Source organism: Lytechinus pictus, chromosome 5 (genome assembly GCF_037042905.1).
Source record: "Lytechinus pictus isolate F3 Inbred chromosome 5, Lp3.0, whole genome shotgun sequence".
In the NCBI taxonomy this organism is placed as follows: Eukaryota; Metazoa; Echinodermata; class Echinoidea; order Temnopleuroida; family Toxopneustidae; genus Lytechinus; species Lytechinus pictus.
Window position 1 is genome coordinate 7,635,493 of NC_087249.1, and position 144,179 is coordinate 7,779,671.

At 35.7% G+C, this 144,179-nt stretch overlaps 5 protein-coding genes across 7 annotated transcripts in view; 2 read left to right on the forward strand and 3 right to left on the reverse strand.

Annotated features, from left to right (window-relative positions):
- LOC129262484 (major facilitator superfamily domain-containing protein 12-like) overlaps positions 1-23,826 on the reverse strand; it is a 32,310-nt gene extending 8,484 nt beyond the window's left edge. The window contains exons 1-10 of one of the 2 annotated variants that reach the window (XM_064099727.1): positions 23,564-23,826; positions 15,047-15,300; positions 14,323-14,459; positions 12,795-13,002; positions 11,511-11,640; positions 6,288-6,488; positions 5,256-5,348; positions 4,589-4,681; positions 2,293-2,460; positions 1,119-1,213 (exon numbers count right to left, since the gene is read on the reverse strand). In XM_064099727.1, the coding sequence (XP_063955797.1) occupies positions 1,119-1,213; positions 2,293-2,460; positions 4,589-4,681; positions 5,256-5,348; positions 6,288-6,488; positions 11,511-11,640; positions 12,795-13,002; positions 14,323-14,459; positions 15,047-15,207 (1,286 nt within the window). In that variant the 5' untranslated portion in view covers positions 15,208-15,300; positions 23,564-23,826. The remainder of the gene's footprint in view (positions 1-1,118; positions 1,214-2,292; positions 2,461-4,588; positions 4,682-5,255; positions 5,349-6,287; positions 6,489-11,510; positions 11,641-12,794; positions 13,003-14,322; positions 14,460-15,046; positions 15,301-23,563) is intronic. The other variant, XM_064099726.1, reaches the window with a different exon arrangement.
- Positions 23,827-31,652: 7,826 nt separating this feature from the next.
- On the forward strand, positions 31,653-32,732 carry LOC129261863 (rhodopsin, GQ-coupled-like). Its single transcript, XM_054899893.2, has one exon. The coding sequence runs from the start codon at positions 31,653-31,655 to the stop codon at positions 32,730-32,732; it is 1,080 nt and encodes a 359-aa protein (XP_054755868.2).
- Positions 32,733-35,207: 2,475 nt separating this feature from the next.
- On the forward strand, positions 35,208-36,300 carry LOC129261862 (ceropsin-like). Its single transcript, XM_064099310.1, has 2 exons — positions 35,208-35,673; positions 35,768-36,300. The coding sequence occupies exons 1-2, from the start codon at positions 35,208-35,210 to the stop codon at positions 36,298-36,300; spliced, it is 999 nt and encodes a 332-aa protein (XP_063955380.1).
- A 6,321-nt stretch (positions 36,301-42,621) lies between these two features.
- Positions 42,622-66,301, reverse strand: LOC129261861 (uncharacterized). The gene is made up of 9 exons (XM_064099311.1): positions 66,296-66,301; positions 63,149-63,232; positions 62,347-62,415; positions 58,855-58,954; positions 55,976-56,116; positions 49,856-49,955; positions 48,652-48,765; positions 47,852-47,957; positions 42,622-47,347 (listed from the first exon to the last, which is right to left on the reverse strand). Exons 1-9 carry the CDS (start codon positions 66,299-66,301, stop codon positions 47,237-47,239), a joined length of 831 nt encoding a protein of 276 aa, XP_063955381.1. The 3' UTR covers positions 42,622-47,236.
- An 8,634-nt stretch (positions 66,302-74,935) lies between these two features.
- Positions 74,936-92,494, reverse strand: LOC129260558 (protein Aster-B-like). 2 transcript variants are annotated; one of them, XM_064099728.1, is made up of 5 exons: positions 91,889-92,494; positions 86,522-86,582; positions 79,961-80,036; positions 76,583-76,686; positions 74,936-75,778 (listed from the first exon to the last, which is right to left on the reverse strand). In XM_064099728.1, exons 1-5 carry the CDS (start codon positions 91,963-91,965, stop codon positions 75,659-75,661), a joined length of 438 nt encoding a protein of 145 aa, XP_063955798.1. In that variant the 5' UTR covers positions 91,966-92,494; the 3' UTR covers positions 74,936-75,658. The 2 variants fall into 2 exon arrangements, with proteins under 2 accessions (XP_063955798.1, XP_054754500.1); XM_054898525.2 differs by lacking the exon at positions 91,889-92,494 and adding an exon at positions 88,440-89,674 and having other exon boundaries at positions 75,589-75,778.
- Positions 92,495-144,179: the final 51,685 nt, after the last annotated feature.

Consider the following 144,179-nt stretch of genomic DNA (forward strand, 5'->3'; position numbering starts at 1 on the left):
AAAAGAACAAGATCTTGTATGAGGTCATATATAAGATGGTTGTCAGTCTTTGTCAGGAAAAGAAACATGGAATTTACAAAAATGGAGGAATGCTGATTACTTGAATTGACCGAGTACATTGGCTAAAATGCATCAACTCAAAAATTTTGCCCTTCTCCATTTTTTATTTTATATTCTTCATTTAGCCAATACATGAATATCTATAATGTATATGCAATATATAGTGCATTCCACATAAAAGGAAACCCGTCTTAAGAGAAATATATCTTAATAAATAAATATGTTTCAATCATATAATCATCATTAATCATTAATCTTTGATCCGAGACCCAAAACTCGCTGAATTGTTCACACGTTGCAAAGTAAAACAATCAATTCTGAGGCATTGGTTTTGATATTAAATTTTCATCCTCTTCTTCCTCATCTAACCTTTATCTTATATTTGGTATCAAAATAGGGAGGAAATGTGTGATTTTATTGATTAAAACTGACTCTCGCCTACAAGGTTTGCATGGAACGATGTGACATGGCCTTAATGAAGCACTGAGCAATTTGTATTGCTCCGTAAATCATCAATCTTTTTATTTCATTTATAAATAAATTCATTATAATTTAAAATTTGGTTAAACAGTCTTTCAACAGGCCAGGCAGCCTTGGACTCCTAATACACAAAGACGGAGAGTTAAATTTGACTTACCGGTACATCCATTGTTTTCACAATCTTTACCCAATACACAACAATTTGGTAGACTCTTTTTTAACAGTCTACACGACAAGGAACAGTTTATTTTTCTTCAAAAAAATTGCAAAAGCACATCAAGATACATGCAACCACAAGAATAATAATAAATATAATTAAATAATTCTTATACAGAGCAGAAGTTTGTAAATTACGGCAGAATGTTGCTAATTTAAAAATTACTCATGAAAATTTGGTGTGAAATATGTGACTGCTGAGAGCACAGAAACTGAGCTTAAAAGCATGGATATAATAGCACCAAATCACAATCACTTATTACCAGATTGTTGATGTTTAGAAGAAATTTCAATTGGATTTGAATCTTTAATAGAATATATGTAACATCCAATTTGATATTGGAAGCTGGTATGATACTCACACACATGGCTGCATAAGTTGTATGATTTCGACAGCGACACCGTTTGACAACTTGTCTGTGAAGCTCATTGCACCGTACACAAACGCTCCACTTTCCTATTAAAGGTTCAAGTAGAACAGAAATACAGAAATATGGCAAAGATAAATATGAATGTGTTAAGACGAGACCTGCCTGATGTATTTTTTTACAACAGAATACAACCAAACCTGTCTATAGTGAGCACCAAAATTGCCTCCAATTTAAATTAATAGAGTACAAAAGTGTGACATCATCGATTTTCACTTTTTGCATTTCACCGTTTTTTATACCATTTTTGGTAGAGCATGACGAAAAAAAACCCACAACCCAAATACACATATGTATGGTGGGAATCGGTCCATGGGGCCAAAAGATATGACCTCATGAATACATAATTAGCTCCCATGAAGTCAAAGTATCATTGGCCTGGTTCTAATTGTTAGGAACCCGACCATTGACTTCAATGGGGCTAATTACGTATTCATGAGGTCAAATCTCGGGCCGGCCCCCATGGACCGATTCTCACCAACTTTTGGAAGTGGGGGTTTTTCATCATGCTCTACCAGAATATGGTATCAAAATCGCTGAAATGCAAAAAAAAATTGTGACATCATCACTTTGGTAGTCTATATGTGTCAAGTAACCTGTCTATATAGGTCACCTGTCTACAGTGGCTATCTATATTTCACTCGAGTTGCTTTAATACACAGGTTTTACTATACATGTAGATGATTTACATGTGACCCATAGACTCTCAATTTTCAAAAGCCAACATCGTGCTGTAACAAATTTTCGTTCTCCAAGGTTACAGTGTACACACCAAAGAGATATTCATTTTTATACGAACAGAATTAATAAAAAATCTGATATTAAATGAAAGCATAGTCCAAAGGCTGAAGATTAGTCATTTTTCGGTGGTGTCACAATATTGTCATACATGTATAAGACTTACCAGACTTTCAGATTCCCACCCCCCCAAAAATAGTTTTTGGTTCTGAATTATGTAAAGATTAGGGTTAGGGTTTACTTAGTTTTAAAGGTTTTATGTTTGGCTTTAACATGCAGATTTTTTAACGGAGCAATTGCCGCCGGAGAAAATGTCCTTGAACCGAATCTGATCTCACGACTGATAGGAAGGCAGATGATATTTTCTTACTGTATTGCATCCAATCAGATCAGCTGTGAAGGCAAGGGATGTTACTAATACCGTCGATCCACCAGCACCAAGCAAGATGGCTGCCCCATAAACCTGAAGACCAATATTAGGGATAGCCATCCAGATGCAAGCACCGATGTAAAGCACGGCTCCTATGAAATAGGTCAGCTGTGGACAATAAAAAATATTCAAGAAATAAGATATTCATTTTGTCTCCAACTATACCACAAGGGTACATGTATGTACAACTGCTGTGTGAAGTAGAGCTTGGCTGCTGTGAAAAAAATCACTTGCAGACTGTGCAGGATTGGAACTGACGACCTCTGGATTACAAGACCAGTGTCATAACCACTAGACCATCGGAGTGCCCTTAGTGATCTGGAAACCCTTTTGTGATCTCTATCACCCAACAAATTGATTAATTGAAAAAAAATATTTATCCCATTACTGGCTATAAATCTGGAGAGCATTTCATGAGGAATATGTCTGTGACTTGAACTGGCAAATGTTATAAGCTACTGAATATTCTCGCATCTCATTGGCTAAGAGCAAATAGGTCTTTGACAATCACAAACAAATCTCTTCATGAAAGGCTCTCCTGATTTCATGGAATACAGAATGAAGGAATCATAAATATGCAGCATCACAATATTTGTGCCATTAAATTGTCAAAGAAGGTGCTTTACAACGAAGGTCACAAAATTAACAAACTCAGTTAAATATCTTTTTCTTTTTTTTAATACATGTACATGGACCATGTTGCAAAAAAAGAAGGCTATCAAAATCTAAAATAAGTTTGAATCAGTTACTACTTACTATTTGATATATTTAATGATCATTAAGGAGGGGAACCTTTCCAAAAGTCGCTAGAACTATAACTGAACAGAATACCCTTTCTATGTTTGTGGTAGTAAATGCCACACATCAACCCCTTGGTTTTCATGACATTATACAAATAGCGAATAGGCATGAGTGCGATGGTGCGAGATTTCGCATGAGGTGAAAGAAAGATGCTCTATTCAACGAGGCGTGAGCCGAGTTGAATAGAGCGTTTCTTTCTTTCACCTCATGCGAAATCTCGCACCATTGCACGAATAAGAATATTCGCTATTTGTGTTGTACAACGCCTCGGAATTTAGCGAAAATATGAAAAAACAAAGAGTTTATCCCTATAGTAATCTATGAAAAGGGAGAAAAAATACCGAAAGCAGAAAGCAAAATCCCACAAACGCACATGACCTTGGGCAGCTTTTACCGAGCGCAATGAATTAAATCGTATTGTGACGTCACCTCCTAAAGCCGTGCAACGGTACATTTTGGATGGTACGTCTTTTGTGCAACGGTACGAATGTTTGACATTCAGCCTCCCATATGCTCGCGTACAACAAGCTAAGTAGGCGTTGTACAATATAAATTGACACATTGATTCTACGAACAGAACATATACGTATGTAGCATGCAAGCTAACTGCAGGGAAATTCTTCAAAAGTATATACATGTATGCATGTTATACACCGCAAGCATTGACTGGTACATGCATGCTAAATCATGGTTCCCTTGTTCTCAGACAATGTGGGAACACTACCTCACTCCATTTTCTTTGTTTTCATTACATTTCTTCATACAATGCTAAACATTGGAACACGACCATGCAACTAAATGATAATAATAATAATATAGGGTATTTATATTGCGCACATATCCACCTTGTTAGGTGCTCAAGGCGCTCCTATATTACCCGGCTCAGCTAGGCGTTCATAGCGCACACAGCTTTGAAAAGCTGCAGAGAAAAATTTCACAAAAAGCACAGAGAAAAATTTCACAAAAATAAGTATAGGCCTATCTTATGCATTGGGAGTACTGGATCGAGCATGTATGCTCAATCTGTTTCAAACGCCAATGAAGACAAAACATTAACACTACCTCTCTATGTGTTCTTGATTTTCTTGACATTATCAACTCACTGGAACATGGTGGTGCAACTGATTTGCAAATATCGGCTGGGGTGTGTATACGGAACAGGCAGTAATTACTTTTTATTTTCAGGGGCTCCTTTTTACAGCCTACTACATGTACCTGAATTTGTAACATTGGATAGGATTTAACATTGTAATGAATGGGGATTTTCCAAGGCTCCTTTTTCTATTCTTATTTTGGGGGGCTCTTGAGCATTTCGGGGGCAAAATCACTCTGAGCCCCCGTTATTATCTTTTTCGCTGATATTCAATTTGTTTCCACTTTTTATGTCCAACCATTGAGGAAGATTTCTATCTCTACTGAGTCAATTAGCACTCACCTTTTTTCCTGCTATCCTATTTAATGGCTTGGCTACTAGTGTTGATAAAAACCCACTGATGTAAACTGCCAGTGGGGCTAAGGCTACTGTTTCCTGCAAGACAAAATAATGTTAATATAAAGTTAATTATATGAAATATTAATATTAAGAAACATGAAAAATATAAAATTACATGTAAATAGTATTTGAAACATGGATATGAAGGAAATACAAAAATAAATATGAAGTTGAACATGAATTTAATTCAATTAACTTCCTTTCATTCTTATAAAAAAAACTTCTTACGAGTGATACACATTTTCTGTTAGATATATAAAAATGCATCCCTGTATTAAATGGTAATAAACAATGAAGTTCAAGGGTTTTCAATGCCAATGATATTCATTTAAAGCATTCTTAATGAGCTGGTAACTGCATGGTTTTTAAAATATAAATGTTAATAAATCTTCTTTAAATTTTCAATGAAGCCATAATATAATGTGTGCAACATACAGTACATGTGTGCGTGCAGTGTCTACAGGAATAATTTGCACAATATACACTATTAAGACTGTAACAGGACAAGATGAACTATGCTGGAAATTGATCATCATTAATATTATTATCATTATTATTATTATTGTGATTTTCATCATTTCAATCCAAATGTAGCCCATGAAGATCTTACCTTATCTAAGCCGAGTGTATCCGTCACATACATTGGTATGTATATTTGGGCTATATTCACCATCAACCTCGTAAACATGTAAAGAGCTGTCACCTGGCAGAAGAGGATGAATGAAAAAGAAAATATTAACTTCAAGAATAGAGAGAGATGTAATCGAGATTAAAATCTTGTGGATAAAACAAAGGTATACCTGTTGGTATGGATAATAGTTGATGGTCTAGTCTTAAAGATAAACACCAGTTGTGGTAATGATCTCAAAATGAGTTTGAACAAAATCCAATAAAATGACAACTCAAGAGTTTGTTTTTTATGAATAAAAATATGTGGCAAATGGCTCTGGAAGAAAATTTGTAATTACCGAGAAATTAGCAAAATAAGCACAGAATTCCATAAAATGTCAGGTATTTTTCCAAGCAATATTAATGCCTTTTTGTGTTGGTTATCATCAGAATTATCAGTTTTCAACAAAGATTTCAAGATTTCACAAAGATGAGTTGATTTCAATGTACCAGATCTAGATCTATCATGGTGCTAATTAACCTTGATTTTAAAGGCTTTCTTATGAAATAATTGTTTACTGCAATTACTTTTGTTTACTTTTAAACAAAGAACCAATAAGATGCTGAAAATAAATTTCTCAAATTTATTAGTAAATAACTTGAATGTTTCAAATTCTATAGAGGCTACACCATAGTGGGTTCAAAAACTAAAAAATATTTGGACAAATTTTTAAACTTATTCTAAAAGTCAAATTCCTATTAAGGTAAGAAAAATGATTGCATAAATGAAATATACCTTGGTCAACTTGTTTTTAAATAGATTTGAAATGACCAATGACTTGCTGACAAACTATAATATCTTGAATTGTGAACAAAAGTGACGCAACAACCATCTTAAAATGTGACGCCACACTATTTATCGGTAGAATAGCTTAGCCGGGGGAATATATGAGCGCCTTCAGCACCTAGTACATAACAAGGTGGATATGTGCGCTTTACAAATTATTATTATTATTCATTTTACGCATCTTACCTGATAAAACTGAGATTCTTTGAGCCAATCACTCCATTTCATTGTGAGTTTTAGTTGATCAGAGGCCTGAACGCTCCCATAGGAGTGATTGCCCTCATTGTCCTCCGAAGGGCATCTCCTCCCTCCCTTGGGTTCTTTGGTCCCAAGATGGAAGAAGAAAGAGAAGACCGTTCCCACACATACTACAATGATGACCAAGTACTGTTGATTTAAAGAAAAAGAAGAAAAAAAGAAAGTCAGTTCTGATACAAATTTCTTAGGGAAGAGGAAGAACATGTCTCAAATCAATAATTGGAATATATGCTAATCATTATGAATATGTACTTAGAGTTTGCAGGAATATATTGGATTCACCAATACCATTAGATTCACAAAGAAATAGAGTATCGTAAGCATATAGGATCAAGTCATATGTTATGATATACATTTCAATGATGACCAGGTACTGTTAAGAGGAAAAAAGAAAGTCAGTTCTGATACAAACTTCTTGGGGAAGAGGAAGAACCTGTCTCAAATTAATGATTTGGAAATATTAACCATTAAGAATATGTATCAGAGTTTGGAGTAATATATTGGATTCACCAAAACCATAAGACACACTTAGTCCCTCGGATAGGTTGTTAAATGGAGGCCCCATGTTGAGGAGAGTCACCACCTTTGCACGTTAAGAACCAACTGCACTATTTGTATAAGAGTAGGGGGGGAAACCCCAGTGTAGTGGTCCACCTGCACTCCCCCAATCAGTTATATCGGAAAGAGAGACCAGCAGGTCATAGTGATTCAGTTCACTTTTCGCCTACCAGGCACAGGTGATGCCAAACAAATAATATTAATAATAATAATCATCTACGGTATATAGAGTGTTCTAGCGATGCATTAAAAACGCGTATTTTGGTCTGCATCAATTGCCTGTGCAGTATCAGAGCGTATCCCTAAAAAAGACCGAAATCCGACGAATATCCCATAGGCTCCTGTAGAAAATTTGCTATTGAATATGAGAGCTTATTCAACAGTTTAGGGTGTGGGCGCGAATGCGTGAAATATACAACGCGTACAACAATGAAAGCAATGCGATGCGCAGCATAGAGCACAACTGCGCTCCATGACGTCATAATGAACTACATGCAAATCGCATGTCAACGACCAAAATTGATCCTCTGAAGTGATAATGGCTTGTGATATGACTTGTTAAATCAAATTTCACCCTCTTTTTTTTTTGGGGGGGGGGGTGGGATAGATGATAATAATTATATTGGATGGCTTTATTTCATGAAATAACCAGAAATATTCCTCTCGTTAGGGCCAATATTCCACTAATCTTCGATTCGTGAAATATTTTCCCAACTCTTAGAATATTTCTTGTATTCCATTCTGAGCCATCCAATATAATATAAATATAGTAAGTATACAGGATCACATCACATATTTTATTATATACATTTCAGATTTTCAGTTATAGGTATTTTGCTAATCATAATTGCACATCAAGTATCTGAGAAGTTATCTGTTGCAGTGGAAATTTTCACTGTAATATTCTTCTTAACTTTTGTTAACTGAATGTGACAGCTTTAATACAATCATTGATTTAAATTCTCCATTATTAACAACTATTAAATGTGGGAATCTATCAGATAAGATGGTGACATTTTAAGGGAATTCCAATGAAAGCATGTTTTTTTTCTCTCCAATTTAAAATGAATAAAACACAAATTGGCAATTCTGAAATGTACAATATACATGTAGGCTGAAATACACCTGTATGATGAAAAAGACAACTATTTCCACAATCATTTGTGATCGTCATCATCAATCATACAACATTGAACTATTAACTAAAGCTCTGTTATTACATGTACATTAAAGGTCAAGTCCACCTCATTAAAATGTTGATTTGAATCAAAAGAGAAAAATCAGACTGTAACTGTAAGCATAATGCTGAAAATTTCATCAAAATCGGATGTACAGTACATGTAAAATAAGACAGTTATGACATTTTAAAGTTTTGCTTATTTTTCACAAAATAGTTATATGCACAATTTAGTCACATGCAAATGAGAGAATCGGCGATGTCCCTCACTCACTATTTCTTTTGTTTTTCATTGTTTGAATTATACAATATTTCAATTTTTACGGATTTGACAATAAGGACCAACTTGACTGAACCATGTTATGTTAAACAATGGTAATTCCACATGTTCAGGGAGAAATAAAAGTGTTTCACAGGACAATGAGGAGAAAATTAGAATATTTCATATTTCTTATAATAAAATACAAAAGAAAAAGTGAGTAAGTGATGTCGTCAGTTCCCTCATTTGCATACCGACCGTGATGTGCACATAACTATTATGTGAAATTAAGCTAAACTTTAAAATGTCATAACTTTCTTATTTTACATCCGATTTTGATGAAATTTTCAGTGTTATACTCGTTGGATTTTTCTCTTTTTATTCAAATCAATTTTTTTGTTGGGGTGGACTTGTCCTTTAAGTAAATGTATAAGGCAAATTTATAGAATATATACACTGTAGATGCCTATAAATGTAATACATCATGATAACACAGGTTACAGCCTTTTTTATAAAGATTTTCCATTGTTGTTTAGTAAATACTAAAGCAATATGCAAACACATAAAACTAAAACCCACATGTGACCCTAACATAGCAAAGAGTAAAGTCTGAAGTACCAGTCATAAAATACTGAAGGAGACAATTTTTTTCCAAATTATCTGTTAAAACTAGAACATCATGTGCTTTACATTTTAGCATATGACCTTTTAATGAATATCATATTTGATGTTCTTTTATGTGGATTTATCTTCCTTAGATTACAGTTTTAAAATAGCTTATTACACATTGATATCTTTAAATCAAACAAATACAGTAACTTGAACTACGTAGGCCTATATTAACAATGTACATTGAATGGCCTTGTATGGCAAAATACTTTTATGGACTCTAATAACATTTAATCGAATGCATGTGATCTGCTAATAGCTACTTAAAAGAAAATAAAGTATAGGAACTTGTTGCGATATAATTGGTGTGAACAATATGCTCTTAAGTATTTATGGATTAGGTGTCATTTTTACTTCTTATTGTATTGTACGAGTAATGACACATGATACAAATCATAATGGTTATTGCTCTGATGTGCCATAAAATATTAGTTATAGATTTCAAGTAAAAACAAAATTCCATCGGGGAAGGGGGGAGGGCAAGGTGGGGGTGAGCTCCTCTACTGCTGCAGCTTGAAAATATGGGCAGCCCGATCAATTCGGTGGACTCACTGTGCGCCATCTACTGGTTGGCAGCGGACAGGCCAATTTCTAACTTTTGGGTCGACATCACGCGCAGGCTAGGCGCAGCCAGCGCATACTGTGCTAGTGTAAAGATGCTTAAAAAATGAAATCATATGATAAGCGGCGGAAGAATTCTCACCAAAAACAACCTAAATTTCCAAAAGAAAGCTACAGAGAAATTCCTCTCTCACCTCCTAGACCAGGGTAAACAGCATAATTTTATGCAAACCTGTCGAGCCGCATCGGTCAGCACAGCATAATGCACTAGTGCGCTCAGTAGATGTCCACTTTTTCCCATGAGGCATTGCAAATTTCGGCCTATCTGCTGCAACCAATAGTTGGCGCACTATATTGTGAATCCACCAAATTCATATTGTTCTCCCATGTGGCCCCGCTATTTACAGATTTAAAAAAAAATCAAATACAGAAATGAAAAGAAATTGAGCTTATAAAATAAAGAATTCTGTAAAGGTAGAATACTAAAATGTAATGTAATAATAAAGGCATGGTATAGAAACAATAAGATATAATGAATTAATTAATCAATTTATCATACAATTACTTCATAAGAAATGAATTCATACACAGGAGGTCAAGCTCAAGCTAACACACATGCTTTCATCAGACCCCTCCAACAAAGCATTATCCTCCAACCATTATTTCATGGTCCAACTTTCCCTCTTCTCTTTTTATCCAACTCTTTCTCGACACAACCTCTCTCGGATTTACAACCCAGTTATCCAGAAAATTCCTTGATGTCTCAAAGACAATAACATCTGCTGTGCATCGCCGCAACGACAATTTCCCGCCAGTTCAGACGAGATGAAGAAGCGTTCCGGATAGGACATGAAACTGTCCTCTCTGTTACAAACAGTAAGTCCAGATGATCAGATTTATTAACTCTTCCATTTTGTAACACGAGTCAAATGTAAAATGGAATTCCTGACACTTGCTCTGCTACATTCCACACAATAATCGCAGGACTGTCTTCAAGTCTGGATTGAACACCATACCCTACCATAAACCTGACCCTAAGCCTAACATAAACCCCTATTGCAACCCTAACCCAACTCTAACCCTACATCTCAGATGAAATAAAGCCAGGAGCAAATGTCACCTTAACACTAAAAGGACTGGGGGGGGGGGGCATGATCACCCCCCCTCGATGCTTCGCACAATATTTCCGAAACGCAAATAGATAGCGCCGCAAAGTTTTATGACTTTTTTCTCTCGCACAACTTTTTAGATCAAATTCGCGACAAACGTGTATAGCATCACAACATCACGTGACTTTGTATGAGACAATGTCATGCCGAAAATGGCTCATTTTTATACTTTGTGTACAAAGTCTATGGGAGATGAAATTCATAAAATGGTGATTCTTTTTCCTTATAATTGGTCTGCTTAATTAATTTGGTTGTTAAATGGTCTGTAATAATTTCCAATGAAAAAAGCAATGAAAAACAAAATGTGAAAAAACAGAGAAATACATAAGAAATTCTAAAAACAAAGAAATACATAAGGAAAAGATTGGCTTTTGCAATTTGGAAACCTTTGAATTAGATTACAAAGATGACATCTGCAAAAAAAGAAGTAAATTTGAAGTGAAATTGGGTGTTAAATATGCAAATGTTTTTCATGAATAAATTTGCATATTTTTTATTCATAATAAATGAAAAAAAAATTACTTTCAGAATATTTTTTCATACAAGCTTGTAGTTTATGTGGTAGAGAATGTGCATGCCAAATTTCAGCGCAATCGCGGGAACGGCGCCCAAGATCAGAAGGTCCTCAATACATCTCAGATAGCCCAGTCCTTTTAGGGTTAAAGAGTCTTAATAAGTAAAACCCCCCAGCTGTTGTTGATAATGAATTAAATACGATGAGATTGATGATTAAGAAAATATCAAATCAAATATCTTACCCTGAACTGGGGAATATCATCTGGGTCGAGAGAAGATTGTGTATTGCTAACATCATCTTTGTCATCTAACTGCAGAAGCAGGTATGTGACGAGGTATACAAATATACTAGACATCACTGTAAAAGCATATCTGTAAAAAATAATAATATGATGTAATGGCGTTGTAAGAAGATTAACTTCTGATACCTGTTCCTTTGATCTGATTCTACTTTGCGTAATCTAAGACATGCTACCCACTCTACTGTAAGCTCTTTGCGCCTATTTACATTCAGAGATGCAAGATTTTCAGTTGGCCTTGTTGATTTTATTGCACTATAAAACATATTGGTATTATCTGCTGAACTTTTTGCAATAAATTAACAAAAGCAAAAGAAAAACGTACATTACCAATATAGAAAATGGTCTCCTATTGAGACTATATTTTCAATTGTCTCTATATTCAAAACTACAATTGGTTGTCTTCACATTTTTTCTTTCAGGCCCCAATTTCATAAAAAGTTGCTACGATAGCATTTTTTGCTGGAACATCACCTTTCACTGGAAGAGCCAATCAGGAGGCAGAATTTCTTCTGTTATCATGGTAGTTGACATTCCAGCAAGAGTTGCTACCATAGCAACTTTTTATGAAATGAGGCCCTGGTCTGTTTGATTTCATTTGTGATCATTACATCTAGTCACATTTGATTATTATAATAATAATAACAATAACGGTATATTTACCGAGGGTAGCCACTTCAGTTCCGAAAACTGTTTTCCCAGCGGGACCTGCTATTATTATTACCCAGCTAAGCTAGGCTACCTATTCAGGTGCACGCTTCCAGCCGGTACCCATTTACCTCACCTGGGGGCCGTTTCATAAAGCTGTTCGTAAGTTAAGAGCGACTTTAAGAACGACTGGTGATCCTTTATTGTGGTAAATGGTATATTCATTAGCGATGGTTACGCGCGTAAGAAAGGATCACCAGTCGTTCTTAAAGTCGCTCTTAACTTACGAACAGCTTTATGAAACACCCGCCAGGGTCGAGTGCAGCACACTGTGGATGAATTCCTTGCTGAAGGAAATTACGCCATGGCTGGGATTCCAACCCACGACCCTCCGTTTCAAAGTCCGGACACAAATCCACTGGGCCACGACGCTCTATTATTGTTCTTTAAATATCAAACAACCATCAAATTATGTACGGTCATTGTATGTGCTCTGTGAAAAAATATATGAAATTGATAAAATTGTCATAAGATATGACATAATAGAGAAAACCAAGGTTAATTTCTGTCATTAGATACCTGATAGCATTGAGCTCGACCCTCTCGCCGTCCTCAGCAGTCATCTCCGGGATGAGGGAGAGGTGAGAGATTTGGGTCGCAGCCCAACCAAACTGGAAGATGACAACGAATGGGGCGTAGTAGATGAACCTCGCCCAGTCCTCCGCATCCTCTCCACCGAAGACAGGCTGGTATATGAAAGTGAAGCTGCCGATCACGCAAAGGGTGCCTGTTGTTAAAAAAAAATGATATCATTGATAAAAATGTGGGGATTATTCATTTTAAAAAGGGGGCAATTAACTGCATAATGTTTTAATACATTTCATCATTTCATAATACATCAAAACATACACTAGATGGATTCTCAACTACCTCTGCCATTACTAGATCAAAAATTATCAACACCTTAAAGGAGAATGAAACCATGGGAACAAATAACTTGTGTGAAGAAAAAAAATCAAAGAAACAAATCAATTGATGAAAGTTTGAGAAAAATCGAAGGAATAATAAGAAGGTTATGATCACTTGAAAGTTGAGATAACTAGTGATGTGGATATCCATCTAACAGTAATGCAGCCAAGATTTGTAATGTCACACTTGTACAACTTCCTGATTAATTTTGTTTATACTGTACTGTACTTCAGTTAAGGCCCTGTCACATCGTTCCATGCATGCCTTGCTTTTGACTTGCGGGTAACTATTTTTGCTACACGCAGGTCGCCAGCATTGACAGAATCCTGCACACTTCTCACACACACATACCTGCCCCCAGAAGCACGCATTTGCACGTAGTATTGAACATGCTCAAAACTTTGTTGCGGGTGAGTTGCGTGCAATTACCTGCAAGGCTTGCACAGAACAATGTGACAGGGCCTTTAAAGTGTCACATATATCAAGTCTATCCACAGATCAAGCACACAGCAGTTGTTGTTTTTTCATGGGAGAATGTGTAAGGTTTCATAAAAATGACCAAAGAGTTTGTACTATCTTTTGAATGAGCAAAAAAACTGTTTTGGGGAATATTTTCATTATGCAAGGAGAATTGTACTCATGTGACGTCACAAATCTTGGCCACATTGTCAACGGGAGTATCTCAATCACATAAAAGTGATTCAAATAATTTTCTTATTGCTTCTCTGATCTTTCGCAAACTTTCATAGATCTTATACTTTGATTTTCCTGTTACACAAGGGTTCTAAGGGATTCATTCTCGTATACACCTTCTTAAAGAAGAAATGACCTTTGTGACTTTTCAACTTGCGAACCCAAAATCTCATCAGAACATCGTTACTCACAGAAGAACCATCTGACACCAGTTCTTGAGTTACCACCAGGGCATTACATTTTCAGGAATATTTTTATTTAGATACCTTGTTAAAAGTTTGTGTCACGTCTTTTAGCAGGAGTTTGCTATAAAGGAACTCAGCGCCTTTTCGTAGCAACTTTCCTACATGTACCTTCTGCATTGTAATGTCTACACCTATGATGAGGTGTTAGAATTGGAAATGAAAGCATGCAGCTCCCATTTTTGACAAGTTTTCTCACCCACCTATCAAATGCCATGATTTCCTCCGTCCATAGTTACAGATCCCGGACTTTGTATGATCAGATTCGTAGCCGATCAGAGGTGTGCAAATACCATCGCTTATCTGACCTAGCAACAGCAGAGCACCAGCCATTGAGTTCCTGTTCTCACAAAACAAAACAGAAAAGACCATAATTTTTTTAATAGTACTAGGAGGCCAAATACACAAACATCATTCTGTAATATGAAATCAAGTCGCAAATGAAACTAAAATGCGAACTGATTTTTAAAAGAAACTGCATTACATAAAAGGCTCTCCAGTTTGGGATTGGAGGGGTTCCCTGAAAATCTCATAACCATACATACATGTGTGTGCATTTTAAAAGTTATTAATTACCGGTAGACATTTCAATACAAAATGTTTTTTTTCTAATTACCCTTTGAATTTGTGAATTTCACTGTGACCTACATACATAAAAGTAGATATTTTCTTTTAAAAGTTAAACATACAAAAATGAACGATCAATCACAAATTACATGTATGTGTTGTATCCAAGAAAACAGGAACACATCATCATAATATGCTATTTCAATTAGTGTTCAAGTGTACATATATATTTACTTTCTTGACGCACCATGAGCAATGAAATGTGGACCTGTGTGCTTTATAAGGAGCCACTTTCAAGTTTTATTATAATTCTTCATTGCATCAGATACAAATTTTGTATTTCAATGAATCGTCACTCACGAGAATCCAAGAACTTTGTGGAAGTAGACAAGCAAGTAGCTGAACCACATGGAAGCACAGAGGTCATTCAGGACGTGGCCGACACCGTAAGAAAGGCGCTGAATAAACGGTAACTTCCGAGGGGTACGCACAGCCGCAATAAGAGGGGCATCTTCCTCCATCTTGACTAAGCTCTGTTTCCCACTAGATTACTATAAAAACAGGTTTAGAGAGGCTCACAAGAAATCTCTGTACTCTCCTTCTCATATTTTATGCTGCAGAAAAAGAAAGAGATAAAATGATTTCAGTTTCTCTTCCAGTTAGACAATCCCACTTTTTATGTTTCTTTTTTTATTTGTCATTAATTTTTGCAGTCCAAGAAGAAAGTTAAGAAATTGTACAAGAAATAAAATCCATTACCTTTCAGATAATTTCTTTGTAAGAGCATAAAAGTGTAATTCAAGTACTTTAGAAATACAATTAAAAAAAGAAACCTGGCTAAATAACATACTATCAGTTTCATTTCATAAAGATCTATGTCCTTTCGATGGTCTATACATCATTTTAGATTTGATGAAATCCGATATCAACTCAATAATGTCAATTCTATTAATTACTTTATTTTTCTTTACTTTGTAAACCAGCATACAAGATTGGAACCTTTCAAGTACATGAAGTCAAATTCCCTCCAACACACCTCCAAACACTACAGTGCGTATCAAAAAAAAGTTTAAACTTTGAAAAAGCCCTGGGAATTAAAAAATATACAACATGTGGGTAATTTTTTCACATATAATCTTAGGTTTGGGTCTCATCTATCCAATGAAAGTAAAAATTTTGACAGAATATTACACTTGAGTGAGCACTGTCCATTTTTGTAAAGCTCGCAAAAATCTGTTTGCGCAGAAAAGCTCGTTTTCACGCTGAGTAAAGGGGAAAGGGCAAAATCAAACTTACCCTTCAGGAGAAACATTTATCATACATTTCCCTTGCAATTTTAGTCCATTGAAATAAAGCAGATACATTAAAGCATTTTGTAACAATTTTGCCACCCAAATTGAAATTTCAACACTTAGTAAGCACAACCTTTACCCTTTTTGTGCCAGCTGGATCTGAGGACATAACTGAATCTGAACAAAAGTTTATATCAGACATCTCCAGCATTTTTTCACTAAGTTTTTATCATTAAAAGTCGGTTTGCATTTCATTTAATTCTCGTTTCTCCACACTTTTCCCAAGCTTGACAATGATTAACAAATGAAAATCAAGCCTAAGCCTTTTCATGTAAATCACAGCTCAGTGTAAAGCAAATATCGTCACGATGGCCTCGGTGTGTGGGGGAGTGGGGTGGGGCACAATGCACTCTTCGAAGTGTTTTGGGCAAGGAAACAAGTTTAAAAAGGTAAAGAGATCTTCAAATTAATTTTTCTAGCTAAATTCCACGTGTTCTTTATGATTAAGGTCTACTTTTCTTTGCATAACTATTTCAAATTTCTGCGCAAATCATTTTTCACTAACTTTTCAAAAGTAAGTGGTGCTCACTCAAGCGGAAACATTTTTCGACAGTTATATCGCCATTTGCATAAATGGATCTATACCAATGTTAAAATGTGGAAAAATCTTCAGGATATTACAAATGTATAATTCTACAGGATGTTTTTTAAGTGTAAACTTTTTTTTGATACGCACTGTATAACAACAACCACTGCCTGTGCCCCCCCCCCCCTTTGGAGAAGCACAATTAAAATTTGTAATGTAGAAATGCCGTTAAAAACAGAAGTGTGCCCCCCCCCCTTTGAAAGTGAAGACCTTTTTTTTTTGCTTGTCAAATTTTTTCGTGGACGAAATCCCCTTAATTTTTGGTTAAAACCTTTTTTCTCTCTCTTTTGCTTGTCAAATTTTTACTTGGGAAAATGTGCCCCCCCCCCTTTGGAAAAATCCTGGATCCGCTCCTGACAACAACATATTACATACCACATTTTTTTATGCATCAGCAAGCAAAAATGTGTTGGTAACTGACATTACGCAAAAGGACATGCAATTTCAGGGTGCTCATTGAAATTGAAATATCTCATGTCCCTGAGTAGATAGAGTAATAATTTGAATATGTAAATATACCTCTGTTACTAGGTTAAGATGTGTCAAAATATTAAACAATTTGTTTTTGTCTTTTGGGGGCTATGATAATTTTTCCACAACCATGCTGGTAACTGACATTACGGTAACTGACATTACACTTAGTTTGCCATAGAGATAACACATGGAAGTCAAATGTGTGGAATCATTGCATTGTATCTTCTGTGCAGGGCTTCACATGAAAGTGAGCTTGATGTGGAAGTATACCCGAGTTTCTAGGAACATTTCAATGAAAAAACTTTTTCTTTTTCTTAATTCCTTTCTTTGATTTGAACATTTTTATCATTACTTGTCGGTAACTGACAATACACATTAACATTTACCAGTGCTATATGATTTTCAAAGGCATAATTTTATTGGTACTCATGCAGCCATGTACATGTAGTTTTAATTGATTTCTATTCTGGTCAGTGCAAGCAATGCTTGTTCATATCTGTCGGATTTCAATTCTCTTCATAATTTGTTTAATCATTTTCTTTGCTAATTTCTTTTTTAAGCTGTCAACAAAAAATAAACTCCAGCTTCTAAACTGAAACTGAACTATTTGTAAATTAGAAAAAAAAAACAGTTTTAGTAGATCCATGCAACATAGATCAGAACTGTCAAATTTCACTTTTCATCTATACTTGTAAACCAAAAACAAAATTGTATCACACACCCACACTACTATTAACAGACCTGTATAAAAACTAGGAATTTACTTCTAGCGAGGCAATGCTCAAAAGAATCCTAGAAACTAAAAAAGGGACCCTGGAAATCCCCTTCATCACAATGTTAAGCTTAAAAAATGTTGCAGATTTAGGCAATAGGTTGGGAAAAGTACCCCCTACCCCCCCCCCCCCCCCCCCCGAAAACCAAACAAAAAATTGTCTGATACAAACAATTAGGTACTTGGGAAGTGAATGTACAAAACAATTTCATAGTAATTTTCTTTGCACGATGGGAATGCAACTTCCTTCATAATTTCATATAGTATTCCTTGTGAACTATACCTTTTAAAGTCAAAAGCAAGCTCCTTCTGGTGTGACTTTTAAAGTGAAAGACTTAAATAACAAGTATACAATATTTCTTCACCATAAAATTGACCACATATTTGCATTTCAATATTGGTAACTAACGTTTTATCATGGTAACTGACATTACATATCGGTAACTGACATTAAATATATTTAATGGTCCCCTTTGGCTTGATTGTTAATTGGTAATCTTTAATTTTGGTGTAGAAGGGAGGGTGTTACCTAGAGAGGAAATCTACCAAGTTTCATATAATATATCCTCTTTTCCAGGAAATGAGAAAAAAAGTTCATGTTTTCAGTAACTGACATTACATACCATATCACATACTTCATCAATGTTTTTTTATCAGATGAATGAATTACTTGTGTTTCTTTTTGTGGGATTTTAAAAAGAGTTATAATAGCAAGCTAAATCACAGGCGAAAACATCATGATCAAACCTGTTCTTTAAAAATCTGTCAAAACAAAATATGTATCAATATACTATTTTCAACACTAATTTGTATCCATACTTTGGCAGCCATTTTGAAATAAAAAATGGCTGCCAGAGTAGGAAAAAAAATTTGTCTCAGAAACTTCAGGTCTTGTTTTATTAAAAAACATAAAGCCTTCGCCATGAATATCAACTAGATTTTTTTGCCTCTGTGTCCATCTGTGGTGAAAATGCCCTAAATCTGATAAGTTACTGATGATAAAATGTGCTTAAATCTTTATAATGCTGATGTCACTGCATATTGAATCTACTACGTACATAAAGTATACTGTACTTCAATGACATGCAGGTGAATAAAAGTTTTCAGGATAAATATATATTTTTTTTCAATTATCATTCACTATGGAAGCATAAGATTTCTTGGAAGTAAATTAAACATTTTACAAAGTATCCATAAACACTTTACCATCAAAATAATAACAATCTTTACAGAAATGCCAACATAGTATTAAAACTTCAGAAAATCAAAAGAGAAATTTGGCTTACATACAGTATGTTCATGTGCACATAGGAACAATGGGTATCAATTGAAAGGGTAGGCCTACTAAACTTCAAAATTTTAGTCAACAACGATCAACTTTGAATTACATGCCATTCAGTTTCAGTTTTATTTTTTCATATTTCCAACAAAACAGTAGACAAAATCCATCATAAATACAGCTTTAACAATTGAAATGTAATAAAGATACATGTAACGCAATATATATACCGGTATATATTCATCTTAATTATACATTTGAAACTTAATATGGATCAATAAATATTTGTGGCTGGAAATAACATGCTGGAAATGGAGAGGTCCACTGTGAAGCTGTGCTTGTAAATCGTGGACCCCTCAAATCAAATTATTTACCAATATTAAATTACATAATTAGAATAATGATAGTGGCCAAAAGAGGGGAAGAAAAATGTGAAATAAACAATAACATATTGCATGAAATGAGTAATTTACGAAGAATAACAAGGAGAGACAATGAGGAGAACATATCTGCATGTGGACTAAAATAAGAAAATGTTTCACAGGTGATGTATGAAGAGTATGAAGTTAACGCGCATGATTCAAAATTTGGTGCGATGTTAAAGGGCAAGTACAAGAATTCGCGCGCGTTATGTATGCGCATACATTCGTAATTCCGAAGCTTCGTTATTCCGAAGGTTCGGATATTCCGAAGGTTCGTATTTCCGAAGGTTCGTAAGTCCGAAAAAAACGAAATGAGGTTCGTAATTCCGAAGGTTTGTTAGTCTGAAAACAAAGTGAGGTCGTAACTCCGAAGATCTTCCCGGTGAGTAGCTGTACAAATAAATATATTAAAATTTTAAGCATTGATATTTAAAAAAAAATAGCAAAATAGCTTTATACCTCGGCCTGAAAAGTGGTTTGGCATGTCTCTTCCATGGAATTAAAGAAAAGCCTGGTGGTGGCGCTACTAAATACCTAACTGTCTAAATTCATTGTATCCGCAATTCCTATGATTGTTTGATAAAATATGGACACAATAAATGCAATACCTTCAAAACATACTTTTAATAGATTATTATTACTGATAACACTTTTTTGGAAATCATTCAAATCAAAGCGAAGACAAATTAACAAAAAATATAAATATTCTATGTGCCTTGAACGAAACCAGCAATGCGATCCTTTGTTGGTTTGTCAACAAACGGTCCACCAAAGTCTAAACAATGAAAAGACTGGACACTTCGCCGACTTCACATAACGCTTTGCATCGATTTGCATGTAAAACAGTTTCAGTGCCTAGTCTTTCCCTTGTAAGTATGTTGTAGTGTCTTTGATAATGATATGAATATAAATCGCACGCCCTCCTTAGTCGAAAATTGCTGTTCCGAGAGGGGCAAGAACATCAACAGCAAGGAAAATATTCTTCACTCAAAAGTCAAGTCCAAAAAAAAGTCACCAAAGAGACTTCATATCAATTATCATTCAGTAAGTGAAATAGAACAATTTGATTATAAATATTTTAGATTTTGTCACTCGGTCAAAAGGTTTCTAATTTCGCGCAAGCTAATGGACATGACTGATTGAAGTTGATTGGAAGTGATCCATGATCTGGACTCCAGCCTCCAGGAATCTCAAAAAAAGAAGGGGAGGGAATAGATGGATCAGCTAAAAGGAGAGAGTTGAATGCGTCATGCCTTGATTTTCCTGTGCATGGCGGCAGGTAATGAAGGTATGGGTGCTGGTAGACCAAAAGCTTCGGTCTCTGTTATGTTGGTTGTTCCGCTGAACTCCGTTGGCTCCACTCACCAATTACAGAGACTGTAGTTCTGAAGTTATAGCTCGATCTGTACAGGGACTCAATGGCCATTATATGTTTATAAATATTTTGGATCAACCAGGGAAGTGAGAGTTGCGCGACAGCCGAAGCTAAGTAAGTCACTGTTTTTTTTTCCTTTTAAGTTTATTTTTCCTGTTTTGGTGCATTTCAGACCAAAAACGGAATAATAATCTTTATTTTGGTACAGTTCTTTTTACATATTTTTATGAAATAAAGACAAAAATCGATGAGCCCCATCGGGGGGATGTTGTGTTGTTAACCCCCTAATGGTTGCTGCACGATAGCCACTCACACGTATTACTAACCTCGCACTACGAACATGTTTACGCAACGGATTTTAGAGTTGTCGGTTAACATCGCTTCATAACGCGAATAATGTTAGACAAACCTCATTTCGCTACTCACCAGGGCTTTTTCTGGTGAAAAGCGTTCCATTTTCAATTTTACAAATATTTTTTATGCAAAAAGCATATAAAAAAGAGCAAAATCGCTTACCTCGGTCTGGAAAGTTGCTTCGCATGTCTCTTCCCCGGAAATAAAAGGAAGGTCGTTGGTGGCGCTAATACAATTCACAACCTTAATTCAGCTTTTCGGTATTTTTCTAACTAGATTCTTGATTCACTGTATGCGCAATTCCAATGATTGTTTGATAAAATAGAGACACCAATAAACGCAATAACTTAAAAAACATACTTTTTATATTATTTTTGCTGACAATAATACTTTTTGGAAAATATTCAAAGCGATGACAATTAAACAAAAAATATAGACAATTCTAAGTATCTTGAATGAAGCCCTGCAAGTGCTACCATTCGTTTGTCAATTAAAGTTCCACCAAAGTCTTTACAGTAAAAAGATTGGACACTTTGCCGACTTCGCGTAATGCTTTGCATCGATTTACATGTTCGTGTAAATAGTTTTTTTGCCTAGTCTTTCCCTTGTAGGGTCTTTGATATGAAGATAAATCGCGCGCCCTCTTTAGCTCATTAGACAAAAAATTTGGAAATCGCAAGCTCGCTCCGTATTTTGTCAACGAAAAGAAAAATCAACGCTTATATGATGCTGTTAGAGGGATATTCATCATATTAGGGGGAATTGACTTCACATCGTTCGGTAAGCTTCGTAGGACTTGATTCTGTTTGCGGGAGTTTGTTGCAATTTTGCATGCGCCGTGCCTTCAATTTTCCTGTACACAGCGGCAGTAATGCACCCATGGGTGCACGATAGCGAGCCGTCTGTGTGCGAGGAGAAATTAAAAAAAAAATTTAATGTTTAAAAACGGAAAGATATGCACCCCTCACCAAAAATAACAAAAGATTGTTGAGACTTCCGGTTCGTTCACCTCAGATTTTTCTATCATTTTTTTACCGTTGCTTACCTTAGTTGGGACTCAAACTCACCTCATTTTATCTGCACTCAAGACCTCTTCCCGCTATGCTAGCGACGAGAAGCTGATACCGGAAGGGGTATTTTAACGATTATCAGCCGATAGTTCGACTAGTCTAGACTCACAGACCCTTTACTGACTAAATAAATAAAATGTCTATGGACAATTTACACGCACTAGATCCTGCTCGATATTTGACGGAATAAAGCCATATTTTGGTATGTATTTCCACTCCAGCTCCCCCATCATATATGTTATGGCTAGATATATTATTCTGAACCTTCTCCATGTTTTTATTGTCAATTTTAGTGGGGGGTGCATATGGAACGCTTACCTAAAAAAACTCCTCGAAACAGACGGCTGCCAGCTGTCTAGGGTACGTGCTGGGTGCCTGGCCTGGCTAGTCACCCCTAGCCTGGAGGCGTCTGGAGAGTAAAAATCATGGTACTATACGTACCCTAGTGAGGGTACGTATAGTACCATGATTTTTACTCTCCAGACGCCTCCAGGCTAGTCACCCCATCATACAGCACTCGGTCTCGGCAGCAAGTAGACCAAAAGCTTCGGTCTCTGTTATGTTGGTTGTTCAGCTGAACTCCGTTGGCTTCACTCACCAAATACAGAGACCGAAGTTCTAGCGCGATCTGTACAGGGGACTCAATGGCCATATGTTTATGTGTATTAAGTTCGGATAAAACAGGGCAGTGAAGTTGCGCGACAGCGGAGGTAAGTCACTGTTTTTGTTCCTTTTAACTTGATTTTCCCCGTTTTTTGGCAATTAATGCCAAGAGGGAATATTAATTTGCATTTCGGTCGCGTTAATTTTCAAAAGTTTGATTCATTAAAGACAAAAATTGAAGAGCCCCGACGGGGGGATTTTGCATTGTAAGTACCCTAAATATGGTGGCTGCACGATAGCGAGCCGTCTGTGTATGAGGAGAAATTAAAAAAAAAAAAAAATGTTAAAAAACTCCTCGAAACAGACGGCTGCCAGCTGTCTAGGCAGCAAGCAGCTACACACTACACAGATTACACCGCAACGGCCGGGGCAAATCACGCCTGATCTGACCGGGTCAGGCGTGTCCCGGGCCACGAAGAATTAAGTTGTTCGTCTGCTGCAGCTGCTGATCGTTTCACACACTTCCATTCAGTCATTTCACCCAACAGAAATATATAGGATTCAATTATAGCAAGTCGATTTACACCTACCTTGATTTGGGTTCGTTCCCGTTCCTACTACACGAAAACGATGCTCAGCCTCAGCTGGTACCTGGTGAGTGGTAGAAAAGTATGGCATTAGGCTATAAATATATACGAGAAAAACCTGTGCCATTGAAATTGGTCATGTGATTTACGATCACAACAAGTCACGTGATGTGGGCTCAGTCATCACGATCGACCGCCCGCGACAGGTTGTTCGTCCATTCGCACTTTCGTTATTCCTGTTACGTAATTTTGGTGTTAATGATACTGCTCTTTCATGTCCGATTTGGGGAGAGCATAACATTTACCTTTGTTTTGGTCATGACTACGCATATTTTCTCTATCACGCGTGGGTGAATGAATCGAAGCAATATGTACGTTGCCAGTAAAGTGAGAGATATAGGCCTATAATGATTAAATTTTATGGCGGTATATCAAAATCATATTTTTCTCACTTGTTGTGCTTGCTAATGGAAATCCACATTAGCCTAAGGACAAAAATTTAGGCAGCGATCAATAATATTCCAGCATCGATCATGATGTCAATTATGATAATTCTTCATGTAGGGCCTACACATGCAGCGATCTGCATGCTAGAATTTAATACAGATGAGTTTGGATCGACGTGCATGCCTATATCAGGGGCCGCCAGCGGGGGCCGCCAGCGGGGGGGGGGGGGGGGTCTGATGGCTTCAGCCCCCCCCCCCACTTTTTCCAAAACTGTGTACAAAAACGTAAAAATGGCCATATGATTGTGATTTTTTCGTCTTTTTACTCCTTTTTACTTGGTCAGCCCCCTGTATATGGATATGAAGAGTTTAGCCGTTGCAAAACTGGGGTTAGGTCATTCATTCATTCAAACGTAAACTCAAACTTATCTTGCTTCATTCCTATAATTCTTCGCAACGGAACTAAGACATCATTATCTTGATTATCATCCTTACATTTTTCATTTTTATTGTTTTATCTTTCTTTCATCTTATATTGTCTAGTTATATCATCTTTTGTTACTTCACCAGATCGAGCTGGTTTGTGGTCAGCCCTTCCCCATTCTGACTTATCCTCCTTTTATTTTATTGTTTTACTTATTATGTTATCATGTCTTGTACTGTCCTGTGTCTTGTTTTGTCTTGTCTTCTATGTCTTGTCATTCCCTCTCTCTTTCTGCTTTTTCTTCTGTCTATTGCACAACATATCCTTCACAGCGAAGACCTCTTTGTGTGAATAACTTTGCACTTGTTTTGTAATTATGTTTACATCAATATGATTTCGACCTTTTTGTTCCTTCTCTTTTTTCTTTCCTGTATATAAACGCATATATGAATAAGTCGATTATATTTTCTTCATTTCCAAGGGGGATCCACACTTTACAAGCTTTGCTTTTTAGTGGACCCCCCTCATTTCCATTTATGCTCAATATTATACTGCTTTTTGTTTTACGAAGTAAGAATGCTCGTGTGTAAAATTGTAATCAAATACAGATTTGTATTACTTTTTTTTTTTTTTTTTTTTAAATTTATATTACTTTGTATTATGTTTTGAATGGAAATGGAAAATAAAGAATTGAATTGAAAGGTCCACTTTGGACCATTCCTAGAAAAACCATGATTTTTATTCTCACTTATTGCGATATTCTTATGAGAAACTAAATTGTCAAGATGTACTACCCTATCATGTGAACATAAAATTGGGAATAAAAGAAATCTACCTGTCTTCAATTTTTTTATAAATATTTATAAAAAAAAATTATCATTGTGGACCTAACCCCTTTTGCAAGTAAACTGAAATGAATCGAATCTCTTTTGATTAAAAAGTGATTTTTCTTTGCCACTTTCATTCACGTTTTCATTTGAATTTATAATTGTCTCTGGTATCATCAGAGTGACTAAAACTTTAGAGGTTTAGAGACAGAAAACAATAAAATTTATGAAAAATGGACCTAACCCCTTTTGACAAATGAGTTCTTTACAAGAGTTTAGTTGCAAAAAGGGTTAGGTCCACTCCAAGAAAATCGTTTTTTTAATTTTCCCATATTGCAATATTCTTATGCGAAACTGAATTTTCACGATACCCTACCATGAGAACATAAAATTGGGTATAAAAGAAATCTACCTGTCTTCATATTTTTTAAAGATATTCTTTTCCAAAAAAACTACGTGTGGACTTAACCCCTTTTGCAACTAAACTGAAATGGACCTAACTCCTTTTGAAAAAAAAGTGATTTTTCTTTGCCATTTTAGTTCACTTTTTAATAGGAATTTCAACTTTTCTTTGGTATCATCTTATAGAGCTACTAAAAATCTATACAATAAGACATAAAAATCAAATTTGATAAAAAATGGACCTAACTCCTTTTGCAATAGAGTTCTTCATATGTATATCCCTATATATAGCCATTTACATTTTAAAGAAAACACATATGTTGAGTTGATTCACTTCATCTTGAAAAGGAACTTTTTCGGAAAGGAGGAAAGTGCTATAAAGTAATATTCTTCATAAATATTCATTTCGATATCTCAGCTTTTGCAGCATTCTTTGATATATTATGATAATGATACAACACATACAATGTCCTATTAATATAGGACGAAAATATAAAAAAATGAAGAATTTTTTAACGCATTAATACACATACACCCCCTCCCTCCCTCCCCCTTTCTCCCTCCCTCCCCTTCCCTTCCTCCCTTTCTCCCTCCCTCCCTAGGACCCTTTCTCTTTCATTATCTGCTGACCTCTTCCTTACATTTATATCTATGCATTCGTTGCTTTTATTGGACCCCTCATTTATTGCTTTATTTTTCATGCAACATATTACCCCCCCCCCCCCGACCATCTACTACTTTCTCCATGATCTTTCTTTCTCTCCTCTGCCTCCTACCCTTATCTCACCACCACCATCATCGTCGATCATCATCATCATTATCATCATCACCACCATCATCATCATCATCATCATTATCATTATCATCATATCATCATATCATCATCATCATATCATCATCATCATATCATCATCATCATCATCAACACCACCAGCAGAAGTGGCGTATACGTGGTATGCCCCCCCCCCCTCCCCAATCGGATGGAAAAAACGAGAGAAAAGGGAGCGAAAGAGGCTTTGGGAGAAAGAATTCAAATGGAAAAGGGAAATAAAATAAAAAATTCTCAGAATCTTATTAAAACATTATTTGCTAATTAGGGCATACGTGTTCACTCCTCCAGGTACCATATGGGATACATTATCCCCATCAAAGAGGATTAAATGGCGGTTAAACAATTCCGTTTTTCAAGTTGTATATAAAACAAATACTTCTCCCCAGGCTCAGAGTTTTCCCGCCCTTTCACACGGAAAAAAAAATCGTAATTCGAATGATGATTCCAGTGAAAAATAAGGCTATAATGACGATTTTTTAACACGTGTGAAACCAAACTAGAACATGATTAGAATCACGAACGCTAATCACAATTACGAATTTGAATTCTACTCTGGAGGTAAATTCCAATTAAGTTTCACTCATATTACGGTACGAATTTGACGTGTGAAAGACTTGACCTCCAAAACACCTTTTGGAACGGAGCTTTCTTGACCTTTTAAGCATTTCCGTAGATAATTTCCATGCACTCATCGTAGTTTGTACTTGCGATGCAGTGCTTTGATTGACAGTCACTAAAGGACACATAGGACCTTTTCACACATGAATCTTGAATCATCATTGTAATGATGATTGCATAGGCGGATCCAGGGGGGCGAGGGCACCCCCCACCCCCCACCCCTATTGGCGGAGCAAAAAATAAAAAAAAAAGGAAAGAAAGAAATTAAAAAAAGGAGGGAAAAGAGAGGAGAAAAGAGAAGAGGAGGAAGACGAGCTAGTGAATAAAATAAGATGAGGGAAAGGCTTGGAAAATAAAAAGAATCTTCATGTCACTATATAAAATTTTCGCTCGCGCTTCGCGCTCGCATTGCCTGTTAGGCGATTTTCATATCTTGTTCAATATGGAGTTTGAATATCAAGTTTGGAAGTCAATATACAAAACATATTTCACCTCGGAAATCGAACTTTCATTATTTTGTGTGATTTACAAATTGATTTTTTAAAAGTGCTCTGTAAAAATGTCAGTTTTATGGTCTGAATATTAACATTTTCTGCTCGCGCTGCGCACTCGCAAATTTTGATTTATCAGTTACCTATTATTTTCTTGTATTCCGTAAAGTTTTCAAAATATCCCTTTTCAGGTATGATTGTCAAAACGTATCAAATAGCGCTGCGCTCCCATTTTGATTGGATAGTTATGTATGTATCAATATTGATTATACAACAAACTACTTCAAGTCCACTTTAATGACAGTTTGTCAACAAATTCGGCTCGCGATTTGCGCTCGCATTAATGGTTAAAAATATATTAACTGATGCATCCTATTTATGATTACAAAAGTGCTTGAAATGTCCAGGTTTTAGGCCATAATATCATCAGATTTCGTGGCCTCATTAGGCATTAATGAGTAAGATATTAATTTAGAAATTAAATTGTCCCTTTTGTTTTATCTCGCGCTTAGCAAAAGGAATCACAGGTAGATAGTCATCATTTTCATATGATGACATGTCTTAACTCCTAAGGATGTCCCGGTCCTATATATGTCAAAACTCAAAGTAATAATAATGGAACATATCAGCTCTTTATTAAGTGCGATCCATATCCACCTCACAATTTTCCTTGAAATATAAAGTAGAAATTGACTCTTTTTTCAGTCGGAATATCAAATAGTTTAAACTATTTAAATCATTATCCAGTTTCAGATCACAATATCAAAAATTGTTTGCTCGCGCTTTGTGCTCTCATTATCAATGTAGGAAGATCCCTTATTACTCATTCTTTTCATGATTTACAAAACATAAACAGAGCGTCCCGTTTTTAGGTCTAAACCTCGATTTTTCGGCTGGCGCTTTGCGCTCGCATGAATTGTTTAGTTATATAGCTATCCTGTTCACGATTACAAAAATTGATTAAAATTTTCTATTCTTTATGTAGAAATGTCAAAATATTTCAGTACGCGCTTTGCGCTCGCATTATTTGATTGTTGAAATATGTAACGTCTTCATGGCTAAGTGCAAGCAGTCCTTAACAGGTACCTTTTCGATCACTTGAAAATATATACATATAAAAAATTTCCTGCTCGCGCTTTGCGCTCGCATTATCAATGTAAGGAAGATCCCCAATTACTCATCCTTTTCATGATTTACAAAACATGAATAGAGTGTCTCGTTCAGAAAGTCTAAATCTCGAAATTTTCCGATCGCGCTTCGCGCTTGCACCATTTGTTTAGTTATATACCTATTCTGTTAAAGTTATAAAAGTGCTAAGAATTTCCATTCTGTAGGTAAAAATGTCAAAAAATTTCAGCTCGCGCTTCGCGCTCGCATTATTCGATTTTTAAAGTATTTAACGTCTTCATGTCTAACTGCAAACAGTCTTTAAGAGGTACCTTTTCCATCGGTTCATTTCTGCTCGCGCTTCGCGTTCGTAGTAATTATTTAATTGCATACACATCTTTTTCAGGATAACAAACATTGGCCAGAATGTTCAAAATTTAGGAAAAATACATAAAATTTCAAAAAAAATAGCTCGCGCTTCGCGCTCGCATTATATAAATAATGATTACGATATTATATATTTATGTAGATTTATAAGAATAAAACTAAGAAGTGACTATGACTACCCCCTTCAAAGAAACCAAAAATCATCTTCGAGCGGCGGGGAAAATATGGCTGAAAAAAATTCCGCCCCCCCCCCTATTGGCGAAGGCTGGATCCGCCCCTGGATTGCTGTTGTTATTGTGACTGTGATAAAAAAATACTGCTAATGACGAATATTAAGCACGTGTGAAACCAAACTAGAACATGATTGGAACCACGAACGCTAATCACAGTCACAATTACAATAGCAATCATCATTCAAATTATACGATGTTTTACCGTGTGAAAGAGCGGATACCGCCTTCCCTCGGGAATTCGAATTTTCGAGTGAGCGTGTGAAAGGTCCGATGAATCTAAAGACGAATAGCAATAATCATTACAATAATGATTCAAGATTCACGTGTGAAAAGACCCTTCGATATTTCGTTTACAATACGCAGTGTATTTTTTCAGCATTACAGCAAAAAGTGCTTTAAAATATTCCCTTTTTAGGTATGAATGTATGTATATTAAACCGCAACTCGCACATCGCGCTCTTCTAAAAGCAGTCTTTCAAATAGCAATTTTCAGGTCATGATAACGAAAATTCAGCTTGGGCTTTGCGCTCGAATGTTGATTTAATCCGCTCATCATGAATTCCTCCAAACAGTTCTTAAAATTTGTCCCTTTTCATGTCGGAATATAAAAGAAATTCCAACTCGCGCTTCGAGCTATTTGATTAGTGATACTTTTGTTTATGATTACAGTGCCTAGATGGGATAAGAATTTTCCTTCTTCGCTCCAGCTCGCATACAATGAGATATGTATCCTCTTCATTTATGTTAATAAGTGCTTAAAACATTCCGTTTTTTGGTCAAATTAATCTCGCGCTTCGTGCTCGCTTTGTTTATCAAGTGATATGCGTAACACGATTACCCCCAAAAGCTGTACTTTGCACTTTGCACCTTTTTTTTTTATTCAGGTCTGAATAATCTATATAAAAAAAGTCATTAAAAGGTATCTTTTCAGGTCAGAATGCAGGCTATTGAGCCCGTGATTCCGCAGTCAATTACAGAGAGCGCTTCGCGCGCTCAATAAGCCTGTTCACGGTTGTAAACTGCGCACGAGCAGAAAAAGGTCATTTGAGATAAACCATGAAGATGGCTTTCAAATTCACTGACATAGGCATTTGTTATTTGATGATCATTCATGTATTCCTTTCAAAATATTCATTTTATCACATCCAAGCTGAAGAGAAATAGAGCCTTCATAATCACTGGTATTTGACAGTAGCCTAAACAATAGTCAAATGTGCTAAAGGCAGACAATAAAACAGATTTCCAAACTTTATCCCTGATGTACTATTCTAGTCACCTGGTCTATACAATGCCTTTTGTTCTTAGAATTTGAATACTCTACCGGTAAAGCTTACGCAACATCTACATTTGAAAATGAAAGTGCTTATCCTAATGAAAAATCACAAAGGTCATTTGAGAAAAGTTGATCATGAGCTAACCGTGAACTGGCTTATTAGTGACTCAAAATGTTTATTCGCGCCCCCATGCCGTGACACGCGGTACGCTACTGACCAGCAGCATCACCATCAATACAAGCCACCCTGTCACAACCCCTTCTTCCCTGTCTTCAGTGCATATAAATGCCATTCTGATGTAAATTTCATTAACCAAAGATTAGGGTACATAATACCCACGTATTCGTTGTTTTCTGAGAGATGAATTTGCAATTAGAAATAGCTAATAGTTCATCATGAGGCGATCTACGCTTTTCATTTTGCCCGATTTGCTACAAATAAATATGGAATCCTTGATCAGGTTGATAGTTGTCAGAAATACCCAGTGATCCATTTCGATTGCGATATCATTTGAACATGACCTTTGCAGGAATAAACGAAGTCGGAATTCAAGGAATTAGATCAATTATTGCCGATTATAAACCGTTCGTTATACCACTTGTTTGAATGCATACAAATGCGGTCTGAACCATTACTGTAATGAAATACATAATTCATAATTTAGAAAACATAATATCTTCTCACAGGTCTGTCGGTGAATGGGTTGGAAATGAGTAAAGTCGACAATAAAAAATGAGGTCGGAATAGAAAATGAAATTAATTTGAAATACTAATTATTACTCAACAATTTCACGGTAACATTGGATGCATTAGTATTTTTAAGGATCAGACCGGGCTAAATTCATATTTCAGGATCGGGGCTGTATTGGTAGTTCCATTTTGAAACTGACTTGGCATGAGGATATAGATTAATTATCAGACTTTTGGATTCATAAATATGCGTTTCAAGTCTAAATGATAAAAACCAAATCACAACAAGAAGAGGTAAAATAATTTTGAAGTCTTATTCTTGTCTAAACATTGCTCTATAAAAAGGCACCACAATAAAATAATGGAAAAAACACAACAGATCCAATTTGATAACTTCACAGACGGAGACAGAAACTCGGATGTAGATTGGACAGATTGGACCAGTCCCGAGAGTAGCGGAGTGCTAGAAGGTATACCATATTACCACCGAGTTACCGTTGCATCCATCTTAATTTTATTGATGTTGATCGGCCTCTTTGGTAACACCATCGTCATCATTACCGTCGTCGCCGCCAAAAAGCTTCGTACGACCACCAACATACTGGTGGTCAATCTTGCATTTGCAGATTTGATGACGTGTATCTGCATCCCGTTCAACGTTGTGGCCCTTCTAAGCCAAACAAATGAATATCCCTTGCCCGATTTCATCTGCGCCACCATTGCTGGAGTTACCACTTCCTGTATATGCTGCAGTGCCTTTACTCTAGCTGCCATCGCCGTTGTCCGTTGGTACGTCATAACGAGATCCGTCCGTGGCCACCAAGGTATCCATACCGCTAAGAAAATCACCTCAGTTGTGGCGATTCTCTGGATCGGTTCCGCGGCTGCGATGGTCATTCCCCCTCTCCTAGGCATAGGAACCCTTGGCTATTCGGAATACTACGCCGTTTGTTTTACAACGGACACAAACCCGCTTGTGGTGTACTATGGCATCATCCAAGGAGCTGCAATTGTCATTGTTTTGTTGGTAACCACGTTATTTTACCTTCTCATCCTGTACCATGTTCTTCAGCACAATAAGCGCTTTCGGGACAGGTATGAAGCTGACAGAACCTCAGACGAAGCGCAAGGCCAGGATTCATCACCATCTTCCGTATCTCGTCCACCTATGATCAAGGCCATCAACAGAAAGGAGATCAAGATTACAAAGAATCTCTTCACGGTTGTCTGTATCTTTATCTTCAGTTTCCTACCAACCGGGGTGAATCTGATCATCCCTGGTACGAGTGTTTCCACATTATACACCACCATGATAATTCAGGCAAACAGCGTTGTGAACCCAATCGTCTACGGACTCAGGCATCCCAACTTCCAGGAAGTCTTCAAGAGCATCCCTAATTGCTGCAGGTGTTCCAAGGAGGAGTCATCAAGTCAAAAGTGAATAAATTGTAATTGAACTCAGTTTCACCACTGAAAATTCACTTTGACATTTTCTGTTCTTGTAGAGTGGCAATACCAATATTTTTTTTAAGTTATAAATCTTTTGTTGTAGGAATACAGTTTGTGAACCAGCTGGATCACCGGAGTGTTGATATTTCACCAGGATCCTGATCCCAGATTCTTGAATCCTTTGTAGGTGCTATTCTCCTCGAGTAGTCACGTATCTCCTTGACTTGGTAAGCACTCAAGTGTTCAATATTTGTCACTAGAATGGTGTACTTTGAGACAATATATTTTCTAAATATAGATACATTACTTTCTTCTTTTGACATCTACTTTTTAATTAAATAGAGGGAAGCCATTGTTTTTGTGATATATTTGTCACTGTAAATATTACATTCCTCTTTATATGAAAGTGTAAATTGATATAATCACTCCCTTTGTGTGGTAATTACAAACATTAATTTGTTGTTTTAAAGATGCATTATTCTGATATTTTGCAAAATATGTAGCCATTCTAGGCCTATATATTCCAATCATTTTTAATTTACAGGCAAATAATGATCCTTGTTTTAACTATAATACAGTCATCTACATTAAAGGAATCTGAAATTAGTCCACTGACAGATGTGGGGGTTGTTATTAGGATTTGATCGATCACCTTTTTAGTGTAACGGAATAACTTTAGCAATTTTCCATTTCTTTGGAAAGACGCCTTAGACGATGGATTCATTCATAAGATAGCTGACTGGACGTATAAGTTCATTTATGGACATTTTAATTGGTATTCCGTCTAAACCCACGGATTTCTTATTTTTCAGTTGTAGTACTTCTTTCAGTATATCATTTTGACTTACAGTACAAAGTTTCAATGGATGTTCAACTGCCATAATAGTAACGTTTTCATCATACTAAGTCATTTTCTGTCGAAGAGGCCAGGTTCAACAAATTACCTCTATTTTAAAAATATTGATTAAATTGGTTGGCCATGGTTTGACTTTGACTAGATTGAGGTTGAGACAAAGAAATGTTCTTGGGTAACAAAGAAGATAATGTATTCCATGAATTACTAGAATTTTTATCTTTGGTTAGTTGTTCTGTATAATAATCTTTCTTAGCCTTTTTGATCAGAGATGTTACTTTATTCTTTAATACACGATAATCTTTCCAAAAGTTATCATTTTTGGTTTTGATAGCCTTTGTTTTAGCCATGTCTCTTTTCTTTATTGCTTGAAATATACTTTAATTTATCCATGGTGAATTTGAATTTTTCGAACCCTCTTTGTCTTAGAGGCATATGTGTATTTACAACTTCTAGGAATAGCTTTTCAAATTTATCAGTGGCTTTATCGATATCATTTTTCCGACTCATCCTCAATCCGGTTTTGCTGAGTTAAATCAGACTTGTACTTATTGATATCAACATCTTTCAATTTCCTGTACGTACAATACTTGACACCAGAATGAGCATGATGTGATCTCCAAACGAGATAGCTCATCGAATGGTCACTAACACCATTATGTATGACACCAGAGGACTTAATCATAGAACTATTGTTAGTTAACATGTGATCAAGAGAAGAGGCAGATTGACTTGTAACTCAGGTGGTACATTCAGTAGTATTGACAAAAGATAATGAGAATACGTTGTTAATCTGCTTTAATTTATCGTCTCGTGGTACAATCGTCAACCTCTTTCAATATATCAAGATTAATATCACCCATGATAATTATAAGATGGCAATCTAGAGTTTCCGAATATTCCAAAAAAAAAATTTAAAAATAACTTATAGTTCATCATAATGCGATCTACGCTTTTCATTTTGCCTGATTTGCTTCAAATAAATATGGAATCCTTGATCAGGTTGATAGTTGTCAGAAATACCCAGTGATCCATTTCGATTGCGATATCATTCTGAAAATACTATTGTTTTGACCTCTTTGCGAGGAATGAACGAAATTGGAATTCAAAGAGATCAATTATTGCCGATTATAAACCGTTCCTTACCACTTCTTTGAATGCATACAACTGAGGCCTGAACCATTACAGTAATGAAATACATGCATAATTCATAATTTAGAAAGCATAATAATATCTTCTCACAGGTCTGTCGGTGAATGGGTTGGAAATGACTATAGTCGACAATAAATATGAGGTCGGGATAGAAAATAGAATTAATTTGAAATATCAATTATTAATCCACAATTTCACGGTAAAATTGGATGGAGTATTTTTCAAGGATCAGGCCGGGATGAATTTATTTTTCAGGCTCGGGGCTATATATTGGTAGTTCCATTTTGAAACTGACTTGGCATGACGATAGAGACTAGGTGTATCACTTATCAGACTTTTGGATTCATAAATATGCTTTTGCAGTCTTAATGATAAAAACCAAATCACAACAAGAAGAGGTAGAATAATTTTGAAGTCTTCTTGTCTGAACATTGCTCTTTAAATAGACACCGCAATAAAATAATGGAAAACACATCACAGTTCCATTTTGATAACTTCACAGACGGAGACAGAAACTCGGATGTAGATTGGACAGATTTTAAGACCAGTCCCGAGAGTAGCGGAGTGCTAGAGGGTATACCATATTACCATCGAGTTATTGTTGCATCCGTCTTAATTTCATTGATATTGATCGGCCTCTTGGGTAACACCATCGTCATCATCACCGTCGTCGCCGCCAAAAAGCTTCGTACGACCACCAACATACTGGTGGTCAATCTTGCATTTGCAGATTTGATGACGTGCATCTGCATCCCGTTCAACGTTGTGGCCCTTCTAAGCCAAACAAATGAATATCCCTTGCCTGACTTCATCTGCGCCACCATTTCTGGAGTCACCACTTCCTGTATCTGCTGCAGTGCCTCAACTCTAGCTGCCATCGCCGTTGTCCGTTGGTACGTCATAACGAGATCCGTCCGTGGCCAACAAGGTATCCATACCGCTAAAAAAAATCACCTTAGTTGTGGCGATTCTCTGGATCGGTTCCGCGGCTTCAATGGTCATTCCCCCTTTCCTTGGCATAGGAACCCTTGGCTATTCGGAATTCTATTCTCTGTGTTTTACAACGGACACAAACCCTTTTGAGGTGTGCTATGCTATCATCCAAGGAGTTTCAATTGTCATTGTCTTGGCCGTAACCATGGTATTTTACTTTCTCATCCTGTACCATATTCTTCAGCACAATAAGCGCTTTCGGGACAGGTATGAGGCTGACAAAACCTCAGACGAAGCTCAAGGCCAGGATTCATCACCATCTTCCGTATCTCGTCCACCTATGATCAAGGCCATCAACAGAAAGGAGATCAAGATTACAAAGAATCTCTTCATCGTTGTCTGTATCTTTATCGTCTGTTTCCTACCAACCGGGGTGAATCTGATCATTCCTGGTAGGAGTGTTTACACCTTGTACAGCACCATGGTAGTTCTGGCAAACAGCGTCGTGAACCCAATCGTATATGGACTAAGGCATCCCAACTTCCAGGAAGTCTTCCAAGAGCATCCTTTGCTGCAGGTGTTCCGAGGAGGAGTCATCAAGTCAAAAGTGAATAAATCGTAATTGAACACTCCGTTTCACCACTGAAAATTAACCGTGACATTTTCTGTTCTTGTAGAGTGGCAAACTGGCATCACCAATATCTATCAAGTATCACCAGTGTTGATATTTCATCAGTATCCCGATTCCAGATTCTTGAACCCTTTATAGGTGCTATTCAGCTTGAGTAGTCACGCATCTCCTTGACTTGGGAAGCACTCAAGTGTTCAATATTTATCACTAGGATACATTACTTTCTTCTTTTGACATCTACTTTTTAATCAAATAGAGGCAAGTCATTGTTTTTGTGGTATATTTGTCTCTGTAAATATTACATTTATATTTATATGAAAGTGTGGATTGATATAATTTTACTCCCTTTGTGTGGTAATTACAAACATTGATTTGTTTTCAAGTTGTATTATTCTGATGTGTTGCAAAATATGTAGCCAGTTTAGGCCTAAATATACCCATCATTTTACTATACAGGCAAATAATGATCCTTGTTTTCACTATACAGTCCTATACGTATACATTAAATGAATCTGACATTACTCCGCTGACAGAGGTGGGGTTTCATAACGCTTCCTGAAAGTTGTGAATGACTTTACGAACAACTGATGAATGTGATCCTTTCTTGCGGTAAATATCGACCAAATTTTCATTGATGTTGATTTTAGAGCCTAAGAGATCACCAGTCGTTTGTGAAGTCGCTTGTAACTTGCAAACAGCTCTATAGTGAAGCACCCACGTGATCGGCTGTGGAAAGTGACCAGCAAAACACTGGAGTCAAGTTTAAAGGGATGGTCCGGGCTGAAAATACTTATATCTAAATAAATAGAGTAAAATTCACAAAGCAAATGCTGAAAATTTCATCAAAATCGGATGACGAATAACAAAGTTATTGAATTTTAAAGTTTACCAATATTTCGTGAAATAAGTTATATGCACATCGTCATGAATATTCATTAGGTGGGCTGATGATGTCACATCTCCACTTTCCTTTTTCTTATGTTATTACATGAAATCATAAATGTTTTATTTTTTCATACAAGTGTAAATGATGTGTCTCTATTCTGATGAAATAAGTTGCGGCAGTAAGTAACTAATGCACTTAATCAGTTGTCAATCCAATTGTTTTAATTCTTGGTAGAAATTTTTTGAAAAAACCTAATTTCATATAATAAAATAAAAAACAAGTGGGGATATGACATCATCAGCCAACCTAATGAATATTCATAAAGACATGCCTAGAACTGTTTCACCGGAATAATGCAAATCTTTAAAATTCAATAACTTCGTTATTTGTTATCCGATTTTGATAACATTTTCAGCATTTTGCTTTGTGAATTTTACTCTATTTATTGAAATATAAATATCTCCAGCCTGGACAATCGGATTAGCATTTACCTCATTGAGATTGAAAATGAATCTATAAGATTAAAATCCACTCCATAGTTTGACTGGCCACTAACTACAGCTGATCTCAATTTACTGCAAAGCTCTGTCATTTTAGAGTGAAGTCTTACAAAAGCAAATCAAAGAGGTTATGGACAAGAAAGAGATCTTAAAGTTTTGTCATATATTTCTTTTGTACTCTTTATTCATGGAAAAGCTTGCACTTCATATGTAACAAGTAGAATAATAAACAAATACATCTGAATTCTGAATCATTAACATTTACAAAAAATATAGCATACAGGGCCAGCCATAAATTTCACTATGATTACATCTAGAATATCTCATCTGGTGTGCCACAAGTATAATTCAACATTTAAAACTATGGAAAACCAAAATAGAAGACGAAACCTTCAAAACAAACATACACTGCAAATCATTATGAATGCATTTATACCCACTGTGGTAATCCTTGCCAGCTTCATCAAATACATGTACCTTGAATAATTTAAGCATTTCCTACGGTTCATATTAACTATTTTGATTGCAAGTGACTTATTTTTTTCTCAAATCACAAATCCAAACTCTAAACAGCACTGAATAAAGACATGCTTAAAGATTTTGTCATCTATGGGGTGTTTCACAAAGATTTAAGTACGACTTTAGAGTCAAACTTAAATGCCTAGTTGCGTGTGGTATAAAAGGCATGACAGCATTGGTCAGATCATGCCAAGAGGATGCGCACCACCGCGTATCCATCAATCAGATGGCGCGTAACATATCATGTACAAGTCGACATTTTAGTGCGGCTCTAAGTCATACTTAAATCTTTGTGAATCACCCCCAGTAAGAATCATGGTTTTGCTTTCTGTTCGTTCTTGTGCTTGCTCTTGAAAAGCGTACATGAACATGTATGATGAAAATTCGAGCTATCTTTATCCCACACCATTTTGTGATTGTACTACCAAAAAGCTTTAAAAAAAAAAGACACTTTACTAAACTTTATAGCAACTTTATTCTACTCTATTGATTGGTATTAAAAGAAGAAGCATATTATCTGGATGACCTAATGTGCATCAAATAAATAAATAAAACAGGGCAATTATAGCCCTACTTGTCGAGAAATATTCAATTCTGTGGCTAACAAATGAATCAACGATTGAGTTTGTATGATTGTCAAGTGAGAGTGTGAGACATACTAGTATTGTTGTCTTTATGAGATTTCAGAGTGGATTGAAAAGGTCCTTTAGCTGTGATTCTACAATTTAATGTTACATTATTCCAAGAGGTGCTTGATCTAAATAAAAATTAAACTGTATCATTGCGGTTTTTTTTAAACTGGAAAACACCATACATGTAGCTTTTTTTCATGCTCACATACTCTAAGAATAAGGTACCATCTCCTTGCACTGGTCAGAATACCCCCATAAATGATTTTCCCCACTAACTTAGGGATATTTTTGCTTGATGATTCATCTAGTTATTAATTGAAATGAGCATACTATCATAAGCTCAGTTTTGGGAAATGACATATTTCTTGGTATAAGGATAGTTGAACAGCCCTCATCAACACTATCTGAAGTGAAATAATTAGGAGTCTTCAGGACTGCATTTCTTACTTTTCTATTATCATAACTACAAATTGTATGTCGCACGGACTTTAAATACCTTCCTTCATGCATCTTATCTGTAACTTAATTAAGTAGGCTAAATTTGTTGTAACATGATTGATTTGGCCAAATATTTCTTCTTGTAACTTAAAGATATAGACAAAATTGGTCGCGCTTTATAAAGAAATAAAACTTCCTTAATACCAGGCAAAACCCACTGGCATTGAAAAAGTTAAGTGAGAGTATCTCATAGTACACCTCAACTGGTACACTATTATGCCGTTATGCTAAATGACTGGCATGATATTCAAACAATTCAGACATAATACTTAAAGGGAATAATCCGTTCTGTTCACATTAGGTTCAACTCGTCCAGAACATCATACACTGCCAGGATAATGTCATTCCTACCATTTCAAAATTAAAACAAAACAAGACAACATTTAAAAATATTACATAAAGTGTAATAATTTATGACTTCATGACAAATAAAATACAGAAAAAGAAAATGGTATATTGAAACCAACAAAACATGTTCACAGAAAACATAATCCAATCAACACAATATCATAAAGCATAGAGGGGAATGTTGGAAAATAAATTCTGATTGAAAATTAAAAAGCATACTTGTTTTCAATAATACAAAATAAATCAATACTATCAAAGGGTCATAACAGACATGAATCTATGGAAAGTTAACAATATGTTGTAATTCAATGTTTAAATTGATTAATTATTATCATGGTCGTTGACTCTCCAACCAAGCTTGCGAATATGATTAAACATAAATAGATAATATCATTATATAGGGTTTGATTGCCAAATATGTAAATGATATAGGAATGAGCAATAAGTTTTCTTATAAACAGAAATACAATGTTAATATGGTGGTGGTTGTTCTACACAACTGCCAATAAAATTTGGAATGGCACTGGTGGTCTTTCACAACTGTGAAGAAGACATGGATGCTTTTGTAGTCAACAAGCAAGGAAACTATGGGAGTCCTTTTCTATGTTCACTGCTGTTGAGTAAAAATTTTTTTCCAAATCCATATTTTATTGTTTGAAATAGACATAAAATGAAATACTCTGAAAATTAGCTTTGCCCAATCGATCGCGGGCCCGGCAGCCGCTGTGCAGCGCCAGATCGACGAGACTCTATCCCTTTAATCATTGAACGCCAAACAGGATAGCAGCAACTCCCATCTTTTAGCGTCTTTTGGTCTGACGCGGCCAGGTTTTGAACCCCCGACCTCCCGGTTGTGAGACGGACGCTCTACCAACTGAGCCAACACACCGGTTAATCTTGGATCAAAGGGAAAAGTTAACCTCAACGTCAGTTTAGAGAATGAAACAAGTTTTAAAAATGTAAAAAAGTTGATATTTATAAATCAATATAACTCGCATCAGAGATCTACTTGCATGTGACGTCGCAAAGACGAAAGTTCATGACCTTTTTTATTTTCTTCAATGAATGTTTCAGTTTGGGAAAACTTCATTAAAATGTTGAGTTTTGTTATGTTTTTTTTTTAAACAACTCCCTGTGAGGCTTAGGCTTTAGCTATCAATACATTCCCCTTTCTGAACTCTTAAAGGAAAATGGGTATTTCAGGTATATACATGTAGCAGAGAAGCAAAGACCTTTGTAAATAATATCATTGAAAATATTTGACATCCACAATATTGGTATCATTCAATAAAGTTGGTTCATGTTTAATCAGTTTTAGTTATCTTTGACTGTGTGATTATAAATTAAAGTATATATTCTTTTACTTCGTATTTTAGTATTTACAGACTTGAAGTACATAATAGCCTATATAAATATAAATAATTGTGATTATAATTCTGATTTTGTTTTAGCTGACAAGTGATTGATGCCTTTGGCCATTTAAATAGCATTTTTATAGATTTCCATTATATCTCTATTTACAAGAATATATCTATTTGAATCCCAATCTCGAATCCAAAACCCCATATTTCAGAAGGGGTTAAGAAACACTGGGCACTGAATTGTCAATTTTCACTAAAATTTGATCAATTTCTTATAAAAATATCTTACTGGATAGAGATATTCTAAGAACATATTACATGTGTTTATATGATTCACCTTTCTGAGAGAATATTTCTTATAACAGCAGCAGTACGTAAAAACGTAAATGTATTACTTTGGATGTTCATGTATCTGTTGCTTGAAAATGGACAGAAAACAATGTTTACAAGTATGTAAGTAACACATCATATGTATTAATTCTCACACAGTTGAGCTCCAGTAACAATGCTATATGGAGAATGTAAAAGTGAAAATGGAAAGTGACATTAAATGTCCAGAATGAATTTAACTACAATACAACAATAGTACAAACTCTATTTCAATCCCATTATTGAGCATCTTTTGAAAGAATGCTTAGCATTTTTGTCCATTAGAAGGATAAAAATTATTTGGTGTACATGAACATCTTACATACATACAAATACATTGCTGAACCTATTCATGAACAACATTTGTGAGGCAAACAGCTAAAATGACATTTTAAATTAAAGAAAACAGAAAAAGTGTAAAAAGATATTCTGAAATACATGTATGATCTGTATTTAATAGCAGGCCTATAATTGCACAAATCACATATAAAACACTTGAGACCTCCACATCATGATCCATGTATTTTTAAAGACAAAAAGAAAATTAAATTCCAGATTTCTACAGTTCGCTGTAGAAATAAGAAATCAAGGGGTGCAAAATTAAAATATGTAAAGTTAATTTTCATGCAAATCACACATAATAACACATAAATGCATCCATTACTCTTTATCATAAATTAGATTTCTTATCAAATATAATATTCTGTATATAATAGCATACCCTCTTTGTCACATACATAATTTTCATAATCATAAACTCTCTACAAATACAGATTTACACACAAACGTTGACAAAAATTGGTCTGAAAGACTTTCAGTGAAAAATTTCCCATCTTCTTCCAATCACAGATTAAGTTTGAAATATGAATTTCATACAAATGACCATTCTCCCGGAGGAAATAAATGGACCAAAAACAACATTATTAGTGTTTGTTTGATGACTAATAATAGAATTCTGTTAATAAGGAAAGGAGAGGAGAATTATTAATCTCTGGAAAATATGGTGAGATATGGTCGGTTCAATTGGCATTTGTATCTTTTAAATGATCAAATTTAGCCTATGTAGAATCATAAATCTATACTACAGTACAATGTCACAAGTAGTTTCACATTTTGGAAGTTCCCCCTAACTTTCTGACTTTCTTTTCACATATTGTTGTTAATTGCACTTAATTCTAATGCTCATGTATTCATGATCATTTCCTTTGTTTTTTTTTTCAAACAAGTATCAGAGAATATTAAAAGTGAAAAGTATCCATTGGAAGGAATCGGCATCCAAATCTACAGAAAATTTGCAAAGTTTGTGGTTTTGTTGAATTGGAATTACACCGAAGGGGGGGGGGGGGCAGTTCACAAAGAATTAAGACTGACTTAAAGGCCCTCTTTAATTCCTGGTTGCATGTGAGCACATCATCTCCCCCATGAAATCAGTCCCTGATGAGACTATGCCTTAAGTCAAGTAACACTAAATGTTGGTATTTAAAGATAAATACCAGTTGTGGTAACGATGTCAAAATGAGCTTGAACAGAAGCCAATAAAATGCCAAAATGACCTCCCCCAAGTGTTTGTATATAAATAAAAATATGTGTCAATTGGCTCTGGAAAAATAATTGTAATTGCTGGGAAATGAGCAAAATAAGCACGGAATCCCATAAAATTGGGTATTTTTCCAAGCAATATTAATACACAGTCCCACATATGCCTTTTTTATGTTAGTTATCATCAGAATTATCGGTTTTTAGCTAAGATTTCATGAATTTACAATGAGTTGATTTCAGTGTACCAGAGCTAGATCTGTGGTAATATGGTGGTAATTAACCTTGATTTGAAAAGCGTTCTCATGAAATAATTGTTTGCTGCAATTACTTTATTTTACCTTTAAGATTGACTATAAGTCAAACTCAATTCACAATTAAGCAGTCAGTCTGCAAGCCCCTGTGTTAATGAGCAAGATTTATCCAAGTCCTCTCGTGGCTGAATTCATGTCCCTGCAAACTCTCGTGAATTGTGAGACTTTGTTTCTCAAAGAATTTAACCACTTTCTCCTTGAGTAAAATTGATTATTTTGTACCATATGAAAGAGTAAATGTTACTCTTTTATACTGAATATTTCTTTTGAATAAAATATTTTGATAACTAAGTGAATTTTAGGCATGAAAAGATGCTTTTCTTCCTCTTTTTTCTCTTGCATATTGTGCAAAATTATGTGTTTTAGGCACAAACATTATTTGTATCATCAGAAAGCTCAAACTCTATACTTTCTTACAATTTCACTCTTGATATGTGGCATCTTTTAGATGGGTAAGCAGCCAGCTTTTTCCACCAAAATGCAAGACGAGATTTCTGAAATTTCTGAGTAGCATAAAATCCAGAGTTCTGATTGGTTGAATAGTGTTTTCAAAACAACAGGCGGGGGTAATTTGAAGAGATTACCACATGGTGAGTGTGACCTTCAGAGGCCCAGTGTGGGGAACATTGGAATTTGCGTGGGTGTGTGGTCTCTATGACCAATCAGAGCACAGTATTCTTGTTTTTAAACTGCTAAATGTACTTGGCCTACGAAAAGATGGCTGCTGACCCATCTAAGATACCTCTTCTTATAAAAATTATATCATATTAAAGCTTAGATCTTCAGCTTTATCATAATCTAAAAATTATTTGGGCCCAACCAGAAATTAAGTGTAAAAACAACAAGTTTTGTTGCATGAAAATAGTTATTTTGTTTCATGTTTTAGATCAAAAGTTTCACCTATGTTACAAAATCTTTTTAAAAATCCAGACACATGACCTGAAAGAATTATATTTCTTCTTTACAAAGATACAAAAAACATGAAATTTGGTCAATATTTAGAGCAGCATTGGCCGAATAAAAAGAGGTGTTATCGTCCGCACCAAGCTCATTAACAATGCAAAAACCCTCTAGTCATGAATATCACTTGGATAAAAGAAGCTACTTTTTGAGGGCTTGCCGACTTTGTGAATCAGTCCTATGATGTATTTGTATAATTTCCCCCATCCATTTTCAAGTTGAATACAACTTAAGTACTTATGTGACACTCAATTTTTATGCCTTTTTGAAGTCTGCATAACTTTCGTGGAATAATAATTTTGATTGGTAGAATACACATTGTAAAAACTTGAGGATTTCATGTTCACAAAGAGCCTTAATATGGATTTCATTTTATATCTTTAAGTAGTTAATAAACCTCAATTCTGTGACCACTAAAATACTATCGAAATTACTTCTTAGCTACAATTTCACAGATTACCAATTTTGCATTGATTTTGTTTAAAATGTCATAAATAACAAGATAAAAAAGCAATTCACTGTTTTGGTCATGCACACCGGTTTTACTGCAATTAAGTTTGCCCCAAATCTTGTCAAGTAAAGCCTATAAACATCAAATAATCTTACCAAACTGGATTCAACAAATTGGTCAACAAATTGGTCTACAACATTTTTTATGGAACACCTTGTCAAAGGATCCGAAAGGAACGTAATATCTAGGATTGGAAGAGATTAGTAAGTCAAACTTTTCCTTGACAGAAATTCTCATTTCAAATCATCGGGTGTTTACTGTCAATTAGTGCAATACCGTTTGGTCCATTCCAGTTGGTCCAATAGACAGATTTCTCTATTACCTCTTTGCCAGCCAGGAGCATAATCAATCCTACAGGCTTTATTCATTCGGTTTACTGTTAAAAAGGAATTTGGTGTTGTTACCACTTGGTCTAAAATCCACTTGGCCTAATAATCACTCTGTCTAGTCACCAGAAGTGACCACTCAGCTAAAAACAAAAAACTTTTTGTTAATAAGAGTCTGAGGACAATTTTTGTGTTTTTAATCATTGAACATGACAATAAAATAATTGAATTAACTCATCAGGAGAAAATTCTATGCACCGAGCCAACATAAATGCTTAATTACTTCATTTTTTTTTAGACCATTCTTATTGGCATGCAGAGAGTTTCATTTTATTGAGCGCAGCATATGCCTTCTGCTCGACATGCTAGAAAATGGGTATCATCTATAAATGGAAAATTGGCAGAATGGTACGTGGATGAAAGCTGTGTGCGCTATGAACGCCTAGCTTAGCCGGGTAATATAGGAGCGCCTTGAGCACCTAACAAGGTGGATATGTGCGCAATATAGATACCCTATATTATATTATTATTATGAAGCGTAAGACCAAATGGTGATTAGACAAACTGGTCGTTGGTCTATGAAAATGTGAATAAATCAGCAAGCATTACACCAAAGAGTGCAGATATGATTGTCATTTGTTTTCTTTCATTTTAGTCATCTATATCTAGTACAATGCATGCAGCACAAGTGTAAATCCATAGCATCACTATACATATAGTGTAGGTTTATAACATAAGCACATGGCTGAAGATAATGTGATGGTGGTGGTGGTGATACTGATGAAGATGATGATGATGATAACGATGATAGTGATGATGATGACTGAGATGGTGGATTTTTCCTGACTGAATGACAGACAAGCAAAAAGTGGTCAAAAGCTGGACGACGCACTCAAAGGGACAAACAACTAATGCCTCAACAAATCAAAGGAGGAAAGTTATTTCTCTCATCCATTGCTATACCTTTCTAAAAAATCAACCAGTCTATCAGATTAAGTAATAAGAGACTTAGGGGGTGTTGCAAGAAAATATTGGCAATCAATTGCAAAGTTGCAAATTCACAATTGATAGATCAATTTTAACTCAAGCAAATCAATACATACTTGTTGAATGCATGAAGCAGACCTGTAATCAAATGCAAATTGGCAATCAATTATAAGACATGTGATTGATTTTATGACTTAAATTTGCCTTGAAATTGATTGCAAGTTTCTTGCAATGCCCCATAACAAACAAAGATTCCTGTACCTTCACCGGTGCATATAACAACTATCAGTTTCTTTGTAGGTTATGTCGGGTAGCAGCGGGTCAAACGGTTCCTTAAAGAATGTTTTGATCAATCAACATGAAATCGTATATCGTGAGGTATCCATTAATGGCACAACAATATTGCAAATTAATACTGTCCTCACTGGACAGCCATGTGATTAGGCAAAATATAAAACAATGTGAAACAAACAAAACATAAGTGAAGAGAAACTTGAACCCCCCCCCAATAACATGTCCTTTATTTTCACTTTCTTTAAGTGTCAAATGTCAAAATCTGCATTTAAATGGCGACTATACAATGACAATTACAATAATGTTGTTGGCGACATTAAGAGGTGAAATTAAACTCGTTTAGTATCGTTTGGCATGAAGGGCTTCAGGAATGATGAATAAAATGAGCTGCTTTCTATGCACACTGTCAGTCAGATCAATTTCACTATCCACGGAGACGTCAAAACTTTGGTGGTCCTGCGACAATCGAGATATGAAACGTTCTTCATGCTAAAAGGTTGTAACTGAATGGAAGCCACGTGCGAAGGGATTTCTTTCATAGCCACCTGGCTCTTTGTCACAAATTCTGAGTGACTTAAAATAGCAGTGTGGTGGACAGACTCTGAGAATGCTTCGAGAACTTCGGAGGTCATCTTCAACGGTGACGTGGTCAATGATCTTACTCGTCACAAGCAAGTGAAATAACTTTACTATTAAAAGGACTTCATGTGCATCTTGTTCCACTCACTGGCCAGTGTAGTAATTTAAGGGTTGGTCTGCTGGATCCTACAGAGAGAGGGTAGAGGAATTGGAGCCTCCTAGTTGAAAGACCAACAACAGAGGGCGCCGGTCAGGTCTGGAATGAATTGCAGCTTTGGTAGGACCAGCAGCAGACCAATGACCAGTACTATAAATCCTCCTTCTGTCCCCTGTCAGGCGATGATGATGATTCGCTCCGATGTGGTGGATTTGAATTTTCAGATGACTTCGTGTTCAGGTGGTGTAATGACGACTGGACCTGAATGATTGAAGAAAAAAAGTAAATACGTTTTTCTTGCATGGATTGTATCTTAATGTGAAAATCATGCTCATGTGTGTATTATGATTATTTCAGGATTTTCAAATAAGACTTATAAAAAAGATTGAAACCAGAGGTTTGGCTTGAAATGATTTACATGAAAACCAAAACAAAACTTAACCCATGATGACTATTTCAACACAGTAATGATACATTTACAGGGGTGTGAGTGGTCACAAATAAAAAGATCTGAAAAAAGCTGAAGAGTGTTGAAAGTGTGAAATAGAAAGAGCTCCCATACTTTTGTACAGAGGAAGCCAAAAATAAGCTGAAATTAAGCTGAAAATCAAACAAACAAAATCTGAATAACTTAAAATCTGAACTCTCACACCCCTGCATTTATCACCCTTTCAAATTATAATGCAATCTTTGTTTCATTGATTTCATCATAAACAACCATATTTACCATGGTATCAATTGTTAGAAGTTTACACGAACACATACCTGTAATAATGTCTTGAGATTGGCTGAAAGTGTGTCCTGTATATGGGATACTTTCTCTTGGTGTTTATGTTGTTCTGATAGAAATAGATTCCCAATATTATCCATACTGTTGAAAGATAATATCAAAATAGGTCATGTACAGTTCTGAAGAAACAAATAAAATGCTTGTTAACATTTATAAGACCATCAATTAAACGGTTTGGAGATGATCACTCTAATGGTATTTACAAAGGCTGCAGTGTTTTATGAACCTGCATACAGCTATGCATAGAATATTGCGATAGCTTCATGATTCAGCCCCCTTCCCCCGCTCAAGAAAAACCTGATGAAGGCAGTATTTCAAGTAGGCCACAAACCTTTATTTCTTATTTTAGAGCAGAATATTTATTTCATGTAAATATATTATGCATTAATTATTATAATCAATGGAAATCATACAATTTTTCAAAAAATAATTAGGCAATTTCATAGATTATGCAATGGACGAGATGCATGCCAATTTTCAGCACAATCATAAGTTGGGCCTGGGAGGCCCTCCCCGGCTTTATAAATTACCAAACTAGCCCGACCCAGTTAGGGTAAATCAACTTGAAATTACACATTAACTTCTTGATTACGTCAGAGCCCCCATTCCCCAACCCCCAACTACCTCCTTCCCCCTCAACATTTGCATATATATGTCAATAATAAGCCCATCTTTTGCCCCAAAATACCCATGATTACTCTGACATCAGTAGAAGCTGTTATGTCTACATGACTTGTAAACCTAGAGCTTTGAGTCCTATATTCTAGGGACTTACTTTTCAAGGTGGACGGACTCATGGGCTGATGTTTGCGATGGGGTGGCCATGTGTGGTTGAAGCCGCCAGATCCTGATGGAGAGTACTGCTGCTGAGAAGGTCAGGCACAAAAGTCTGGGGGAAAAAAGGAAGCCAATTTAAAAAAAAGATTATATTACGAAGTATGAGGTGAACAAGCAAAGCTAGCACACTCTTAGGGGGTGTTGCAAGAAAATATTTGCAATCAATCGCAAACTAGTTCACAATCCTTGTTGATAAAAGCAGATGAGCAATCAATAGCAAATTTGCAATTAAAGAGGGAGTTCACCCTGAAGAAATGTTTGTTGTAAAAATAGCAGAAAAAATATATTGGCCAAGGTTTGAGGAAACTCAATCAAAGATTAAGAAAGTTAGTAGAATTTTTAGTTTTTGATTTGTGACGTCACATACGAGTAGCAGCCCCAAATATTATGTAATACAAAATGCATAAATTTCAATTTCTAATGGTTCATGATGACCCAAAACCTGCCAAAATATTCTTTTTTTCAGGAGCGGTGGTGAAATAACTTGTCTGTTGATAAAAACCATTTTCAATTTTTGATAAATTGACATTTCATTGATTTTTCTAATTCATGGTACATGGTGAGCTGCTTGCAAACGACGTCACAAATTTAAAAAAAAGAAGAAAATTCGAATAACTCTTTGAATCTTTGATGGATTTTCCTCAAACCTTCACCAATCATTTTTATTTCTTAATGCTATTTTTACAATAAACTTTTTCAGGGTGAACTTCCCCTTTAAGAATAAATACCAATTGTTGTAATGATTTCAAAATGAGTTCAAATAGAATGCAATGAAAATACCACCATAAGGTATGTACATGTACACATAAAAAATATGTATCAAATAGCTCTGGAAGAAAATGCGTAATTCCTGTGAAATTAGCAAAATAAGCACACAATTCCATCAAATGTCTGGTATTTTTCAAAGCAATATTAATACATTGTCTCACATATGCTTTTCTGCGTTAAGTGATCATCAGAATTATCGATTTTTGAGCTATGATTTCATGATTTTACACAGATAAGTTTACATTCATGTACCAGATCTAGATGTAAGATAATACTTTGACAATTAACCTTGATTTCAAAGACTGTCTCGTGAAAGAATTGTTTGCTGCAACTACTGTCTTTTACCTTTAAAGAACAACTTCTGAAATACTTACAAGATGCCAATAAGTAGTAAGAACGGTTGATATTGAGGTAGCTGCTTCAGGGAGTTCCCTAGCCTTTTAATTGATTTGAATATGCTGACTGAACATAACACTGCATAAGAAAATAGGGATGAGAATTCAATGGTTAATACTCTTCATGGCCCTGCATTACAAAGAGTAACAATTGATCCAATCAATCGTAACTCTATGGAAATCCATCAGTGTCATAATTTTTTTCTACAGGAAATTTGCTGAATGTCCTTTGTAAACAAAGAGAAGCACAGTGACTCTTCAAGAAGACAATGAATGCGATATACACATCATAGTTAGAAAATATTTTGAACAAACATGCATTATGTAGATGTTGATGTTGCTGGCCATCCATAGTTGCGATTGATTGATTTCATTATCCAATAATGTTGAGGTTTAGGGCTGGGGTTTACTGTCAGGTATAATGTTGGGTTTTTACTTTAGGCTTAAATGTGCGCAAGTCATTTTCCACCAGAGCAATTGCTGCTGGAACAAATGCCACAGAAAGGTAATGAAAATATAATTATTCAAAAGACATTGGAACAGACTTCAACAATAAGCAAGTGTACTGTTCAATGTCTCCAACATAGGATATCTTTTTCACTTGACCATCCTACCCCTTGACAGATTTGTCAAGGATGATAAATAACAATGATAATAATAAATAATGATGCAGTTCTTGTATAGCACATATCACATTATGATGTAACGTCCCTATGCACTTCCAAAGGACTTGGATATTATTACGCTGGCTTTAGCCCCGCAGCCTTTTACAGCGTGGTGGCAATTCAAGGAATAAATTCCTGCCAGGTACCCATTCACTTCACCTGGGTTAAGTGCAGCACAATGTGGATAAATTGAATAGTGAAGGATATTACGTAATGGCTGGGATTCGAACCCACGGCTCTCCGTTTCAAAGTCAGAAGACTAATCCACTGTGCGACAACGCTCCACAAGAAAGAAACCAATGGCGTGAATGGCCTGCCATAGTTTGGGAATCCAATAATGGGATTCTAATCAACATCTGTCATTGGAAAACACTCCCTCATCATAACAACCTCTAATTCAATGTCTTCGCATCAATCCCAATAAAGGTATTTTGAAGACAGGGTTGGAGGATGTAAAGTGCAGACGTATTTGGAATTGAATCAGTTGAGTAAGTGGGAGTACGACTCTACTTTTGTATGGAACATGGGTCTGGTTTACTTATCAGCGAAGTTGGCGTATATGACATTTCTCACCAGAGGCGTGTTTCACAAAAAGTGTGACTTAGTCACCGCTCTCATTATACTTTCTAAAACTAGTTTACTGGAAATCGGTTCAGGAAACCAGTTTGGAAGATCGCTTTGCTAGCGTTCCCATTTGATCACCTGAAAGTGGTTTTCAAAACCACTTCACGTAAAGCGTTCTTGTTGCTATGGGAACACTCTCAGTGGGGTGACATGTTTCGCGAAAAATGTGAAACCACAGCGTAGGCATTCCATATACAGTGTGTGGAGTAGCGTGCTCAAAATGTGCGAAGATCGCTTCCCGAAGAACGGTCGTGTCCTCACTTACGCTAAAACCAGTTTAATGAGACAAAGCGATCTTAAAAACAATATCGCAATGTAGTTTTTCTGAACCGGTTTGGAAGATCGCTTCCGAGACCACTTTGACCGCTCTCATTACACGTTAAACTAGTTTCCACTAAACTAGTTTCCAGTAAACTAGTTTTAGGACAGTAGTGAGAACGTTGTCTTAGAGTCATGTTTAAGAACGAATGTGCACATATTTAACGCCTAATCTGATCGATGGATACGCAGTAGCGTACATGTATGTCCTGTCCGCATGATATGTCTAATACGGGCATGCGTTATTTACCTCACACAACTGAAACTTAAGTGCGACTCTAAGTCACATTTAAATCTTGTGATACCCCCAAGAAGTTTGTACAACCTATGGACCTATTCACCTGAAGCCATTGTAGAAATATATTAATACAATTCAGAAATATTATCATGTGATCATGCAACTACAATAATAATAATGATTCTCACTTGTTCTACTACTAATATATAGGCTACACTTAGTCGCTTTCATTAATGATTTGTTTTACCTTCCTTTTTCACTCATCATCCTCCTCTTCCTGAACTGAGTATAAAACTTGTCAACTTGACTTACTTTGTATTAATAAACAGTTTCACTTAGTTTTTTACTTACTTCATAGTCTATTCTACCTGGATGGAAAGGAATTATAGCCTTATCCTCCTCCTTTGCAATTAAAGCTAAGTCTTTTCTTTCAAAGCTAGCTAAAGGCAATTCCCAAGATTCTATCATAAATTATCAAAATTTTGCCATTATCAAAATGACAGTAAAGAACACATGTCTATAGTTTAAACTATACAATCTTTTATGACTATGTTAATTCTTGGAAGTTCATACACATCCTTCTCTTTTTTTCTTATTAGTCTTTTGTAATGAAAAAAAAGGCTGTCCTTTCAAGGAAACCATTATTTACAAGATGGCAGTATTCACATTCCCATTAGTAATTGTCTATATTTTGATATCATCACTAAAAACAAACATGACCAAAAGTCTAGTTTTTAATAAAGCAATTCATTCATGATTGTTACATTTCAAATTTATTTTCCTTGATGTCACTAGCTATTCCCACTATGTATTGATAAATATTTGTAAATTTTAATGTTATGATATGAGGAAATAAAATAAACTATAAAATAAATCAATTCAAATTTACCAACCAAGTTGTTACAGGGTAAATGCAGAAGAAATGGTAGCCCCCCCCCCCTCCTCCATTTTCACAACCAACCTTTTTTATTGTTTGGAAATATTCCAGAAAATCTACTTCTATTGTGCTTCAAATTATCCTTCAAATTGTATCTGCACAAATGCAACGATGATCAGCTCAACAGTCAGCTCCCTCAATTATATTGTTGAATATTATATCATTTCTTGCCACATTATCAAAGATAGAATTCCCTGTGATGCCATGAGCAAAATAATAATAATAATGGTAATATCTATTGACCTTAAAAATAAAAAATCAAATAGCATTTCTCTTCAGTTATTCAACTGGTTAGATCTGAATAAACTTCGTCTTTTGCAAGTGCTGTTACAATATTTCTTAATTTCCAAGTCATGTTTGAATCGAATACCCTTCTTTTTAACAAATTAAACATGATATGATTTCACAATAATACATAACATATTTTCCATAGCTCCAATCCTGGGATATCTCCAGCATTGGGCTCAATGGGTTGATAAGAGTCAGATATAATTGCAACAGCTTCGTGGGCAAGAGGTTTTTTTTTAATGTGGTGATGTGATGAGTAAATGGATCTATTCAGTGAGTGGGTGTGTATGCTAATTTGATCAGAACCTGACTTTCAATATTCCAGGGGCCTGTCTTACAACTATGGAATGCCAGCAAAGTCAACATATACAATGCATGTTTGCTCAATTTTTTTTCTAGATATGAATGTATATCCATAAGTTCATTGATTTCTTGACAGTTCGGTGTGTTCTCCTTTGTTTACAAAGGACATTTTGCACATTTCCTGTAGAAAAAATTATGACACTGATGGATTTCCACAGAGTTGCAATTGATTGGATCAATCGCAACTCTTTGTAAGACGGGGGCCCTGGTTTTCACTAACTGTATCATTTTAATCTGTTTAGCATCTGTCTGAGCTTAAATGAGTAATTATATTATTGTATCTCAATGAGACATCATCTCACCAACATCAGTGGGGTGGTGATGTGTGTGTGTGTGGGGGGGAGTAGTTAGTCCGATCACATTAGGTGCTATCAAACCCACCAGATTACGCAAAAATTCTCATGATAAACTGACAGGCCTGAAAAATACATGTACCACCTGATTTTCACCCCCTTAACCAGATAAAATGTTCCTTTAATCATAAACCAACAAGAAAACTGCATTCTTATACAAAGGATGCATATTCTCCTTGCTTTACATCTACATGTAAAGTTCTTGCCATTTGCTTTCGAGCTGCAAAAATCCCAGCAAATAGAAAACGTTTTGTGAAAGTACTCCTAATTTTGAAAAATAGATTTAAACCTGCAGGTATTTTCTTACAGGGTTTATTAAACGTTCTGATTTTCACACTGTGGTATATTCTGAACTGGGTGGAATTCCTGATCAGAAAAATGCTAGTTTTTTTTCTGTGATCAGGTGCACATGGTAGCACCTATCGGTACATGTACATCTGGTTTTGTTTGATCTAGTACACAAGTTTAGATGATATCTATGCATGCATATACCACAGTACAGGGTTTGAACTTCAAGGACAAGTCCACCCCAGAAAATATTGATTTGAATAAATTTTTAGAGAAAACTCAAACGAGCATAATGCTTAAAAGAGATATATGCACAATTCAGTCACATGCAAATGAGACAGTCGATGATGTCACAGTTTCTTTTGTTTTTAATTGTTTGAATTATGCAATATTTCATTTTTTACAGATTTGACAACAAGGGCCAACTTGACTGAACCATATATCAAAATAATTCCACATGTTCAGACAGGAATGTATCTTTGTTTCACTTGACAATAAAGAGAAAAATATAATATTTCATAATTCGTATAATAAAATACAAAGGAAATAGTGAGTGGATGACGTCATTAGTCTCCTCATTTGCATACTGACCAGGATATGCATATTGAAATCCAGCAAATCTTTAAAATGTTGTATCTTTCTTATTTTACATCCGATTTTGATGAAATTTTCAGTGTTACGCTCAATGGATTTTTCTCTTTATATTCAAATCAACTTTTCGTTGGGGTGGACTTGTCCTGAGCTGAGAAAACTATGAGATAGTGAAAGATAATGCAGAAAGTATGACATACAATCTCATGCAATATTACTTCCCAACATTTAGTCGAAGTATGATTGATAGGAAACGTAATCCGTATCATTGACTCGGAAAAAAATTTCTTTTATCTCTAATTTGATCTGTGGTGAACATTCAGCATGCTTTATAAGTACATCTACCGAGAGATGAAAAGCAACGAGACAACAACCTTAATCCTGTAGAATGAATGTACAATTATACAGATTATAAAGATTACATCTGTGCTGGTTGCCATAGTAACTTAAGAGTCAAGGGTGTCTCAGGTTCTTCCAGACAAAGTATTTTCTGAGAGAAATTCTGAACAGCATATCCAAGATTCTTTTGTCACATGTTAAAATCAAAATTGAAGAGGACCCCCCCCCCCTCCTGATATTATGGGTATACAAATAGCGTAAAGCTTGTGAGTGGCTATAAAATGTACACTTGGTGGTATTCATCATATGTGATAATCATGAGGCTCTCATGACACCAAGCAATTTAACTTTTTTTAACTTCACAAAGGGTACATTAATTAACACTGATATCTAGAATTACGGAAAACAATCCACCTACTTGAATAATTAACAGAGGCGCAGTAAAAAAATGTGAGAAATTACCAAATGACTTGTTTACAATCGGAAAAAACAAACTGAAAACAAATACAAAACAGAGTGAGCACATATAATGTTGTTGCACATGCAATGTAAAAAAAAAACTGTTCATTTAATCTTGCTTTTTTTCTTCTATCCATCTCAAGAAGTCTTGGGAAACTTCACCCAGTGTACAAACAAATACATAATGCATTGTGAAAACAAATTGTTTAATTGATCTTGCTTTTTTTCTTCTTTCCATCTTAGGAAGACGAGGGCAACTTTACCCAGAGTAATCGTCACCAGATTAACGAGTGATTCACGACCTGATGTAGAGCCTTTTGAAAGTCGTACACTAATTTCCAATTACTTGATTATGGCAAGCTAAAATGGATTTCCAATAACTTTTGATCTGATCAGGTTATTTTTCGAACAGCCAAATTCAAATAATCCTTTGAAAAAGGAAAGTAATGCTTTTCATATTTTTGCCATAATTTCATCCATATGGACCTATCATTTCATTGGAAATACAATCATACTAGATTATAATTTAAAAAAAAAATAATTCCGGGTAAAATTGAGATACCCCTTTTGGCACTTCATAATCTAATAATTCCCAATTTCATGCATAAGTTTACATATAGCACTGTTAGGACTCACTTTGACTGAGCTGATGATGGTAACCTGTATGTGACCGGTGGCCGAGGTCGGGCGAGTCACCCATGGAATGTGATTGGTCGGAGGGCAGGTGTGGTTGCCGCGGGCTACCTTGGTGAGGGTGAGACCCACCCCCATATGAATCTGACAAGAAATGGAAATGGAGTGAATGTGGGATGAGAATGGTGAAAGCTTGCAAGGTTTGACGCTGCTAGTTCAAAGGCACACTGCAGACAGATGAATGGTTTTTATGAGGATTTCTGACAATTCAACCCCCATCTCATCTCTCATTCTACTTTCATTCTGCCGCTGAATCCCTACAGGGCCTGTATCACAAGCTCAGTGCTTTGACTATAAAGTAGCGATTCCTTGCTAGAAAAATCAGCCACTTTCACAACACTTTTCAACCTGCTGTTCAAACAAACGAGGTACTTCAATTTGTTTTTAGGTTATATTAAACTACCACTGGGTAGTCATGTAACAGGACGTTTCGGAGTCCTGTAGGACACACAACATTTTCACCTTTTATTCACCCGTACTCAAACAAATTTGGTTGGTTTTCAGTTTTTCCACATCACTTCACGCTTTTACTTTATCATTGACAAAAAAAGTTTTATTGCTCAAGCATTCAGCTATTAAAGAAACAATAAATTGTTGTTAAAATGTCCCCTACGACACGGATGGAATCGCTCTAAGGCTGATTTTTTACGAGCGATTGCATTGATCATTATGTGCGATAAAGTGTACAAAGCAACTGTATGATCGATTGCATAGCTTTGTGTAACAGGCCCTAGACCTGAATCTTCCTTCGACAAATTCATTTCTAGCAAACTTCATTGGCTTTTGAGTCAGTTTTGACTAATAGAACCACAAGTCTGACTGCACATTGAAACTTACATGATAAACAAGTATGATTAATCACATTCTTAATAATGACAATGGCACGAATGAGCAATAAGCGACATTAATTTCAGGCCGTGAAAGAGGTTAATAACATGATGGCTTTTGCCTTGAGAGACAATCTTCATGGACTACCGCTGTGCATGGAACAATACGTGGATTATTACAACTTACGCATGGGATGGGAATATGAAATAGACAAACATTCAAAATTAAAAAATCTGCAGCACGCTTCGCTTCACTCCAATTAGGTATAGTAATATTGCAAAAAATGATCAGCCTTGTCTTCTGCTACAAAAACAACTCATGAAATAATTAATCATGCTTTATACAAACTTCCCAATTGAGGGAAGTAATGAGCTGCCAGTTGTCTACAAAAACAAAGTATTATCAAAGATGCTGAAAATTCTTGGGCATTTTTTGTTCTATCTTATCTATGGCTTATGGAAAATAATTTAGAGAGCAAAATAATGAAAAATAGCTTTATCAAATGAATAATTTCAATATACTTTTTCTAATTTTTTCATCTTTTAGGTGTAGGTGGTGTTGCAAGAAAATATTTGCATTCAATTGCTAATATTCTGTTGCAATATTACATGTGAAAGATCAGGGGAGCGTTTCATGAAAGATCTTGTCAGATGTTTATCCGACAAGTCCTGTTTTATCCGACAGTTACCATAGCAACAGTCTCTCTCAGCCAATCAAGATCTGACAACTTGTCAGACAAAAATGTTGATGAAACTATCCCCAGTTTTAACCTTGTAGCAAATCAGATTAAATCAATTGTAAATTCACAATTACTTTCAAGACTTGTGATTAAGGGACAGAAAATAATTTATTGCAAGTTTCTTGCAACTCCCCATTAGGCATATATGTACATGTATACAAAATCAATTTTCAGTAGTAAGGCTCTTAACCAAGAGCCCAGTAACACAGAACTTCAACAATTGATCAATACAATTCATTTATATGGTGATTGAACACGATGATCAATACAATTAAACATAAATATCGATCACTCAAATTTGTGTCGAGGGGCCTTGATCAAACAGAGGCTGATCACTCATTAATAATGTCATTTGAGGTGATGCCAGGAAATGGAATGATTTAATACTATTCATAAAATGCTTCTCCAGAAATATCTCAAGTTATAATAACATGGAAAAAAATACAGAAATCATAAATTATTCATCCTGCCTTCTTCTGAATATAACAAAAAGACTCCAAGGTCTTTGAGTAAACCTGCTAGAAATTCCTCGACTGCTGATGGAATTTTTGGACTTTCGGTAATTGCAAATATAAATAAAATATCTATGAAATGAATTATTCAAAGAGGTAATAATGGCTCGAAGTGGGGAAAGTTTCTTTTTGTAAATCAGAATTTTGTCGGCTAAAGGATATTGGATGGAAATCTCGATCATAAGCCTTTGAGGCAAGACACAAAACTTTGTGACTCCCGCTATCTAAATGATGCAAGATATACTAGCAAAAGGCCCTCTTGGTTGCTAGGCAACGGCACTAAGAGGAGAGATGATGACAGGCAGGGAATATTTTAAAATTCACTTGATTGATGAGACGGTGAAAGGTTTCACATCAAAAGTTAAAATTGACCATAGGGCATCGGCAACATTAAAAGATAAATGTTCTCTTCTGACAAATGCTCTAAAAGGGGACAGATAATCAAAACAGCCGACTGGTATTGAATGAGATACATCAAAGAAGCTCATTATTATTTTCTGTAGTTAATATGAAAACTATGTTTTTAAAGTTCAATCCGGAAAACAGACTAGCTTTCATCCTGTTGGACCCCCTTGGCAATGTGTCAGCGATCGTATTCCCATCACTAAAAAGCAACAATACTGACCACTTCATATCCGATTAATCGGAGAGTTGTTTGTGTCTCCTGTGTCTCCTATGTTTAAAAATACAATATGATCTGAATATATTCCTCTTTTTTAAGGATTGTAAAGGTTGAGGCTTACCTGAAAAGCGGGACGATTCCAATCTCTGGTACTCATGAACACTAACTGGAGGCAAGACACGACCGTTGGGACCGTCGTGTTCCATATCTAGCTCATCCTCCTGAAACATGCAAAAAAAGGATCGGTGATAAAAGCATGAGGGCGAGAATAAGAAATGGTAGAAATAGAAATATCTGTGGGCGTTTCCTAAAGAGTTATAAAGTGAGACTTAAAGGCCCGTATTCTGAACTGAGGTTTAAATTGAACCTTGGAATAAAGTTGTGGTTTAACTATGGAGAGCCAATTGGGGCACAAATCCCTAACAGTACACATCCAATTTATTAACTAATTTTACACTCAAATTGTTTATAATTGTCGGTAATGATAACTGAAGTATTCTGAAGTATTTTTCTTCATTATGGAGGAATCAAAATATAGTAAAAATAAGAGATATACAATATAAACAGATTTTTTTTAAATTTTTGGCATCCCATAACTTTAGCAGAGAGTTAGACCATGGTCTTAGTTAAACCTGCCTTCAGAATATGGGCCAAAGGGTATTGCAAGAAAATATATGCAATCAATTACAAATATTCTGATGCAATTTTGCAATTTATAGATCAATTTTTACTGTCGCAAATCAGTCAGACTGCAGGTCCCAAGAAAGTGGCTTCTTTCATCCAAGTGATATTCATGACTTGAGATGTTTTGCATATATAATGAGCTTGATGCAGACCAAAACACCTCTTTTCATTCGGTTATTGCTGCTCTAATTGTGCATCGAATTTCATGAATTTGGTACCATTGTAAAGAAGAAGAATCATTCTTTCAGGTCATGTGTTTGGATTTATTCAAAGATTTTGTAATATAGGTTAAAATTTTGATCTAAAATATGCTACAAAATAAATATTTTCACCTGACAAAAGCTGCTATTTATACACTTTATTTTTGTTTGAGCCCAAATGATTTTTATATCATGATAAAGCTGAATATGTATGCTTTGAAGTGATATATGTTTCAAAATAAGAATTGGTTTAATCGGGTCAAGATCACACTTTTCATTTGCCAAGTACATAAAGCAACTTGAAAACAAGAATACTGCACTCTGATTGGTAAAAAAGACCACACAATGGCAAATTCCAACGGTTCCAGTGCCTGGGTTCGTGGGAAGGTCACACTTCCCATGTGGTAATCTCCTCAAATACCCCGCCTGTTGTTCTGTGAACCTTATCCAGCCAATCAGAATCATGCAAGTACAAAATTTCAGAAATCTCGTCTTGTACCTTGGTGGGAAAAGTGTGATCTTGACCCGATTAAAAGGTGCCGCATATCAAGAGTGGCATTGTGAGAAAGTACAGAAGTTCAGCTTTATGGTGATATAGATATCATTGAGGCTCAAAATAAAAAGTTTTACACAATTTGCAAAAGAAAACAGAGAAAGAAAATTCAGTTTTGAGGCACATTTTCAGGCCAGAAATTTACTTATTTAACAAAATATTGTATACAAAATAAATGACCAATATGAAAGAGTAACTTTTACTCTATCTGATTGTGCAATAATATTTCATTTAACTTGAGGTTAAGACAGGTAAATTCTTAGAGAAAGAAAATCTCACGAATCACGAGATTTTGCAAGGAGGAGGATTCAGCCACGAGATGATTTGGATGAATCTGGCCTTTTTGCTCATTAGCATAGGGACCTGCGGTCTGACTGAAATCATATTACACTCCTTGTTTCAAGAAGCAGATTAAGAATCAATTGCAAATTCACAATTACTTTCAAGACTTGTGATTGATTTAGGGATAGAAAATAGACTTGCAGTTGATCGCAAGATTCTTGCAACTCCCCATTATAGTTGCACTGATAGTATAAAACGTATCACTGCTTTGGTCAAACCATGCTCAGAGGACGCGCAATTATGTGTTGTCATCAATGAGGTTACGTGTTAGATGCAGTATGCCCATTGTACGCAATTTCATTTCATTTGTTTGTTTTTTGGGGCTACTTTCCACAATTTAAGGCCTGAATCTGGACCACTGGATAAGCTTTATTAAACATAGATGCAGAATGGTACTACTGAACTGTTTTTCCATGAGTTCAATCTTTGCGGTATGCTGCACAAATTGAAAACTACAGTTTGACAAGAATCCACAATTACAACAATAAAAATTGCATTAATACTAACTCCCATAAATTACAGCGCACAAAGGCAAGTACAAATATCAGTTACAAAAGGCAACAAAAGGCAAAAGTAATAAACAACTTTGTTAACGATGTTTTGGACAGGTCATCTTTGGTGAATTTATGTAAGAAATTGACTTAATTAACAGCCGTTTTTAAAAATGGAGCTTAAAACTTGATTTGAAGAAAGGTCCCTATTAATAAACTGAATGATAGTCTAATATCAATAACTCTATGTTCATCAAAAGAGGTTATACTGAATAGACCAATTCATAGTTCCCTCATGGGCAATCTGTTCAAGTGACTTTTCTTTTCTATTATTAGGATAGGCAAATGTCAAAGCAAGGTTTAACGTAAGCATTTCTGATATACTGGGATGCAGAAATTGCATAGACAAGGTGACAAGTATAGCACATTAATGAACAAGCTATTTTATTTGCTCCATTACTATAGCATGCTGCTATTACAATGTACTTGGCCAAAACACCATTCGCTAATGGATGCATTGGTTATTTTTTCAATGGATCTATTGAAGAGGAAAATTCAAAAGATAATCAAAAAATCAAATTTGTGTTTATCTCATTGACTTATTATTCCCATTTGACTACAAATGACCTTCTTCTGATCATGTGCAGAACGGAACTATGAACTCGCTCATTGAGTAATTTTAATTCCATCATGGGTCCGTTGCAGAAAGAGTTGCGTTTAAACGCAAGTCAAAAAATCAATCGCAAGTCCCAAATGCACGCTGTTGATTGGTTGAAAGTCAAGTTGCGCATGATTTTTAGAGTTGCGATTGATTGCAACTCTTTCTGCCACGGGCCCCTGTAGGCATAATCTTAGAAGGTTGCACAGAATGTTGATGGTGTAACACAAGCAAGGTTTTGAGCATTACATGCACCAATTATCCTGATCAAATCACAAGGAATATTAAGAAAGATCTTGTGAATGTTCTTCATTTTTTTAAATCCATACACCTTCAACACAAAATGATCTCACATTATCCACCAGTGAACATGAACAACGTACACCTAATCCATTAAGAATAATTAGTACAAAAAGCTACATTGCCTTACAAATGATACATGTATGTATAAATGCTTCTTTTTCGTATATTTTTACAATATATTTTTTTATAGATTTTTGTAAATAGTAATATATTTGTGGAAGAGCATTGCAGTTTATCATGTGGCGATAATACAAAAATATGCTCATAGTTAGCTGTCGACCTCTTCGGTGGTGACACCAGAGACCAACGCTCCAGCGGTTGATCTCACGTGGTGCCATCAAAGTCGTCATTAAAAAATGAATCCGTAGAAAAAAGGACTTACATCTTCACTTTCCCCTGGAATGTCTTCTTCATCGCTGTCCCCTTGGAGACTGGAACTTGGGCTCATTGACTAGGGTTAAAACAAGAGAACGTTTCTCGAGATGACTGGGTTCCCGTTTCATGAAGACATGTTAAAATAACAAATGCAATTTCTATAACAAATATAACAAATCGAATGATTTCAGTAGCCACTGTTGAAATAAAACTAAATACATAAATGAATGAATAAATGAGTGAGTGAGTGAATGAATGAATGAATGAATGAATACATAAATAAATAAAACTAAATAAATAAATAATCTTAAAACTGTAAATAGCAAATTAGTTATTATAATGAAATGAGCCCAGATAGTTCATGCATTCAGCCACTATCATAGCATACAAAAAAATGCATACCTCCCAGGGCATAAGTGAGAATTATATTATGCATGAGGTACCTTCGGAACAGTGTTAATATGCCCAAGGCATAGCCGAGGGCATTTGGATTGTTTCACAGGCATTAAGTGTGGGTATAATTACTCTAATGCCTTTAGAAGCTAAATGATATGTAATATATATTGTACAAGATATTGATGTGGATCCTTGTTATTTGGTAGACCATCCTCATCTCAAAATAATGACCGGTCAATAGAACTAGCCATTGTACTACCAGTCATTAGCAAATTTTACTGTTAGTTGAAATAAATGACTGGCCATGGCTTGTGGTGATTACATGGAGGATCAATATCACCATTTTATAAAAATAAAAATGGAAATCCATATTTTATAATAAGATAATCTAAAATAATGTTTTGTGTATTTACCTCAGTCTCACCCTTGGCATTTTTCCAGACTCTGTAAAGGAGTTGGTGCGTGGAATGTCTTGAAAGCAATGACCCAAAGATGTGCTGTGGAAGAAAATATGAAAAAGTTCTAAACAAACGTCCATCAATAAGACAGTTTGCACAGATAAAACCCGAGCATTCGCAGATTTGAACAGAGCCAAACCCACTGACCTGAACGCCTGACATAGCAACACAAAATTCATTCATGCAATCAGGGGCTCGATTTCAGAAAACTTATTATAATAACAGTTTTGCAATAACAGTTAAAAGTTAGTGAAATCTTGCATTTGATTGGGTTAAACTTGCTATTGTTATAGAAAAGTAAACTTGTTATAGAAATTGTGCATTTGTTATTATAACAAGTTTTGAGACGGTACCCTGGTTTCTGAAAATCAATTTTATTTATAATTTTTTTTTCACATGGCAAGAATCCTGGTCACCTTGCATGATTTTCTGCAAAAATTCTAAAGATTTTGCAAAGTAGGCCTACCTACTTAATTGCAGATATTTCACTTCTGAAATACATGTATTACAAGTAAATTCACTTTCTCACTTGCAAAATATTTGGCCATTTTTTTAAATCTGGGCAAATATCATTATACCGGGTATCTTATGTGATCTTTGGGTGCGAAAGCATCTAACGAAATGCTATCTCCTAAGGCAATCAAGGTACCCATTTTAAAATGAAAGACTTAATCAGATTAAAGGAGAATGAAACTCTTGGAGCAAGTTAGCTTTTGTGAAAGCAGAAAAATCAAAGAATAAGATCAACAAACTTTGAGTAAAATAGGACTAGCAATAAAAGAGTTATGAGCATTTGAATGTCGAGATCACTAATGCTATGGAGATCCCCCCATTGGCAATGCGACCAAGATCTGTGATGTCACACACGTACAACTCTCCCATTCGGACACTGAAAATATACCCCAAAACATCTCTTTTTGCTCATTCTAATCATATGACAAACGATTCATCAGTGATATAATGTTGTGAAACCTCTGTACTTGTCATCTCATAAAGAAAACACCTAACCTTGTGATAGACTCTATAAAAGTGAGAATATAAGTGAAATAAGTACTAAGGTAATGAGGGAGTTGTACGTGTGTGATATCACAGATCTTGGTCGCATTGCCGATGGGAGGATCTACATGGCACTAGTGATCTCAATATTCAAATGCTCATAACTTTCTTATTATTCATTCAATCTTCCTCAAACTTTCAACAATATGTTTCTTTGATTTTTCTCTTTGATATGGATTCAGCTAGTTTCAAGGGTTTCATTCTCCTTTAAGATTGGATTGGTATAAACCTCACTTTTGAGAAAAGGTTCAATGAGATTACAGGACGTAAAAGCTTCAATGCAGTGACCCATTCAGACAGGATAATTTGCATGTATACAGAATAATTTGCGAATATGTACATGTCATAACATAGCTTAGCAGTAGAGTATCATTCATCTCTTGGCTTAAAGTGAACATGTTAATAAAGGCAGCATCCAACATGTTGATTTGAGGAGAAAGGCCAGCAAAACATTGATAATATCACCAAGATTGGACGCAAAATGTAGCATTGCTTGGTTTTTACATAAGAGTGCTGAAGGAGGCAGTATGCAAACAATGGATCTGATGATGTCATACAATTGCTATTACTTAAGTGTATTTTATTTACAATGGACTTATTTCCTTCATCACTTGAGCCCCCCCCCCCTTCAGCATGTCAAATGACAAATTGTTTAAACAAGTGACTTTAATTAAATTAGAGTGTTTTTCTATCTCAGGAATTCAAATATAGATTGAAATTTCTTCATTTTCATGAGTGCATGATATAATCAGCTCTCTGATTATAATATTTCATGTACGGTAACTAAAATTCTAAGCATTACATTTTTAAAAATATTTATTCAAATTGACTTGTTGTTAGATTCTGCTTTTAGGATGATGACATTAAGTTGAATTTCTATGCCATAATTAATTCAAAATTGTATAAATAAATACAACCAATTGAAACAAAAACTGCATTCCATGAGTTCCTAAATTATATAAAAACTATATGAAAAACTACTAAACATGCAACAATGAAAACTAAAAGTGAATTTGTTTATGCATCTCAGTAATGTACACAAAAATTCAATAATTTTTTTAGGATGATAATTTATAAACAATGAAAATTGAATCATCTAGCTGTCCCTTTCCATTAACAAGTGTTCATTTTGCAATGCGAATAGTCATCACAAAATATTGCAGTAATCATTGTCGATACAAAATTAAATAACTTGAATTTTCTGACATGCATTAGAGGAAAAATTACAGCAAAAATATATTTCCTAATCGACATACCATATAAAAACCCTAAAAATCAAAAGTAGCAAAGAACTGAAATGGTATCTATACAAACACAAAAAGAATCCTCATTTTTCTTTGCATGTTTACACATAATTCATGCTCCAGTTAACACTCAGAATTAGATGCATAAACAATTCAGTATAGCTTAAAGATCTTTTCTGCTTCTCGTATAAAATACGTCATATTTCTTTGTGATTAAAATAATAAATAAATTATAGTAAATGGCATTCCATTCATCGTTTGACTATCAAAGTACTGTACCAAAAAGAATTTTGATTCAAGTCAAAAGCAGCGCACCATACGACTACAAATGTGATATTCAACAAAATATGTACAGTATTTTTAAAAATACACAAAAGCATTACAGCCCCCTGTCTTTTCTGATGGCTTACATAAATCACTACTTAAATACTTTACCAGACCACTTCGCTATTTATAGATATGATCATATAAATTTGTTTGAATGTTGCATCACAGCTAAAAATAATCATCAACGACAGTCTCACTATACAGTGTAGTTTAATGGCGAAGCCTCAAACGTACTTAACAAAACTGATGGGCACAGTGTCATCACTTCCATGTTCATGATTTACAACATAAATTTCAGGTTTTACAAATGGATGGCTACAATGTCCATGAGAGAATCAGTGTTCATTATATTACATTATTAAAATGGATTAATGGGTAAATAATCAATTTCAATACATGACTGAATGACATTACCATATATATCAATGAAAGGCTATTTAATAGGGAACAAGTGGAATGCCTCTGGCCGTCTCACCTGCATCACGCGATTCAATATAGCAGCAGTGCTGATTTTGAAAACTACTATAACTCGCACAAGATGTTCAGTGATACTTGGTTACTCTTATTTCCATGTTTTATGAACTAGACCAATACACTTATAGAGATATGATGGCAATTCAACAAATACCCCCATTATGGCCAAAGTTCATTGACCTTACATGACCTTTGACCTTGATCATGTGACCTGAAACTCGCACAGGATGTTCAGTGATACTTGATTAGTCTTATGTCCAAGTTTCAAGAGTCAGATCCATCAACTTTCAAAGTTATGATGGTAAATCAACAGATACCCCCATTATGGCCAAAGTTCATTGACCTTTGACCTTGGTCATGTGACCTAAAATGTGCACAGGATGTTCAGTGATACTTGATTACTCTTATGTCCAAGTTTTATGAACTAGACCAACACACTTTCAAAGTTATGGCTGTAATTCAACAAATACCCCAATTTGGCCAAAGTTCATTGACCCTAAATGACCTTTGACCTTGATCATGTGACCTGAAACTTGCACAGGATGTTCAGTAATACTTGATTACTATTATGTCCAAGTTTCATGAATAAGATTCATAAACTTTCAAAGTTATGATGGTAATTCAACAGATACCCCCAATTCGGCCAAAGTTCATTGACCCTAAATGACCTTTGACTTTGGTCATGTGACGTGAAACTCATGCAGGATGTTCAGTGATACTTGATTAACCTTATGTATAAGTTTCATGAACTAGGTCCATATATTTTCTAAGTTATGATGACATTTCAAAAACTTAACCTTACATGTAGGTTAAGATTTTGATGTTGATTCCCCCAACATGGTCTAAGTTCATTGACCCTAAATGACCTTTGACCTTGGTCATGTGACATGAAACTCAGGCAGGATGTTCAGTAATACTTGATTAACCTTATGGCCAAGTTTCATGAACTAGGTCCATATACTTTCTAAGTTATGCTGTCATTTCAAAAACTTAACCTCAGGTTAAGATTTGGTGTTGACGCCGCCGCCGCCGTCGCCGCCGCCGCCGCCGCCGCCGCCGCCGTCGGAAAAGCGGCGCCTATAGTCTCACTCTGCTATGCAGGTGAGACAATAAAAAAATGATGGAAAATGGAAATACCGGGGGGGGGGGGGGGAGGTCACTCAGATTTGGAGGGGTTAGGCCCGGTGGGGGGGGGGGGGGCAATCAGTATATTATGCATAGTGGGTATGTGCCGCGGAGGGGACCCCCATTTTTACACTCAAATTTCCGTTCCAAGGCATAGCATTTTTGTCATATTGAGAAAAAGAACAAAGAAAGCCGCTCCAAAGCATAGCATTTTCTTCTTATCGTGAAAAAAGAAGAAATCCGCTCCAAAGCTTCGCATATTTTCCGTTACGCCGTTCCGGTCGCATTGATCTGCTACAATGAGCCGCAATTTTGGTGAAAAGCGGCCGAAGAGCGCTATCCGACTATCACCTCTGCGCTAGCGCACCCAGCCCCCGGGCTAGCTGCATGCACGTATGCCCGTTCCATAGGGATGCATACGCACTCAACACGCAGGCGACCCATTCCAAGGACCCCCGGTTTCACAAACTTTTGTAGTTCCGAAGCCCGTTCCGAGGACCCTCCTTTTTACAATAAGCCCGCTCCAAGGCCCACGTTTTTTGCCTCGCCTGCGGCACATACCTACTACTTTTTAGTCGAGTCCCCCCCCCCAGGGGGGGGGGGGTGTAGGATGTGTGGGCCCAAAATCTGAAACCATACCATTAAGAAAATAAGTTGCGAATGAAATGTGGGGCTTCAGAATTGAACAAGTTAGATGGCCCTCTGAAAATGGGGGAGCTTTGGAACTGGAATTTAATTTGAAATGGGGGGGGGGTAGATTACTTTCAGGTTTCACATATCTGCTTATCCCCCCCCCCCCAGAAAATACATCTAGAAAGGATAAACAAACTGAACTCACAGAAATGCATTTAGCAATTGTTCTGCACAGGTCAAACCATCTATTGAACATCATAACAAACCAGAGATCACATGCGGGACAAGCAAGCAGTAGACAGATTTTTTTTTCTTTCATTTATTTTTCATAGGTAAGCACACCATTCCACCATTTCCTTTCAAAGATCACAGTCTGCTTCTGAGGAAGTTATAGAGGAATAGAGTCATCACAGAATACTCAAATTCCTGGGTTTTGTTGAAAATAGTTGTGACCTTCACAGCTTGAAAAGTTAGGTCATTAGTAGGTCAACTTCAGTGTGATCAATAGTTTACGTTTTGTTCTGGAGGTTTCTAGCCAGAGGCAAAATACCTGTTATTACATTAAAATTGTTACAAACCTGAGCAGTTCAAATCTGTGTTATTATGTTTATGAACTCCTACAGGGCTGATGTCACCCCCCCCCCATAATGTAGCTGTAGCGTCCCTTGTTCACGAACTGGCAGAACTTGCTTTTTTTTCAATTTGGGTGTTTTTGCATTTTGGATATCTTCAGATAACTTCTTTATCTAATAAGTTTTAAACTATAAAACTGATATTAATGTTACTATGGCAATTAAAGAAAATGAAAATGCCTGAAAAGTGTGATATATTGAAATTATACCCGATGCAAAAGGATAAGTACACGTGTAAGATCATAGTTTAAACATTTAGAAATGATTAAAGTACATAAACAGACTCCCCCCCCCTATTTTTTTCCATTTTGGTATCAAACCACTTCTAAAGCATGAAAAAGGCCAAGAGTATTCAAGATATGATTTCTAGAACTTTCTTATGGTACATACAATGTTTTTAATTATCTTTTTTGCTCATATACACAGGGGTCATTCAGTTCTTAGAAACAGGTTTAAATTCTCCAGGTTAGGGCTTTTGATTACATAACGGCTGCTGAGCAATCGAGACCCTGTTAGACCTTTAATTTGTCTTTGATCTTAATCCGAACACACTTCAACCCTCACATCAGACACTCATGTTAGAACTGAAGAGCTTTGTACATCATTTAATCAGCTTCAGTTCAGTAAAGAGCTGGACCCCATTCTCATTTACTTTCTAGAAACAGTTTCCCTTAACCAGCATGGGGATAACAGCTTAGAGGATCACTTTGCAAGCATTCTCATCGCCATCTCCTGAAGTGGTTTCCAGAACCACTTAACCTAAAGTGGTCTTGTTTCTATTGAAACGCTGTCAATGGGGTCACATGTTTCACGCAGAATTCAAGAAAGTAGATGAGAACGGGGTCGTAAAGGCAATAAGTGAACATGCTCAGTGGAGTTGCACGTTTCACGTGGAATTTGAAACCGCAGCCTAGGCATTGTACACTAAGTGTGTACCAAGTAGGGCGCCCTACATGCTCCCCAAAGAACGATCGCATCCTCACCTATGCTTAAACCATGTTTAAAGAGGCAAGGCAGTCCCGAAAACCACATCGCAAGGCGGCTTTCCAAACCAGTTTGGAAGGCCCACTTCAGATTGCTTCCAAGACTGATTTGAGTGTTCCCATCCACTAAACTGGTTTAAGAAATTAGAGGAGAACAAGGTCTGAGATGACATGACTGGAGGAGAAGTCTCTGTGGAAACGGGATTTCATGAAGCATCTTGTAAGTGATTTTTCACTGACAAATTTGCTCTGAGCCAGGCGCGTAGCCAGGGGGGGGCGGTGGGGGCGGTCGCCCCCCCCAAAACGTCCCCAAAAAGAAAAAAAAAAGGGAAAAAGAGGAAAAAAGGAAAAGGGAAGGGAGGAAAGGGAAGAAAGGTAGCTTTGTCGTGTTTTTTTTCTTTTTATTCTTTATTTTTTTTTCTCAAAAGAGAAACTCCTTCACTCTTGCTTTAAATTTATATATGAATTTTGCTTCCGCGCTGCGCGCGGTTAAATGACAATATTGAAGTTCTCCATTGTTTCCCCCACCCTTTCTCTAACTCTGCTTTTCCACCTCAGCTATATGTGTTTCTTGCCAGTTAAAGTTCAAATGTATAGATTAGGGCATGGAATTAGAGTAAGGTTAGGCCGAAGTATATGAAGTTATCTTTTTTTTTATTGATCGCGCAACTTCTGGTCGGGTCGGCTCCGGGCGGGTAAAATCTTTATATCAATTTCTGCCGTCACCTCCATAAAGTCAACTTCTCCCGCTTTTCAGGTCATTACTAAACAACCATAATTTGGGGCAAACAGGTTCCTAATTGAAGAGGGATGTATAAAATTCGTGTCGTATTAAATAAAAAAGTACAATATTTTTTTTCAAATTCTATTAAACTTCATGTCATTTCCCTGCACATTCATCTCCTGTCCTGTTTTGCGCCCTTAGTTTGAAATTTTAAATGACACTTAAGTTTCTTTATAATTCAAAATGAAGCGCTTCAGGATAAGTCAAAGAAATTAGGCATCCTTTTTTATATTATTTTAATAAATCACAGAAGTTTCAACTTTTTGCGCACTATTTTCCTTGTAATGAAGTTCAATAATCTTAGGAAATCGATTGAATTAGAGCCGATGGGGTATTAGATATATCTGCATTTGATGAAACGTCCGCCCTTTGAAATTTCAGAGTTTTATTGCTCTGCGCGGGGAGGAATATCTTCCTCCCGGCATATACACTTCTTCTCCTCTGTTTTGCGAGTTAAAGATATGCACTGTCGCTAAATTGTTTGTAATCAAATCTGATATTTCCAAGGAAGTATTCAATATATCTTTGAGAATACCCTTTTCTCGGGACCCTTTTCATGGCAAAAAAAATTGATAAAACGCTTTAGCTTCCGCGCTTCGCGCGGGGTTATAATGATTTTAATTTCCTCCATTGTATTCCTTTTTGTGCGTTCACAATCACTTTTAAAAACAAGTTCAAAATCACAATAAAGTCAACTGAATTGGAGCTGATATAGGTACTAGAGACAAGAGAGACGGTTCCTTTTCATTTTAATTTATGAAACACCAAAAGCTTCGCGCTTCGCGCGGGAGGGGGAAACTCCCCCTCCCTGCACCCATCCCCCTAGGGAGCGCGCTTCGCGCGCTCTGTAAGTGTTGGCACGCTTCGCGTGCATTTACCGCCCCCTCCAAAATGAAATCCTGGCTACGCGGTTGCTCTGAGCCAATCAGATTCAAGGATATCAGTAGCTTATGACAAGTCAGTGTTTTATGAAATGCTCCTCTGTCTCTCCATATGATAAAAGCAGAATTAGACAATCATGAAACTGACAAAAGAAAAATTAATTTGATGACTTGCGATGTCTTAGAAACTGAAACTGTTTGCATAAACAAACAGCGCTTTTCAATAGTGCCATGTCATTGAAAATCATCTTTTGGATTAACTCTACACTTTTAAGTTGTTGCATTAAAGTTGGATCAGCAATTATATACAGGATTTTCTAATTCGAACTCAACAACTATATAACCCTTCAAATCTTGATTTAAGGTATGATGAACAACATCCATCTATCTATGAAAAGATCACATTCACATTTGCAACCCCCCCCCCCTTAACTGTCATGTTTATTTCAAGCAACAACCCCAAATATAAGATTTTAGCATATTTTTGGCACCCTTGTGGTTCCAACCATTTAACCTCATTTTTATCCCATGGGAGATTGAATTATTTTGCTGTAAAAGTAACACAAGTCTTCCATAGACTCCAGCTCACATATACACAGGCTCATTCTCAAAGGGCTAAAGCCATACTCCAGACTCAAATTTGACGTTGTTCATGACTATGAATAAAGAAATACATTTAATTTGAAAATCTAAGATTACAATTTAAAAAAAAATATTTATTTCAATTGAATGTTCCAAAGCAAATGGATTTAAACCCATTTCTTGCAACTGTTTTAATGCATAACCTGATTAAGTATTACATGGCATAACAGGGGGAGCCAAGAATCCCTGCATGTTCTGCGGCTATGATGGAGTATATACAACTGTTGGTCATTTACAATGTGTGATCAGAAAAATAATCAAAATCAATTGAAGAACCCGAAATAAATGATTCAATTCTCTGAATAAATGGATTCTGATGTTCTAATCAGATGTGTTTTTCACAAAGGTTTAAGTATGACAAAGAGTCATGCTTAAATGCTCATGTGCAAATGATATGTAACGCGCCCGGGGGGGGGGGGGGGGGCACTTACATTGACGAGTGGATACCATGCGCGACCAGAAAAACACGTAAAAAGGATGTCGTTTTTAAGATAGGGCACGTTACGTACGTAACGTGATAAGGGTGTAAAAAACACAAAAATAATGGGAAAAGGGTATCTATTCCGCTAGGAAAGCTACGTGTTTAGGGTCAAATTTGCGAGGATGATAAAAAAAATTTAAATGTTTTATAAAGGATGTCCTTTCTGCCCCAACACTACGTGTTTCCAGTCCGATTTGCAAGAGGTGTGTAAACTAAAGGTAAAATACTGACTGACTGACGGTCCCGTGACATAACAATAAAATATCGCTGTACTTGTTTAGGTGTTCATTTCAGGGAATATTTGCCAAGAGTATCGTTTTGTTTCCAATACTTGTTAAGGGTAGTGTTTCAGACACCAATACTTGTTAAGGGGTGCATTTTCAGAATATGGAAAATACGTGTTTAGGGTGCTTTTCGAGACCCCTTGGTCGCGCATGGTATCCACTTGTCAATTGAAGTGGCCCCCCGGGGTAACGCGCGATCTTATAGACTAATACGCAGTATAGTGCACGTCCTCTTTGCACGATTTGATTGGTGATGCCTTTTATACTGCACACAAATGTGAAATATGTGAAACACCCCCCCCCCCCGCTCATTTTGACAATGGCAATGTAAAATGTGAACCCCAGGGGGGCATGTCTCATATAAGAGATGTGTCAAAGAATCTACCTATACATGAATATATCAATATGATATCATCTAATCATTTAAAATCGATTTATTGATATTGAAGTTCATGCATATGTAATCAGACAGGAGGTAATATGCTTCCAAGGGAAAATACAGTACTTTGTTGAACAATACGTTACCCCCTACTTGGGCAAAAACAACATCAACAACAAAAGCTCACAGATTCGAGATCATGTTTAAAGAAAATTACATCAATCGAGCTGGGGTATATACATACATAATCTCATTTGTAAAGAAATTGCATTCAGTCTCGGCCAGAAATTATATTCAAGCTCACATGACAGGCTTACATTCGGTTTCATGACATTTGCTCCTGCGACAATGTTTTTCGGTTTCATGACATTTGCTCCTGTGACAATTGCTCCACTGGAAAATCTGCACGTTCAGCTAAACATGAAACCTACCCTCAACTTAAAGGTCAAGTCCACCCCAGCTAAATATTGATATGAATAAGTAGAGAAAAATCAAACTAGCATAACACCGAAAATTTCATCAAAATCGGGTGTAAAATAAGAAAGTTATGGCATTTTAAAGTTTCGCTTATTTTTCACAAAACTGTGATATGCACAACTCAGAGACATGCAAATGAGTCATGCGATGATGTCCATCACTCACTATTTCTTTTGTTTTTTATTGTTTGAATTATACAATATTTCATTTTTTTACAGATTTGACCATAGGGACCGACTTGACTGAACCATATAGTAATAAACAATGCTAATTCCACATGTTCAGGGAGGAATTAATCACTGTTTCACTTGACAATGAGGAGGAAATTAGAATATTTCACATCTCATATATTAAAATACAAAAGAAATTGTGAGTGAATGACGTCATCAGTCTCCTCATTTGCATACCGACCAGGATGTGCATATAACTGTTTTGTGAAATTAAGCGAAACTTTAAAATGTCATAACTTTCTTATTTTACATCCGATTTTGATGAAATTTGCAGTGTTATGCTTGTTGGATTTTTCTCTTTTTATTCAAATCAAGTTTTTGTCGGGGTGGACTTGTCCTTTAATAAACCCTAATCCTTATCTTTACATTATTCTGAACCAAAAACTCTATTACAATCTTAACTCTAACCCTATGCCCTCTGAGATATTAAGACTGGAGCAAATGTTGCACGAGCAAATGTTGCAGGAGCAAATGTTGCAGGAGCAAATGTTGCAGGAGCAAATGTGGAGTCACTACTTTTTCAGAATCTCATTGCATTTAATCTTCCTACTGATAACTTTGCATGCTCATGTCACCTATTTGATTGAATGTAGAGCTTCAAAGAAAATGGAGAAAACAAGGTTTATAGTTCAGGGTTCACTCAAGCATGAGTTGTGCACACAGTGTCATTTGGAGAAACTTCCAAACAGTCCACCAGAAAATGTGGTGTCCAAGAAACTCTAAAGTACATGTATCTTTGTATGTTCTATTTAACTTTATAATTTCAAATTTTGACAGCAGGAAGAAGAAAAATTATTGTTTCAGATATATGTATTTTCAATCTCTTAATTTTTGAAAACCCTATACTTATTTTGGCAATTTTTAGAAAACATGCCCTGGCGACTTATTGTTGGTTTTTTGGGTGGCTGGTAACATATCTGCAGCAAATCACCATTAGGGTTTCCATGGCAAATATCACTGATGATAGAGTGATTTATAGTTTAAATGCATTAAGGCCAAGAAGATCAAAAGGATAGAAAAAACTATGGCTGCCTTAATGCTATACTGTATTTTATTGTTCACCTCACAGTGGCATCACCGTAAAAGCTTTATAGCTAGACTAAAATAACTTCACCTATCATCTAGTATTGATTTAAGAACACACAAGGCTACCCCATTGCCTCCTGGAAGTGGGTTGTCCATGTACAAAGTTTCAAGAACTCAGTTGTCAACAGGGCCCCGTCTTACAAAGAGTTACGATTGATCCATGAATCGTAACTCTATGGAAATCCATCAGTGTCAAAAAAAAATTCTACAGGAAATTTGCAAAATGTCCTTTGTAAACAAAGGAAAACACACCAAATTGTCAAGAAATCAATGACTTTATGGATATTCATTCATATCTAGAATTTTTTTTGAACAAACATGGATTTCATATGTTGACTTTGCTGGCTTTCCTTAGTGGCGATTGATCGGATCAATCACAACTCTTTATAAGACGGGCCCCTGGTCAACAGATTATTCACTGAAGTGAGATTAATCAAAATCAATTTGAATGGCACTAGATTGTATATCTATAATAATGATTAGTGCAATAATGGTTAGCTTTCTAGTTCATACCTGTAGTCTCTTTCCCAACCATACCTACCTAAATTTTGTTCTCCTTTCTCCATTCCCTCTCATCTTTCTCTCTATACTTAAATCATACATTATTTCATATTCTCTCCTCCTCTCTTCATCCTGTATTTAGCCCTCCTGTCTCTTCCCTCCCACACCATATATTTCCTTCCTAATAACAACTCTCACAGCTCACAACAGAAAAATTAATTTTCTCCCTGCTTCGTCACGATCGACCTATGTAAGGATTTGAGCACTGACCTTTTCAGAGGGCGTATGGAGTCCTATTGCGTTGGGAACGACAAAAGCCGTTTTCTCTTTGGTTATCTTTGTAATCGTCTCCACTTTGATTGCAATCTGAAAAACAATATGTGTAGATGTCCATGAAATAGAACATGCATGCATGAGTAATATTGTGGAGAATTGAAATTGCAAACTGCAGAATATCTGGAAAATATGAGTTCAGACTAATATTTGCTACAGCACTAGGACGAGGAAATAACAAAATTTGCAAAAGCTATATCAAAAGTAAAATAATCAAATATTATTGTTGGTAAAGATTTAAATCTTTTAAATCCACATTCGCATTGGATACATGGATATATCTATCAAAAATAAATTCAATGAATGCAATAAATAAGTCAGAGATTCATAGGTCAGATTCATAATGTATTCATTATGCGTGATTTGCTTTTAGGAATAAACACAAGAAATGCTTAGACAGGTTTTTTTTTAACAGAATGGTTAAGTGTAAAGGTTTGACCTATTGATTTTAAAAGTGTAAAGTATTGACCCACTGATTTTAAAGATAACTGGATAAAGTATGCATGAACAAAGAAGAACTGCAATAAATTGCATCATAATCTTACAGTAGCGAAAGAAAGACTGGTGCCCATGGCTTGCCTTGGTGCACACCAAGGATTGTGCAACAATGTACAAGTAGTGAGAATGAGGTCAAATACATCCAATAGATGTATTTACTATTTATAAGTAGACATAAGTTGTTTTTCTTTTTTACAAAATACTATTTTGTTTTTGTTTATCTGCTTATATTCTTTTGAATTGTATATTTGTCTTGTATTATTTTGTACTTCTTGTTTTGAACAAAATATTGGCGAATACCAGTGACGTAAATAAATTCAATTCATCTACGGTACTAACCTGTTTTTCATAGGAGAAGATATTTGAATGGAAACAGATCCAGTTCTCTGATACAAACATTCTTCCTTGGAGTAGTATATCTCGAACTAAGGCACATGAATATGCTGTGAAATTTAAAAGGGGGAAAAAGGCTATCAAAGATAAAGTGCCAAATTAAAAAATGTATTAATGACAAGTAGAATTCTATCCTACCTGACTAGTAAAAATGCTGTTCAAAATTTCCATACAACGTTGACAATAAGAACCTTACAGTAGTTGTTTAAACCTGTGGGCGCGACGGGGTCTAGTGGTTCTGACTCTCGCCTTTCAAACAGAGGGTCGTGGGTTCGAATCCTGGCCGTGGCATGTTTTCCTTCAGCAAGAAATTTAGCCACACTGTGCTGCACTCAACCCAGGTGAGGTAAATGGGTACCGGCAGGAAATAATTCCTCAAAAGCTGTGTGCACCTGAATCAGTAGCCTAGCTTAGCCGGGTAATAATAGCAGGGCCCGCTGGGAGAACAGTTTTTGGAACTGAAGTGGCTACCCTAGGTAAATATACCGTTATTATTATTATAAAGGGGTACTATATGGGCTGAAAATAATAAAAAAAATCTAAATAAATGTTATCTTTTTCTGTTCAAATCATATATTTTCAGCCTGGAGTACCCCTCTAAAGGGGTTCTTCAAGCTGAAAATTGCAAACATTGCAAATTAGTTCATGTTATTCCTAACAATGCAGACAATAGCAAGAAATATAACGGTAAAAAGAATGGGAATGAATATAAAAGAAAACCCTCCACAGGGTGAGAGGGAAAAAAAAGATTTATATCTCTTGCGTGATTGGGGACCAGGGACATTACAAAACATTACTTCCATACTAGAATTGTTTGATGTACCATCGTAACTCCATTGTTATGAATACCTGACTGCCTTTTCAAAATAGAAATGCAGTTTACAATTCAAAGAATGATAATTCATTTTTTGTTGCTGCTTGATTGAATATATATTTTTAACTGCTGTGAAAGTACACAACTGAACACTGAAAGGCAAATATTTGCATAAATTTTTCTTACAATGATATGAATAAATATAATAATGCAAATTTTATTTAGTGTCTTATCCATTCTATTCTAATGGCTTTATTATTCATACGGGGCCTTGTGGGTGGATATTAAAAATATCTGCACTATTTTTCTGATTTTCTTGGCATTACTACCATTAATTCTTCGAGGTGCCCCACAGAGTGGATAAATATGAAATAATTTTCTGAGTTCTGGCTATAATATACTTCTACAAAATGTTATAGGGCAATTCCATAAAATGAGCAACCTTTTGTATGTCTGACCCCACTTTTCTCAAGTCTTTCTTCACTTCATAAACTGTAATGGTCATGGTCCTTTGGAAGCATTACAGACTGTCAAAATGATAAGAAATCAGAGACAGAAAATTTGTGAAGGTCCCACACATACGGGGTCAGACGTACATATTTTTATAGAATTGCCCTATAATATATTTATTTCTACAACACGCCATAATATACATGTACTGCTACAACACGCCTTATACGTTTACAACACAACCTAGAACTGGACACTATTGGTCTTGCATGTCTTTGCTATAAAAACCATGTGCGTGCCAAGTTGTTTGTAAGTATTGAGCAAAAACTGAGGAAGTACATGTAGTTTGATCTGCAAGATTACAACTGACTGACCAAGCAGCCAGCCAACTGCAAATACACATACATGTATTTAATATTCACTGGTTTTGTGGGAGATACCATATATATTTCCTATAATGTGGTATCATCTCCCCAAAATATTATTAATATTACCTTTAGGCCTATAGCTGTATGATATGTAATTCAAGCTTTTATTTGTAGCAATTTATGTCAGTTTGCCTGATGGTACTTCTGGGCCCTATCTTACAAAGAGTTGCGATTTAACCAATCAATTGTAACTATGGAAAGCCAGCAAAGTCAACATATAAAATGCATGTTTATTTATTTTTATTCTAGATATGAATGTATATCCATTAATTCATTGATTTCTTGACAATTTGGTGTGATCTCCTTTGTTTACAAAGGACATTTTGCAAATTTCCTGTAGAAAAAATTATGACACTGATGGATTTCCATAGAGTTACAACTGATTGGATAATCGCACAGGCGCACATGTATACACTTCCCGCGTACACAAGTGATATGCTTTGGTGGTTTGATGAAGAAATGGGAAGACGGATAATATGGACCGATAATTTACTACATAAGCGCAATAGAAAAATGATGAAATCGTGGAAGAGGGGTGTATGAATAATATGGTCCCTAGTCATACAGCTGAACCCTGGCTTGGCCATTGCGATGTATTTTGTGTTGAGTTTATCAATCAGACAAACTACGCATTTATATCTTGTCTCCAAATGCCTTATTCAGGTCATTCCTATATTCCTAACCCAACCAGAAATTTACCATATTTAAAGTGTTCAAGTTATGCCATGTTTTACATATTTAATTGTAAACTTGGGTGATATAATAAATTACATTCAATAAAGTTTATTTTTACTGACAGCTTACAAGTTCACGAGCTTTCGAGTGCCACTGCAACTCTTTATCAAGTGACGAAAATTATCTGATAACTATTTATACCAATCCCCAGGACCGTACGCACGAACGCGGTCACTTGATAAAGAGTTGCAGCGGCACTCGAAAGCTCGTGAACTTGTAAGCTAGTGAACACTTTTTGCGAGAGTGATCACGAATTTCCTAGAAAGCTAGTGAACACTTTTTGCGAGAGTGATCACAAATTTCCTTGTTGACCATAGTAGATTGGGAGACAAATGAATACCCTCTAGCGATTATTTCATTCCGCAATAATGAACCTATTTAGTGTTAGAAGTAAACTTTACTTTGATTTTGATTGGAAACTATACTCTTTATTATATATTACGTGTATCAATATATGGGCAGTCTACAAATTATTTTTTAACCGACAGATAGTGGAAAAAAATACTGGGGCCGATTGCACGAAAGGGTCTTTGCAAGGACCGTCTTTCGTGTTGCCCATTTTTTATGATGCGCCATGTGAAACGCATTTTAAATAAATTATCTGCAAAACATATTTTATTTGCCCGTTAAAATAAACAAAATCTTTGTTTATAAAATGATGTGACATCTCATGAAATTGTATAAAAATTGATTTAAAAGCAAGCTAACATATTTTATTTTTTTATCATAAATTTCAGAAATACCCTGCTTATAGCGAATCATAAAAGATGAGCGACATGAAAGACAGTCCTTGGAAAGACACTTTCGTGCAATCGGCCCATGGTTTACTACATGTACTTGGTAATGGTATTCAAGGAAATTGGTAGAACCCTTCTTCCATAGAGTTTAAAAACTTACTGTTGATGACGGACTCTGTATCCGGTACACACGGGAACAACTTGTGGAATTGCTTGTTGCGACTGTCATGTCCCATCTAAAAGGAGAAAATAAATTCATTGAATAATGTTTAGCCTCCATGTATATGTGCACATCATCCTATAAATTCACTATTCCCCACCAACAACCTGAACAAGCATTATTCATTCTCTAAAGAAAAAAATAGCATGTTGTTTAAGCTTGTCATTCTAACAACAAGTTGTTTAAACTTTTTTTTGTAATTGTTAAAAACTTTTTAAACAACTTGTTTAAAAAGTTTGAACAGCTGTTTCAAAATTTTAAATGGTTGTTTGAAAAGTTTAAACATCGTTTTTACGTTGTATAGGCTCTCAATTAGGCTGAGTCTGATGTTTGGAGCTAGGAGCATGCAAGTTTTCTACGTCCCCCTCCCCATAAGAAAAAAAATTAAGAAACACATTTAATCAAGAACCCAGTACAAATAACACGACAAACATAAATGAATAAATAAACTATGTTCAATCTTTGTACATAATGTTCATCAACAACCTGCATGCACACTCAATTTCCAGCTCTTGGGATAACGTTGAGCTACCATTCAATATTTGAGCTGGTAGGGGGCAAGTTTGTAAAACCAAAGCATATACATTAATCATTTTATCATTTCAAATAAAGTACCTTGTCAAAGTCTCTTTTAGCACAAAATCCTGCCATAAAGGCTCCATGCGTCTTTTCTGATGAAGGGTGAAAATTGATACTTTTGATACAAATGCAGCTCTGACTTTTCACAAGGTACCTAACATTACATCACTCTTCATGGTGATTGGCTGAATTAATTGTCCCATTTCAATGACCAATCACACAGAAGTAGAACATCAAAAAAAAAAAAAGATGCAGTATTTTTTTTCTGACAATAGCTTGGTTCAATCGATAGATCATGGGGCTATAATGGATAGATAATATCAATGGGGAAAACAAAAGGTAACATCTAGTTTTCATTTCTTTATTTCTTTTTTTCACTAGGCAGAGGGGGTTCTCTGAGTGACTATTTTTTAAAGAGTTCAGGAGTACACTAACCTTTTTTTTTTTTGGGGGGGGGGCAGGGCACTTTTAATTTTTTGATATGCCTCTGCATATAAGCTGTTCCTTCCTTTATGCATTTATTCATTTTTTTTTCATTTGTGTATTTACTTCTTTGAGAGGCGGAGGAGCAAGTAATTTTTTCTACACCATCTGTTGAGATTTATTAATTTCTTTGATTTTTTGGGCTGCATTTTTTTTAAATAAAGGGTTACGAGGCCTGATTTTTAATTGTATACCCCCTGATGCGCCAATTATATACCTACCTTTATTTTCTTTATCATTATCTTTTTTTTTTTTTGGGGGGGGGGCAGGGCACTTTATTCATCACTATCTGTCAAGATTAACCAAAACTATGTTACCACTTGAACAATACAACATATTCATATACATACATGTATATCATACATATGATACGTAAAATAATTTGCAACGGCTCGAGAAGGTTCTTGTTTAAATTTGAATTATGTATGCCAGTCAATTTATCAACGGCGTCACTACACCCTTGCAAAACTGAAGGTCAATTAAAAAGCAAACACAAAAACCAAATAGGGAAAAACAAACACACTGTGATAACGACACCATCACGGAAAGGTTTGTTCAAACTTTTGGAATGCTGCCTGGATCGCAAAATAGCCTGTCCCAGCTCAAGTTATTCACTACTAAACTTATAACGGCCTAAGTAACACTCAAGAAGAATGCAGGCCTAGAGTCTGGTGATGGGGATTTCCACAATCCATTATTTGACTAGATTGAAGAATTATCAAATTTAGCACAGCTAAAATTTCATTATTGGATATTTGAATTTGAGTGTTAATAGGTGGTTTCAAACCGCCTCGATCATAAGAATTCCCGTTAAATCACGAGAACTTTTTAAGGCTAAAAAATACCCATTAATTATTCCTGCATTCACACCACCCTGAAACATACCCTTTGGGATAAGTTTCTGAAGTTACGAGCGTGAGCAGTATGGTCTGATAAGCAAGCGAGGCGCGAGATTCAAAATCGCTAGCTCAGCAGCCACCCACGGAACCCGCGACAACTACACACTGGGCTAAAAGTTCCTGTAAATTGCTTTCACATTGTCAAAATACCTGCGACCTTGGAAAAATCCCTGCGAAAGTTATCGTAATTTTGACATATACCTACTATTTAGTGGGTATTTTCTTTCGGGGAGATTACGCGTAATTTGCTTTCACATTGCCAAATTACCTGGTATTTTCTGATCGGGGTAAATTTCCCGATCAGAAAATACCTGGAACTGACGAACTTCGAGGCGGTCTGAAACCACCTAATGATCATTTATCAAAGATTTTTTTTGTTGCAAAGATTTAATAACTATAATGCTAATTATATTGGATTGTTTTCATATTCAAATTTGAATTAGACCATTAGATAAAAGAAGATACTGTAAAAATATCAATCTTTCCCGAAGGCACTTTAAACGAAAGTCTGAACACCCTTAAAGGAGAATGAAACTCTTGGAGCAAGTAAGCTTTTGTGAAAGCAGAAAAATCAAAGAATAAGATCAACAAAAGTTTGAGTAAAATAGGACTAGCAATAGAAGAGTTATGAGCATTTGAATGTCGAGATCACTAATGCTATGGAGATCCTCCCATTGGCAATGCGACCAAGATCTATGATGTCACAGATGAACAACTCTCCCCTTTTGGACACTGAAAATATACCCCAAAACATCTCTTTTTGCTCATTCTAATCATATGACAAACGATTCATCAATGATATAATGTTGTGAAACCTCTGTACTTGTCCTCTCATAAAGAGAACACCTCACCTTGTGATAGACTCTATAAAAGTGAGAATATAAGTGAAATAAGTACTAAAGTAGTGAGGGAGTTGTACGTGTGTGACATCACAGATCTTGGTCGCATTGCCAATGGGAGGATCTACATGGCATTAGTGATCTCAATATTCAAATGCTCATAACTTTCTTATTATTCATTCAATCTTCCTAAAACATTCAACAATATGTTTCTTTGATTTTTCTCTTTGATATGGATTCAGCTGGTTTCAATGGTTTCATTCTCCTTTAACACTGTACAAACTATGGTGCTATTAGAGAACATCGTACACAAACCAGTCAGTGGCCTAAGAAGACTGGTGACACAACAATTGCTCCAGGCTCTATTTCTATTTCGCCTAATTCTATGGTAACAAACACCTTTGCAAATGCTCTACAAACAATTTTAATACATGTATAGAAATAAATGGTATGAAATCATTTGTATGGTGTTTGTTAAGATAATGTGACCAGAGCATAAGATATGGGGTTAGGTTTTGCAATAGGGTAGGGTATAGTGTTAAATCTATGGTTGAAGTTAGTAATCAATTTGGAATGTACAGCAGGTCGCCGGAGCAACTGTCATGGAATGAAGAGGACCAAACACTCTGGTGTTACCAAATACACCATGGTGTTTGCACACAACACAAAACAGTGTTAAAATAACATACAGATAACACCAACTGAACTAACACCATGATTTTAAAACTGGTGTAAAATGCTTGCAGCGGTCCGCTTTGTTAGAACATCCTTTTCCAGCGTAGCCTCAGTTTCTGTCTGAAATCTTCTCCCTTATTATATTCCAATGGTGGATCAGAAATACTGCTGCAAAATCTTCCTTATATAGTGAATGCCACATCAATCATGTTTTTCAAACACTTATTCTTCAATATGAAAAGATGTTTCATCTCTCGAAATCTAAAAATAGGGCCGAGTAGAAGCATGCCAAGCAAGAATGAACAGGAGACAAAATATCACAAGGAAACATTCATTCTTGTTTTCATGTTTGAATTTGAGAACATGTACTTGGAGGAGTAAGTGCCATTTTTAGAATATGAATAGCTTTTCATTTACAAGAAGTGTTTGGAAGGCCTTCCGTAAGGTGCAGTATAAAAAAGTATGATGTATCAAATCCTGATTCCTCATAATTCTTTATTTGTACATTTCTTTTTCTCGGTGCTATTTTAATGATTTCACATGCGTGATCATAATAAGAAAGATTTTTCTAAAAAGTACATAATTCCTGAAGACTATTGTCTAGACTTAGGGCTTTCTTTGGTGTATTGTCAGTTCTTGTATAGCGCATACCACATTATAAATAACATCTCTATGCGCTTCCAAAAGACTTGGATTATTACCCCGGCTGTAGCTCAAGCAGCTTGCTTCCAGCTCTCGGCATTTCAAGGAATAAATTCCTGCCAGGTACCCATTCACCTCACCTGAGTTGAGTGCAGCACAATGTGGATAAATTTCTTGCTGAAGGAAACTATGCCATGGCGGGGATTTGAACCCAAGACCCTCTGATATCAATCAATTAAATGGATCAATAAGAGTAATCCTACTAATTACAAGCTATACATTGCATTATAATTAGAAACCTTCAAAGTCATTTTCCGGTTCCCCAAACAATTCTACAGGTAATTGATTTTTTACAATTATAGGAGCTAAAGTTTTAGCAGCAGATTAGAATTGGTGAAGGAGAATGTATTCACACTGTTTTGAAACATGAATGAATTATCATAATTCCATATGACAGAATAAAATGTTACTGCAAAAATGCAATTACTTGCTCTCTCACCAATATGCTGGTAAAAAGCTATTAAATAGAAAAAAACTTAGTGCACGGTAAAATCATTGACACATTGACATTACACTTTTGAGGTACCGGTATTGAAAAAGACAAGAATTTGCTTTTAGTGTAATTTTTTAACCCTCTTTGAATTTTGCATTTTTCTTTTTTGGCATATTTGTGCAAAATCTAGCATAATTTCACAAGCATTTGGCATAAGTCCTTGAGTATCTACCCTCTAGCATAACTTTAGAACATGAAAAGCATAATTTTGAAAATCTAAAAATAAAATTTGACAGATTTAGCATAACTGGAACTTATATATTGAATCTATAGAATTAATGATGAAGACCTTTTTTGTCGTCTTAATGGCCAAGAGTCAAGGACCCTGTTTTTGTGTGTAAAATATATGTGTAATTGTTAGGGTTTTGTGAGAAAAAGTGTACACCTGGGGCCCGTCTTACAAAGAGTTGCGATTGATCCGATCAATCGCAACTATGGAAAGTCAGCAACGTCAACATCTGAAATACACGTTTGTTCAAAATATTTTCTAGAAATGACATATTATATTCATACATTAAATGTTTTCTTGACAATTCAGTACGCTTCTCTTTGTTTCTAAAGGACATTGAGCAAATTTCCAAAAGAAAATATGACATTGGTGGATTTCCATTTACTTGAGATTGATCGGATCAATCGTAACTCTTTGTAAGACGGGGCCCTGATTGTATGAATACACGTCATTTCTAGAAAATATTTTGAACAAACATACATTTTAGATGTTGATGTTGCTGGCCTACCATAGTTGCGATTGATCAGATTGTTCACAACTCTATGTAAGATGGGCCCAGATCATGGTTACAGCATATTTTGGGGCAACATTTCTCTGTGGCAACACTAGTTCATTACATCAGTCATATCCAATACTTCTTCTAGTTTGGCAAGCAGGTGTTACCCCTCTCTCTTCCCCTTTTGCTCTATTTATCCCTTTACAATCAAACAAAATCAATATTTTCCAACCACATAAATGATATTATTCTTGTGTAGCATAATTCACCAACAAATGGTTTTCCCTGATTTGAATTGAAACCACATTACAATTACTGTCATATGTTTATCAGCACATTTTTGAACCACAAACCGAAATGATCAGAGACTGATCATTTGCAATCAGTGATATCTTTACTGGGTGTGACAATAGGCAATAGCATGAATGTTGACATTGCAAACCAGGGACCAGTATAGACCAAACAAAATTTGTATAAAAATTTGTTCTGTGTTTTGTAATCGAGTTTTTAATGATGATTCATGTTGCTGTTTACATTTTAAAATCAACACTGTACACACCCTAACGGACTACCGAGTGATACCATTAAAGGATGAAATCATTAGTGTGTGAAGTAAATTTGTATCTTGAGGGCACTTCCTGACGACGAAGATGAATGGTATCACAGCTACTATAATAGACTCGGGAAAGAGGATAGAGATTGATCCAATCAGGAGACTACTTTTTAAGACGTAATTGGACAGATATTGTACAAACATAATATCATCTTCCCATTGTATCAATGGAATAGGAAATACATGGCTAATGAACGAAACCACAAATATCTCAATGAAATAACCACCTGAAACCATGATCATATCAAAGTATATCTATAACCCATGATATTGTGACATGCAACATTAAGAAAAAATAAAAGAGAAAACCGTATGATTTGCACTTTCATAAAACCAAATATTTGCATTATGGACTGCATTCAACCAAATAAATTATCTTTTCAGTTGATATTTTTTCTTTAAACAAAACTTGGCCATGGTTAACCGGATGCTGTTCAATCGGGATTTTCCACACTTTCGTGAAGGGGGGGGGGGGGCAAAAAAAATCTCTCACCTCCAATTTTGAGACCGCTTCATTGAAAGCCTTGGATACGGAATTACCGAAAGACTTGGATCTGAAATTAAAAAAAAAAAAAAAAAAAAATACGATAAATGGTTAAATGACTTATGTTTCTTACATGCTGTTTACATTTTAGGCCTAAAACTTTATAAAATGGTGATATGGATCCTTATCAAATGATTGGCTGAAATACATCACATGACCCGACATTTATTTTAGCGAACGGGTAAATTTGCCAATGACTGGCACTATTGAATAGTTCTATTGCAAGGAGGATGGTATTGTCAAAATAACAAGAATCCAAATCACTATCTTATGAAACAATACACATCATTTTGCTTAAGCATTAGATAATAGGAATGCTCCGGGCTGAAGATATTTATATCTTAATATAAAAATAGAGTAAAATTCACAGAGCAAAATGCTGAAAATTTGATCAAAAATCAGACAACAAATAACAAAGTTATTGAATTTTAAAGATTTGCATTATTCTAGTGAAACAGTTCTAGGCATGTATTCATGAATATCCCCATTTGTTCTTTTGTATTTTATTATATGAAATTGGGTTTATTCAAAAATTTTCTACCAAGAACTAAAACAATGGAATTGAGAACTGATAAAGTGCATTAGTTATTTCTTGCTGCAACTTATTTCCTCATACAGTAATGGAGACACATCATTTACACATTTATGAAAATAATGAAATTATGATTTCATGTAACATAAGAAAAAGGAAAGTGGGGATGTGACATTGTGACATCATCAGCCCACCTAATGAATATTCATAAAGACATGCCTAGAACTGTTTCACCGGAATAATGCAAATTTTAGATTTGAAAACTTCGTTATTTGTTATCCAATTTTGATGAAATTTTCAGCATTTTGCACTGTGAATTTTACTCTATTTATTTAGATATAAATATCTTCAGCCGGGAGTATCCCCTTAATTACTCACACTTGTAACCTTTCAGAATTCAAACTGTTCAAAAGGTACCTCATTCATGTAATTCTTTCTAATCCCCTCCATGAAAGTAATCACAGACTTAAAGGGGAACTTTACCCTGATGAAAAGTTTGTTGAAAATATACCAGAAAAAAAAATTGGTTACGGTTTGAGAAAAATCCATTAAAGTTATTTGAATGTTAAGTTTTTGATTTTGATGTCACATACGAGCAGCTGCTCCAATATATTTTCAATAAAAAATGCATAAATTTCACATTTTTGATGTCATATCCCACTTGATCTTTTAAAATATGAAATTATGTTTATTTGAATTTTGTACTCCAAGAATTAAAAATATTGGATTGACAACTGATTTAATGCATTATATATTCATTGCTGCAACTGATCTCTCTCTTAGAGAGACATATTACGTACACAATATAAAAATATGAAATAATCATGATTTCATGCAATAACAGAAAATAGGAAAGTGGGGACAGGACATCTGGCCCAACTGATGAATATTATTTTAACAAAATATTGCTACAAATTAAAATTAAATAACTTTATTCGCTATCAGATTTTGATGAATTTTTCAGCATTTTGCTCAGTGAATGTTACTCTATTAAAATACAATTATTTTCAGCCTGGAGTACCCCTATAATTTTCCCTTAAGTAAAAGTGTGTTATCTTATATCAAAATAAAGAATTAAAATATTTTAAAAATACACTACACAGGCTCAAACTTCCCAGTTGTGAAGGGATGTTTAAATCTTAAATTGAAGCCTCAAAAGAAATAAAGCTTTAAGTTCTTCCTGAAGTAAAAGGATGTTTTATTTTAAATTGTAGCCAAAGAAAATACACTGCACATTGAACAATCATTGTTTGCCAGTGCATAATATTATTTAAACAATCTGCTCTAGGAAATTAGTAATACTTTTATTGACATATACATAGTACATTACTTCACCTCCATGAATGAACTAAATGGTTTATGCGTCTACGCCGATGTCTTGATAGATGTACACAATGTTTCATTGTCCAGATGCAGTTCCCAATCAAGGAACCGATCACTTAAAGAAGCCATTTTGAACCATCCTCATAAAACACTCACTCTCAAAAAAAATTAATAACTAAACAAATTGTATCTCAAATGGCATGCAGGAAGGTTCTCAGCAGAATATTAATTGCCAAAGTATTTTCCCAAATTGCAATGATCCTTAATCCAAGCCTTCTATAACAAAATCAGAGGAAAAAAATAAACGGTAGCACATTGAATGCGAAGTTGTGCAACGCGGATCAAGTCCTGCCCATGTTCGTAGAATTTTTGTTCTCAATACATCGATTCAATAATAACTATTTTGTCAGAGACGGGTTGCGGCTCTGTCAGATTCCGGCGGGTTACTTGGTGCAGAAAGGTGACTTTGTCACACTGAATGGTAGCATCAGCTGCAAATCAAAATACTAGTCCCTTCGTGAAGCCCTTGACCCCACTGCCTCCTGGAACCAGGCAGTCTCAGTACAAACCTAAAGGGAATTACAGTATCCTGCAGTCAACGGGTTAGGATGGCAAGGAGATAATCTAAATAGTACTATCAGGATCACCAAGACTGTTCCATCGATCTTACAAGTTATCAAAGAATCATATGACAAATCCACCTGTATGAAAGACACAGGCATAGGAGTGTAGGCTCAAGCTCCAAACATGCAATATCTACTTCTAACCTAACTGATGGCACGTGAGCACCGGAACCATCATTCAAAGAGTTTCCTTGAAGAAAGCTACCACGATTATCCTACAGAACAAAATAGGTGACTCTTGACAAATGTAGTCAGTTTATCAAGGTGTTGCTGGCCTCCTAGGAATAAAAAAAAACACATTCATTTGATTCAAACTAGTTCATAAATCTGTCTTGCAACATTGGATTTCTGTAGTCAGAATACCACTACATGCATTGCATTACTTGAGGTACATGTACAATGTTGGACTAGCAACATAAAAAGCTGTTTACATGCTGGGTGAAATACAATTATGCATAACAGACCACCAACAAGTGCATGCATTCAATTTGACCACAATAATGACCTATTATGGTAGAACTAGAACCAATTGAGATGCAGCCAGTTTTCTAATTATTTCCTATCCCCATAGTTTTCCATGAGCTCACAAACACAATGTAGGACCGGCCTTTCACTGTCTGAAAGAATCATGGTCATGAACACACACGGACAATTAATCCATTCAGCACTCCCCATCACTTGGCTATAAATAACGATGATGTGCAAAAGCCATTTCTCTGCCTTCTATCAAATATCACTGCGTAAACACCTGGTGTAAATGGGCGGGGACTGCCCAGAGTGGTGTGGCGTGTAGACAGAGCAAATAGGATTCATTTACACTGGGACGGAGTCTGGCTTATGCAAATATCCAGAGCGAGAGAGTTGACAAACAGAAGGATATAACTCTCTTTTGAGCAATTATAAGAAAATAATTTGTAATGAATTCAGATCTAGAGCCCAACTAAATTCAACGTCTTAATACCAACACTAATATTTTGTTTAATCAATCTCTAAGTTGGTTCAAATATAAACCCACCAATTGTTAAAAGTAAAACAAAGTTGCATGCAAAATGAATTTGGATTTTTTTTTCTAACCAACAGTTGGTCAGTTCATTTTTTAACCAATTTGGGGTTGATTAAAATAGATTCTGAGAGTGAATAAAGTGAAACAACACTTCATCACATCTCAACAGATGTGCTTAAAAGAAAAGTTGAAATCCTGCCCCCCATAAAAAATATTTTAAAACCAAGAAAAATAAAGAGAAAAGGAAAGAAAAGGAAAGAGAGAAGGGTGAAATATGAAATTACATGTACATGTATTATCTTAACATTATGTCAAAATCTATCACATTTGATTTTTGTCATAAACAAAAAAAAATGTCAAAATTTTGACTCGCTTCACTCACACGCAACTTTCTATGAATTTTGCCCGATACGCCATATTTGGCCCCCTCAAATTTTTTTTGCTTGTTATGCCACTGATATCAAACATCACCTCTCGTAATCACTGCTTCTGGGTTGAGGCCTTATGTTGCATTGACGGTGTCAATTTATTGTCAACACTGGAAATGTGACTTCTATTATGGAAACCATACCCAAAATGTTTGAATGTTGGTAGACAGACGTTGGTGGGCTTGTTGCTGGTATACTAGGGGATGTGTTTGAATAAAGGAAATCTCTAAGGTCAACACAAGAATCGCTCTCATCCCCGAGATACCAGTCTGATTGGATTATTAATACTCATTTACAATGGAAAGATGGTCATCAAGATCAAGTTGGTCTTCGTGAATCTCTTACCAAACGACTTAGCCTGCTCTCTCTAAAAATATTGGGTAAAACTGCTCCATGAGGGTAATTATGTGTCCAACGAACATTGGGTATTTTTGGGGGGCATTTTTATTTATCCAGTGATGAATATTTTGCCCATTCTAAAGTAATTGTTGCTTAGTTTTTAACCTTACTGGACAATAATGCTTCCCGCATTGGGTAAAATACTGCCTAAAATTGGTTGGACACAAAATTACCCTCGTACTAGTTACAATTTTACCCAATATTTTTTACTTCTACCCTGCAAGCATCTTTTCATCACAAATCCTAACATTTCATCACAGATAAACAACAGGGAATCTGAAGAAAAAAAAACACTGTGAAAGGTGCTTGATTGTAGGCTATATTGCCTCAATTGGGAAAGTCATCCTTCATAGCTTATGAAAAAAGTAGAATTTGCAATTTGATTTATAGGCACGTCATACAATTATAATTAGTTTGCATTATTGATTACTTTACCGATTCAAGTCAAGCTAATTGCTATACAATCAGCAGACTAGATAATCAGGAATTTTTACATTTCAGTTCAGCTGGCACACAAATACACAAGAGTCTGTGCAAAGCTAGTGAGGGAATTCCAGTCTATATTAAGCCATCCTTTTATAAAATAGGTATTTGTTCAGATAACTCATCCTATTATTAAACTGGCATTAGAAGAAAACTGCAGAGCAGGCTTGCAAACAAATCCCATTTTCTCTTCGGGGTAAGAAATAAAACAAAAATAGAAAAGACAGCAAAATCCAACAAGATAAAAACTCCAAGATAAACTCCCAGAAAAACTTGGTCTACTCAGTTGATATGACGGTTGTAGCTCATGCATGCACATATAGCGCACGCAAAAAAATAAAATGATACTGCCACATATTTGACATTGACCTGACCAATTGTGTGAAAATTTTGACAGTGAGTCGTCAGTCATGTGAATAAAAAATATATCAAATATTCATGGCCAGTACAGAATTCAACGGAGTAAAGTGGCATCATTAATGCTGATTTTGTTTTCCTTGTATAAAGTATCTAATATAGACTAACCTGGACTCTTGTCTTCCGCTTGCATCCTCTGCAATAATTACAGGATCTACAAAGGTATGCTCAAGCATGTGTTTCATCACAACTTAATCACTTCTTTCCCCATCGTACAAACAGTCGATTGCAGAATTCATACAAAAGCCAACGCATTTCGCCAACGTCAACAAACGCAGGACATCTTGCATAAGAGTCCGCTGCAGTGATCCCGATTCCCAGGTGATATCATATACCATACCCCATACAAACTGTGCTTAGTTTAATCTTTTATGGCATGGAGTGTTTTAATGGACCGTCGGCATTGTTTGCATAACTGTCAAGAGCGTATTCAGGCTGACTACACAAGAATAAAACATGTTCCAATCCGCAATTCCATGACAGTGCACTTTTTCTGACAATTAGCCGGCGAGTTCATAATTCTGGAGGTTAAGTCTCCAGGTTTCCCACATAAAGTAGTGTTATTGAAAGGCAATTATGCATTTATGGCTGTACAACATGTTCCTATTGAGTAGAAATACTATTAGTGGTAACTGTTGAGGTCCGCGTAAATAAGAAAGGATGAATGCAAACTGGTGGTAACAATTCCCCGCTCTCATTCACTTTCATTGTTGCATAACCCCCATACACCCTGGGAGAAAATAGTCTGTGGATTCCAGAATTCATTCCAGAGTTAAATGCAGAAAACACATCATTTTTCTAATTACATGAATAATCATCCTTATGCTGCAGACTAGATGTAATATGTTTTTTATATGGAATCACACGGTTCTTCCACCATGATGCTCCTCTCTAGAGTTATCATAACAATCTATTTCAAGAAGAAAAGTGTCTGTAAAATAAGACTAACAGTAAATAATGTTGCACAGGGAGATGTCACTGGATACCAATCAATACATTTACATGACAAAGAAAATTTGTCATCTATAGTTAGAATGATATAGAAAGGCAGTGTTCATTTTGCATGCAAGATAATTACATGGCTGCCAATTAAAAAATTACCAACTAATAAAATCAAAGCAGAGGTGAAAGATTCTTATAAAATAAACATCTTCAGCATTCCGAGTTTCTTGAATATAAATCTAGTATAAGCTTAGTTTTAGCAAACATTGGATTCAATAATGAGTTAGGCCACTGGTGGATCCAGGGGGGGGGGGGGGCACAGCCGGTCCATGCCCCCCCTTGAGAAGCAAAATTGAAATTTGTAATGTAAACATGCTGTTGAAACATAATTGTGCCCCCTCTTTTGAAAGTGAAAACATTATTTTTTTTTTTTTGCTTGTTAAATTTTTTCTGGGACGAAATCTTCATCTTTTTTTTTTTGCTTGTCAAATTTTTCCTCTGCAAAAATGTGCCCCCCCCCCCTTTTGGAAAATCCTGGATCCACCCCTGAGTTAGGCCTATGTCAGAAAATCGAAATGCCTCCCCCCCCCAAAAAAAATACAATGAATTCATAAAGAAAAAAAAGTCATTGGATTTGCTTATTTTGAAAAAAGGGTCTTTTTTTGTTTTACCATAAATGAGCTAAAATCATGAACTCTTATACTCATGTGAAAATTCATAATTGGATACATTCTCCATGATTTTTTTTCAAGAATAATAATTTCTCTTCTAACTCATGCAATGAAATACAATTCTAATAGATCCTTGAACTTCATCAAAAGTTTGACACACTTTTAATGCAAAGTTTATGATTACCATATAAAATAAATATAAAGCGTTGTTTCATCTTTCTATTAATATCGATAGTCATTGAATATTAAACAAGAACTGATAAACAAAATGACAATATCCAGCTTCCATAAAATGATACTTCTGGTTTATCTCCTATCTGAACAATAGGAAAAGTCTTGACACAAAAACATGGACATTGATATTTGTCTTGAGATTCACATAGCCATAAACACTGTACTTCATGCTATGTTTGCTTAAGATTGTAAAGTCCAATAAGTTAATTAATAACTAGAATACGGTACTGGATTAGGAAAGGGTAAATGAACTTCATTAATCATCTTCATTGACTGATGGAAGCTCATCGTTCATTCCATTTTAAATAAATTATTTTTTTTAAATACATTTTTTAGATTAAAGACAGATATAATTATTGAATCCTGTCTTAATTTTGTATAATATGTAATTTGAATTAGATTGAATAGCCATTTCTTCATTTTTTTGTTTTGTATATCACATACTTTATACTTGCCGTTTGACTCATTTTGGATTTTCCTCCTCAAACTCAACTTTCATATAATATTGGTTCAATTACCTGCTATTTATTCTCATTTGCTATATTGTTGACACATATACATCAGCGACATATGGATGGATATTTATATTCATTTTGCAGTTTATTGACTTTGAATTTATAACTTGCTGATTTTATCTATTGAATTATATGTTTGTATATAATATATTTGTTTGTAAGAGTCATCCCTCGCTGCCTTACCTGGAGTCGGAAGGAATGACTTGTGGGTAACAGGAATTTTATATTTCTTTTTTTTTTCTTCCAGGCAACTTCAGGACTGCAGCAGGGGAGTCCTTTTTAAAATTCTGTCATACTTTGTAATGTCATCATTCTATGGTTCTGTTTGTTGTTTGAAATGCCGAATAAATAATAATAATAGCTTTAGTAAGTATCCCTAAAATTGAGGATATCACAATTCCAATGCATTAGTAGATTATATGAATGTGTATGCCCTAAAACACAATGTGATGGATATGAAATTAAATCGTATTTTTATAGTATATACATTTTTGCAATTTTACATGAAAATTTATTTCGATCGGGTACACAATCAAAATAAAATATATGCATGATGTTTTCATATGATATCAAACCTATTCCAAAGCATGGACTAGGCTGAAAATTTCAGGACAAAATCTTTGTCCATGGCTTCTTAATATCAAATCCCTAAATTTGTATGATAAATTTTATGAAAGGAAAATAAAAATATTGGTGACAGAGTGCGCTGAATATGTTTAATTTGAATATTTAAATGTTCACAGAGAATTGGCGGTTGGAAAAAAGATCAGATGGCTACTTCAAGTTTTTCAGATTGGAACATTACATGATAGTGATACTCAAATATAATTCATTATATTGACCCTTTACCAAGCTAAAGCCAAGCTTTAATATACCTATGATTAAACAACACAAATCTTCAAAATATATTCAATTAATTTTCCTTGCAGCTTAATACAATGCAATAATGAAATATGTATCTTTAATACATGTATTTCCGTTAGGTGCATCATATTTTTTCCTTCTTTTGTAGATGTACAAAATGGATTAAGTGTCTTCTTGTAACTAGATCTCCTGCTATCAATATTTGTTTTCCATTAAAAAACTAATTTGTATAAGTACTATTTGAGTATCATCTGTTAAGAGCAAACTAAGATATTGTGCAAGTTGGTGTCATGTACATCCAGTTTACTTTAAAAAAAAAGTCTTTCCTGTGTTTGGAATTTATAATGTATTTCTTAATCCTTTTTCATATTAGGTAAAGTGTGTGCTATTTGAATTTCAAACATTATTTACAGGCCAAGTCCACCCCAGAAAAATGTTGATTTGAATAGAGAAAAATCAAAGAAGCATAGCACTGAAATTTTCATCAAAATCGGATGTAAAATAAGAAAGTTATGACATTTTATAGTTTAGCTTATTTTTCACGAAGCAGTGATATGCACAACTCAGTGACATGCAAATGGGACAGTCCATGATGTCCCTCACTCACTATTTCTTTTGTTTTTAATGTTTGAATTATACAATATTTCATTTTTTATAGATTTGACAATAAGGACCAACTTGACTGAAACATATAGTATTAAACAATGCTAATTCCACATGTTCAGGGACAAATTAATCGTTGTTTCACTTGGCAATGAGGAAAAAATTAGAATATTTCATATAATAAAATACATAAGAAATAGTGAGTGGATGACATCATTCACTTCATTTGCATACCAACCAGGATGTGCATATAACTGTTTTGTGAAATTAAGCCAAACTTTAAAATGTCGTAACTTTCTTATTTTACATCCGATTTTGATGAAATTCTGAAGTGTTATTCTTGTTGGATTTTTCTCTTTTTATTCCAATCACCTTTTTGTTGGAGTGGACTTGTCCTTTAATTATTGGATAGTTGGACTTGGATGAATGGTAGTATCACAAAAACACTAGCACAAATATCATCACTAATCAGTATCTTGAGGGGGCCAGACATGGAATATGGGGCAACATTTCTAAAACAAAAAAATATTTATGTGTGTGAGTAGATATTTTGACTTATTCAATACAAATATCTAATTTTATGATCGACTCTGACATACAGTAATATAATACATAGTATATATTTCATCCTTTTTCTTTTCTTGTTCTTTCCTTTTCTACCTTTATCTTGCTCATGAAAACACTCTTTATACATCAATTAATCAATAAATTTATTCATTCCTTCATTCATTGACAAATGAAAAAAAAGAAAGAAAGAAAATAAGTAAGAAAGAAAAAAAGAAAAAAAGAAAGAGAAAAAAAGAAGGAATGAATTTATTTACTTAACTATTAATTTATTTATTCATCTCATTTTGTGTGTTATGGCTCCTAATCAACTAATATAAAAGCCAGTCTCACCATGATGACACAAGACCGAAGACAATATTCACACAAGATTGACACCAACACTGATAATAACACCAATTACACTAGTTCGCAAACCCTTTCCCTCGAGGAAAGTGGCATCTGGTATATAATTTCAGAGTTGGCGCTTTGATAAAACAGGTTTTTGTTTTCCAAGGCACTTTTCAGAGCATTGATCATCATGATCAGTTCTGACTGTGGAATATGAATATACTTACAATTTTCTAATCTTGTTGTTATTCCGGCCACCGGAAGAACGTCTTCTTCCTGGAGCATCTAAATTTGTCTCTATGAAAGAAGCTTCAATCTCATCCTCATTTTCAGCCATCACAACTCGCTCTCCATCTCTCTCTTCTTCCATTGTTCTTCACATAAAGCCCTCAAGCTAAACACTTCTATGTGATGTTAATCAGCAAATTTTTGAAGTTGTGGTCGTCTTCGCTAGCGAAGGACGAACATCATCAATCAGCAAATTAAGCTATTAAACGTTTGTCTGAGTTTATATGACAAGAATACAAGACATTCCATGTCCATAACACCTGCTACTAGCAAAAAAGAACCGCAGCGACTAATCAATGTTTCCCAAATTTGAATTTAGCAAATAATAAGCTTTTGTTTGTCAAGGTTCATATACAATTCCATTCAAAACTGAAAGTTGACAGTTTTCTCTTTACAATGAGATGCATCTCGATTTGACCTCTGTTCGTTCAATGTTTTAGATGGAAGGTTTTCACGTACATGTACCACAGCTTAAAAGTTAACACCTAGTCAAACTGTATTGAAATTTGCAAGTACTATATTACAAAAGTTTTCAGGAAAGATTTTTTCTGTCCAGGAAATCTTCAAATCTATATTCCACATCTGACGTGTTGCATCAAAACATCCACGGACATGACACAGTGTTTGGGCTGCATCAATACTTTCCTCCTACAAACATCAATTTCCAGGAATTTCGCCGAAGGTATGATGGGGGACCTGTGAGCGCAATCGTCAATGCAGAAATACAATCAACCAGATTCCTACTGGGTCTTCTGGTACCGGGTATTGAGACAACAGGGGTTACAGGATTCAGAAGTCATTAGTTTACAGAGAAAGGTTCATCAAGGAATGCAGTTGGGACCATAGATATTCAAAAATCCTCTCAATCAGCCACCACTTGCACCTGTTGATTTCTCTAAATAGCTTGTGCATTCAGCATTTCTCCAGGATACAGCCAGAGACTCAATCTGAAAGATCCGTTAGTTCCTTGCAGTGATGTCTTGATGAATTCCTGAATCCTCTAATTAACTGAGCACGGCTGGTGCTTGTGCATTCTGCATTTCTCCAAGATACAAGCAGAGACTGCAGCAGGCTCAAAGATCGGTTCCTCGCAGTGATGCCTTCGTGACAACTGCCGAGGATGGCAATGTCAGGACAGCCGGGCAAGAATTACTTAATGGATCACTTATTGGGGACAGAAGTAAGAACTGATAAACGTTTGATACCAGATAAGCACTCCTGTTCTGATGTGCGCTAACACCTTCCAACTGGACAAAGGTCACTCCACAATGAGAGGAGGAATAATTCATTAATCCAACAAGCGGAATAGTATAACTCTATAAACGCTATTAGGTGAAAATACCACATATTGCTATTAGATATTAACAATGAGCGGTTGCAAGGTGGCAATTTAACTATTGTCAGATGTTACATCAGGGTTTCTTTTTATTCAGCGATGGTCGGATCAAATAAAAGAATATGTATCATGACTAAATGAGTCCTCCAGAATCTACTGCATCAATCCGAATCAAAATCACTTCTATTTTTAAGCATGATGTATATAAGCAGGATATATGTTAGCATCTTCCTTTAGTGATGGTACAATTTGGTATGGTAGGCCTACTTTTCCGGAGTTAAGCATCTGAAAGTGGACCATATGTGTTTCATATCATTCACCAGAGAAAGAAGCACTTAAGTTATTTTTTTATATAACATAAAAGCCCTTGCAAAACTTACTAAGTTGGCACTTGTTGCTACTGTTTTAATCTCTTAGGATAACAGAAAGATAAAAACAACTTTAAACTTATGGAAGTGGCTGCCGTAAAGCAATAAATACTGTTGGCAAAAGTGATAGAATGAATGGTCACTTGCAACAAGGCTACCTGAATGTACACATTTCAGAACAAAGTCAATGACAAGTTGAAACTATCAAATTAACCCTGTAATAAATTTATGCACGTTAGCTTTTAATAGCAGGAATCCCACTCAAACTCTATTACAGACCCCAACCCACACTCCATTCTCTATTCAGTGCTTTTTGTATCCCGACTATTGTACAAGATCAAATTCAAGCACTTTTATTCCAGTGCAAAGTTAAGTAAAACTAAAAACTCTGAGTTTTTTTTTTGTCTTTTGACTAATATTACATTAAATTTGTCTTTCATAGTCCAAGCATCCAGCCAAATGGTTCCATGACATTTGCTTCCGCGACAGTTGACTGTAAATTCCACACACCAACAGAATGACCAACTTCAACTCTAGATTTAACCCTATACCCTATCTGAAACCAAAACCCAAACTAAACAAAAAAAACCTCATACAACCCTATACCTACGGAACCCTATATCTACATACAAAATAAAGCCCGGAGCAATTGTCGCCCATTGGAAATGTTGAGTAGCCATCCAACCGGAAAAATCCACAATTTTTTTATATCATATCAGAGGTAAAAATACACCTCTTCTACAAATAAGAGACTGATAGTGGTTTAATAGGCACCTCAAACACTTAATAAAAAGAATAATGATGTATCCCAGTTCCGTTGTCATCAATACCAAAGTGTGGTGACATATCATGGACACATAATTTGCCCAAACAATAGACCAACATCTCATCAACTTTCGTTTATTAAATATGTAATTTCTTTTCACATACCGGGGAGGGGGGGGGGGCCATATCATGAAGGTGTTTGTAATTTAAGAGTGACTTTAAGAACGACTGGTGATCCTTCATTAGTGACTAATTAGCACGGGAGAAGGGATCACCAGTCGTTCTTAAAGCCGCTCTTAACTCACGAACAGCTTTATATGAAACACCCACCAGTATCACATTTTTTTTTTCTTTTCAGATATCACATCAGGGATAAGAATAGGTCTATTTCAAACGCACCTCGACCACGGAACAGAATGATGATGATGTATTCCACTTCCGCTCTCATCAATACCGAAGTGTGATCTCATTATTATACCATTCTCTGATTATAGTGCTAATATCACCTCCGAATAACCAATGGCATCGCATGAATGCAGATACTTCAGGATATATCCAGAATATAAACTTGCCTACTGGCACAGACTGTGCATTTTGATACTTTCACAATTCAAAGAAGCATCGAGACAAGACTAACATTGTCAACAAATGGCTTTGTAAAAAAGGATGTATAATTGAATGTCCTTTAAAGGACAAGTCCACCCCAACAAAAAATTGATTTAAATAACAAGAGATAAATAAAAAATAAAAAATAACAATGAAAATTTCATCAAAATGAGATGTAAAGTAAGACAGTTGACATTTTAAAGTTTTGCTTAATTTCACAAACAGTTATATGTGCACATCCTGGTCGGTATGCAAACGAGGGGACTGATGATGTCACTCACTCACTATTTCTTTTGTATTTTATTATATGAAATATTATAATTTTCTCCTCATTGTACTTTGAAAACAAGTTTTTCAAACCAGTATCACATTTTTTTTTCTTTTCAGATATTACATCAGGGATAAGAATAGGTCTATTTCAAACGCACCTCGACCATGGAACAGAATGATGATGATGTATTCCACTTCCGCTCTCATCAACACCGAAGTGTGATCTCATTATTATACCATGCTCTGATTATAGTGCTAATATCACCTCCGAATAGCCAATGGCATCTCATGAATGCAGATACTTCAGGAAATATCCAGAATATAAACTTGTCTGCTGGCACAGACTGTGCATTTCGATACTTTCACAAATCAAAAAAGCGAGACAAGACTAACATTGTCAAAATATGGCTTTGTAAAAAAGGCTGTAAATTGAATGTCCTTTAAAGGACAAGTCCACCCCAACATAAAATTGATTTAAATAAGAAGAGAAAAATTCAACAAACATAATATCACTAAAAATTTCATCAAAATTGGGTGTAAAGTAAGGACGTTATGACATTTAACAATTTTGCTTAATTTCACAGACACTTTGTAGTAGATTCAGAACTAGTAAGATATCTGAGCCTATAGACTATAACACTTATAACATACATCACAATATTCCAATATAAAGCGTAGCATGAAAGTTGTTCATTTCCTTGGATATAATTTGTTTAATAATTTCACTTAAAGGAGAATGAAACCCTAGAAACCAGCTGAATCCATATCAAAGAAAAAAATCAAAGAAACATATTGTTGAAAGTTTGAGGAAGATTGAATGAATAATAAGAAAGTTATGAGCATTTGAAAGACGAGATCACTAATGCCATGTAGATCCTCCCATTGGCAGTGCGACCAAGATCTGTGATGTCACACACGTACAACTCCCTCATTACTTTAGTACTTATTTCACTTATATTCTCACTTTTATAGAGTCTATCACAAGGTGAGGTGTTCTCTTTATGACAGGACAAGTACAGAGGTTTCACAACATTATACCATTGATGAATCGTTTGTCATATGATTAGACTGAGCAAAAAGAGATGTTTTGGGGTATATTTTCAGTGTCCAAAAGGGGAGAGTTGTTCATCTGTGACATCACAGATCTTGGTCGCATTGCCAATGGGAGGATCTCCATAGCATTAGTGATCTCGACATTCAAATGCTCATAACTCTTCTATTGCTAGTCCTATTTCACTCAGACTTTTGTTGATCTTATTCTTTGGTTTTCTGCTTTCACAAAAGCTAACTTGCTCCAAGAGTTTCATTCTCCTTTAAAGTATGAATGGGTTCTGCAAAAGGTTGCGATAAAGTGATCATTAAACCTTAGATTTATTGAATAAAAAAGATGCAATGGCAGAGGAACAAGGTATGATAAATACTTTTACCATCATGTTTTCTATTAACCCATTGCCTACTGGAACCGAGTGATCCCTGTACAAAGCCTATGGGAATCACAGAATTCAGTTGTCAACAGGTTAATTAAAGTTAATTAAAGTTAATTAAAATTTGATCTTATAGGATGTTGATGTTGAAATAATCTAACTTATTTGTTTAAAAAGAATTTAGGGTTATTTTGTTTTTCAGAAACGCAAGAAAATCATGAAAAAAAAAGGAAACAGTGAAGCTATTTGATAAAACTTTTTTTACTGAAAAAAATGTTATTTCTCTTCCAGAAAGACATAAAATGTTCTCAATGAAGAGCAAGAATGATACTCGGAGTTTATATAACAGATAGTACTGCATTTTCCAATAATGCTAAATTGCATATGACTTGAAAATGGAAGATGAAGCATACTTTGAGATATCATCCTAATGAATGTGTGTTAAAGTGTGAATAAGGTCAATGTCATTACAAAGTCATTAAAGCATGACATCATAATGGGTGGAGGTAAATATAAATTGCACGTCAGTGTCAAGCATCTTCCCTCTTTAGCTTCAGAAGAGCAAATAATTAACTACCGTCATTATACAAACACAGGAACTTAAAATACTTTGGATGAGAATCAATTTTCATGAGGAACTATAATACAAAGCCCTTTAGCATTTTGATAGAATAATTAAGAATAAGAATAAAAATAATGGGACAGTGGTTACTACACAGCACTGCTGAACATACCTATAAATAGGATACATGTAATAACATCATTAAGTATCGGGGGGGGGGGAATGGTTGAGTCACCAAAATATGGAGTGTTACGGGAGGGGGCTCATTAAATATAAAAGCCTTAAAGTGTAGTTGGTATGCCACAGAGTAAATCCTTTGTCCCAACAACATTCATAACGAAAAAAATAAAGAAAACCATTTTAAAATACATTGGGTTTTTTCAGGATTTCAATGCTTATTTTGCTAATTTCTTCAGTCATTGTGCATTTTCTAAGAGTATCATTTATTCATTCAGCTTATAATTTTTATTTACTTGTAATTGTGTGATTATTTTACCAGATTATGTGTAAACTTATTTTCAGATTGTTACCACAGCTGGAATTCTGATTCACATTTATAATTCCATTGCACTCTAATTTCCTCTGGAATTAAAACAAATCCAGAATGGTTGCAAATAGCGACCAGACAATGGCTGGATTTAGACTAAATCTGTAAAGATGCAATTTCAAATCCTTTGAGATTAAAACATAAGTCGGTAGGATTCAAATATCAAATCCAGAGTTTGACTAATCACTATTCGAAGTCAATTTAGTGGGTACATCGGATCCACTATCTAAAAAAAAAATCCTCTTTTTGTAACAAAGAGACATGCAGCATGCATTTAAGATTAAAATGGGTTTAAGTTAAATCCAGGGCCCCCGTCTTACAAAGAGATATGATTGATGAGATCAACCTAAACTATATGGAAATCCATTGATTTCATAATTTTTTTCCACGAAAACTTTGCACAATGTCCTATGTAAGCTATGAGGCCGTTCTCATTATGCTTTCTAAAACTAGTTTACTGGAAACCGATTCAGGAAACCACTTTGGAAGATCGCTTTGCTAGCGTTCTCACTTGATCACACGAAAGTGGTTTTCAAAATCACTTCACGTAAAGCGCTCTTGTTGCTATGGAAACGCTCTCAGTGGGGTAACACGTTTCGCGCGAAATTCGAAACCGCAGCATATGCATTCTACACCTGTCGTGTGGAGTAGCGCGCTCAAAATGTGCGAAGATCGCTTCCCGAAGAACGGTTGTGTCCTCACTTACGCTAAAACCACTTTAACGAGGCAAAGCGATCTTGAAATCTACATCGCGAGGTGGTTTTCCAAACTGGTTTGGAAGATCGCTTCCAAGACCGCTTTGACCGTTCTCACTACGCGTTAAACTAGTTTCCACTAAACTAGTTTCCAGTAAACTAGTTTTAGGAACGTAGTGAGAACAGCCTCAAAGAGAATCATTCAGAATTTTAAAAAATTCAAAGAATGTATGAATTCACACCATATCTAGAAAAAAAGATTCTGAGCGAACATGGATTTTTATTGTTGATATTGCTGGCTTTACATAGTTATGGTTGATCGGATCAATCGTAACTCCTTATAAGATGGGGCCCTGGATTTAATTCAAATCTATTGTAATCTTAAGTGCATGCTGCATGTCTCTTTATTACAAAAGGAGAATTTTGTTTAAATAGTGGATCTGATGTACGCACTTAATTGAAAACATAATTACTTAGATCAAAGTCCTGTCATTCCCTACTAACCCTTTGAAGACTGAATCATTTTGCTATAACGAACATTTGCCATAGACTCCAGCCTGCATATGTGCCGGCTCAGTCTCGAACAGGTTAAAAAGCAGATAATTGTTATTTAGAACAATAGGCGGTGCTGCATCAGCCCGAGTTTGCTCAATCTCAAGATTTTAGCCTGATCGGCCATCTTCACGATCGCAAGAAGAGCGATTCCTGCTCGAGCGAGGCATCGATGCATTATGGTATGACGCAGTGAATAAATAATCCCGAGTGCGTCTGCACCTGCGAATTAGCAGGATAATTAGTAAAATAGCACGCTATTTTGCAAATAATCCCAAGTTGACTTGGGATTGCAATCTCGAGATTAATCCTGCGAACTAGCGCGATAATTGCGTCTCCATTACAAATAATCTCGAGATTGTTCAGATCGGGATAATTTGCCAGATCAGAAATAGCGCGCTAATTTGAAACTCGGGCTGGTGCAGACGGCCCTTTTGATTCCCTGTTAAACAGCACATATTGACCTTGCCATTCTTTAAACACAAAAAGGTCCATCTTCTTTCAGTTGACAGTTTTAGTGGTCAGAATTAAAGTCTGAAAAATGTTTGTCCTGATAAATCTGGGCCAAAGACATGTAATGCTGTCAAGTTTGTTTAAGTCTGGATGTTTACATCATCAAGGACAGATTCAAATTCCTTGCTATTTGAAATGCCTGGTGACTGTCCAGTACTGAACTCCCCGATGATAAACGATTCAAGAGCCCCTATGAGATCAGGAGTGTGTACATGTTTTAGAAATATGGCCAGAAAAAAAAAAACAGGGGGGGGGGGATCAGGGCAATCAACCATCCCCCCAATGCCCTAAAGAGCCCTGAAAAACTCAAAAGTGGCCCTGAAATTCTCATAAGGTTCAATCACAATGTAAACTGAAATACAATGTACCATATTTGGGTTGATGAGCTAAAAAAAAGGTAGTCCCAGAAAAAAATTAAAATCCCTCAATTGAGCAAAGCATTTCAAAACAAAGACCTACATGTAACAAGTAAAAACACATTCCATACAGGAAGTGCGACAGGGTTCAGATTTTAACAATATACATGTACATATTGGAATTGAAAATTTTTGATCTAATTCTCAACTCATTTTGATTGTCTACCTTCATAAAACAACTTGCACATTATGTAATTTTATCAATGTTATATTGATCCCTATGAAATTATATGGGCATTTTCACGGTAACTGACATTACACGGCACAATGTTTTCACACCTTTCATTGTGTGTATCTCTAAAACAACAAATGATGGGAGTTTGCTTTTGATAGAGTTAATAAAGTGAACCTTGCTGTATAACCTGATACTAAGTTTTCCTATGTAACCACATTTTTTTACGCATCAGCAAGCAAAAATGTGTCGGTAACTGACATTACGCAAAAGGACATGCAATTTCAGGGTGTTCATTAAAATTAAAATATCTCATGTCCCTGAGTAGATAGAGTAATAATTTGAATATGTAAATATACCTCTGTTACTAGGTTAAGATGTGTCAAAATATTAAACAATTCGTTTTTGTCTTTTGGGGGCTATGATAATTTTTCCACAACCATGCTGGTAACTGACATTACGGTAACTGACATTACACTTAATTTGCCATAGAGATAACACATGGAAGTCAAATGTGTGGAATCATTGCATTGTATCTTCTGTGCAGAGCTTCACATGAAAGTGAGCTTGATGTGGAAGTATACCCGAGTTTCTAGGAACATTTCAATGAAAAAACTTTTTCTTTTTCTTAATTCCTTTCTTTGATTTGAACATTTTTATCATTACTTGTCGGTAACTGACAATACACATTAACATTTACTAGTGCTATATGATTTTCAAAGGCATAATTTTCTTGGTACTTATATGTAAGGCTTTTTAAAATCATAAAAAGTTTCATGATACTTCACATTTTTAATTATCAAAAGATAAGAAATGTATGTTTTACTTACTCGGGGGGGGGGGGGGGGGTCATAGCAGCTACATGTTTCCCTATAGTAATTTAATATTGCATTGACTGTACACATGGATTTTTCTGACTGTACACCCATAATATATTCATCAGTTTTATATTGACTTTTTAAACCTTTTCCTTCTCCAACCTCCCCCTCCCCTCAAAAAAGGCAAAATGAATAAGGGTATCCTCCCCTAGGCTACATGTACCCCTCCCCTGAATCTCATGCAGCCATGTAGTTTTATTGATTTCTATTCTGGTCAGTGCAAGCGATGCTTGTTCATATCTGTCGGATTTCAATTCTCTTCATAATTTGTTTAATCATTTTCTTTGCTAATTTCTTTTTTAAGCTGTCAACAAAAAATAAACTCCAGCTTCTAAACTGAAACTGAACTATTTGTAAATTAGAAAAAAAAACAGTTTTAGTAGATCCATGCAACATTAATCAGAACTGTCAAATTTCACTTTTCATCTATACTTGTAAACCAAAAACAAAATTGTATCACACATCCACACTACTAACAGGTATAAAAACCAGGAATTTACTTTTAGCGAGGCAATGCTCAAAAGAATCCTAGAAACTAAAAAAGGGACCCTGGAAATCCCCTTCATCACAATGTTAAGCTTAAAAAATGTTGCAGATTTAGGCAATAGGTTGGGAAAAGTACCCCCTACCCCCCCCCCCCCCCCCCGAAAACCAAACAAAAAATTGTCTGATACAATTAGGTACTTGGTAAGTGCATGTACAAAACAATTTCATAGTAATTTTTTTTTGCCTGATGGGAATGCAACTTCCTTCATAATTTCATATAGTATTCCTTGTGAACTATACCTTTTAAAAGTCAATAGCAAGCTCCTTCTGGTGTGACTTTTAAAGTAAAAGACTTAAATAACAAGTATACAATATTTCTTCACCATAAAATTGACCACATATTTGCATTTCAATATTGGTAACCAACGTTTTATCATGGTAACTGACATTACATCTCGGTAACTGACATTACATTTTCCACTTGGTAACTGACATTACATATATTTAATGGTACCCTATGGCTTCATTGTTAATTGGTAATCTTTAATTTTGGTGTAGAAGGGAGGGGTGTTACCTAGAGAGGAAATCTACCAAGTTTCATTTAATATATCCTCTTTTCCAGGAAATTAGAAAAAAAAGTTCATGTTTTCGGTAACTGACATTACATACCATATCACATACTTCATCAATGTTTTTTTATCAGATGAATGAATTACTGGTGTTCCTTTCTGTGGGATTTTAAAAAGTGTTATAATAGCAAGCTAAATCACAGGCGAAAACATCATGATCAAACCTGTTCTTTAAAAATCTGTCAAAACAAAATATGTATCAATATACTATTTTCAACACTAATTTGTATCCATACTTTGGCAGCCATTTTGAAATAAAAAATGGCTGCCAGAGTCGGAAATTTTTTTGTCTCGGAAACTTCAGGTCTTGTTTTATTAAAAAACATAAAGCATTTGACATGAATATCAACTTGATTTTTTTGCCTCTGTGTCCATCTGTGGTGAAAATGCCCATATACTGAAGTTATCAAATGAATATCTCTAAAATGACGTCATTTTTAAAAGGTCACCTGACATCTACAACCCTTTCTTTTCGATTTACATGACTTGAAGCCGGTATTCCGGATATTAGGGTATGTGCGCATTCATGGCAAAGCCATTTTTCTGGCTTTTCGGGTTCAAAGGGTTAAAACTTCATAGCCTTCAAGGGTTTAATGCATGTTATCTGCAAATGGATATACAGCAGTGTAACATCAAGCACATGCAGTTTGTACGAGATACCATCTGCCCACAAGCTCATTGTATTTGTAACATCACTGAGATGTGTTAATCCTGAGAGATTGGTCAACCGAAGTGTACTAAACACTGCACATTAAACATGGTGTTTCACTTTCAAAACTATTAAAACCTCATTGAAACACTTCAGTTTTCATGTGATCTCACCGATACATGTCCTTCTGCTGATCTATCATTATTCTTCCCTGCGCTTCGGATTCAGAGGAATATTTCTGTAATTTTTCAATTTCCTTCAAGGCCATGCTATCTTGTGTATCTTCAGGAATTATTGGTCAACCAACAGGTTCCATGATATTTGCTCCGCTCTAAATTCCATACACCAATCGAAGGACCAACTTCAACCCTGGGTTTAACACTATACCCTACCCTAAACCTAACCCTATTGCAACCCTCACCCTAACCATACATATGCACGATATTAAGCCTGGAGCAATTGTCGCAGGAGCAAATGTCGTGTCATCAACCAACAAGCCTTTTAAGGCAAAGAACATTGGTGGTGCACGCATTATGAAACGCGTGATTACATCATAATTCTTATTATGAAACTATTAAAATGTAGTTTATAGAGGCCACAATGCACTGCATGAAGCCCAACTCACTCTCCTATTCTCATCACACACAAAACCTGCCATGAAACCATCCATTATCACCAGATTACACCCACTCCGCCATCCATCCCGTCCCGCGACTGGTTGCTAAGATACCGCATCATGATCTCATCATGCGACAAGCCTCGTCCATGCATGACGATGATCACCGATAACCCCTTGGTATTAATCAACTAATGTACATTCACGCACCCACCCTCGGGACAGTAGATCAATGCAAATTTATTTAACCCACCTCGGGCATCTCTTTCATATATACGGCACAACGTGGTGCTCAACTTAACCTGTCATTTTCTGGATTCTGTAATTCGGATAGGCTTTGTACATGGACTACCTGGTTGCAATAGGCAATGGCTTAAGACTAAAATATTTTAATTAATCTGAATGTTTCTCTCTACTCTCGAAAGCCTTGATCAAAGAGATCATCATAAGATATGAACCCCTTACAGCGGAATGAAGTGAATTTGTCAATTTTGAATTTGACATGAGCACCACAAGGAAAGATGTTAGGATATTCAACAAAAATCTAAAAAAAAGATACATTGAAAACTTTAAATACCTCAGAAAATGATATCAAGCGTTACACTACCAAGAAAAATAATCCACAATTCAATCGATGTTGATTTGTATATAACCTAATGACAAGATTTCCTCCCAATTAAAAAAAATCAAATGAAGATGTTGCCTTTATTTGTATCAGAAATGTCACAATTTCAAGTAGAATAATTTCAATGAGAAAAAATATTTCTGCTTTAATATCCCTTTCCTGTTTATATGATTGTTTGATATCTGGAGATGGATAAGTTAGAATGTAATATTTTTTTTATATATAAGTATGTGTTTAGTGCAATAATTCAGTTGCTAAACAGGTAAGGTTCACATTCATTATACTGTTGTCCAATACATTCTCTTTTTACCCTGGGTTTTCAAAGCGATTGTGAAAGAAGCATTTATTTATTTAAAAGTATCAGTCTATTTGCTGCATTCCATAAATTAAGGGATTTGTTATCTTAAATCGAATCCCATGATAGTCCAACTATATAATGCTTGATTTACTAATCTACAACACTTTCAGTCACAGTGTACATGGTGAATATTATAAAACAGGTTGGGATTTTAAAATGAATGCATATGTTTGGTCAAAAATGTTTCTGAACAGGCATGTAATATTCTGCAAGTGAAAATGAAAGAGAAAGGTTGTCAAACCTCTTTGCAACCAGTTTGTACGCCTTGACACCTCCACTTTTGAGATGACGAGGTGGAAGGCATCTTTCACGGGGTATGTCAACGTAGATGTGGGTCACCATGGCTGCTCATCAGCTCTCCCATCCGTATTCAAGTACCGTCTAATATTTCACACCCGATTTGCTTCTTTGAAATCCCCAACACTTCAAGGATGCAAAAGTCAGTCCAAACTTGGTCATGCCCGCATCCCGATACTCTATCTGCGAAGCGTTATGATCCGGTTTGTCGTGTCTTCACCTGAAAGTCTTGAATTACGGTGAAGCGATAGGGCGCGGTGCCTGTGGATGCTGCTGATGCCGCGTAAAATCTCCGTTGATGCCACTCACACCGTGCCACCTGCATGCCTTCCCGAGCATTGAATGTCCCAGGCAGCACTGCACTCGCCTGGCCACAAGGACATTAAAACCATGAGAACTGCCACCTGCCTTCGACAACTCATTTTAAACATGAAAGAGGGTTGCTTAATGAAGGACCAATTGACAACGAGGCAGACAGAACTACCCAGCCGTCATCGTCACACCATCCACAAAATTAAAATATAATGGAATAGATACATCACGGAAATTAGATCTGAGATAAATGACGCACATCAGGGTCCGGCGACACAATGCATGGACATCGGTCGTACAATCGATTTTTATAAATCATTGCACAATACCAGAAATGTAATCAATCATAAATATCAGTCTTTTGTTCAATTGCTATACTTCGCATTCCAGGGCCCCAGATGAGCAGTTTTCAAACTACTGCGCTTGTCATCTGGTGTACATTAAATAGTGATTTTGATGCATCTGTGTCATTTACAGTGACCTACATAGGGGTGCCATTTGTTATAAGGCCAGTGAGAAATCAAAGTAATATCTCTCAAACATGATAATTCTATAATTTAGGAGACTAAAACCGAATACAAAACAGTATGCCAGATTTCTGATAAAGAAAAGTTTGTTTCACATGCTGATCATCTTGCTTTACACAACAGGCAATGTAACAGTTCATCTGGTTCCAACTTGAAATTATCTGTATTTCCAAAATTGTCAAATGGCATAATCAGAATGTTTTGCTTCTAATATTTTTATTTCTATTTCTTTCTCTAAAATTAGATTCTCACAAAAATATGATGTAGCATAGAATTTTATTACTTGATTGGCTTTAATTGTTTTTTTCCCAACAAGAACAGGGCTCTATTCTAAGCAGTTTTGTGCTATTCAATAGAGTTGATGCTGTCTAGGCAGGGGTGTGAGTGGTCGATCACAAATAAAAAGATCTGAAAAAAGCTGAAGTGTTGAAAAAGTCTGAAATAGAAAGAGCTCCCATACTTTTTGTACAGAGGAAGGCCAAAAATAAGCTGAAATTAAGCTGAAAATCAAAACAAAAAAATCTGAAATCAGATAAAAATCTGAACTCTCACACCCCTGTGTCTAGGCTACAATCTTTTTAAGGCAAAAATACTTTCACTCAAAATCTCAAATACAGTTTTTGTTTCATCAACAGCAAATTATATCTAAAAACTAGAATAAACATATTTTTTTTCTAAATATTGATCATTTGATATTGACCTACCACACAGAAACGTTGTTAGCGCTAACAATGCGCTAAAATAGAGGCCCTGTAACAACCGGTAATGTGGCAGTGATGCTTGATGTTACAACAATGCATAACTTACACATTGAAATAAATGTTTTTGACTTCACAATCCAAAAGATGTGACTGGGCTTACTGTTAGCACTCTGTTAGGCTAACACTGGTTCAGTGTGGCAGGCACAGGTGTATACTATCACTGAAAAAGAGGTAATATTCAAGTTAAACAAAAATGTGCATTGCCCCTGTCATTTTAAGTGGTTATTTGACATTCTAGTTTTTAGAGTATAACTAACTCGGTCCACAGGTAGTTGTGACCTCTATCTGGCACTGACACAAAGGCCACCAAAGAATATTATCCTCCAAAATGATAATTAAACACAAATCGGGCCAACTTTCCAGTATCAGCCATCAGATAATATGGTTCAGAGATTTTATACAGTTTCTGACCTAAATTAGATTATGTGATTCATTAAGATTATATTTAAAACACATTTGTTGAAGATAGACATGATATCCTTCATATTGTAATCATTTTTTTACATAGAACTTTTACCTACAACATGCGTTTATGTTGTTCATTTTTTGTATACACTTCCTTCTATTAATACTAATAAATCTCTAGTTCTCCGCTCCACCAAATGGGGAAGTTGATTTGAAATACAAACATCAACTTCTCATGGTAAAAAATTAAAAAATGTTATCTTAATGACAATTTAAAGCTTTGCTTACAAAAAAATAATTGAACATCAACAGTCAAATGTGAGTTTTTTTCCGTTGAACACACTATAATCTTTTGTATTTTTCATTTAATCACCCCAAAATAAAACAATGAAAATTTATGGGCAAGAAGTTAAATTATGTTTAATAATATTGTAAAAATTTGAATATTTTTTATGACATACAAAAGAAATATAGTAAATATATGACATAATTGAACCTCCCTCATAATGTAGTACATGAACCAAGCAAAAATGCCAAAGGCCTAGCTTTCCTATTTCAAACTAGAGTTTAATAATTCAGTGTTGTTTTATTTGTCTCATTTTATCAAAATCAACCTGTCAAAAGTTGGCCTTTAAATTGCCAAAAGTTTCCAAGGGCAAATTTCATCTCCCAAAATAATAAGTATTATGGCAAGTTCCATGAGAAACTACAGATCAAGAATGATTTCTGCTATTATTCTCTGAATTCATACTACATGTATACTCTTCAGCCTCAGGCATGAATCATATCACCCCAAACAGGTAAAAAAAAATGCGATTGTTTGATATATGCTCCATGCAGCATTTGCTGCAACCAAAAATTCACACATTATGATAAACATAGAACCTAACCTTGGCCTTAAAAGTAATATTAATCCTAACCCTAATCCAAACATCATTCTGCAACAAACACCCTTTCATAACCCTAACTATCTTCAGAAAAATCGTCAGGGAAATTGTTGCAGGAGCAATGCCTCATTTCAAAAATGGAATACAAAATATCTTTACTCCAAATCCCTGAAAGCAACACTATCTAGACCAATATATCATGATCAACAATGTGAGCTAGAATGTAGAACAACCCCAGTTTATCAACCCCATTTTTAGATAGGCATTCCCTGGGAATGAAACGCAACGCAAATGGAACCGATAGATCATAGTCTTACTGAAGACATTTTTTGGAGCGCACAGTTTCCATCCATGATTGGAGAGATATGATGTATAATTCTTGATAAATTTCAAGTATCAGGATTTAAGTTCGAACTTATCCACTTTTTTGTGGTTAGGTTTCAATGAATTTAAGAAAGAAAGAAATGAAGGAAGGAAAGAAGGAAACAAAGAAAGAAAGAAAGAAAGAAAAAAAGGCAAAAAAATGAATTATAGAAGGAAAGAACAGGATGCAAATGTTAAAGAATTTAAATCAAAATAAGGAATGATCTCAGGCGTCGGGGGAGGTGTGGGCAGCTTCAAATCTACCGACTACCCGGGGGGGGGGGGGGGGGGGAGGGCACTCACATATATTGGTGGTACAGGGACGTGCCGCTTTGATGACACCCTTTTTCAGACCTAATTTTCGGTTCTCGAGATACTCCGAATGACAGTTCTGGGGCCCATTTCATAAAGAGTTACAACTGATTAACTCTGCCATTATGGCAAATACCATGGTAACCTTGGTTATGATTGGCTGCTGAGCCCTGTTGCCATGGTAGTTGCCATAATGGCAAAGTTACAACAGTTGTAACTCTTTATGAAACGGGCCCCAGTTCAGAAGCCGTCCAGCCCCGCTCACAAGACCCCTGTTACGAGGAATCTCAGTTCCCCAGCCCTGCCAAAATTGTCAAGCGCGAGCACCACATGCGAGAGATGCACACTTGGCTTCGCAAAATTTCCCTCCATATAACTAGTAACCGCTCCATGCATGGCGGTAGCATGCACAGCGGTAGCATGCACCGTACCTAGAGTGCCGCGATCCCGTTCCGTAGACCCTGTTTTTCACACCGCCTGGTATATATTTAGTTCCCAAGACCCCATACTTTACCATTGTAGTCAGTTCCTTAGACCCCCATTTCAGAGTTTTGTGAGGCACGCCCCCATCCCAAAATAATTTGAGCGCCCCCCCCCCTCCCCCGTGTCGACTGCTCCTCCCTAGTTCCCAGTTCCCCCTGTCTCTCTCTCTCTCTCTCCCTCTCTATCTATCCTATCTTTCTCTCTCAACCTAAAGTGCCTCTTCTAAATCATACCATAATGACACATTCATCAAATACCTGCCACTCTCATAATTTCAAAATGTAATAAAGAGTACAGGGGGGGGGGGTGTAACTGTGATAATAAACAAGTACAAAGGATTTCTCAACCTAATATTATTTCAAGAGGGAAATTACAAATGATGTTATGAAATACAGACCAAGCTCATTTTGGATCCAACAGGAAATTTCAACCATATTTCACAATCACAGCATGATGTGTGAAGGTGAATTTGACAGCTATGCTATAGTGTAAATACGCAAACTGATGAATACCTTTTTATAATTATGTGAAATTGTAATTACATGTATTTATGTACAAGCCTTATTATATACATGTAGAATTATAACGAGTATAGAGATCGAGGCAAAATTGACACGTCAAAGAATCTTGAACAGACTTTGTCATAATATTTTTACAAGCTGAATGTCATAATTACAATCAATACATCATTTACGTATGATCTATTATAACTAGTATACAGTTCGAGGCAAAATTGTCATGTCAAGAGTTTTGAAGAGACTTTAATTGTCATCATACTTTTCCAAGCTGAATGTCATAATTATGGAATTAAAATCATTAGTAATCATAAACGTATGATTTATTATAACTAATACACAATTCGAGGCAAAATTGGCACGTCAAAGAGTCTTGAAAAGACTTTGTCTTCATAATTTTACAAGCTGAATATCATAATTATGTAATTATAATCATGTAGTAAGTATGATTTTGTATATAGAATTATAACTAATATACAAAATTGACATCAGAGTCTTGAAGGCACTTTGCCTTCATATTTTTACAAGCAGAATGTCATAATTATATAATTATTATCATTATGTGTATATCTGAAGGAGAAAAAGAGATTAAAGTCGTAGATTCAGTATCATGAAAATAACAGATAAATATATAATGACGAACTAAACTTGAAGGCAAGAACATCAATCAAAGCAACATGCGCAACCATGAAGGTAATGGACCAAAAGAACAATTTTCAATGTGAAATGCTGTAATCATACAAGGAAACTGGACAGCATGCAGCAAAGATTTCCCTTTCTATAAGCAAGTAATATGCTTTTCACACTGCACTTTTTGTCCTTAACCCCGGGAAATTGGTGGGGCTAAGGGGGGGTCTTAGCCCCACCAATTTCCCGGGGTTCAGCTTAGCCCACTTCGTTTTCACACTACGTTTGAGCAAAGTGGGCTAGCACGGTAAATAGTACGGTACTATCTGGCCCTGCAAAAAAGCAGGGTTAGCCGGCTTATTGTGGTGCTATCACCACAATTGCGGTGCTAAGAGATGCAGTGTGAAACGAAACAGGGCTAAGCAAAAGTGGGGCTAAGCATTAGCCAATCACAGAAGTCGAAATTGCACATTAATCGCACTCTGTATGGTAAAATCATCAATATTTATGAGCTGTGTGATTGCCCGGGGTTAAGGCGTTAACCCCGGCTAAGCAAATAGTACGGGGTTAAGAAAGAAAGTGTGAATCAAAAAAAAGATAGTATGGGGTTAAGGATAGTCCGGGGTTAAGGATAGTATGGGGTTAAGGAAATGCAGTGTGAAAAGCATATAAGTCAACAGAAATAACTTTCTAAGCTAAATGCCAGGTTATATGACAGCAAAAAGGGACAACCAGAGCAATTTTACAAACAACTTAAGAGTTATAGTGATGAATTAGATTTGACAGGAAGAAAAATTCTCCATGGTAAATGCGATATGAACAGCAAGCCAACATATGATATTTTGATGAATGTCTTTCTGGTAAGAAATTCTAAAGGAGTATAATTGTTCAGGAATATTATTGGGAATGGTTTGCCATTACACTGGCAAAAAACAACAACAAAACTGGTATTTTCTTATCAAAGTAGATCAGGGTTAATTTCCAGATCAGATAATACCTGGGCCCGTCTTACAAAGAGTTACGATTGATCCGATCAACCACAACTATGGTAAGCCAGCAACGTCAACATCTAAAATGCATGTTTGTTCAAAATATTTTCTACATACACTGTATATGCTGTTTCTGCATACATTCATTGCTTTCTTGAAAAGTGAGGGTGCTCCTCTTTGCTTACAAAGGACATTGCAAAAACTTCCTGTTGAAAAATATATGACACTGTCAATGGATTTCAATACATTTGAGGTTGATCGGATCAATCGTAACTCTTTGTAAGAGTATTCTCTAACTTCTAAAAGCAGCTCCTGAACAATAAAAGCGTCTAGAAGAATCAACCGCCCTGACTGAAAGGAAGCAGCGCAATGGGTGCTTTAAGAAACGTTTATGTTACTAGAGTTAGACAGCGCCATGCCGCCATAACAAAAATAATACATGCAACTGACACATTTTGGCATTTGAAACATCAAATCACGTTTTAATCGCGATATAAAATAATCTAGTGTGGGCTCTGTTTTAGCACAAAACAAAATAGGCCTATATGAATACTTGATGATTTAAGCAAACATGTTCCACACGGATTTTCCTAACTGCCACATATACTAAAAAAATTCCTAGAAATCCCCATTCATCACAAATTTAAATTATGCAGTAATTTGTGAAAAGTAGCCCCTGAACAAAAAAAAATAATTTTTTGCCTGAAGTGGAATATGTATTTAAAGTGGACCAACCTTCCGTTGACAGGGAAACAAACGGCCGATAAATCTCTGCATTCCTCAGGTGAGAGTTCTTCAAGACTGAATGCTGTTGGCAGGTGGGACCCTCCGACTGCAGACGTGATGGTGAAGCAAGCCATATCATTGGGAGATGAAGCAGCAAAGTCCAACTCCAAGAGAACATCATGGAAGTCGCTCAGAAGCGCTTCATCCTCGTCATTCTCGTCGTCGTTCTCCTCCTCCTCCTTCACAGGCGCGTCAAGGCGTGGGAGGGCATCATCGAATAGGGAGAGTTGAGGCAGGGATCTGGGTGATGAGGAGGCAATTGCTTCGGGAATGTTCTCTTGCTCGATCATGGCTTCTTGTTCGCGTACATCTTGACGATGCGATGCCACTCGAGACGTATTATCAAATAGAATCATCCAAGGGCACGCACTTGACGTACTCACTCCTGTAATTATTTGCGACGTTGAGAATTATAAATCCATATAATATAGCTAAATGGGCTAGTCTTTATGGGAAAAATTGTTTGTTTGCAATGTCAAAATACAATACTGTGTATTCACTCAGGACTGTCTTGGAGTAGAGAATCACTATGATGATTTCGTTTCTGTTACAGCAGTTAAAGAAATGTGTCATAGATCCACAACTTAATCCACAACATGATATCTGTGACAGAAAACAACTTTCCCCAGACTTTGTGAAAAAACAGCACAAGAATTCCCTCACTTTGAACGCGATAGCTTCTTTGTAACCGAATCAATGCTCCGTGTACAAGTTAAGAATATGGCCTGATCGACTCATAGATCCGCTTGAACTCGGGTCGAATGCTATGCTACGTTGCCAATTTACTGTTGGAAGTGAATCGTTAGCACCCTATGACAGTTGGCATGACGTGATTCGTGCACCAGCTGATTATAGGAAAAGAGCGTAATTAAACATTCTTGCTCACAAAGTTCAGTTGGCAACAACGTTTCCCATAGTGCAAAGTGAGTCTTCTATATCTCTCGGATAAATCTTACAGTTTATACACAGTGTACATGTACTCTATAAAGCATGAAATAATGCAACACTTCCAATCTCATAGTTTGAAGTGACAACTTTCAAGCTCGAATACTGCCTAATACAACACTTCCTACTTGAACATGTACTTGCCAGTGCACAGCAGCATACAGAGATTAAACTCCTTTGTTTTCATTCGATCCGACCATCCTCTTGAGATGTTATTAGTCAGTGCCACTGAAAGTGAATTTCAGTCCACCGGGCCACCGCAACCGGCTTACTGCTGGTTATGCTGGCTTCATGCAATTACACTACTGGGTTATTATGGAGTGATTGTTTTCCACGCAGCTAGAGCTCACATAAGAATCCATTTAGCACAGCGTACGGATAATTGCCAAGGCTCTTTATAACATGATAATCTATGCTGCAGGATGTCATTCTATACTGCTCATGTATTATTTAGAGCTCATTTTGTCTTATCATTGTTTCCTATATGGAGCAGAAATAAATGCAGGCGGATATCACAGCAATTTTCACCCCTTTTTCAGAGGCCAATAAACCTTTACCCCTGATACTCTTAATATTGCTTCTATGACAATTTCGGATTCCTAATGGCTGGCTCAGCCAAGATATTTCCAAAATAGTCTCCCTCACTCATGCAAAGTGAGCATATATCACTCTGACATTTGACAACACTAAAGAGAGAGAGAGGAGAGCGTATGTGAGAGCTGAGTCTAGGCAATGTTATCAGACGACTCCCAGCTTGTATCAAAAATAAAGAGCACACATTCCTAGCCCTGCAGATCGGGTGAAGACTGGAATTAAATCCCAGAGATTAATGAACGATACATTTGTGATCACATGACGTGTAATTCACTTTCTCCCAGAATATGGATATATAGACTAGACATGCAGGAAACAGATGATTATTGTCTCAATCAACATAAAACAATCCTTTAGTCACACCAAATGATGAAAGTGACCTCCCAATCAATGTTTAGCAATCGAAATAGAGTCCACAAACTTCTCCAACATTGCTCTTGGCATACTCCATTTTCATATCCATTCCATTCATATCTGATCTTAGTATTAAAATTTCTTGCGTCTTCAAGTTACAAAAAATTACCCGCTCTGCTCATCACAGCTAACGAGTATCTTCCCTTTTTGTAGTTGATGCTACTGTCACTGCTACATATTCCAACAAAACTGATCGAGTGTGGAAAATAAAGAGCTAAATCCACTTTAGTATTTCGTCCTTGAATGGAATGTAAGTCCTGTGGAATTGATTTAATGGAGATTAAACTGCTTAGTCCTTTAAGCTCAGTCCACATAATCTCTAAATCCATTTCATGCATTACAAAATGCACGCAATAATAGAGTAGCCAACGGTTACTTGAATGAATTAGAAAGTAGTCCACAATACAACTCCATCAGTAAATTGAAGATATCAAAATGTGTAGGGGGCCTATGTCTATATCTCACTGCTCAAAGCCATCCAATAAACGATATGACGTTACCAATTACACTCTTTCACTTTATAGTTAATATGATCTCTGTCGTTCCAATGGCGAGCTCAGTTCATAAAAGCTTTACATCCCCTCCATGTATCTCACTTTGGAATTAAGTGATGAGCCGAGGCATTGGCCATCAAAAGTAACCTGGAATGAAATTACTGCAGGCTGGTTCGAGTGGGCTGGACCCCGGCCAGGGTTCCCCGGGAATTGATCAGCTGCCAATCAATCAGCTGAGAGCCCAACGAAACAAGCCACACAATCAATCAACTTCAGACATTTTGGCAGGCATGGCTGTATCCTCTCTCTCCACTCATACTGTAATAACAGGCAACGATGATGATGATGACCTCGTTGACAATACAACAAACCCAATATCAGAAATTCTTCCTATTACAGTTGATATCTACATTCAGCTTTTGATGAGTGAGATGTGTAGCAACAGCTTGAAAGCATCTATCTCTCACTGTATCGATGCAGTATAAACACGCAGGTCACAAGCACAGGTAAATGAAAATGGAGGCTTATGAGCAGTGTATATCACTCGCGGACTGCTCCAAATACATAAATGCATGCCATGAGCAGAGAAGAGCAAGGTTTATTAGAAATAGAATCAATCTCCCCTCGGCTGTGTAAAAATTCATGCAATAGATTCCAAGATGCTCTGCTCTTTCTTGGGGCATCACCCGGCACTTGGCGACATATCTATGATATCTCCCAGGAAGTGAGTCTAGGGCCACGCTTCCTACGCTGAATGTAAACACAGATTCCTCTTGACCTGATGACATCCAGTGCAATACGTGCATTGCAGGGGGGGGGGGTATGACAGTTCACACTCCAGACAAAAACGTTGATTGCCCTACCTGCCTGGGTTAGAATGATGTGGGCGATCACGCAAATGCACAATCATGCATCGCAAAACGCCAATGAGCGAGCCAAAATGGCCACTCCAAATTACTCACAAATGCACACGATCGCCGCTGGCGAGGACTGTGAATGTGATGAGAGAGGGGGAGAGAGAGGAAGGCAAAACAGCCTCTTCCAACGATGACGGGGGCATGCATCCCGCACCATTCCCAGGGTGCAGTGCAATTCTGCAATTTGCATCAGCGTGTAATCAAGAATATGCTCCAGTGTGTTTAGCTATGCAAGCTTTGGAAAGCTGCGCGATCACTGGAGCATAGCCAGCTTCATCCCCGTCACCTCCAGGCAGGAGGTTTGGGTCCACGTTGGATGCCATCTCATCTATTCCATCTGCCGACCCTCAAATCTTTCATAATTTATGAGAGCTCTGCTCGGCCACTCAGCATTGATGTTCATCAGTTGAGCTTAGCAGATGTAAAGCTGTTTAGGATATGGTCAATCCCATGGTAACGGACGATACATTACATCCAAAGAACAATTCATCTCGCATGACCGGCCTGATCCCAAGGGATAGCATCTAAACTTACATGGGCATGAGATAATCAAATTAATACCGGCTTTCTGATTTTAATCGTATTTTTCTACTCCCGGATATTAAACTCCTATAGAGTCGTTGAATTCTTAGGCATAAACAAATGTGAATTGCTGGTATAGAGTCATCTCCATTCCTGAACTGAAGTATGACTTACAGATTAAAAAAATCATATCTTTTTTCTGCATTAGAAGAAATCTCATAATAATATAATCCAATATATAATCTAATAACAAAAAAAAAAATAATGATGATGATAATAACAGTAATAATATTAATACTTATGGCCATGTGTTTTATGTTGAGCCCGCAAATAGGTTGTATCGTTACATTTGCACAAGCATAGAAATGATTAATGGTATAAAACTCAAAATACATGTGCTACATGGGTATATTTGGTATCACATCAAAGGGAATCTTTATACCAATTACTTGAAAGAAAAAGAAATACCTGATATTATTTCATTTTCCAGTAATTAGCAATTATGTATAAACATCAATTGGCCATTTGTGTATGGTGGTAGACGAGGGGAGCATAAATTTTTATTTCATTAAGAAACTCAATATGTAACATTACAGTACCTAATTATGTAATAGTTTTGGGGCTCACTGGCTTAATCTTTAATCATAAGTGGGTCAAATTTGAACTTTTAAGTTTAAAGGATACCTAATTAAGCTAATTAGTATAATTAATTGATGTAAATCATGAAATTAACACGATTGAAATTGTGGCTGTCTGATGTATAGAAAATGAGGAGATAAAATATAGTTGTAGGTTACACCTTCAATAAAATTTAGAAGCTGCAAAAATTTCAAAAGGAAAAGCACAAACTAATTAACGACTTCAGAGATAAATTAATTTATTGTTAATTATGACCCCATGGTTTCAATTTTGACAGTGTAGACTGACAGTGATGACTTTGATGTGTCTGAATCTTCAGATTATTCTGGTAACATAACAGAAAGCCAGTACTCAGTACACCTTTTATGCAATTTTGATTGCTGAAAACTTGATAGTGGCAATAAAGCCCTCATCTGACGCTATTTACTCTTTTTTTCTTAATGTTACATCACACTGCATCTAATGTATGAATCAGTAGATGACACATATTTTTGTGGCACAAAAATGTTCAGAGAATATTTTTCCAAATTATCAAAAAACTACAATGTACTTGAGAACGAAACTGATGCAAAGATTACACTAAACAGAGGCAATTGTACCCATAGAATGTGTTTTGTGCATTCCAGTAACAAGAGACCATTTCCTGCAGAATGTCGAGCAAGAGGATACATGTTGTTTTTGTTCACACTAAGTTTAAATAAGCTAAAGCAGTTATGAGAAGTTTTCATTGTGCATTCATATTTTTCCTATATTTATGTTAAACCTGACTCAGTTGTCAACCTTTGGTCCACCAGTCTTTGAGCCAAGAATGACAAATCCCACAATATGAGTCAAATTAAATTATTTTTTATTCATAATAACCACAGTAAATATAGTATAATATACTGGTTAATGTTTGCAAGTGTTTTTATGCAACTAAAGGCAAGACTACATAATATTTTTGGGGTAAATCAAGCATTGTTGCATATTTACCCGAAAAATTATGATGTGAAATTTTGTCTTAAAAGATGATCGTGCAAAATTATTTTGGTAAGAGTTATTCCTAACAAGTTATATATCAGTGGAAAGGTCTGACTCTAAAGAGTTGAAATATGCAAGTTACTTTCCTGTACGGTGTAAAAATTTTCTGATTCTAAGATTTATTGGGAAGTACATTTTTTCCACAGTTTTCCACATATTTTTTAACCTTTAACTTTTTATGACATTACCCTATGCCTTTTCTGATTGCATTTTTGAATTCCTCAGACAATTTCCTTTCAGAATATATATACTTTTATGGGTATAGGTTGTCAAACATAAGAAAAAAATGCAATTGTATGAAACGGTGCAATTTTGGAGGAAAATTTGAGTTGTAACGGAAATGGGCCCAACTCAAAACGCATGGCCTAATAATAATAATCATAATAATAATAATAATGATAATAATAGTAATAAAAATAATGATAATAACAATTATAATGATAGTAATAATAAAAACAGACATAAGTCATAATAATTATATAGGTTATTTGTATATTGTTTGTATTGTTGGGTGCACGATGAGCTCCTATATTTTGTATCCCTGCTCATCTAGGCTACCAATTGTATCAGCAATGAAAACATAAATGTATTTGCCAGTATCAGACATTTCATCTTTCAATTCCTGACTCTCCTAACCAAAATTTACATAACTTATCATATTCATTATTCAATACAAGTCCCACTCTAATATACAGTTTCATTTGGGATTCAATCCGAAACCTCACAAGACAAAGATTTTTTTACACTTTGTTTATTATTACCATGAATGTATGTTGTTTGTTTATTTTGAATTATTTTCTGTGGATATGAAAATACTAAATTGAATTTCAATTCAAATATAGATTTAAATCTAAAATATTTGAATTTGAATTTGAATTTAAACTTGAACGTGAATTCGATTTTGAATTTGAACCTTGGTTGGAAAGGCTAGTTAGTAGTACGATTAAACTTGCAATTCATCTCTTTAGAGCAATTAGGGCGTTAATCATGCAATAAAAGCCAATCGCCCTCTAGCTCTGGACATAATTTTTTCATTACATTGATCGAGGAACAAAATGCAATACAATTCATCCATTGATATCATCAATATTTTGCAACCAACCTGCGGAATCATTTCATTTTATTACAACCAATCAAGCAAAGACGAGAGTTACATGTAATTATTAAAGTGCTTCACACAGCACAGAGATAGAGTGAATGCTGGATATGAATAATAAAACATACCATACTCTAATGATAAGCAGAACAACGTTGACTAATAACAAAATCATTTTTGATCCGCAAAAAGTGATCCCTAGATTGCCTTTCAAAATTCATTGACAATCCTTTGTTGATGAAAGAAATTACTTTTTGATTCGCAACAAGTGATCCCTAAATTATTCACCAACATAACTGATGGTGCTGCATTGAGTGCATTCAAAATTCAGCTTTTGTTGGATGAAAGAAATTGTCAACAAAAACATGTAACCTTCTGAATAAAACTAGCAGTATTATTGCATCTGTAAGGTGTCCTCTCTAAAAATGTGAAATTTCCCATCAAATCCAGAGTCCTATGAAGGCTAACAAAGTACCCCGGCAGGAGCCAAGCCGCCACATGCTCCCAAGTATTTGAGAAATGTCTTCCTACCGGGTACCCATTCACCTTACCTGGGTCGAGTGCAGCACAATATGGGTAAAAATCTTGCTGATGGAAAATACGCCATGGTTGGGAATCGAACCCACTTCACTTAGAAGAGAGTCGTAACCACTAGACCACAAAGCCCCCACAGATGAAAGATGAAAGTTAAGTATACGGGAACTGAATTTAATTCGGAAATAAATTCCCATTATTTTAATCTTTGAAATCACTTTTTTTTTCAGGGTAGGAATAGGGTATAACTTAATATTTCAATACACTGAGGCCCTGATTCTTAAAGAGTAAATTTGCCATTTTGGTAAATAATTACCATGGTAACAGGGCTCAGCAGCCAATTACAATATTGGTTTCCATGGTAGTTAACAATAATTACACCAAAATGTTAAGCGCAGTAGAGTATATTAACATAGAAGCTGTGCTATATAAATGGTCCGGATTATTATAATTATTATCTTTCAATACTAGCTGGCTTGAACCATTCAGTTCTAGAAATCCTGACAAAATTTCATTACTTTTTGTCACAAAAAAGCATTCCTATATTGATTAACAATGACAGGTTTCGAATCTAATCGACTCCAATAAGAGACATTTCCCTTGATGAAATAAGATGGCGGCAATCATTTGCAGCTGTTTAAACACTCTGGTGTTAACAACATCCCCGTCAAGCCTCTCATTATGTCAAGAGAACATTGTGTGCACAACCCATGGTTATTCTTATGATGCAGATAATATCACAAAATTCTATACTTTACTGACCATGAATTTGTCTCATTTTTACTGTCTAAAGAGTGAATGAATATTGACTAGCACTTCCCTCCCATCGGTAGAATGTGAACAGTGATGTAACAGATCACTCAATTTGGAGTGAATTAGAGGGAAACGTAATTACAAAAACAAATTTCACACAAATTTCACTCGTAAAAAAGGGTGAAATTCAGTCAAAAACAGGCAAAAGCCTCTCTTAATCCTGTGAAATTTATTCACTTCTTGAGTATAATTATTCACTCAATTTTTTTAAAGAGAGAGTACATGGAAAACATTCCTTTCCAGAATTTTAAATTTTATCTGATAAAGGGGATTTTGATAACTTTAATAAGCTTCTCAGCTGGTCTCTCTTTTCATTTCACCCCTTTCTTTTTTTTAACATACACATGAATACTCATACTTTCAAGAATGTTAAGTTTTATAAACTGATGATATAAGTATCGTATTTTGTTCATATAATTTACATTACCCAATTTTTGCAAATGTAAGGTCCTTACTTTTGTTCATTTTTGTTTGTAATTGTATTTATGTATTTGTACTTATGTATTTTTGATTTGTATGTGAAATATGGAAAGAAAAGAAATGAAATAAATCAATAAATCAATAAAGGCTGTGTGGGTAAGACTCCTTTTACAGATGTTTGAAAGGAAAAAGAATGTTATAAATTGATAGTTCCCAACTTCTTGAAACTTCATGGAGGCAATTTATTACACACTTAAAATGTTGGGCAACATAGTGTCCACTGTGTTGGGTAATGTATGTTGGTAAAAATATATATATCATGGTCAATTATTATCCAATTGAGTAAATTTATTACCCAATTATCAGTTTTTATTACCCAATTTGGGCAGATTTTAACCAATAGTTGTGTGGACAGTATGTTGCCCAGGGTTGGTTAAAAGTTGGGCACTTTTTTGCCCAACTATTTTAAGAGTGTAAAATAAATGATGGTGGAGCAGAAGGTTTTTTTTATAATACTTTCATTTATATTTTTTGTAACACTGCCTACAAGACGAGTTCTCAAAATATACTTCATCCCCGTGTTTGCTCTCATACCAACAGGAATACAGAATGATGTCAAAGCAGAGCAGCACGCATCCTATACCTCTACAAACACATTTCCACTTTTGCAGCTTCGACTTGCTGTTGGTTTAACGAGCAGCTGACACGGGCAACAAAATACAATTTCAATAAAAATGAAGATGAATCTCGCAGCAGATTCCACATCAGGTAGCACATGCAATGTCTTTATAATTTCTCATTATCCTCTTTCCCATGATGGTTAGGTAGGCTTTCATCTTGTTTGGTATATATCAAGCTTTGAACTCTGCTTCTATTTTCATTAGATTTCTTTTTAGAATTTGAAGCACGAGGGACAAGATGGATTGTGCTGATAAAAGAGCGAGTTCATGACAGTGTATGCCTGTATGGATTGCCAGATGAAATAGTAATATGCTTTTCACACTGCATTTCCTTATAACCCCATACTATCCTTAACCTCGGACTATCCTTCACCCCTTTATTGTCTTTTTTTTTTTTTTCAGACTGTCTTTCTTAACCTCATACTATTTGCTTAGCAGGGGTTAACGCCTTTAAGGGGAATGAAACATTTGGAACGAGTAGGCTTGTGTCGAAACAGAAAAATCAAAGAATATAAAGAACAAAGAAAGTTTGAGAAAAATCGGACAAATAATGAGAAAGTTATGAGCATTTGTATATTTCAATCACTAATGCTACGGAGATCCTCCCATTGGCAATGCGACAAGGATGCGTGTTGTCACATGTGAACAACTTTCCCTTTGATGGACTATAAAATACCCCCAAAATGTCTCTTTTCTTATGGTGATACAAACTCTTTATCCATGATGTATTCTTTAAAAGTCTGTATTACATGCCCTCCTATAGAAAGAACACATGATCTACTGATAGATGTGATAAAAGAGGCAGTTTAAGTCTAATATATACTAAAGTAATGGGAAAGTTGTTCACAAGTGACATCACACATCTTTTTTGCATTGCCAATGTGAGGATTTCGATAGCATTTAGCGATCACAATATTCAAATGCTTATAACTTTCTCATTATTTGTCTGATTTTTCTCAAAATTTTGTTGATCTGTTTCTTTGATTTTTCTGTTTTCACACAAGCGATCTTGTTCCAAAGGTTTCATTATAATACGGACGCGATAGTACCTTACCATTTACCGTGCTAGCACACTTTGGTAAAACAGTGTGAAACCGAAGTGGGCTATTAAGCTTAACCCCGGGAAAATGTATGTAGTGTGAAAAGCATATAAGCATGGACCCTACATGATATAAGATACCTTTTCCCATGAAAGATTCATGAACTTAGGTAGGAAGACAGGTAGATTGCTGGTCACAATACGTCTTATTGCTTCTAGATCTAGGGATGCTTGCATTTCTGAAAAAGCACCTGGGATGAAAGCTTAAAGTTTCAATAAAACATGCAGGTGCACTCTAAATTTCAAGGACTTTAAAAGGAAATCCAGATTCGATGGTGAATTGCGACCAGCTGGACAATAGATTTGGATGTAAACTTAGAGGATTAGAATCTAAATGATAAAGGATTTTAATATAAATCTTTGGAGATTAAATGTGAATCTTTGGATCAAAAATGAATCCGATACTAAAATCCCTGAAATTAAGAGCGTAACTAATTTCTAAGGAACATGGGCAAAATTTTGCCTCAAGGGAGGAGGGGAGGATGGTTTGGTAAATATGGTTGGCTGCAATTCTGCAAAGCTTCATGACTGTTTTGAGTTTTTCATATTATTTCTTTTGAACTTGAACATGAATGGAATGAATTAAATCTAATGCTAAGGCCCAAAATGAAAAAGTTTAATTGGTGTTTCGCATTAGGCACTTTGATTCCATTCTATCATTTGACCAATTCTCAAAATACCCATGTAAATATGGAGCAGGGGGGGTATTTCATAAAGCTTGATTAGAAAAAAATTATGCCTGATGTTCTGCATGACTTGATGATGTTCTTGTTATAGTTACGATTCTTGAATAGGCCTATGTTCATTTGGATTCCCATCAGCTTCAGTTGAAATCTGATCTTTATTGATTAAAATTCTTGTAACGAAACAAATATCTGAAATCAAGTAGCATTTATTATCATTTTGTTAAAATTCTATCTGGTTTGTGGGAGATTTAGCCGCACTTCCTCACTATGAAAATATAAGAGAAATATCCAGTGGGTGGGGGGGGGGGGTTACTTAGTATAAATGTATGATAGGTATGTGCCACGGTTGAGACCCCCATTTTCAGGCTAAATTTCCATTTCAGAGCATCACCAATTTAGAAAGCCATAGAAATTCTTATTTTTCCCGTTCCGGAGACCCTCAAATTTGTGATTTCTCGTCCAGTGCACGCCCATCATGAACTACTCAGCCGGCCGAATCGGTGAGCTCGTTTGGCGAAGAGCCACGCCGGCGCTTCCCCCGCCCACAGCTAGCTTGATATGAATCTAGCAAGACGCGCGCGTTTTTTTACAAAGCCGCTACCAATTACACCTACGATCTGATGAGTTCTAGAGACCCCCTTTTTGATGTGGTCAGTTCCAGAGCATTGCATATTTAGCAATCATCGATCCAAGAGCCCTTCCGGAGACCCCTTGACCCCGGACTTTAATGCGGGACATAGGTATCATGTTATAATTCAAATACCCCCCCCCCCCCCCGGAAATATGGAATACACATGGGCATGCCATGAAAAAAGTCATGGGAGAAGTTGTGCATAACTTCCAAAATTCTTTACAATCAGCCCTCAGGCAGAACTTCCTTTCTAAATTGACTCAAAAGATGTCCCATAGACTACAAGCGAACAATATTAAATTTACCGTCACACTTACAACAATTACATGACATCAAGACTATAAATAGGAAATGTGATAGAGCTTGCATCGGTAATTTCATCTTCTAATGCTTTGTAAATTGTTAACGCAAATATCGCGCAGGCCACGGCGCTGCGACAAAACAAGTAAAAATAGATACTTCAATAAAATCTGGCAGACTGGATGGATAAATCAAAATATCCTCCCTCAGGCCATGCACACTTGAAAAACTTCCAAGCGCCTGAGCATCATGGCTGGTTGCTAGGAAACCATATCATCCGATTGCCACTAGAACAGCCAGGTGATGGAGGAGATGCGGTTTGGAAAACAGAGAAACCATCAACAGTGAAAATGCAGCAATCAAAAGAGGATAAAGATGGATATTTGGTGTTTTGTGGCCTTGCATTGCCTCACTTAGAAGTGGAAAACATATTGAGTTTCATCAGCTTCGAGCCAAGAGGCATTGACTCTTCATTGTAATAATGATGATAATTGGAAAACAAAGGGGAGTGTAAAGAGAGAGGGAAGAGTATAATGAAAAAAAAAGGTGAAATAAGAATGAGGAAGACAGCCAAGAGAAAAGAGAAATTAAGAGGTATTACAGACCGAGAGAGAGGGGGTGGGGAGAAAGAAAACACAAAAATGAAAAAGATAGTAAAAGTGTGAGGTTTTTGTGTGTGTTTGAAAAAAGGAGAAAAGACAAATTATTAAAGAAAAACCAAAGATAAAGATGAAAAGGGTGTCTCAGAGAAAAGCAACTATGAGTGGGAGGATGCGTAGTAAAAGGTATTGGGAAAAGGGGCAGATCTAATGCTGCGTTTATGCGAACTAAGCAAGAATCATGACTTGAATCGTGTTTTGATTCAAAAGCAAACATAAATCACGGTAACTGCAGAATCAGGGTTTAGTCGACCCTCTATCCAACCCCGTTTCTACCTCATTTCGAGCCTAGCCAGTGCGCATCGTAGTGCACAGTTTGACCCAAGAATAAAAGGTCAAACTTCAATTTGGGTTTAATCGCAAAGGATACACAACATCGATTTTCAATACATGTGCACAACTTCTGTGTATAAAGAAAACGAAGAATACCACTGGCAGTGCGCAGTATAGCATGAACACAAACGTAGGCCGACACAATGACTTCATAGAATCATGATTCGAATCACTGTTACGTTTATTTAACCTTTTTCGAAGGTGATTTTGATGAAACCTCTTTCCAAACACCCCTTTTTCTGTGTTTCATGTTTGTGATTTTAAAATTGAAACACGTTTAATTTCACTTTTTGACTAAACGCAACCGTGATTCTGTAGAAACATCTTCTGAATCATGATTAAAATCATGATTCTGGGGTGAAAAAGTGGCGCATGAACGTGCCCTAAATTTCTCCCAATCCCCAGGGACTGCATTGGGAAAATAGAGCATCATTAAGGGTGCAGACATGGCACAGAGAGAGAGATGGGAATTGTTGTAATTCAAGAGGTGGGGGAGGGAATCAATTACTGGCACACTTTTCTGAATCGAAATGAGGTTGTGTAACAGACACTTTCCAGTTCCCTTCACCATCTGTGAATGATTGCGGATCAGATACTACCCTGGCTAGTCTCACTTCAAGGTGAAATCTTATTCAACCATTACATGAATATGAATAAAACCCATGGATGCAAGATACTAAGAACAGATAAATTATGAAAAATTAAGCAGTAAGATATCTTTCGAGTTCGTTGTTGGAGGATAGAAATAGCGGAATGAGACTTATGTAAGGTATAGGTACTTTGCTCATCTATCAATTAACACATAAGGTAAAAGAAAGGAGTTGCAGCTCACAATTATTTCATGAGAAAGTCTTCTAAATCAAGGTTAATTGTCATCATATTATCTTATATCTAAATCTGGTACATTAATGTAAACTTATCTTTGTAAAATCATGAAATCTTCGCTCATAACCGATAATTCTGATGATCACTAACCCAGAAAAGCATATGTGGGACAGTGTATTAATATTGCTTGGAAAAGTACCCGACACTTGATGAAATTCCATGCTTATTTTTCTTGTTTCTCAGCAATTGCGCATTTTCCTCCAGAGCCATTTGGCACATATTTTTTTATCTGTACATGTACAAACACTTGGGTGGTAATTTTATTGGATTCTGTTCAAACTCATTTTGAGATTATTACCATTACTGGTATTTATCTTTAAAGCCCCGGCCCACCAATAAAACACTCCCTATTATCCTATGTCAGCATTAATGTAAATGTAGAAAAAAAATTAAATGAATTTATCCAGGAGATTCCATGATGAAATCAGTTATACACAAATGGGGTAAGCAACAACTAAAATCAGTCTATATCTAAATGACAATCAAAATTTTGTTTTGCTTATTCCTTGTTTGTGCTACTTGCTTTATATGTGTGTATTTAGCTGTATAGAATATACTGCTCGCTGTTAAATATCTTACACAAGAAATAGGAAATTGTTTTCTGCATGTATGCCTAAACAAAATGAAATGCTTGCTGGAATGAGAGTCAGAATCCAATTCCCAAGACAAACATAATTGACACAAATCATTCACTGTTAAAAAATGCTGTTTGAAATTTTAAGCACATTGTTTATTAAAGACTTCAAGCACTCTGTTAGCTGGTCACTCTAACAACAAGCTGTTTTAACTTTTAATTATTGTTTAAACTTGTTTGAAACTGTTTCAACTTTATATAAACAACTAATCTAAAATGTCAAACAACTTGTTTAAAGGTTTAAACGACATTTCTGAGAATGACAGGCTTAAACAACTTGCCTGAAATATTAAACAGCATTTTTTAGTGTTGGATACGGTACCTGGCTGCATATAAGAGCAATTTTATTCGTAAACTTGAAGAAAATATTCACAGCCGTGTTAAGCAATATTCTTCAGCTTCACCACATCCTCGGCATGCGGTCGGAACCTGAAGGACCGCACTTGTCAATTCACCTATGTTTCAGGTTACACCGGCACTGTCATTAGGTGACCACTCAAGGTTTAAATTAACATTTGAGGTAACCGACAAACTTGAGACATCAAGCGAGAGTCGAACGCTCTTGAGTCTGCAAGGGCTAAAGTGTGATCAGGAGTAGTGTATGGTAGACCAAGGAAAATATTGATTAAGCATCAAGAGGGGGTAGTCTAGAGCAAAAGTCAGTACTTGTAGTAGGTAGATGTCTTCAAGATGTATTAATGTTTTTGCAAGTTCATTTCTGTTATTGTTGTTCCTATCATTATCACCATCATCACATAATCACATTCTTACGCTCTCTCTCTTCTCTCATTCTCCTTCCCTTCCATCACTTTATCCTCCTTCTCCTCCTTCTACCTCTTCCTCCTCTTCATCTACGCTTTCCCACTCCTCCTCCTCTTCATCTTCTCCTCCTTCTCCTTCTACTCTTCAAACTTATTCTCCTTTCCCTCCTTTTCTTTATCATCCTTCTACTCTTCTCCTTCTTCCTCCTCCTCCTCCTCCTCTTCTTCTTCCTCTTCTTCTTCTTCTTCTTCTTCTTCTTCTTCTTCTTCTTCTTCTTCTTCTTCTTCTTCTTCTTCTTCTTCTTCTTCTTCTTCTTCTTCTTCTTCTTCTTCTTCTTCTTCTTCTTCTTCTTCTTCTTCTTCTTCTTCTTCTTCTTCTTCTTCTTCTTCTTCTTCTTCTTCTTCTTCTTCTTCTTCTTCTTCTTCTTCTTCTTCTTCTTCTTCTTCTTCTTCTCCTCCTCCTTCTTCTTCTTCTCCTTTTCCTTCTTACTTTAGCTCATCACATACTTAAATTTTCGTGGAAGAGTCCCCGGTATATTCTAAGCTTAAGACAGTATGTTCATATCAAGAGAAGATAGCAAAAGCATACTCCACTTATAAAAAGTGTTAAAAATTCAAAACTAGTTTTGGAAGTTTCATAATTAGAAACAATTGAATTCTTAAAAACCCAGATTTGTTTAGTAATCATATCATACACAATATAAATGCTGTTAAAAAATGTTCATACAAAGCTGTTTACTATATGAGTCTACAGTAGTTCTTTTTAAAAACAGTCTAAACAAGGGTTTAAAAATCTCTTTAAACAGTCTAAACAAGGGTTTAAAAATCTCTTTAAACAGTCTAAACAAGGGTTTAAAAATCTCTTTAAACAGTCTAAACAAGGGTTTAAAATCTCAAAGTTTAAATTTTGATAATTAATTTTCAATAAAATGAAACATGGTTGTTTAAACTGTTAAAGAACTATTTTAGGTTTCATATAGTAAACAGAGTTGTAGAGAATTCTAAATTGCATTTTTACTGTGTAGGATTCCTTCCTACATTTAGCGGTGAACGCTAATCTAGATTGATCAAGGGTTATTGGCATATGGTGCACCACGCAGTACACCCGAGTACTACGTTGCGCAGCGCCATCCTCTGTTCATCCGAGGAGAACTGTGCAATTCTGAACAAACACTGCTGGTACTAGTATAGTTATGTACATTATGCAAACAACATGTACGGGGGACCGTATATAAATTCACATTCCATGTGCGCACTTAGTTGTCATATGCAGTGCCGCGCAATTATCACCCTTTCACAATATAGTATTTTGAACATTAATAACGCACACACAGAAACAATTTTCACTTTTGGTTAAGGTACAGATACAGCCCTCAAAAGAAAAGAAAATATCAATGAAATGGTGGATTTTAATGTGGTACCCTATTGTACGAAAATGGTGCCTCATATTGCAGTGAACTGCTATCATGAGATCTAGGCACTGCACTACGAAGTATTCCACCTCAACCAAAATATTTCACCCTTTAACCCTAAAAGCTCATAAGAAGTACACCAACTTCCTTCTACCTTCAATATTTTTTAATATAAGCAGGCAATAATAAAATTAAGCAGTTGATATCCTTCACTGTGTTTAATACAGTAGAACAGAAACCCTACCCAGACATCACATCACTTTAATACATTTTTTTTAACCACATGAATTTAAAAACCTGGATACTGCTTTTAGTAGACCCATCAGCTCAGTTGAAATCTAATCATGGTTTGTGAGATGAAATACAACCGAAAATGTCTGCTCAGTCCGCAGGTTAAAATACACTGGGCTGTTACAAAGTTAACACCGACATCTAAAATTAATAACAGACCTCCTCTTTCCAATTAAATAGATAGATTTCAAGCTTTTTACCGGTTCACTGTCTGGCTCCATCATTGGAAGAATAATACCACTTAAACCCCATGAAAATGCTGGTGTACTTTAGGAGTGGATACCTTCTAAAATTCACACACCACACCAACACATGACCGAGAATCCAGGGGCCACAAACACATCTCTCTCCATCGAGAGTTTGGGTTAGAAATTATCAACATGGGGGAGATGAATGTTTAATTTTGCCGACGGCCCGCTAAGAGGCTGTACAAGGGTATCCGCTATGACTGCAAAGACCTGTCTTTGTGGGTAACCAACAATACAGGAGTACCTGCAATCCCATGGATTATTCTATAAATGATTTAACACCCCCCCCCCCTCCGATGTTCAGCCAAAATCTTAATTTGAAGTGAAGTAAAAGTAAAAACCTGTATACTTATATTTAAAAAAAAATTAAACTCACAGGTCAGCAATAAAAATGATCTTTAACTTTTTAATCCTCTTATTTACACCCTAACAGGATTTTAAGCACATGTACAAGAAATCCTTTTAACTTTTGTAAATTTATGGTATTTCAAGCACACCTATGAAAAAACAAATGAAATGCCTCACTAATGGTTTGAATATCCCTGATGATTTCAAGCCACAGATTTAATTTTAACACCAGTACTTTCAAGGATATGATGTGCAATCATCTATTGAAAGAGGAAATTCGGAATTGGACAAAAGTCCAAGATATATTGCAAATTCACATAACAATGCAAAATCTTTACAAAGTGGTAAATTTGTTAACTCTTGCCATTTCAATAAAACCTGTACAAATCTATATTGATTGTGATGTTTCTCATTGAGATTAATCAATTTGATTAATCTTTGTAAAATTGAAAACAAAATGATAATTTCTAAATGGCAGAAACTTGCTTGGCTATAGATACCCATGACAATATACTGATATTGAGATTGAGTTGTATTGAACTATCTGGAAGGGAGAATTCTGACTAGGTGTATATTTTCATATTTTTGGTGACACGATGTTTGCACCTGCGACATTTGCTTCGGTCTTGATATCTCAGAGGGCATATGGTAAGAGTTAGGAGTGTAATAGACTTTTTGGATCAGAGTGATGTAAATGTTAGGATTAGGGTTCATTTAGTTTTGGAGATTAGGTTTTATGTTTGGCTTAACGTGCAGATTTTACATCGGAGCAATTGTCGCCAGAGCAACTGTCATGGAACCATATTTTGAGGGGAGGGGTGTTTCACAATGTTGTTTGCAAAGTCACAAAGGACTTTATGGAGGATTTTAAGAAGAACTGAACTGAATTGCAAATCCAAAATTGGTTCTACACTTATTTTTAGTCACATTGGTTGTTGAGTTATAAATATCCGGTTAACCCATTGCCTACTGGAACCGGGCAATTCTTGTACAAAGCCTATGGGAAATAAAGAAATCAGTAGTCAATGGGTTAAGGGAGAAATCAAACTACATTATTTTTTTCAGAGGGTGGGGGTGTTTCACGATGTTCTTCACAAAGTTACAAAGGATTTTGTGAAGGATTGAATTAGAAAGCCAAAATTGGTTTCAAACCCGTTTTATTGGTTGAAGTTTAATGTGAAAATCTTGATTTACATTCTTAAATGTAATTATCAATATAAAGGCAAAGCATGTTATCTGTCACATTTGAATTCCATCATTTTAAATACAGTCTAATTTTTTTAATGACTAGAAAAATTATGGGATACATCGCTGTTCACCTCCTTGGCTGTAAATATTTCAGTCATTCGAAAAACTCAAAGATAGCTGTAACAGTATCAGGTGAAACACCCCTAGAGGTGGAGATGCCATCATTTTGCAAGAGTGAGGAAAGGAATAAAATGAGGTCCAGGTCCTACCTTTCTAGTTCCTGGTTCTGTCGTCTCATGTAGTGTACGGTCCTGGCCATCAGCAGGTTATCCTCCTCCAGGTTCTCATCTGGGTCTTGGTACTGGAACTGGACTGCATCAATGTCATCGTCGGTACCACCTTCATAGGGCCTAGCAGATGGAATCGATAGGTGAAAGGTCACCATGAGATGTAAAAACTTAGACAAAAGTATGATATTCCATGAGAGATAGGAGTATAATAATAGTAATAGCAGCCAGATTTATTAAGCTTTTTTGCCAGAGGATACAAAGTGCAACTATTATTACCCCCGGCTTTGGATTCAGCTACTACTTTACCAGCAGTGCTCAGTGCTTTTAAGGAATTAATCCCACCAGGAACCCATTCACCTCACCTGGATCAATTTCTTGCTGAAGGAAATTACTCCACGGCTGGAATTGAACCCATGACCCACTGTCTCAAAGTCCAGAGACTATAATCCACTGGGCCACACAACACTTTTTTCTGGTGGGGGTGGGGGAATGGATCCTTTTTGTTATCATTAATCAATGGGTGGTCAATCAAGAAATTGAATGGTACAATGTAGCCAACTTTCTCAAGAATCGGAACCACTGTACCATGGCATGGAAAGACTATTCCATAAATAAATAGTGTTATGACTATTATGATCATTTTACCCCTCCTGAAAATGTAACTTTTTTGAGGTATTACGTTTTCATTGACCAAGAAGCAATACATCCTTTGATTTGAACTAGATGAAGTTTTGTATAATTCTGCAATGGGTAACATTAGCCCCAATTCATTATTGATCCACTGATGTATAGCATTTCATGATAGATATAGATTTAAAATAATAACAAAAATTATAATGAAATAATAATAATAGTTACATTTACACAGCGCATTACTTTTCTAAGCACTTAACATTGCAATTATCATTACTCCAGTCATCGAATCTTGACATGCCTGCACACCTTCTCCACTCCCTGGGCAGTATTCCAACAAGAGTTCAAAGACTCAATTGCTAGGTACACTCTATAGGCTTTCGCATCCTACCGGGTACCAATATAACACCTGGGTGGAGAGTGGCAAAGTGTGGAATGATGCCTTGCCAAAGGAAGCTAGGCCGCGGTGGGATTCAAACGCACGACCCTCTGATTGCAAGGTGAGAGTCAGAACAGCTACACCACAACGATTCCATGAAAAACCTAAACTTCTTAAAACTCCATATTTCCATTTTTCTCACACTGTCAAGCTGAAGTTCTTTTGCTTCTGTAACCTCTGGCTAGGCTTTCTAATTAATCACACTAAGTAAAGTTTCCCAAATGAACATTCTATCTGCAGGCAGTTGCATTTATAGAAACTTTTGTATCCCGCTCTCACCCGAGAAGTATTCAATAGTTCCTGTACATTCAATCAATTAATAATTAAATGCCCGGCTGTAAAAATTATAATCTAGAGGGTACGCCATAATCATTCTAACAGCTAAATTGATTAGAAAGCACATGGAAATAATTACAACAAGCGAGGAGTTGACAAAAGCCGGGCATTAAAGCCACATTGTCAGATTGTATTGCGGTTGATGGTCCTATGGTTCAGATTTGGCTTTATTGCTGCTGTGGGGATACCTTGTACCTCTGGTTGAACTTGAATGTTTGGGGATAAAAAAAACAAAAAAAACATGGCTGATATAAATCCAAACGAATCTTCTCCTATTCTTAAAGAATTGATTTTGTTGGTTTCTTGTTTTTTTTTTTTGAAGCAAGGCTCATCACTAGACAGAAAATCCATTGCTTTGCAACAAAGCAGTTTTGATGCCGAATACAGACTTGTAGTAAAAGAGAGTCACAATTGGCCTCAAAAGCCGAAGCAGACATCAAGTTGTCACAAATATTAGAGCATTCTAAAATTTCTTTTGTAGAGTTTGATTTATCGGTGCTGTCACCCTTAAGAACCGAGGGATCACACATACCCACGCACCAAACACGCAGCATTGACTTGGCCTTGCATTGGTTAAAAATTACCATCGGTGGAAACACATTCCCAAGTCCCGACATAAAACAAATACACTGAAATTTGCCAGAAATATCATCGGATCTCACACCAATATCCCTTTTAAATCCAAGGCAGATACATACATTTATCTATCATCTAATCAGTTTTAGATCAGTAATCTTTTGCTGCCATCGGTGGATGTGATCTTTAAGTCTGGAATTTTCTCCCAATCTAGACGAGAATAACAATTGCCAGTGATGCATAATGGAGGGGAAGGTGGAGAGGGAGAATGTATTGTGTAATTTCCACCAATATCCATCAGTCGGGGGGGGGGGGGGTGGGGGAATAAACACATCTTAAAATCTTAATGCATTTTTGCTCATGTACAAATGTTTGTCCAACTGTAATTGTAAATGAAGCATGCAATTATCAAATGGAAGCATGCAATTATCAAATGTAAACATTCTTAAGGTATAGTGTCATAGACAGAGAAATCCAGGAGAATTTAAAACTAAAGTGAAAGTAATTTTTTTAAAGATATATTGAGTTAATAAGTTGATGCAATATAAAAGATTTTAATACTATTACACTTGAAATAAATCTATAGCACAGGTGTATACAATCCATAACAGACAAAGTATGACACCATGACAAAAGATTTATATTATGTGAAATTTGAAAGGCCCACTAACAGTTAAAAAAAAGTTGTAGAGGTGTTGTGAATCAGGGGATTAGTCTCTGGACAAGGTCCGGGGTTCAAAGCCCACCACAGCACTTGCGTCCTTTGGCAAGGTGTTAATCTACATTTGCCGCTCTCCACCCAGGTGTAGTAAATGGGTACCCGGTAGAAAAGAATTCCTTGAATGCTCAATGTGCCCGATCAGGTTAGACATAATAAAGACAGGGTAATAATATGCAATGCTTAGAAAATTTGTATTATGCGCTATAAAATAGACACCGTGCTCACTACCGTCCTAAAACTAGTTTACTGGAAACTAGTTTCATGTGTAATGAGAACGGTCGATGTGGTCTTGGAAGCAAATTTCTAAACCAGATCAGAAAACCAACTCGCGATGTAGTTTTCAAGATCACTTTGCCTCGTTAAACTGGTTTTAGAGTGAGGACACAACCGTTCTTCTGGAAGCGATCTTCGCTGGTGACCAGCAAGTAGAGAATGCCTATGCTGCAGTTTCAAATTTCGCGCGAAACTGAGAGCAAACCCATAGCAACAAGATTGCTTCCCGTGAAGCGGCCATGAAGTGGTTTTGAAAAACCACTTTCGGGTGATCAAATGGGAACGCGAGCAAAGCGACCTTCCAAAATGGTTTCCCGAACCAGCTTCCAGTAAACTAGTTTTTATGTTTGTAATGAAAACGGTGTAATAAATTATTATTTTTGAGTCCTCATTCATAGATGAACTATTAAAAACCGATGGTGCTTGGGGATGAAATGAAATGTATAACTTTATATGATCACTTACCTTTCATCTTGTACCAGATCTTCTGTGGAAGGTGAGAAATGGAATGACCCAGAGGTCCTGAAAAAAAAAGAAATAGAAGGAGATAACCCAAATTGTAAACGCACTAGTTAAAGTCAGCTCCCATTTCAATATTTGGTAAATAGGAAGAATAGGTGTACAACCTGGGCCACGTTTCATAAAGAGTTAAAACTTTTGTAACTTTGCCATTATGGCAACTACCATGGTAACAGGGCTCAGCAGCCAACAATGCACCTACCATAATGGTCATCACTGGAAGTTTTGGTTATGTATTAAATACCATGACAGGACTGGTGCTTAAGCGTGGCTCGACTCTGTGAAAAATGCCCCCGATTGGTTTGTGAATGTACCATCTACAACTGCAAACCATTTAGCAGATTGGGTCTTTGGAAGGTAAATCTTTGAATTTAAAACATGTTAGGTAATCTTTCATTCAGAATATTGAAAAAGAGAAAACAAAATTGGTAAAATTTATACAATTAAATTAGTATAAAAACAGTCACAGCACATTATAACAAACAAACAAATTCAAATTGATATTTCAATTCTGGTATTATTTAATGTAAACAAAATGTGTCATACTTGGCCAACCAAAGGGGATACCTGGATTCATAACAAGATTTAAGTTAATAAGGGTATTCTGTATTAAAGACTGAAACAAGAACACACAATCAGAAATGTAATTAATAAACAACCATTTCATCATTTGTTTGACTGTTTCCTGGGAAATATATAAAAACGGGTAGAAAGAAAAAAATTAGTACATATACATTTATCTACAAAAGAAATGAAAATATACGCAAGATACATGATGATGCATATTCAATTAAATATTATGACAAATTAAGATTTTAAGCATTACATGAAAACTAGTCACAAATCACAAGTCTAGAGTGAAATAATATTCTAAGAAATGCATTATTTCTATAACAACCCTACATGTATTTGTTACATTATAAATTTCAAGGATTTCAAATAAAACCAGATTGGCAGTGACAAGTATCCATCCAAATGTTGAATTGTTTTATAAACTTTTAAATCGTAAAAGATTTGAAGTTCAATAACTTTTAAATCGTAAAAGATTGCAAGTTCAAAACTTTCAGCTTCATATATCGTCAGTGATTTTACGAACTGGCTCAAACCTCGGCTGGTCTCCAGAACATGCATGCACATTCAAAGTTTGGATGTTTTTCAGACCCTCATAACTTCACGCTTTGAAAGAAACCAGACCAATTATTCATACCAATTTAAAGCATACACTCTATTATTTTGTAATATACAAAATTTTGTCTGCAATTCGTATTCATTCTTTCATAAATTTGAACGGAAGCGCATGCATGCATTTCCGAAGCTGCTGATTTTTACCCAAAACAGGGGGTTTGAGCCAGTTCATAAAATCATGCGTACCATGAGCACTGTTTTTTAGCGGCACACACCATGATTTGAGCCAGTTCCTAAAATCATTAATGCCACGCGCATGATTTTTTAGAGGCACAAACCCCGCACCAACCACATACGCGCCGCATACACGCAGCATCTAGGTTGGGTCTTTGACCTGTGAGCGCCATTCCAGAGACTTTACAGTACAAGAATGGTTTGAGCCAGTTTGTAAAATCAAAGGAGGGGGTTGAGCCGGTTCGTAAAAATTTAAATATGCCTTTATTTTGTAAATCATACGAAATTTGATCTGAAATTTGGCAAATCAATAGAGTGAATCATGGGCTTTCAAAATATGCAAAAAAATAAATTTCGAAAATTTGACAGAAAATTAGGTTTGAGCCGGTTCGTAAAATCACTGACGATATATATACACTGTATATATATGTATATATGAAGCTGAAAGATTTGAACTCAAATTCCTTTACGATTTTAAAGTTTACCATTAAGATTGAACAAATTATTATTTTCAATTTTAAATATAATCTGATATAAACCGAATATAAAACTGAAAGATTTGAACTTAAAATCTGAAGAGATTTTAAGTTCAAATCTTTCAGTTTTATATAAAAATCCACAAGGTTTAAACCTAAATTTATTCATCGGCTTGTCACTATTTACAGCCAATCTGGTTATATTTAAAATCCTAACAATCTAGAGTAACATTACTTCCCCCAACAACTTCCAAGTGTGCTTCCCTGTCTGTATACATGAGGGTAGAGGCAGGGTTGCTTAACAACATAGTGCAAAAAATATTTAACAATCTCATTGATTTTAATCATGACGTAGCCATGTGCAGATGTTTCTGTCTTCTGATCAATTGTTTTCAGGGTAGGAAAGTGACAACTTCAGAAGAGAAATTTCACGCTGTATTCCGGCACCGTCGACACAAGCATCCATATTGACTTTGTTAAATACTAACTCTGGAATTCATGATATATTTGTAATATTAGTATGTAAGAATGAGTGCACACTTGAGATCTTAAAAAGAAATTATAATGATGAGGACTGAACATTACAATTACCACACTACAGAGTGAGTCAGAAAAAATGTCCCACTTTTGTAAAGTTGAATTGTTTAAAATATGAATATTTAATCATTAGTTTCATGATATGTCTTGATAGAGGTATCCTCCTAGTACATTCAGGTACCTTTTTCATTTGATCCCCTGCACGCATGACTGAACAGCGGACAATCTTTAGAAGACTGTCAGATCCCACTTGCGCCAAGTTACAGGGTGGGGAATAAAACACTCTTTTGAACAAAGACAGTCCGACAGACTGAAACATACACTCACACACACACACACACGCACACACACTCAGACACACAAGCACACAATTACTGCAAATGTCGGTGAATAAAAACACAAACAATTAAAAGGGAATTTTTGTATTTAAGATCAAGATCAAGATGATGACAATGAGGATGATGATGATGATATGATGGTGGTAGTGAATGTGTTTTAAGGGGAAAGATTGTCGGGAATTGCCACTTAAACATTCAGCGATCTTGCTAAAAATCAATGCTTAATCAGAAAAGAGAAAATTATGAACCAGTTATTACCATGTGTGTTGTGTGTGAGGGTGTGTGTGTGTGTGTGTGAGCATGCCAGTCTGTCTGTCTGACTGTCTTTGTCTAAAGCACTGTTTTATTCATCACCCAGTGACTTGGCGCAAGTGAGATCTGACAGTCTTCTAAAGATTGTCCGATGTTCAGTCATGCATGCACGGGATCAAATGAAAATGATACCTGAATGTACTTGGAGGATACCTTTATCAAAACATATCATGAAACTAATGATTAAATATTCATATTTTAAACAATTCAACTTTACAAAAGTGGGACATTTTTTCTGACTCACTCTGTATAGGCAGATTTATTAGAGGATAACATTTTAATAAGAAGTGGAATAAAAAAGAGGAAGCAAAAACAAAAGGGTACCAAAAATAGCAAGCGGACTTGAGCTGCCGCAACACTCGCATCCTTTGGCAAGGCGTCTGTCTACATTTGCCACTCTCCACCCAGTAGGTACCCAGTAGGAAGAAATTCCTTGAATGCTCGAGTGTGCGATCAGGATAGCTGTGCTAAAGCCGGGGAAATAGTATGCAATGCCTCATAGAAACATTTGTATTAAGCGCTACATAAATGTTGCATATTATTATTATTAATTAAATTATAATAGGACTAATGGATAACAAGGGTATGAAAACCCTTCTTGTCTACACAAAACAGAATTGGAAAGTTTTGTTTTGCCAAAATAAAATGTTTGGGAATGAAAATTAAATCTTGAACTATATTTATGAAGGCCTACATAACACAATTGATGTCTTTGTAATAAAGATGCTGTGAGACATGTAGCCATATAGATATGTACATGTGATAGAGATGTACATGTACCAAACAAAAATAAATCCTGGCATTGTGTTAAAAACCGATGAAAGTCAAGGTGGCATTTTCATCCTTTGAAATTTGCTCCGACATAAGCCTCTGCAACATCAGAGATGTTCTAATAAGCATATATTGCATTATGTTAAATAATAATATTAAACTTTTTTCTGACTTAATTTAATATTAACATGACCGACTATCTAATATTATAGATCTGCAATGGTAAATCATAATTATAATAATGTCAAATTTTACCCAAGGTAGCAACTTCAGTTCCGAAAAATGTTCTCCCAGCAGGCCCTGCTTAACATGATTATGTAATTGTTACCCCGGCTTTACCATGGCTACCTTGATCGGTTTCTAATGGTCTTCATTAATGATGTTACTGGGAGATCACAATGAAACCAATATTTCAATGTCAAAACTTGCACTAAATGAAAATAACTCAAATTCATCTAGAAAAGCATAATTATAATAAAGTTATAAAAGATATAAAATGCTATTGAACATTTTCTTAAAAACCTTGATCACACTGGTAATTATTATCTAGGAATTCCAAGCAAAATTGAAATTGAAATTCTCGTATTGAGAGGAAAATGATTACAGAAATTTTTATCTCAATGCGAAACATTACGGCTATCAACATTATCAATGTGTACATAAAAGAAAAATGGTATTCAAAAGTATGAATAACCATAAAAATATAAGACAACTATATCTTAAATTGACAATCAAACCTAATTCTAACATAAAATTTAAGACATTTGTTACTCCCAATATCTATTCATTACGCATACTCACATGCACTGCAAAACTAACGATGCAATATCTCACAATCAAACCAAGCATACAACAGCATTCAGATTCAACACACAAATGACCCAGCAACTCCCAGTGAGTAGACTGGTATAAAATATTGCTAAAAATACCCCATGAAAAGCAAATTTACTCATTTCGGAAAAGCAAAGAATATTCCCTTTGAGCGGTATTTCAAGACCCTAGGTTGCTTAGAAACACCCTGGAGTTACACACTACTTGATATGTAGCTCCCGGGAGGGGTTTCACAAGGAGCTAAGTCTGACTGGAAGTCATGCTCAAGTGCCGATGCGCACATGATAAAAACATGCATTGTTTAATACACACTACAGTGGCTCCCATGAATGGGATTTGACCGATACAGTGATGTATTGCTATTTTTATACCTAACTTGGTATTTAAAGGACAAGTCCACCCCAACCAAAAATGTATTTGAATAAAAAGAGAAATCTCCAACAAGCAAATTACTGAAAATTTCATCAAATCGGATGTATAATAAGAAAGTTATGACGGTTTCAAGTTTCGCTTAATTTCACAAAACAGTTATATGCACATCCAAGTCGGTATGCAAATGAGGGACTTGTAGATCACTCACTCACTATTTTTTTTTATTATATGAAATATGAAAAATTCTGATTTTCTCCTCATTATCATGTGAAACAAAGATTTATTTCTCCCTGAACATGTGGAATTACCAT

Bases quoted from the DNA above. Each gene is read 5' to 3' on its own strand.
- LOC129260558 (XM_064099728.1), bottom strand. From the start codon at position 91,965: ATGAAACACATGCTTGAGCATACCTTTGTAGATCCTGTAATTATTGCA. The intron at 86,583-91,888 runs GTTAGTCTATAT...TTTTAATTTCAG, and splicing joins AGCGGAAGACAAGAGTCCAG to ATCCAAGTCTTTCGGTAATT. The intron at 75,779-76,582 runs GTTAGTACCGTA...ATTGTTTTTCAG, and splicing joins TCTTCTCCTATGAAAAACAG to ATTGCAATCAAAGTGGAGAC.
- LOC129261863 (XM_054899893.2), top strand. From the start codon at position 31,653: ATGGAAAAAACACAACAGATCCAATTTGATAACTTCACAGACGGAGAC.
- LOC129261862 (XM_064099310.1), top strand. From the start codon at position 35,208: ATGGAAAACACATCACAGTTCCATTTTGATAACTTCACAGACGGAGAC. The intron at 35,674-35,767 runs GTATCCATACCG...TCCTTGGCATAG, and splicing joins ATCCGTCCGTGGCCAACAAG to GAACCCTTGGCTATTCGGAA.
- LOC129261861 (XM_064099311.1), bottom strand. The intron at 62,416-63,148 runs GTAAATACACAA...TTTTAACCCTAG, and splicing joins ATGCCAAGGGTGAGACTGAG to TCAATGAGCCCAAGTTCCAG. The intron at 49,956-55,975 runs GTGAGTCCTAAC...TTTCTTATGCAG, and splicing joins CCATCATCAGCTCAGTCAAA to TGTTATGTTCAGTCAGCATA.